This window comes from Schistocerca piceifrons, chromosome 7 (assembly GCF_021461385.2).
Source record: "Schistocerca piceifrons isolate TAMUIC-IGC-003096 chromosome 7, iqSchPice1.1, whole genome shotgun sequence".
Taxonomy (NCBI): Eukaryota; Metazoa; Arthropoda; class Insecta; order Orthoptera; family Acrididae; genus Schistocerca; species Schistocerca piceifrons.
In genome coordinates, this window is record NC_060144.1 from 320123007 (window position 1) to 320262796 (window position 139790).

The 139790-nt window shown below is 43.9% G+C and overlaps 1 protein-coding gene across 1 annotated transcript; it reads right to left on the minus strand.

The window, feature by feature from the left end:
* Positions 1-27002: 27002 nt before the first annotated feature.
* LOC124805653 (juvenile hormone esterase-like) lies at positions 27003-92411 on the minus strand. Its single transcript, XM_047266220.1, has 6 exons — positions 92259-92411; positions 76672-76957; positions 67939-68124; positions 42432-42652; positions 29327-29492; positions 27003-27232 (listed from the first exon to the last, which is right to left on the minus strand). The coding sequence occupies exons 1-6, from the start codon at positions 92409-92411 to the stop codon at positions 27003-27005; spliced, it is 1242 nt and encodes a 413-aa protein (XP_047122176.1).
* Between the last annotated feature and the right edge of the window lie 47379 nt (positions 92412-139790).

The window sequence follows — 139790 nt, forward strand, 5'->3', positions numbered from 1 at the left end:
CCTGGCAGATTAAAACTGTGTGGCGGACCGAGACTCGAACTCGGGACCTTTGCCTTTCGCGGCCAACTGCTCTACCAACTGAGCTACCCAAGCACGACTGACGCCCCCTCCTCACAGTTTTACTTCTGCCAGTACCTCGTCTCCTACCTTCCAAACTTTACAGAAGCTCTCCTGCGGATCTTACAGAACTAGCACTCCTGAAAGAAAGGATATTGCGGAGACATGGCTTAGCCACAGCCTGGAGGATGTTTCCAGAATGAGATTTTCACTCTGCAGCGGAGTGTGCGCTGATATGAAACTTCCTGGCAGATTAAAACTGTGTGCACACAGGCTGTGGCTAAAGGCCATGTCTCTGCAATATCCTTTCTTTCAGGAGTGCTAGTTCTGCAAGGTTCGCAGGAGAGCTTCTTCAAGTTCGCCGGCGGACGGCGTGGAGGTAGGACGTAGTGTGGTGTGCGCTGCGCCGTCTGTGCTTCCGCGTGGTAAGTCTTGCGCTTGCTGCGGATTAAAACTCTTTTTATAGAACGCTTCGAGAAGTAATGAGTAGCATGCAGTGATGGCTCAACCAAGTCTAAAAGATACGTTGAAACTTACCTTTGATCCTCGATATGCCAGACCCAAGTCGTTTGAAGTAGAAAATTGGTTAGAAGAAGATGTGAAGCTCTCCTTTAATGATGTAATTGGGATCCACCTGTCTATTGTAACTTGTGTCGTGTTTGTTAAAATGCGTAGTTCCGAGTTGTGCGAGAAAATAGTTGAGTCTTCCGGAGGTGTCATGAAATTTAAGCACTCAGATGGAAACGTTGGTGAAGTCACCGTTGCACATGCTGGTTTTGGCATTCGCACAATTCGAATCTTCGAGTTACCTTTTGAGATTACAACAGACCAAATTAATGCTGTAATTTCACCCTTCGGGAAAGTGCTCAGCAACTTTGCCGAGAAATGGTCAAGCGCGCATAAATTCCCAGTACTAAATGGCGTACGTCAGCTTCGTGTAGAGTTACAAAAGCACATCCCGTCGTACATCAATGTCTGCGGATATAGAGGGATTGTAATTTATGACGACCAACCGCGAACCTGTGCCGCCTGTAACAAGCCTGGGCACGTTCGCGCAGAATGTATACAGCGGCGCGTGGCGCAGCTGCCGGCCGGAGAGGCCGCCAGGCCACCGGCGATGACAACACTGCCAGGAACCTACGCCGCCGTGGCACGCGAACGGCCGACTGTCTCTTCAGTCCCTGAATCGTGTGCAAATACAAATTCTCCAAACACTGAAATTCGGATGGACGTCAGTGCCGTCATAGCTGACGACCTACAAGAGTCCCGCCAATCTACGGAAACAGTTGAAGTTCCACCGACACAGGCACCTGCAATTGTAAAGGCAGCAGATCCGTTCGAAGCTGAAGACCGACACACCTTGCAGGAAAGCGACACTAACGTGGATACTGAAGAAAGTCCGTCGAGAGGCAATTCTCCGAAGAAAAATAAGAAACGCCGGCTGGCGCGCAAAGGTGCAGAGGAGACAGCTCCCACACTCCGACAAAAAGCGAAGGAAATAGGTAGTACCTTACGCCAACAGATCTGTAGCAACACGAAAGCGACACCAGTTTCTGTGGAGCGTTCCCCTTCTGCGCTGGAAAAACGAGACGTCCAAGGAAAGCCAACAAAGAAAGCATCCAACGACCCTCAAGAAACGAGTCACTCTCATGAAGCTTCACTCGTCCCACCCACGACGACAACCTCAACCAGCTGGGCAGACGAAAGCGACCATAACAATGCCGACGCTGAAATGACTGAAGTTTCAGAAACTCAGACAGACTGTAAGCTAGCCCCACAGGTGGCTGATTTCTTCAACGACGACGTCTCCGCGAACGAACATTCTAAAGAACAAGGACACACCGCTGAAACATTTGCTACCGGAGAATATTATTAAGATGCGTTTTAAAGCTGACGTTTGCGAGACAAAACAGAAGAATGTTTTTTAAAGTTAGATCAAGTAGAATGAAGAATGTCTGACATACAAGCATACAAAATCGCGACAGTAAACCTTAATAAGATTCACAGTTCCTTTAAACTACAGAACTTAAAAGATTTTATATATGCTTCTGACAGTGACATTATACTTTTACAAGAAGTGACAGACATTGAGCTTGGTAATGGCTTCAACGCCATTACAAACCCAGGGCATGGAGCGGAAATGGGCACGGCTCTGCTCACAAAGGAGGGCATAGTAGTCCAAGATGTAGTAAAACTACCAAACAGTAAAGGCATAGCGGCCACAATACACAACATACGGCTCATTAACGTGTATGCCCCTTCAGGATCCAGTAACAGGCACCGCAGAACGGAGTTCTTTAAAGAAGAAATTGTCCCACTATTTGGAACTCGATATGATCACCTTATCCTAGGAGGAGATTTTAATTGTGTTTTGCATGCCAAAGACCAAACTCCCAATTTTAACAAGTGTACTGAACTGGAACGTATAGTTAATGACTTAAGACTAATAGACTCATGGGAACATATGCACGGTGCAGCCCCTGGCTTCACCCACGCCACAAGTCACTCGGCGAGCCGTCTCGACAGGATATATGTAACGCACAATTTGAAACACCTCATTTTGCAGTCCGAAGTATGGCCTACCGTTTTTTCAGATCATGCTGCTTACATATGCACAATCAATCTGATAAAACAAGGGACATTCAGAGGTCGAGGCACATGGAAGCTCAATGTGTCACATCTGGAAGACCATGCTTGTCAGGAGGCATTTCACAAGGTATGGAGAGAGTGTGAAAGCAAATTTAGCTCGTACAACTCTGGCACTGACTGGTGGCTGAAACATGCCAACCCTAAAATACGGAGGTTTTTCATAAACTACTCCAAAGACAAAAACTTTTGGTACAAGTCAACTATAGAATTTTACTTTCAGTGTCTAAGGGATTTGTACAAGTGCGATGCAACAGTTGTGGACAACTACGAAAGAATTAACAAAATTAAAGCAAAAATCTTAGCACTACGGCGTAAACAACTGGAAGGCTACCAAATAAGGTCGCGTGCCCAGAACATAGCCCAGCACGAGGTCACTTCCATTTATCATGTCATTCGTGAAAGCAAAAGGGCGGCTCGCAAGATATTATCTGAAATAACAACTGATGATGGAAGGAAGCTGACGAAGCAAAGAGAGATTAAAGAGGCAATCGTACAGCATTTTGAATCCTTAATGTCTAGTCAGCCGGTTGACGAACAGCTTCAAGACGAGTTAATGATTAACCTCCAGGGCAAAGTATGCCACGCGGAAGCACAAACTCTCATCTCGGAAGTGACTGAAGAAGACGTCGAAGAAGCTATATATGGAAACACGAAAAATAAGGCTCCAGGGGCAGATGGAATTCCGGCAGAATTTTATCGCAGATTCAGTGGCCTCGTAAAAGGCAAGTTTACTCTCATCTGCAACGAACTGCTAAACCCTGAGAATGACATCCCGAAGGAATTTCGTGAGGGACTCGTAGTGCTAGTGCCAAAAACTACCAATACGAAATCTGTAAGCGCTCTGAGGCCAATTACGCTTTTAAACAGCGATTACAAAATCTTTGGCCGCATCCTCGCTCGCAGGCTGAAAACCACAATGACCAGCGTCACTGGCCCTTATCAAACAAGTGTGGGCAAAGACAGAAGAATTCTCCAGACCCTCTGTTATTACAGGGACCTAATCTCAACGGCCGACGTCTGCAAAATAAAATGTGCACTCATCTCACTCGACTTTGACAAAGCCTTCGACAGAGTTAATCATAGTTTTCTCCTTCGCACCATGGGCGCAATGGGCTTCCCACCTCTATTCATTGCGGTAGTAAGAAATACAGTAACAAACAACTCAGCCAGATTTGTCATCAATGGACACATTAGCCGCCCGATTGCCGTCACCAGCTCCATTAGGCAAGGGTGTCCAATGTCAATGGCACTCTTCGCCATCGCCATCGAGCCCCTGCTTGCCTCCCTTATGAAACATCTACAAGGACTACAAATACATGGAGAAAAGATCGTGTGCAAGGCATACGCTGATGATGTTGGCTTCCTAGTCGTGAATGGCGCTGAAGTACAGAGCGCACTACGAATAGTAACAAAATATGAACAGGCATCTGGTGCAAAACTTAATAGAACGAAGTCGGGGATTTTCAACATCGGCCGTGGAATTGGGACGCAAACGCAGGATCTGTTACGCGAGCTTGTAACCATGAAATGTCTCAGCATAGATTTTAAAAGAAATATCAAGCACACTATTGCTGCGAATTATCGAAAATTACTTAACAGCATACGCGCCTCTGTACAAGCACATAGTATTAGGAAACTCGATGAACTTCAAAAAGTAACAGTGGCAAATGTATACATTACATCCAAAGTTAATTATGTAGCACAAGTTCTGCCACCACCTGCGACTTTGTTGAAAAGCATCGCATCTGCACTAGGACACTTTGTGAGCCGCGGACGTATTTTCAAAGTCAAATATGACATTCTGATGCTCCCTACGAAATGTGGTGGGTTAAATCTTACCGATGTCAGCAAAAAAGCGCAAGCCTTATACCTTGCTACCACATACAAACAATGGAAAGAGCCAAGTGGTACCCTTGCTGCACATTTGTTAAACGAAATAGCTCCTGCTGACGTCAGTGCACCTATAAATGTCCAACACATACCCAACGGACTATACCACTTGAAATACTTTTTCGTAGAATACAGCTATATACAGGCAAGGATTCCTGGAAAAGACATCATGAAAGTAAAAGAACTTTATAATAACTTGATGAAAGACAAACCCAGAAACGACGTAGAACAAAAGTATCCTTGTTATAACTGGGAAACAATATGGGAAAATATTCACTGCCGGAACTTGCCAACGTATGTCAAATCGACCTGGTACTTTGCTGTAAACAGAAAAATTACGACGAACTCTAAACTTCACTCTATTCGATTGGCCGAGTCACCGCTGTGTCCATTATGTAAAATACCAGATACCGAAGAGCATAGATTGCTGTGTGACAGGGTAAAAGAAATATGGCTCTACATAGGACAAAAGATAGCGAGCGTCAGCAGAACTACGCCCAATGCCGTTACGACTGCCGAATTTTTAAACCCTGACGGTATACCTTACCCTAAAACAAAACGAAATGCAATTAACTGGTTGAAAGGCCAAACGATGCATTACGTCCTAACAAAAGAATCAAGCAATAGGGAGGACTTCTGGGTATACCTTACAACTGAGCACCACAAGTTGATGTGTACTAAAAAATACAAAGAAAATTACGCAAACTTTTTAACTAAAACAATCCTGTAACCATTAGAAATGCGTAATTTACATTGCACATTCAAGCATTTCGTATATTAGACGAATGATTTTTGGTTAAAGTTTGTTCTTCACGTAGCAGGAGGAGATTTCCAACAGAAAGTAGTCAGAGAAGATCATCAGTATAGACCAATTAAGCCTATGTGTATCTATTACTTTGGTTTCGGAGAAACACAGTGATGAAACTGGTATACGCCATTTATTTAGTTTCTGTTTTTCTTTCCTTTTCTTTTCACAAGAAGACACATTTATGTTAATTAAGTGTAAAATCAAGCAGAAGAAGCCTATTTTACTTCATTACCTTCTGAAAAAGGAAATTATACTTATCAGCAATAATGAGTTTGCTTCTTTCCGTTTTTCCACGCACGGAGAACGAAATCTACAGATGCAGTTACATTTCCACAACAATTATGAGACTGCCTTCTCAATGGAATTTACATTTATTTTTATTCAAGCCATGTTGCAAACAAAGGCAACAGAAGGGGCATACTTCGTTCGTCGTTCAGAAGAAGCGCGTTTCCACATCATCAAGTTACATTCATTCTTAAAGGCGGAGAAGCCGGGCCGAGAAGGCAACACTTGGCGAGCGTAAAGGATGGGTTGAAGGGGAGGAAGGAGACAAAAAAAAAAAAAAAAAAAAAAAAAGCAAGAAGAGCACTTGCCCGCGAAATGCAAAGGTCCCGAGTTCGAGTCTTGGTCCGGCACAAAGTTTTAATCTGCCAGGAAGTTCCACATCAGCGCACACCCCACTGCAGAGTGAAAATCTCATTCCACGATACATTTCACAGACATATACCACGCTGTTCAGCTGCGTGAAAATGTAACTACTCGGCAAAATTAACTAGAGGTACAGGTGAAATATATGGACAAGTAAGTATGAAATATTTTAAATATATGTGACGTGCATATGCACGCATAGCCACAGGTAGAAAGCTCATCCTAAACACCTGTGAAGATTTCAGCAAATTTGGAAAACACGAGTTACGAGCTGTAAAGAAATATTGTGGGCTTTAGAATCACCAGTGTCCTGTTGGGGTGAGCACGATAACTTGGAGAGAGAAGGGGGGAAGAAGAGGTGGACAGACAGCGAGGGGGGAGGAGGTGTATGGACATGAATAGTGTGAAGGAGGATACAGACACAGAGAGGGGGGGGGGGGGGGAGAAGATGGACAGAGACCAGGGGAGGAGGGGATGAAAAAAGAGAGGGCGAGGAGGAAATGGACAGAGAAAGGGAAGAGGAGAAGACGAACAGGGAGAGAGGCAGGAAGAGATGGACGGAGAGAGGGGTGAGAAGTAGATGGACAGAGAGAAGGGAGGAGGAGATGGACAAAGATAGGGGAGGATGAGCTGGACGAAGATACGGGCAGGAGGAGTCGGACAGAGACTGGAAGGGGGGAGGGGGAGAGGGGGAGGAATACATACCCAGTCAATGCCAAGTATTCAGCTGGTCCGTACATAAGAATGGATATACTTATTGTATGTATATCTGTATGGGCATTCCACATCTCTCCTAAATCACTTGACCAATTTCAACCAAACTTGGTACACTTATCGCTTACTATCTGGAAAGAATCGCTGTCAGGTTAAGAACCATTTACCTATGAAGGCGCTGGGATGACGGGGTGAGAAAGTAGTGTAGCCCATGACACGCGAATAGTCAGACTCTATTCATCCAGTATTTGAAAATAAGAGCATTTAGTGCCACGTAGTAAATTTTACACATAATTCCAAGAGTTTACGAAACTTTTTCTCGCTGAGAATCCTCAAATAAGGAGGAAACATAAAAGTTTATCGCTTACATTTTCAGTGTTCATGCAGTAAAACTGCCACATCATTCTTTGCTGCTATCTCTATACGCAACACGTTTTGCAGACAGATCCAAATATGCCGTCCAGTGTACCCACAAAATTATACCATTTTACGACACATCGTTCAGGAGATACTGTGTCATAAACACTGAGCTGCGTCAAAACGGAACTGCAGGAAGAAATTCGCAAGATATATAGGCTAACTCTGAGTACAAATATGTGTGAACTACGCGTCAAATGTGCGTAAGCGATAAAAGTCACGTGTAGAAAGCTTCTCCAAAACCACTGGGTCGATTTCAGCTGAACTCGGTATGCAAACTACTTACTACCTGGAAAGAGATACCATAGGGTTAAGAACCAGGGTAGAAGTGATAACGTAGAGAGATATGGGGGTAGGAGGAGATGGACATAAACTGATGATCTTAGCAGTTAAGTCCCATAGGATTTCACACACATCTGAACATTTTTTTGAACTCAGACAGGGGTGGAGCATATGGGCAGAGAGAGGGGAAGGGAAGAACTGAGAGAAAGGGAAGGGTGGAGATGGACAGAGAGGGGAGAGAGGAGGAGAAAAGAAAGAGGAGATGGACAGAGACAGGAAGGAGGAAGAGATGTAGAGAGAGAGGGGAAGGGTGAGATGGACAGAGAGAGGGCAGGAGGAGATCGCCTACAAAAGTCTGTTATAAATACATACCTAGGCAATGCCGAGTACTTAGCTAGTTAGTGCAATAAATTCCTGGGAATGTACATCCGAGGGAAGCATTGTACGTATGGAAATTAACCAAGGATTTGGAGAAAACCGGAATAGAAGAGGAGTAAAGTATTTGAGATGTGGTGCTGCAGAAGGATGTAGAGCATTCGTTGGAATGACACGAAATGAGAAGGTTGCTGACAAAAAACGCTGTAGTCATTATCAAGGAAACAGTTTCAGATAAAGAAGTTAGTGGAAGGACTAAGTCGTTTTAATAATTTTATGGCTGTTTCTAATGTACTAAATGTGATGATTGCGCTGCTCAGGAACACGTACATGTATGCAAAAGCAACGCTCTTGGCGAACACTTACCGTAATCTGAAGATCCGGTTCCATTGTACCCGAAGTAATAGAAGTGAATAGGTAGATTGCTGGAGTTAGCTACGGCCCTAGCGAAGGAGTCCGCTGGATGTATGAAGTACAAGTCGGAAAACAGCTGCAAATAAACAAGTACATTAGAGAAATACATTGGAGACATTAGTAACGCGCATCAACAGATAAACAGTAGAACTTCAGAAGGATGTCTTAATCGTTTCTCGCAACAAGCACATAAAATGTTTCCCGATTGAACTCTCTCGCAACAACACTATTGGAAGAACAGTGTTTAGTAGCAGTGCTTAGACCACGAGATATGCGTTCGAGGGGAGAGGGGCTCAAATTTCTATTCTGTCATTCACATTTAGGTTTTCTGTGGTTTCCCAAAATGGTTAAAGATGAATACCGGTATGGCTCTTTTGCAAAGGACGCAACCGATTTCCTCCCCAGACTGCAGAATTCTAGGTTATGGCCGCCTGTAATGATATTCTCGTCGACGGATCGCTAAACACTTATCTTCCTCTCTTCCGATGAAGAGTTTAGTCGACAGCAGATAAATATTTTGCAGACCTTCTAGAATCACACACCATGGAAACTGCATGGACAACTTGCGTTCAGCTAATAGACAGCTCAGTCAAAAAAATAAGTGCACTTTCGACTTATTAATTTTTGGGGGGGTGGGATTTTAGGGTGCAAAACGTCTAAGGTCATAAGCGCCCAGTATAGAACCATAGAATGCTGGGACCGCGAGGGTAAAAAACCGTTGCGAGGTCCAATACAGAAGGAAGAAAAAACAAATCTAAAACGTCAAGACGTTACGGCAGAGTATCTAAGAGACGTCTACAAGACACCGGAGTCTCCAGATAGAAATCAAATCTCTTTTGTCATATTACTGCTTTTTAAAAAACTTAAAACGCGAGCCACAGCTCGCACATCATCCGCGAAAATGTCCGACAAAGCGGGCGGCAGCCCGATCCTGAGACGTAAGTGGCTAAAATAGGGACAGAGGATCAGGAAATGTCTGACTGTTAATGGCTGGATACAGAAAGGACAGCTGGGTGCAGGGTCGCTGCTCAACAAGTGGCGGTGACTAAAGCGGTAGTGCCCCACTCGCAACCCGGCTAACATTACTTCCTCATGGCGAGACGGCCGGGAGGAAGTCGACCAGACTTCTGGGAGAGGTTTGACTTCTCTGAGTTTGTTCCAATGAAGGGAGCACCAATGATCATGCAAAAGTGACGTCATACACCGAGAGAGAATAGTACAAATATCTTGCGAGGGGCAGCGTCATTCGCAGGCACACCAACATGGCCACGAACCCACATGAACCTCACTTAGGCTCCTCCATTTGGGAACAAATGGAGGCAGTCCTGAGTCCGTCGAACGCTGGGGTGGACTGGATCTGGATCATCCAGACTCTGAAGGGCACTGAGGGAGATAGAGCAGATCACACAGCGAGTGAACTGGTGCCTCTGGACGCAGTGAATAGCCTGATAGAGGGCAAAAAGCTCTGCGGTAAAAACTGCACTGGTCGAGAAACCGGTATTGAAACTTATCAGTCCCGACGACAGAAGCATAGCCAACACCATGGGAGGACTTGGATCCATCAGTGTACAAAAATATGCCATCGGCAAGTTGTGAGCGAAGTTAGAGAAATTTGCAGCGATAGGTCAGCTCGGGAGTCGAATCCTTCGGGAACGAGCTGAGATCAAAATTAACACAAACCTGTGCCTGAAGCCAAGGTGGTGAAGGGCTCTCCCCCATTTGGAAAGTGGCACGAAGTGTGAACTGCAGCTGCTGAAGCAGGTGACGAAAGCGGATGTCGGGAGGCGATAGAGAAGAAACGTGCATCTCGTATTGGCGGTCAAGAATGTCATAAAAAAAAGGGTCAAAAGTTGGGTGGCCTGGCATGGAAGAAAGCCGACACGCATCCTACTGAGTAGGATGTCGTGCTGGTATGGCAGTGGTAGTTCACTGGTTTCTGCGTAGAGACTCTCAACTGGGCTAGTATGGTAGGCACCAGTGGCGAGACGGATCCCCAAATGTGTATTGTATTTAGACGGCGTAAGATAGACGGCCGTGCAGAGGAGTAGACAATGCATCCATAATCCAACTTGGAGCAGACAAGAGATCGATAGAGGTGGAGGAGGACAGTCTGGTCAGCTCCCCAAGAGGTACCACTCAATACACGAAGGATATTGAGGGACCGGGTGCAGCGTGCAGCCAGGTAGGACACGTGGGGAGACCAACTGAGTTTCCTATCGAACGTAAGCCCTAAGAACTTCGTTGCATCCACGAACGGGAGAGCATTTTGGCACAGTCGCCAGATGTTGACGCAAAACGGATTTGGTAGCAGAAAAGCGGAAGCCAGTTGTAACATCCACGAATAGAGACGGTCCAGACAACGCTGAAGACAGCGTTGCAGGGGGCACGTCCGCTGGAAGGTGCAATAAATAGTAAAGTCGTCAACGAAAAAGAGAGCCGAAAGTGCCAGCTGGAAGGCAATCCATAATTGGGTTGATGGTTATGGCGAAGAGGACGACACTCAGTGCGTAGCACTGACGCACTCCGTTCTCGTGTGAAAAGGTGTGGGATAAGGAGGAACCCACACGTACCCGGAAAACTCGGTCTGTTAAAAATTCACGTATTAAAGTGGGAAGACGACCACGAAGGCCCCATGTGTGCATAGTAGGTAGAATGCCTGTCCGACAACAGGTACCATAGGCTTTCTCCAAATCAAATAAAACGGCCACTGTTTGTCGCTTCTGAAGAAAATTATTCATGATGAACGTCGACAGGGTGACGAGATGATCAACTGCTGAGCGGCGCTTTCGGAATCCTCACTGAGCATTAGTGAGAAGATATTGTGACTCCAGCCACCACACTAATCGAGCATTGATCATGCGTCCTATCACCTTACAAACGCTTCTCGTAAGGGAATTGGACGATAGCTGGAAGGAAGAGATTTATCTTTACCAGGATTAGGTAGGGGAACAATAATAGCTTCACGCCAAAGCGTGGGAAATACATCGTCAGTCCAAAGACGGTTGTAGGTATCGAGAAGAAAGCGTTTTCCCGCAGGAGAAAGGTTCTGCAGCATGAGGACATCGGGCCCAGGAGTAGAAGATCTGGATGAGGAGAGAGTACGCTCGAGCTCCCTCATAGTAAAAGGAGTGTTGTAGCATTCTCGATTCAAAGAGAGAAAAGAGATTGCACGAGCCTCCTCCGCCTGTTTCCGAGGAAGGAAGGCAGGATGGTAGTGGATGGAACTTGTAACCTCCGCAAAGTACTTGCCCAAAGCGTTGGAAACATCGACAGGGTCGACTATGACGTTTCCCGCCAAAGTCAGACCAGGGATCGGGGAGTGGGCGGTAGTCCCGGATGCTAGCGCAGGCCACCCCAAACGAGAGAGGACGATCTGCTGAACGATCTGGTGAAGGAAACCTAGCAGGCATTCTTGCTTTACTTAATAGTGCGACGGCACTGCGCTAGTAGTTGCTTGTAACGGATGCAGTTCGGTAACGTGGGATGACAGTGAAAGACATGAAACGCACGTCGTCGGGCACGAATCTCATTGCCGCACTCCACAATCCACCAAGGGACCGAGACCCGATGGGGAGAAGTAGTAGTACGAGGGATAGAGGATTCGGCAGCTGAGAGAATAACGTCCACGAGGTGCTCGACCTGATCATCACAGCTGGGAAACGGCCGGTCTTCAAAGACTGCCATGGAGGAATAGCCTCCAGTCAGGAAGAGAGAATTTCCAATGAGCGGGCCACTGTGGAGGGGTATGAATGCACAGGCGAGTCACACCAGAGAAGTGGTCACACGAGTAAGTATAGGAAAGAGCACACCACTCGAGATGTCGAGCGAGCTGGGCAGAGCAGATCGAGAGGTCTCAGTGGGAATAAGTGTATGTGGAATCAGGGAGAAACGTAGCTTCACCGGGGCTAAGGCACAAAAGATTAAGATGATTAAGAAGTCCGCCAAAGGAGAACCTCTCGGGCAGGCGACAGGCGAGCCCCAAAGAGGATGAAGGGCACTGGTGTCAAAATGGTTCAAATGGCTTTGAGCACTATGGGACCTAACTTCTAAGGTCATCAGTCCCCTAGAACTTAGAACTACTTAAACCTAACTAGCCTAAGGACATCACACACATCAATGCCCAAGGCGGGATTCGAACCTGCAACCGTAGCGGTTGCGCGGTTCCAGACCGTAGTGCCGGCGTCATTTTGTCACCGAGGAGCAGAAAGGGTGGAGGAAGCTGAGCAACAAGCTGCATCAGGTCCGCCATAGTGACAGCCAATGTAAGGGCGCACAGAGATGACTTCATAGCCTGCCTTTATCTTGGTAGGAACCATTAACCAATGGAAAGTCAGGAACGATGTGCGAGTGGGCACCAAATCGGCAGCTTCCTTCTTCATAACTCGATGAACAGCAGTAACGCCCTGATCCGATAGATAACTAGTTATTTCTTCCTCCGTCAAACCATCCAACAGCAGGGTGTAGATAACACTGTGCGACGAGTTAAGTGTCCTATGAGCCTCCACTTTTATAGGCTATTCGTGGAGGGTTTGGGCCTTGAGTAGCTTCTGGGCCTGGAGAGCACTATCAATTTCCAAAAGCAGAGTACCATTGCGGAGACGACAGCATGACTTCACAGGGCCGACAATGCCATCCACGCCTTTCTGTATAACAAAGCGGTTAACAATAGCAAAAGTCTGGTTTTCGTCTAAACGTGAGACTACTAGATATCGAGTTTCAACAGGAAGAGACACTGAGGCAGGAGCCTCATTTCACTTTCTTTTATGTGAAACACTCGGAGAAAGAGAAGGAAAATCAGTCATTGGGGAGATTGCCAGCGTCTCCGATGGTGCGCTCCTTCCAGCCAGGGGCCCTCCAAAGGGGAGCCCCCCGCCTTGGGTGATTGTCCTCACCTTAGGTCACATCTCCCTAATGACAGACGGAGGGACCAATCGACAGGGGAGGAAGGTAATAGCCCAGGCAATCACACCTCCCTGGGCCTGGCCTGTACCAGGGGGTACGTGCAGGCCATACATACCAACCTGGGGCTGGGAATTATCCGTTACCCAAACGCCTGGGTGGCCGTCAGGCACACACAGGGAGGAGAAGAAGAGATAAGAAGAAAAGAAAGAAAGAAAGAATGGCCTCAAACGCCGCAGTGGAGGAAAAAGAGAACAGAACAAGGGAAGAGCAGAACAAGGAAAGAAAGGAACAAAGAAAGAGCAGAACAGGGAAAAAATTGAACAGAGAAAGAGCAAAATGAGGAAAAAGTAGTACAGGGAAAGGGCAGTGCAGGAAAAGAGCAGTAAAGGGAAAGAGCAGTACAGGGAAAGAGCAGTACAGGGAAAGAGCAGTACAAGAGATAATATTGCTACAAGTAAACCAAAGCAAATGAGCTTCAAGAGCCCATGGAGGCACGAGACATCTCCCCAAGAGAGGGGAAAAGGACAGGAGAAGCACCAAAAGAGAAGGGTGCTGCGAGGGCAGGGCCCCTGAGGTCGCCAAGCACGTACTCAACAAGAGCGGTGAGCCCCCTTGGGGGACTTTCGACTTACATTACATTGCATATCAGAACTAAAAATTTGATCCTAGTCTTTGTAACATATTTTCGTTAGTAAGTGTAGGGGATAAACTACTACGTTTCAATTCCCGGCACCTCTCACTATTTTCGAATCTCAAATATTAGTCGAGGCTGATTCTAAGTCAGTCAGTCGTTATTTAGCTGATTTCACTTCCTGTATGGTAGGCACCTAGATCTAAGACTGTGTCAGCGTGGTTAATAATATCATTTATAGTTCTTAACTGCGATGAATGAAAGCGTTGTACAGTTTGGTATTGAAGTTCTTACAGTAACTGGAAACTGTATTCGTGAACAGAAGGCGAAGATTATTACGTGAGATGAATGGTGCTTTGACCATGCTATAGTATCTTACTACACGGTTTTGACGAAAAGTGTTTTTGTATCACCAGTATCCGATATATCATTTTAGAATGTGTATCCTTTTTTGATTTGTTATTAATTTGACAACCCTACAGCTATTTCTAATACTGTACGGTTACTATTATTATTTACAGTATACAGGGCAAGACAGTTAAGATAGACTACCTCAGATATTGTATGTCCAGAATGAATAAATATATAGAGGTGTGGTTTTCGCCAGGTTATAGCGGACAATATGGAGAATTTCCTGACGTTCTCAAGTAATTTTTATAGTTTGTAGTCGCCGAATTACGACACCGATTTTTTTTCCTAGTGGAACTAGTCAACGACATAACATGTGCGGGACACGATCAAATAGTATTAAGGTAACAGCGCCGCCAGCCACTGTCTGACCTTCAGGAGAAGAGGTTCCACAAATGCCAAAGATAAGCAAACAGGTAACTCAGGTACAGTTCATGTCTTTATTATAACGGCTGTCATACCAAGTGCTCAAAATGTGCACCTCGAGTTTGCTACACGCTATAAAGTTATACTGAAGAAGCAATATTGCGCGTTAAATTTCATCTATAGTTAACGGCAGTACAGGTCCGTGTTATAAGGAATTTCATGCCTTCGTTAGTCGTTGGTGTTAACCTGGTATAACTCTGTTTCAATTTTTGCCACAGTTGAAATTCCAATGCTCTCAATATATTATCTTAAGGCATATGTCATTACATGCGCGGAATGGAACGGCCATCCGTCATTTTGGTACCACACTAATAGTCTTCTGTCCAGTGGGATGTTTTCCAACAACTGCGGCAGCAGCATATCTTAAGAACTCGAGATACTCGAGTATATTTAGATTGTCATCACTAATATAAAGACCAACGATGTGGGTCTTGAAAAACACGCTGCAAACGTTGACAGACCAAGAGTGTTGTTTTTAAACACTTCTTTGAATCAACGTGGATTTTCAACTAGTCAGTTATTGCATATTGCGAAGATTCACTTGCCCATGATTTGTAAACTATGCTTCGTCCTTAAGAAAATATTTGCGGAGATATGTCGCATCACTTTGCACTTTTTACGGATAACATTCGGACAACTGTAACCAATTTCGGAAATAATTGCCATGAAGCTGTAGATGCAACGAAATGCGAAGAGAATGAAATGCAATGGACTGCAGTGTTCGGAGAACTCTCGTTTGGTTGATCTCTCTCGTACTTCCGAGATGCCTCTAGTGACATTTGCATTGTGTGTTTCTGCTGCTAAAATGCTAATTTCATTTCTTTCATCACTTGCTCTTCTTTTTCCTCGGTATTTCATTCTCCACCTCCAGTTTCTGGAACTTTTTCTCAATAATGTTTGTGAAGACAGATTGTGAGTGCTTGGCACGATTTGGACACTTTTCAATATACAACCAAACAGCTGCTCTAATAGTTTAGCGACATTCGCCATAAACGATATTCACGTCTTCGACTGTCTTGCGTACAGTGAATGTTTCAATAGCTTTGCGAGCAAGTTGTGTGATTGCTACAACAGCGGAACACAGACTGATGCGCCTCAAGCGTACAGATAAACGCAAGCACAATATCTGATTTCGTGTTTGTTTACCTTTGGCATAATAGGGCAGGCGTTTGTGGAACATCATCTCCCGACGGCGTTACAGTGGTTTGCGACGCTGTTGCCTTGATACTATTTGATCTAGTGCCACAAGTCTTATGTCGTTGAAATTCTCTTAGAAGCTTCTGTCAAATGGCACAGAAAAAAGCATATAGCTCCAATAGAAAAAAAAACAAAGTCAGTGTCGTAATTCGGCGACTATAAACAATAAAAATGACTTTCGAACGTCAAGAGATTCCCAATATTGTCCGCTATAACTCGGCGAAAACCGAACCTCAATATGTTTATTCATTTAGGATATATTTGGGGTGGCCAGTCTTTGCTGTATATTGACAGTTGGGTAGCAGCTACTGAAAAGTCCATTAATAAAATAAATAGTAAATTTGACGACCAAGTAACAGATGTTCGTCTTCTACTATCTTTCGCAGTGAAAAGCTACTTTTTCTCTAAATGTATCTAAAAAGCAAACCACAATTGAGACACATGAAGAAATAGCGGAAATAACGAATGTGAACACAAATACAGAAATAAGAAAACACATAACTTAAGAAGTGCAGAGAGATTTGCAAAATTAAGGTTAGGTTTGGATAGGATGAAACACAAGGATTAAACTTTGTTTCTACGATATTGCCGAACTGTTGATTTTAATTGTCTGTTATGGTTTTATGATGATTTGCTATGCCCAGTTATTAGTTATTGCAGTATTGAGTGAACCATTCATCCCCGGCGTCGTTTCACACCACTGAAGCGAGGAAAAATTCATTTGCGGTTCAGTATCAGTAGTTGTTGTTACGTTGCTAGGCAAAATTGTTCACTACGGCACGACGCAAATCCAGAGATAATCTATAATGCTATCTTGCTTTCGTGCGTCGTAATATTATTTCGGGAAAACACTCCTTTCAGTGGTCAATGTTCATCAAGTAACTCTTTCAATTAAAATGTTCACAGATAATTAATTTTGATCATCAACTATCACGCAGTTCAATTAATGATGGAGCCAACACGTGAGATTTCCATTACTGATGAAAAGTTTTTATTGTTCCTTCTTAGGATCAGATCAATTACGATTCTTTCAAGTTCGGTGATCGTGACAATTACAACTTTTACAATCGGCGTATTTGTATTATCTTCGTGTGGTCGTATTAATGTTTCCTACTCAAGGCTAATCAGGTATTGCAGTCTTCGATACTATGTCCATTCTTCGTTGTAACTGTTCACTTTGATGAAGGCTGAGTCCAACAATAATATCTCCAATAATTAAAGTTCATTAACTCGTCGTACACTGTCAGAACATCACTACAGTTCAAGTTCTCATGTCAGAATAACTGAGAACAAAGTTCACGCATCTCTATCACGCAATGGTAATTTTTTTAAAAATAGGAACAATCTCGTAGCGTTCCGTTTGTAGTACTGTAACAAACGGTACTCTCTCTCTTGATACCAAGCAAGCTAGCAAGCCACTAACATTTCCATGATCGAGCATTGTAGACGCATTGAATTTCCTTTTCGCAGCGTTTACAACTCTCTTTCACAATAAATATTATCTCTGACCGACACATTACTTTGGACCTAACTTTCGTCGTACTGATTTGCAGTTATTACTGAGATGTTTGATAGTGTAGTGTCCTATTTCTGACAATCGATCCCTACAAGTGTACAGTGCTTCATAAACATTCCGTGAAGTGTTAATTTACGTGCAGTGATATAGTTATTCTTTGACTTAGCTTTAGTTAGTTATTCCGTGCTGTTCATGTCTACACAATTCATTCATGTGTGTAGTGTTCAGTTATTGCTAAATGTATGTGGGAATAAAGGAATTGTTTTCTCCAACATCCACATTTGGTGACACCCGACGAACTACGTTAACATCCGCGTCGGCTTCAGCGTTTAACGAAGTTCCGCAACGTTAATTTTTGTAACTTCCGCGCCAGCCGCGTCGCGCTCGTTTCAGCACGATCATGACCGATTCGCCAGTCTCAATTCAACCTGAAGCCAGCAGTGCAATTAACAGGGTGACAATAAAACCTCCACCATTCTGGTTACATACTCCTCTATTGTGGTTTGCCCAGTTAGAAAGCCAGTTCGTCCTCGCACAAATATCGGCGGACGAAACTAAGTAGAGCTATGTGGTTGCAGCACTTACAGAAGATCTAGCAGCAGAAGTACAAGATATCCTAGCCGCACCACTGGATACCGATCGTTATGCATCTATTAAAAACAGATTAATAACGCGTTTGTCACAATCAGAGGCAAATGGTTCAAATGGCTCTGAGCACTATGGGACTTAACTTCTGAGGTCATCAGTCCCCTAGAACTTAGAACTACTCAAACCTAACTAACCTAAGGACATCACACACATCCATGCCCGAGGCAGGATTCGAACCTGCGACAGTAGCGGTCGCGCGGTTCCAGACTGTAGCGCCTAGAACCGCTCGGCCACACTGGCCGGCCAATCAGAGGCAAAACGGCTAGAGAAGCTACTGCGCACTGAAGAACTCGGATATCGATCTGCATCACAACTCTTACGACGTTTGCGCACACTGGCAAGTAACACTGTAACTGATGATGTGCTACGAAATATATGGTTGTCTCGGTTGCCGTCGGATACTCAAAAAATACTCACGGTATGCGCAGGCGATTTAAACGCACTGGCACAAACGGCCGACAGGTTAACTGATGTGTATCCCACATCCAGTGTCTCAACATTAACGCCACAACAAGAAAATTCGCCCTACAATCACAACTGGCGGAGTTGACCGCACAGGTAGCTGCATTACAAACAACGCACAACCACCAACGGCCACGCCGCCGACGGTCACGAAGTCGCAATCGATCACCATCACTACAGAACTTATGCTGGTACCAAAAGACATTTGGTAATGATGCACGAAAGTGTACGCCACCTTGCAAGTGGAAACATGAGGCAGACACCGTAGCAGCGATAACTTCCAGTGCAAACACTCGCCGACTTTTTGTGACAGACCGCGGAACAAAACTACAGTTTCTCGTCGATACAGGCGCAGAAGTGTCCGTATATCCAGCAAACCGCCTATCACGCCGGAGCTGCGACGACTGTTATCTATATGCCGCCAATGACTCAAAAATTAGAACATACGGTCGAGTAACATTATTCCTTAACTTGGGGCTATGCCGTGTGTTTGAATGGCAATTTACAGTGGCAGATATATCACAGCCTATTATCGGAGCAGATTTTTTGTCCTTCTACGACTTACTGCCAGATCTGTGACGTCAGCGACTAATAGATTTGACTACTAGTTGCATACAACAGGAAAAGTCCGTTGTATCACACCACTAGAGTTACGCACAGTCACAGGCGACACACCATATATACGATTACTGAAAGGATACCCCGACATCACACAGCAATCGCCTACTCTCCCACCAGTCAAGCATACAACCATCCACCACATTTTGACCACGCCAGGGCCGCCAACTCACGCTCGGCCTAGACGTTTAACGGCCGAAAAGCTAAAAGTGGTAAAGCAGGAATTTCGCAGCATGCTCTCACAAGGTATCTGCAGAGTTTCTAGTAGCAGTTGGGCATCCCCAATCCACATCGGGCCTAAAAAGAAGAATGGATGGCGCCCCTGCGGTGACTATCGCCATCTCAATGCAAGGACCATTCCAGACCGGTACCCAGTTCCACATATAGAAGACTTTTCTGCAAATGTTCACGGTAAGACTATATTTTCTACCATTGATCTAGTTCGAGCTTACTATCAGATCCCTATAGCTGCAGAAGACATTCCTAAAACAGCGGTGACAACACCATTCGGTCTATTTGAATTCACCCGAATGCCATTCGGACTATGTAATGCCGCCCAGACCTTCCAACGTTTTATGGATGAGGTTACAAGAGATTTAGATTTTTGCTATGTGTATATAGATGATTTATTGGTGATGTCTGCATCGGAAGAGGAGCACTTACAGCATTTGGCACAAGTGTTTGACCGCCTACGCACACGTTGACTAGTAATTAATCCTGCCAAGTGTGTTTTTGGTGAGAAAGAGGTCCACTTTCTAGGATATTTGGTGAATGCACAGGGTATTCCACCGCCACACAGTAAAGTAGAGGCCATAAACAAATACCCCCGCCCTGTCACAGTCAGAGAATTACGACGATTCATTGGAGTAGTGAATTTATACCAACGCTTCATTCGCAATCATGCACTGATAACTGCACCATTGAATGAACTACTTAAAGGCGCACCTAAACCTAACCACAGTGTGCATTGGACTATCGAGGCGGACACCGCGTTTCACGCTATAAAAAGAGCTATAGCAGAGGCCGCGCAATTAGCACACCTGGTCGCGCATGCTCCACTCGCTCTCATGGTTGATGCTTCGTCCACTGCCATTGGTGCCGTACTTCAGCAACAAATTGATCAGTTATGGCAGCCCATTGCATTTTATAGTCATAAGTTGCCACCATCTCAGCAACGTTGGGGAACATATGACAGTGAGCTGTACGCCGCTTATGCGGCAGTAAAAAAATTCAGACACGCATTAGAAGGGCGACAGTTCACGATTTACACAGATCATAAACCACTTACCTATGCCTTTAAGGTAAAGCCAGAGAAAGCATTGCCCAGGCAGCTGCGACACTTAGATCATGTCAGCCAGTTCACGACCAGCATTGTGTATGTGGAAGGGAAGCGAAATGTTCCAGCTGATGCACTTTCTCGCATAGAAGCAGTGTCCACAGTAGCAGATGATATCGCACAGGTGGAAACAGTGACAAAGGCCATTGATTACGACGCCCTCGCGCATGCGCAACAATGTGATAGTGAGTTGCGTGATCTATTGCAACAAGAGAAAGGATTGAAGCTACAGCTCGTGACATTTCCTGAAGCAAGCATTGAGTTGTACTGTGACATAGCAAGAGGAAAGATACGTCCATTTGTGCCACAGCAATTCAGAACACAGGCAATTGAATCAATGCACAATCTGTCACACCTAGGAGTAAGAGCCACACTCAGATTGGTCAAACAAAAATTTGTATGGCCATGTATGCACACAGACTGTAAAGGATTTGTGAAGCAATGCTTGATGTGCCAGAGGAATAAAATCACACAGCACGTCAGGGCACCATTAGGCACATTTCTTCCACCAAATCAGCGTTTTGACCATGTGCATGTTGACATCATCGGCCCACTCTCGGCATCGGAAGGCTACAGTTATTGCCTCACGGTGATTGACAGATTTATTAGGTGGCATGAGGCATTTCCAATGAAGGACATCACTGCAGAAACTGTAGCTCAAACATTTTTTCGTCGTTGGATTGCCCGGTTTGGAGTTCCACAGAGAATTACAACTGATCAAGGACGACAATTTGAAGCCTACGTTTTCAAAGCATTGGCTACGTTACTAGGTACGAAACGCATACGCACCACGGCATACCACCCCGAATCAAATGGCATGGTTGAGCGTCTCCATCGACAGTTAAAGGCAGCACTGAGATGTCACGCAACACCGCATTGGACAGAGACACTACCTATCGTACTTTTGGGTCTACGAACGTCATTCAAAAGTGATCTGAAAGCAACAGTAGCAGAACTGGTGTATGGACAAACGTTACGCCTGCCTGGAGAATTTCTGCACAGCATGGCAGGTGATACAATCACAGCCTCAGAATTCGCCACAAGATTAAGAGAGCAGATACGCCAATTGAGACCAACAATGCCCAGAAACCAGCTTGGAAGACACTCGCTCGTTTTTGCGGAGCTAGACAAGTGCACGCATGTATTCTAACGCAATGATACTGTGCTTAAACCACTGCAGCCACCATATGACGGACCATATCTGGTAGTCAGTAGGGATACCAATACTTTCCGCATAATGATTAACGGTACGCCCACCACAGTTGCAGTGGACCGTATCAAGCCTGTATTTCTGGACGCAACAGACACCACAGCTACCACTGAACACAAACCAGAGAAGACAGGAGAAGCTACAAGATGTGTTCTTGTACCTCATGAACACCACAACCCTCAGCTAACACCAGTCACTGCAGCACCAAGACCGACGTCGAGGACTACTACACCACTCCCTGACACAACCACTGATACACGTGACGTACCGCCCGGTTTCAAGAAAGAAGTAGTTACAAGAGCTGGACGGCGTGTGAAATTTAATCTGCGTTATCGTTAGCATTAAAGGGGGGAGTCATGTAGTGTCCTATTTCTGACAATCGATCCCTACAAGTGTACAGTGCTTCATAAACATTCCGTGAAGTGTTAATTTACGTGCAGTGATACAGTGACTTAGCTTTAGTTAGTTATTCCGTGCTGTTCATGTCTACACGATTCATTCATGTGTGTAGTGTTCAGTTATTGCTAAATGTATGTGGGAATAAAGGAATTGTTTTCTCCAACACCCACAATAGCAAATTAAAAATAACCTTTCTTTCTTTCCAGCTTTATAGCTTGGCATACTCAGTAATTATTGAAATTGGTGTTCATCGAAACTTTAAGGTGTTATATTATTGTCAAAGTTGTCGTACCTGTCAGGATAACACTGTTCCCTACTTTAAATTATCATGACATTCTTATTTGGGTTTTCTGGTTTCTTGGGGTGTTACAATTGGGCACTGAAAACTGATGGAAAAGAGTTAAAATGATCATTATAAAACAGGGCAGGCACTGAGTAACAAATGAAAGATGGTGGCAATGGAGACGAATCTTTGAGGTGGAAGACAGAACGTTTGCATTCAACAAGGATGCATATCCTAATGAAGTAAAGCTTAAAGGAACGACTGTTTTGGAGCTTTGATTTCATTAAGAAATATTATAGTCTCCATGAATTTAATACGTAGATGTAGTGTGTACGAGTATGATATGGGTCAGAGGCAGCGTGAATTCCTAGACAAGCTAACGGTACAACACAGAGTCTTAACGACACGTAAATCACGTAAATTAAATGATGTCCAAGAATTCTGTTAAAGTGTGTAATGTAGTATATGAGTGATTAATGAATCTGGTTTTCTGTTACAGGATTACAATACAGTTACTTGTCTCTAATTAATACATTTTGTTACAAATAATAATTCTGAATTATGTACCTGGTGGGTGAGAGAGAGACGACAGAGAGCTGAATCACTGAAATGAGAACGCATTATCGATGGAAGAATTTTATGGTACCAATAGCAAGATACCCTCACCTGCAAGTACACAACAACTGGATCCCATCGGAAACTAGTGAAATGTGAAATGTTAAAAAAGCAGAAAAATACCGGAAGATGGAAGCAGGTTTCGGTGCATTATTATTTGCTTAATTAGTGCCTATTTATTTTGTTTCTATGGAAATGCACCAAGTAAAGTGAGAGAAGTGATAAGAGATAACGTTTACATGGACGGCAATGTGATGAGTAAACAGAGAGAAATGACTGTAAATAAAGAAATCTTAAAATTATGAATAAGATTATCTCGTAGTATATTGTGACTGCAACAATGCCAACAAGAAGACGAATTGTTAAGTAATGCATCAAGAAAGAAATTATAAATCAGTTAGATAACCTTGATGGAAAATATTCCGAAATGTGAAGGTACAATATTCGAACAGGAGCAAGGTAGTAATTAAGAATTTTCGAACTGAATCAGACCTAAGGGTGAGGTACTGTGTAAGATGAGTGGTTTGAAGTGAAGGTGAATTGGCATTGGTGTTTCTGGCTTAATTCGTAGTTTGAAAAATTATTAGTGTCTTTGAGAATGCCCCATTAAGAAAAAGAAAAAAAAAAGAATTAAGAACGGCAAGTGTAACACATACATTAAATTGATACTGAGTAAATCGTAATCTACATCTACATCTACATGGATACTCTGCAAATCACATTTAAGTGCCTGGCAGAGGGTTCATCCAACCACCTTCACAATTCTCTGTTATTCCTATCGTATCGCGCACGGGAAAAATAAACACCTATATCTTTCCGTACGAGCTCTGATTTCCCTTATTTTATAGTGGTGATCGTTCCTCCCTATATAGGGCGGTGTCAACAAAATATTTTCGCATTCGGAGGAGAAAGTTGGTGATTGGAATTTTCTTAGAAGATTCCGTCGCAACGAAAAACGCCTTTCTTTTAACGATGTCTAGCCCAAATCCTGTATCATTTCTGTGACACTCTCCCATATTTCGCGATAATACAAAACGTGCCGCCTTTCTTTGAACTTTCTCGATGTACTCCGCAGTTCTATCTGGTAAGCATCCCACACCGCGCAGCAGTATTCTAAAAGAGGACGGACAAGCGTAGTGTAGGTAGTCTCCTTAGTAGGTCTCTTACATTTTCTAAGTGTCCTGCCAGTAAAACGCAGTCTTTGGTTGGCCTTACCCACAACATTTTCTGTGTGTTCCTTCCAATTTTTGTTGTTCGTAATTGTAATATCTAGATATTTAGTTGAATTTACGGCCTTTGGATTAGACTGATTTATCGTGTAACCGAAGTGTAACGAATTCCTTTTAGCACTCATGTGGATGACCTCACACTTTTCGTTATTTAGGGTCAACTGCCACTTTTCACACCATTCAGATATCTTTTCTAAATCATTTTGCAGTTTGTTTTGATCTTCTGATGACTTTATTAGTTGATAAACGACAGCGTCATCTACAAACAACCGTAGACGGCTGCTCATATTGTCTCCCAAATCGTTTATATAGATAAAGAACAGCAAAGGGCCTATGACACTACCTTGGGGGACGCCAGAAATCACTTCTGTTTTACTCGATGACTTTCCGTCAGTTACTACGAACTGTGACATCTCTGACGGGAAATCAGAAATCCAGTCACATAACTGAGACGATATTCCATAAGCAGGCAATTTCACTACGAGCCGCTTGTGTGGTACCGTGTCATAAGCCTTCCGGAAATCCAGAAATACGGAATCGATCGAAAATCCCTTGTCAGTAACACTCAACACAATACGAATAAAGAGCAAGTTGTGTTTCACAAGAATGATGTTTTCTAAACCTGTGTTGACTGTGTGTCAATAGACCGTTTTCTTCGAGGTAATTCATAATGTTCGAACACAATATATGTTCCAAAATCCTGCTGCATATCGCCGTTAACGATATGGGTCTGTAATTTAGTGGATTACTCCAACTACCTTTCTTGAATATTGGTGTGACCTGTCAACTTTCCAGTCTTTGGGTTCGGATCTTTCGTCGAGCGAACGGTTGTATATGATTGTTAAGTTGGGAGCTAATGCATCAGCATACTCCGAAAGGAACCTAATTGGTATACAGTCAAGACCAGAAGACTTGCCTTTAATAAGTGATTTAAGTTGCTTCACTACTCCGAGGATATTTACTTCTACGTTACTCATGTTGGCAGCTGTTCTCGATTCGATTTCTGGAATATTTACTTCTTCTTCTTTTGTGAAGGCATTTCGGAAGGCTGTATTTAATTATTCTGCTTTGGCAGCAGTGTCTTCGATAGTATCTCCATTGCTATAGCGCAGGGAAGGCATTGATTGTATCTTGCCGCTAACATACTTCACATACGACCAGAATCTCTTTGGATTTTCTGCGAGGTTTCGAGACAAAATTCCGTTGTGGAAACTGTTATAAGCATCTCGCATTGAAGTCCGCCCTAAATTTAGAGCTTGTGTAAAAGATCCCCCATCTTGGGGATTCTGCGTCTGTTTAAATTTGGCATGTTTGTTTCGTTGTTTCTGCAACAGTGTTCTAACCCGTTTTGTGTACCAAGAAGGATCAGCTCCATCGTTTGTTAATTTATTTGGTACAAATCTCTCAACTGCTGCCGATACTATTTCTTTGAATTTAAGCCACATCTGGTCTACACTTATATTATTAATTTTGAATGAGTGGAGATTGTCTCTCAGGAAGGCGTCAAATGAATTTTTATCTGCTTTTTTGAATAGGTATATTTTTCGCTTATTTTTCGAGGATTTCGGAATTACAATATTCTAATCCATGAATCGGTTGTGATGCTCGTTATTAACTCAGGATTATTTCTTGCTTAGAGGTTAAGTGTGTTTTCACAACCGTTTACTATTCGCTTGGGCTCATGAAATAATTTTCAGAGAATGCGTTTAGCACAATTTCGGATGATATTTTATGCTTACCTCCGGAACTGAACATGTATTTTCGTCAAAATATCGAGGGTATATTAAAGTCAACACCAACTATTATCGTATGAGTCGGGTACGTGTTTGAAATCAAACTCAAGTTTTCTTTGAACCTTTCAGCAACTGTATCATCTGAATTAGGAGGTCGGTAAAAGGATCCAATTATTATTTTATTCCGGTTGCCAACAATGGTGCAATATGTCACAAGACTTGCTGTATGGCAAGGACGCCGGTGGCGTATTGGTGATGAGTCAAGGCTTCACAATCCACCTGGAAAAAACGTCGTCGCTTGCTATTGGCTGAACAAAACACCACCGCATATTGTAGCGCAGACTTCGTGGACGGTGATTGGTTGAAATCCTCGAGACAGAAACTCTCTTGTGGTAGCAAGCAGAGTCGGATGGAATCCAAACCCAGGTGCGATCGCAAAAGTTAAGTCATTGTATAACTATGTTATGAAACTGAGTCAATCTTTCTGAGATCATATGTTAAAACCTACCTTCAAGTTTGGTACAGAATCTACGTTCAACATCATTATTACTCACGAATGTCCAGTAATTATTTATACGAGTGAGATGTGTAATGCCTCATGTGTAACGTTTAAATTTGTTTCAAGAAGCAGAGCATTCATTAAAATCGTATCCGTTGTAACAAATTTTTGTACTCTTCTCTGAACAATATTCTTGTATTTTTTCATGATCGTAATAGCTACAGTCCCATTTCATGAACGTAATCGCAACCGAGTGTTGTATTCTGCAGCGAGAGGTTATCTTTAGAAGACGCATGGTAGTGCTATAGAAAACTCCAAGGTGTGCCTGACGTAGTACATCAACTACAGCCCTCAAGTGTACGGCTAGGCTGTTACAATCAGCCACCTGTGAAGGGCTCTCTCACTAAAACACATTTAAAGATTAAACAATCTCCTCTCTTGCACCACCTCTCATACGTCATCAGAAACAAATTTAGCAGAGCCTCAAGAGGAGACTTACACACATCTCTTTGTCAGAATCAATAACCTCAACTTGTTGTTCAGAAAACCGCCCTTCCAAGTGCGCAAACCAAGAATGCTTCTTAAATCGGCTCGGATCCTTCACGTTTGGCGAATGATACGGAACTCAGGCTGAAGCTATCCCAGTGTTTCCCTGCCACAGTGGAGCTGCGAATGCCGTATGCTTACATCAATAACAGCTTGCATCTGGTCCATAGAGAAGCCCTCGTCCCCAAAGTAGAATTGCTCCAGTTGTTCCGCTGCACGGGTCCGCTGTTCCTCCGTGGGGAGCGGCAGCTGGGAGCCAACCAGCGCCGTGAAGTTCTCCTTCATGTCGGCGATCCCCGCTTGTGTTAGCAGATTGGACACTGGAACATACGAACACTTTTCTACAAAGAGCCCGCTTTTGTGTGAATCATGGCGCTACATGACTACGCAACGTGTGTCTAACAGCTTCTAAAGCACTCTGCGATAAACAGTTTCTGATTTCTGTAGTGTGTTTGGTTGAAAATCCACACCTACCAACGTTAAACTGACAGGTTGGCCTCGAGGTTTTCTGGAAAGTTTGTAATGGCACCTGGTATTTTGCGTTTATCCTTTTACACAACTGGCCATTAAAATTGCTACACCACGAAGATGACGTGCTACAGACACAAAATTTAGCCGACAGGAAGAGGATGCTGTGATATGCAAATGACTAGCTTTTCGGAGCATTCACACAAGGTTGGCGACGGTGGCAACACCTACAACGTGCTGACATGAAGAAAGTTTCCGACCGATTTCTCATACACAAACAGCAGTTGACCGGCGTTGTCTGCTGAAACATTGTTGTGATGCCTCGTGTAAGGAGGAGAAATGCGTACCATCACGTTTACGACTTTGATAAAGATCGGATTGTAGCCTATCGAGATTGCGGTTTATCGTATCGCGACACTGCTGCTCGCGTTGGTCGAGATCCAATGACTGTTAGCAGAATATGGAATCGGTGGGTTCAGGAGGGTAAAAAAATATGCAACGCCGTGCTGGATCTCAACGGCCTCGTATCACTAGCAGTTGAGATGACAGGTATCTTATCCGCATGGCTGTAACGGATCGTGCAGCCACGTCTCGATCCCTGAGTCAACAGATGGGGACGTTCGCAAGACAACAACCATCTGCACGAAGAGTTCCACGACGTTTGCAGCAGCATGGACAATCAGCTGGAGGACCATGGCTGCGGTTATCTTGACACTGCATCACAGAGAGGAGCGCCTGTGATGGTGTACTCAACGACGAACCTGGGTGCACGAATGGCAAAACATAATTTTTTCGGATGAATCCAGGTTGTGTTTACAGCATCATGATGGTCTCATCCGTGTTTGGCGACATCGCGGTGAACGCACATTGGAAGCGTGTATTCGTCTTCGCCATACTGGCGTATCACCCGGCGTGATGGTATGGGGTGCCATTGGTTACACGTCTCGGTCACCTCTTGTTCGCACTGACGGCACTTCGAGCAGTGGACGTTACATTTCAGATGTGTTATGACCCGTGGCTCTACCCTTCATTCGATCCCTGTGAAACCCTACATTTCAGCAGGATAATGCACGACCGCATGTTGCAGGTCCTGTACGGGCATTTCTGGATACAGAAAATGTTCGACTGCTGCCCTGGTCAGCACATTCTCCAGATCTCTCACCAATTGAAAACGTCTGGTCAATGGTGGCCGAGCAACTGTGTCGTCACAATACGCCAGTCACTACTCTTGATGAACTGTGGTATCGTGTTGAAGCTGCATGGGCAGCTGTACCTGTACACGCCATCCAAGCTGTGTTTGACTCAATGCCCTGGCGTATCAATGCCGTTATTACGGCCAGAGTCGGTTGTTCTTGGTACTGATTTTTCAGGATCTATGCACCCAAATTGCGTGAAAATGCAATCACATGTCAGTTCTAGTATAATATATTTGTCCAATGAATACCCGTTTATCATCTGCATTTTTCTTGGTATAACAATTTTAATGGCCAGTAGTGTACTTGGCTTGTTAATTCATGCAATACTACAGAAAGAGTCATCACAGCCAAAGGTAATCAGCCTCAACAAACAGAATAAAGGTGAAGTGTGAGGACCTATCCTACGACTGTCAATCAATGACTGGGATTTTACACGCTCCACCGTCAAATTTGTCAATTAATGCAGTCTGAAACTGAGACGAGCACTATTCTCGGATCCAAATAAATCAGAGTGTAAGTTATTCCGGAGTGTGCAATAATCGTACTTTTTTTATAAATCAAGTAATTGAGCCAAAACGTAGCAAAGTACTCTGAACTCGATCCAGAATCTTAAAGGAGGCAGGAGAATCCCCACGCCACAGTACAATGTATAGATGTAGAATCTGACTGTAGGTTTGTAAAAAATGCAAGGAATCACGTATGATACAAGCAGAGGAAATGAGCCAGGGAATTCACAGTCTTTTTACTTACACATGAGTATGACGGCCCCTTCTCCGGAAGTGACGCCCAGCATGATGGGCACCTGGTTGTAGCTGCCTGCCTCGAGAACGTCCGCTGGAGGCTCGACGATCACCGCTGAGTCCGACGGCGGTTCCACGACGGGCAGGAATGCCAGCGGCAGTGGGCAGCGTTTCTCCTGTACAAGGGGCGCAATGTTCGTAGAATCAAAGATATTGACTACTCATGGGTCCAAATAAGACCAGTTCAGCATAACTGTATACGAGGTATTGTGGTAGTTCTTTCACGTATTGTTATTTATAAGTTACGAAACGTTGGAGTTAGTGTTTTGCTGGCCGTCTCACAACTGGAAAATTATTTACGCCAGTGACTCAGTTGTGGCACTTCTCGGAGTTAGTTTTCCCGACACGATGTTTTTGTATTAAAAGACACCACCCGCTTACAGAATGTCTGCAATTATTACTGCAGTTGAATTTTATTAGTTATTTGATTTTCTTTAGTGAAATGGTACCGTGTATGGGATTCTCGTAGATTCCATTTAGCGGTAATCAAAATAATATACTGAAGTCATTTTACTAAAATTTGATTCAATATTGGAAAAACTGATTACTTTTACTGTATCAAAGGAAGAATCGCTAATCAAGACAGTTCTCCTAAGTTTACATTTGTTTTTATTTGTCAAAATTAGCAAATGTTAAGACATTTATTACGACTCTGGGCCGTTATCATTTAGAACAATGGCGTTGACCTCTGCACCAACGTTCCCCTATAAAATTTGCATAAAAACGTTGATATTGGAGCTTCATGAATATAGGAGTTGGTACATATAAAACTTTACATCACTTTTAAGTAATATTTGATTATATTTAGGCTACATATTAAATGAAACTTTACACGTTTTCGTGCCTCGTCACAAAATGGCATCTCACACTATGAAGAAACAAAAGGGAAGAAAAAGCGATCGTTTTGCAAAAGGTACAGAGATTGCAGTTACATTCGCAGATCATATTAATTGATTACAGTCTTTGTTGTTTTTCTGTGATAGTATTCATTTCGTTATTACATCAGTTTTGTTATATTTGCGAAGTTATTCAGTATCATTTTTATCACATTATGTGGTGTACAGCAACAGTATCACCTGAAACAGAAAACTTTCTAAAGTAATGAGAAAGCAAACACGTTATGTACGATACCGTATTACTATAAGAAACTACAAGAAAGGTATCATTTTTCAGAATGACCAAAATTCATTGGTTAGCATTTACTCCTAATCTCGTACTGTACGGGATATTCCAGATTATACTATGAGATGTTTTGTAATCAAAAATCTAAGTAAGGAGATGTAGTGTTCCATTGTTTCTGATTTGGTTCCTCTGTTGTTTCTAATATGAAGCGTATATCTTCCACTAGTATTGTTAAAAGACGCAAATTGTATACTTTTTGCCAGGGATACAAGCTTGGGATTGTGAAACATAAAGCATTAGACCTGTCAGAAAGGAAGACAGCTAAATTAAACAACATTAGGAAAAGGACTGGATAAAAACATAAAATTTTACAGTCTGTCGAAAGTATATAAGCTAAAATGAATGGATGATATTAATACAAAATAAATGATGGCGCCTATAAGTGCCAGAAAGCAAATGGTAAGGGCTGATTTAATTCAGTGTTAATTATGCATGGGGAATGCTGCTTTATTTTAGACTGCTACATATTTTTATATGTGTTGGCAGCAAAAGAATATCATTCAGAACTGAAAGAAAACAAATCTAACACCATCACACGAATAAGAGGAGAAAAACAGTTTGATATAACTAAGAGCAATAGAACTACTTGACGAAACTTGCAAACTATAATTTGGAATTATTAACAGCAGAGTGAAAGCAACAACTGAATATTCACTTACTGATGAACAAGTGATATTCTGCGAAGTACATTTAACTAGTCACACTATTTTAATTTAACTACAAGTTAATGAAAAACAAAGAGAGTTTAGCCAAGGATCACAGTATTTTTAAAATTTGAGAACACTTTCGATAGATTTTTAAGAATTATCTATGGTATATAATGGATTATAAACTATATTTCTGAAATCTTATGTCAGCAGCTCAGAGCCAGTCCGAAAATATATTGTGTGTGCAGGTTATAGTTGGAAACTTAAAGACTTAATCCATACAAACAAAAGAAGTGAGATCGAATTTGGTGTATCTTTCATTCTATTTAATACTTAAACACTGTAGCATAGCTGACTGACATATCAGTATTAAAACCATTTGTTTACGCTGACTACCTTACACTTGTTTCAAGGGAAGAAAATGTATTGCAGATAGCTGTTCATTAATTGAATAACATTTGTTACAAATATAATTTATAAATTCTTGTGCAGAAAACCTGAACTATAGCTTTTATAGGAAAGCACCCATCATAGATTAAAATTTGTCATTAAACGAAAATAATAGAACAAGTCAAACATTTCAAATATTTGGGATGTGATGTAATGTGAGATTATGACGAAGCAACATACAAAATAAAGTTAGTACACTTAGTAAAATTTGAAGAACAATCAGCAGCTTTTTAATAAAACTCTCAAACCTAGGGAAACCTGCATAATCAAATATGGAGAAGAGCTTTCTAAGAAGTGTCAAGAAATGTGAAATAATAAGAACGAAAAATATTGATAACAGAAATGAGTTAAACATTTGCAGTGTAAAAGAAAAGTCAGAGTAAAATAGGAGAAATTTGACTGAACATATACAATGAATGGGACATGGTGGATTGCTAGTAAAAATAAATACAAACAAATCGAAAGAAAAGAGATGGGAATAACGAGAAGCGGTAAATAAGCTAAAACAGAAAGTGAAGAAGCCGAGTTAAACGATAAGTATAGGGACAAAACGTTGGCCAGTCCTCTTACTGAAGAGACAGTTAATTAAATATTTGAAAGCATTGACAGATCGTTCAAAACAAATGGATTATAGCTAACTTTTATAAGACTGAGCATGACCAATTCAATAATAATCATAGAACTTCTCAAGTCATTACAGTTGTGTATCCAAACAATGAAATACAAGAAATAGATAGGCGAAGTGTTAAGTTTTTGGGAAAACAATCATGGCAAATTCTTAAATGAAAACTTACAGCTTGTTTTAATGAAACATCTTACATCAGGCACTTTTGCTGGCCAAATGATATTTATTAATGTAAATTTAAAACAGATGAATTCAGTGTATTATGTTATTTATGGATTCTTGCGATACTTTTTGGTAGAACAATGCCATATTTAAGGTTAAATACAAGTACATTCTTTTTGCTCAACATGATTCTGTTTATTTCGAACAATTTCGTCTTATTAGGCCATCTTCAGGAAACAACTGGCTTGCATCTGGAAGGGACATTGGTTCTTGTTGTTGTTGTGGTCTTCAGTCCTGAGACTGGTTTGATGCAGCTCTCCATGCTACTCTATCCTGTGCAAGCTTCTTCATCTCCCAGTACTCACTGCAACCTACATCCTTCTGAACTTGCTTAGTGTAGTCATCTCTTGGTCTCCCTCCACGATTTTTACCCTCCACGCTGCCCTCCAATGCTAAATTGGTGATCCCTTGATGCCTCAGAACATGTCCTACCAACCGGTCCCTTCTTCTTGTCCACTTGTGCCACAAACTCCTCTTATCCCCAAGTCTATTCAATACTCTTAGGTAAACAAATATTATAGGCGAAGATGCAATCACCTGCATCTAACTTGTTTCTTATCTTTGAAGTACACTTTACACAATAAACAATGTTAAGGACAATAAATAATTAAACTACACAATATTACAGGTTAAATGGTTATAAAGCCTTTCTTTACACTACAAGTATCAATTAAAAATGTCTTCATTCAAAAATTTTCGTGTTTTATTAACTACACGATGCATTTCGGACGCTGTGGGGCCATCCTAAGGCGTAAGTTGTCTTAGCATAAGATTTATTTTTGCTCTTGAACGAGGTGAATTGCACGTTCCTCTCATGAAAAGGTTTGATGTTATGTTATGAATTTCGGAAATCAAATACGGAAAAATGTGCAAAACAGTGTAAACTTACCACATAATTCAAGAAAAGCGTTTTTAACTTTTTAACACCATCATACATCGGTTTCTTCATCCTGTTAATGCATATCACTTCACTCAAGAGGTACATTTCCATAAAATCTTTTGTTAACTCTTCAAAGATGTTATTGTATATGGCATGATCGAAGATGAATTTATCTGTAGTCAGTGCTTTTGCAGAAAGAACTGAATAATGGTAGTAGCTCTTCAGTCTTCTCTTTTGTTCCATCAAAGAGCAGCAAGGTATCATCAATATATCTCTGGTACAATATTATTTTCCTTTTGAGTCTTTTGTTTTCTTTACAGAACTTAATTTCCAGATGGCTGAGGGAGATATCAGCCAGGAAACTTGATATACTACTGTCCATGGCAAGACTCTCTTTCTGCTGGTACACTTTTGCATTAAATGTAAAGTAATTGTTTGACAATATTAGCTGCAATATGTCCTTGATTTCTGATATTTCTGCAATTAACAATTTTTTATGTTGTACTAAGTTTTCAGTTGGCACATTTGGAAATGGTTAGTTACAACAAACGTGGCAAACCTGGCACCAGCAGGAATTTCAATATCTTTAATTTTGTGTTCTTATCTGAGTGTGACTTATCAAAAGTATAGTACTGTTTCAGACTTTCATTAAGCAGATGAGAGACTTTGGAGGCAGGTGTACTGTTAGAATTAATAATAGGCGTCAATGAAACATGAGGTTTATGTGTCTTAGGTTGTGCTCTCAGTCTTGTGGTTGTGGGATTCATTAAAATACATGGTTTTGCTTGCAGCGCAATAGTATTAAGTATCTGAAGCTTTAATCTCATTTGTCACTCAAATACTGAAACACAGGTCCCCTTGTAGCGGTTATGTAAGATGGCAAGAGCTATGCCCTTACATGAAGTCATTAAAGATCACCTAACTCACGTTGAGTGAACAGTAGGGCTGAACAAAAATGACTGACAAGGCACAATGCATCTTGTAGAGGGTATAGTATGGACGTATTGGAATAATTAATGTTGGGTGATGGTTTTAAAGTAATTCACACGAGATGAAAACCTTGTGGAAACGCATTGATTTACTGGAGGCTAGTTTATCCCAGGGAAGTATTCGAGTTGACCGTGGCCGGCTGGGGAGCGGCATAGGGAAGTAGCAATAGGCAACTTAGGGTGGCTCAAGTTCTGAGAAAGCGGTAACGGGGTGTGGCCTCCAGCTGCCTTAAGATGAGTGACAGTGAGTGGGTGGTTGACCCCATGCTGGTGTACCAGGAAGCAGACAGAGAACTTGTACGCCTGTTGATAAATATCTGTCATCCTGTTTTCAGTGAAACATGCGAGTAAGCCACACAATGCTAAGGTGGAGCGGTCAATAGAGGCCAAAATATGTGTGTTTGTGACTATAGCAACTTCATGCTGAAGTCACGGTCCGCAGAGTCTGAAGTAAATCAGGTGAAGAGCGACAGAATGAAATACGTCGGCCTCCGATGGGAACATAGGACCAAGGAATTTGAAGTACTCTCCTGGGAGTCAGAATTCCGGAAAAATTGCTGTTTTGTGCAGAGGCTAACCTTGATGGGTGGCCTGGGAGGAGCTAAATAGCAGAAGTTGAGAGGAAGAGAAATTTTGTGGGAATATGTTCACTTCCCAGAGCAGGCATTGGTCGGCACTGGGAAGTGACGCATAATTAATGCGACTTGCACTGCAATTGGCGTGAGTGATTTTGCTGGTGGGGAAACAGAGGCGAAGAGCAGACTGGGAGAAGTCCCTGTAGTGGTCTTCCATTCCCAGCTTGCCTAGAGTGCAGACGTGGCGTTCTTTACTCAGCTTGCCTGAGAAAGAGTGAGCATCTCTGCAGTTTAGGACTTAGCAAATGGAACGATTGAGCTTGGAGATAATAAGTTTTGGTTCAGCTATGTGATGAGCAAGATAGCTAGGAGTGAATAGATGAGCGCAGCCTTGCAGCACCACGAGGTCGGCCGACGTCTGCACAATGACGCACCTCTGCCACACTGTATTCGGTGATATTGCGCCTGCTCCAGCCACTGATTAATTAGTTGGATCATGTCAGCAAAGTTTCCTTGAGGGTTTCATGGGCCGTGTATTGTAGAATTCTTCTCGCACCTCGCATTACGCCTGGGTCAGTTGATAGGAATTACTTTTGAGTTATCGCACTTTACTCCACGCAAACGCAATTTATTACCACTGACTGATAGGAGAGTCTTGTAATGTGATGATTGAAGGTCGAGAGTTAAAATAAATTTGTGCTAATCGACTGCATCTGTTTTCAATCAAGTAGTTGAAATCCCAAGTCACTTTCTTAATTAATTTTATGTCCAACATTTGCATCTGGTGTTCAATAGCTGAATATAACATCAATGTGCACCCCTTTTTAATTAAGAGTCATCAATTCTGAATCAATTAATGTCAACACTGCCACCGCAGTTCAATCAGGAGTCACAGGGCCTTATTACTTTTTTTTTGCGTTATCCGATATTGCGACAGTTTTGCACTCTCTGTTGATCTGTTAGTCAATTAGCTGTGGAGAACACACGCTAAAACCGGATAAGTGATGGGTGGGGTGTTACAGTTAGGTAGTTGGGAGTTCTTATCTCCTACATAATTACTTAAATAAGAGACTGGAAGTTACTTTTAAGTGTTTTTTGGTGCTGTACATATAAGTGTAATTACATTAGTGTCAGTGTTAGTACCATGTGAAATAAGGCAAAAGAGCATAAAAAGTGTATTTTCTTAGTGTGTCTAGTCGTAATTTTAGGTCTGCATTTAGGTGCATCAATCTTATGAAAAATGTAACATAAATTTCTATTACATTTGTTTCAATCTGTCTATCGGTAAAATCGGTCAGCCATGTGTGATAAGTGCGGATTTTTTCACAGATTATGTAAACAGTGAGTGTTTTGCGAAAATTGTATGTTAAAGTTTCATTGGGGTGGTTGCAGTGGGGGAGAGAATGGAGTGATCAGTGGGTCTCTTCCATGGAACTGTATGTAATGCTAGGAAGGTCGGAAAATCGAGGAACAGGGGGCGAGTATTTGCGTCAGCCAGGGAGAGTTAGAAAAACGGAAATTTGAGTTACAACAGCTGAACGGAAAAAAGAGAAGGGGTGCTGGAAAAGGTGGTAAGATTTGAGTTATAACAGCTGAACGGAAAAAGAGAAGGGGTGCTGGAAGAGGTGGTAAGGAGAGGGTGAGCAGGGGAAATTTTGAAATGCTGCTAAGCAATAGATTTCTCTTGCTACCGAATTGGAGAAGGGAGAACCTCATACCGATGTTGTGAAATGTAGGCTAGAGCAGAATAACGTTAAGAAAATTACAGATAAGTCACGTGAAACACAAGTAGCAATCATGCGACGGATGTAAAACAGCAGCTAGAGGAAAAATTATGTTCTGAGTACCAGATCACAAGCTTTGTGAAAGCAAGTGCTAGTATCGTACAGGCAACAGAAAATTTGGGACAAATGTGTAAAGATGTCAACAAAGAAGACCAGATGTTGTTAGCTGGGTTAGCTCGAAAGAGTCTGGCTAAAAACAAAAAAAAAAACTGTATTAAGGGTGACCTGGACGAAACAGGAACAGCTAACAGCGACAAACGCGGGTTCTGTGGAGGTTCTCTGGCGCCATGGCCAGCCCTGGGTTTGCAATAAGGCGAGCGGTCGTAAAGCTGAGAGGAGTCCTTCGGATGGGTGAAAAATCTCGTACTGATGTTGTTCCAGTAGTTGCTATATGAAGATGGGTAGATTCTTATCATGGTTTACATCTGAATGGGAAGAGTAAGAATAAATTAGTAGATCTATTAGCAGAAAACACAAGGGTGCCCTCCAGTACGCACAGGCATATTCCTGTGGTCAAGTGAGACACTGAATTTACGTCAGAACAAAATTCAGACACAAAGCATTAAAGGGAATTAAATCTACAGAAACTACCAGTTCGTCTTGTAATAACTCAGGGAAAAGTGAACTCAATGTGCTTCATCACGATATTAGGGGGCAAAAAATAAAGTAAATGTCTTGTTAATTGGTTTACAAGATTGTAATAGTTGGAAAGGAATTCATGTCATTTGCCTGTCTGAACACCATATAACTAGAGGGATGGAAATTACAATAGTAAGTGATTATGAGGTAACTGTATACTCATGTAGATACCATATGGATAAAGGAGGAGTTGTCGGATTCGTAAGAAAAGGATGTAAACACAAAAATATAGAGATAAGTAAGTTCTGTATCTATCAGGATATAAAATCATGTGCTTGTGAGTTACTACTGGGAAATGTAATATTTACTTTTGTGACAGTATGCAGGTCTCCACTAGTTACTTATGAAGTTAGCATGAAAAAATGTTGATGAATTACTGTCCCTTCTGTCAGACAGAAAGAAGAGATCAATTCCTGAAGGATTGTAGCAGGAAAAGTAATCTGGACGTGCTTTTAACCATTTATAAATAGGATACATAAAATTTACCTACCGGTGTTGCTCAAGATAGCAGCATCCTTGCAGGTAATGCATCATTCAGCTAGCAGAAGTTAAAGAGATGCATGCCTATCTGGAGGTAAACGACTGTCAACGGTGTGGAGTATTGTTAAAAGAGAGAGTACTATAAAAGGAAGGATATGTATAGCGGATATTTGTAACTATTACTTTTTAAAAATAGATGAGAAAATGGTGCAAATAGTTCAGAAGAGAAAGCAAAATAGTAGACTGAAGGAGCAATACAGAGGACATTTTGTGAAATAAGAATTAATCTCACACAACCATATGAAATAAGGAAGATAAAGGTGAATGTACAGGGTGTTTCAAAAATGACCGGTATATTTGAAACGGCAATAAAAACTAAACGAGCAGCGATAGAAATACACCGTTTGTTGCAATATGCTTGGGACAACAGTACATTTTCAGGCAGACAAACTTTCGAAATTACAGTAGTTACAATTTTCAACAACAGATGGCGCTGCAAGTGATGTGAAAGATATAGAAGACAACGCAGTCTGTGGGTGCGCCATTCTGTACGTCGTCTTTCTGCTGTAAGCGTGTGCTGTAGACAACATGGTTTATTCCTTAGAACAGAGGATTTTTCTGGTGTTGGAATTCCATAGCCTAGAACACAGTGTTGTTGCAACAAGACGAAGTTTTCAACGGAAGTTTAATGTAACCAAAGGACCGAAAAGCGATACAATAAAGGATCTGTTTGAAAAATTTCAACGGACTTGGAATGTGATGGATGAACGTGCTGGAAAGGTAGGGCGACCGCGTACGGCAACCACAGAGGGCAACGTGCAGCTAGTGCAGCAGGTGATCCAACTGCGGCCTCGGGTTTCCGTTCGCCGTGTTGCAGCTGCGGTCCAAATGACGCCAACGTCCACGTATCGTCTCATGCGCCAGAGTTTACACCTCTATCCATACAAAATTCAAACGCGGCAACCCCTCAGCGGCGCTACCATTGCTGCACGAGAGACATTCGCTAACGATATAGTGCACAGGATTGATGACGGCGATATGCATGTGGGCAGCATTTGGTTTACTGACGAAGCTTATTTTTACCTGGACGGCTTCGTCAATAAACAGAACTGGCGCATATGGGGAACCGAAAAGCCCCATGTTGCAGTCCCATCGTCCCTGCATCCTCAAAAAGTACTGGTCTGGGCCGCCATTTCTTCCAAAGGAATCATTGGCCCATTTTTCAGATCCGAAACGATTACTGCATCACGCTATCTGGACATTCTTCGTGAATTTGTGGCGGCACAAACTGCCTTAGACGACACTGCGAACACCTCGTGGTTTATGCAAGATGGTGCCCGGCCACATCGCACAGCCGACGTCTTTAATTTCCTGAATGAATATTTCGATGATCGTGTGATTGCTTTGGGCTATCCGAAACATACAGGAGGCGGCGTGGATTGGCCTCCCTATTCGCCAGACATAAACCCCTGTGACTTCTTTCTGTGGGGACACTTGAAAGACCAGGTGTACCGCCAGAATCCAGAAACAATTGAACAGCTGAAGCAGTACATCTCATCTGCATGTGAAGCCACTCCGCCAGACACGTTGTCAAAGGTTTCGGGTAATTTCATTCAGAGACTACGCCATATTATTGCTACGCATGGTGGATATGTGGAAAATATCGTACTATAGAGTTTCCCAGACCGCAGCGCCATCTGTTGTTGAAAATTGTAACTACTGTAATTTCGAAAGTTTGTCTGCCTGAAAGTGTACTGTTGTCCCAAGCATATTGCAACAAACGGTGTATTTCTATCGCTGCTCGTTTAGTTTTTATTGCCGTTTCAAATATACCGGTCATTTTTGAAACACCCTGTAAATAGGAGAAGTTCGCATTGGCGTGAGGGCACTGTTTCCAATAAGACACTAAACTGTTGTGTCTCTTCAATATGTAATGTTATTTAATGCATTATTAACTCAGGGCGTTTGCCCAGAAAGAGTGAAATACGCCATTGTTAGGCCTCTCTATAAAAAGAGTGACTCGTCAGATGTCAATGACTATCGCCCGGTGTCACTCCTTACATAGTTTTGTGTACCAATGTGATACCTGGCCAAACACAGTTTGGTTTTCGAAAGGACTATTCTGCTGAGTCAGCAATTTGTACACTAACTGAGTACATAATAAGATCTTTTAATGATAAAACATCACCAATTGCGATCTTCTGTGACTTATCGTAGCCATTTAATTGTGTCAGTCATAATATTTTATTGAGGAAGTCAATTTTTTGTGGAATATGTAGTTCAGCACATACCTGGTTCAGTTCTTATTTAGGAAATAGAATGCAAAAAGTTATCTTAGGCAGTTTGAGTAATACAAACACGGTCACTACGTCACCTGTACTGGGAGGGATTGCAATGGGAGTACCATAGTGTTCGATCACTAACCCACTACTGTTATTGTTTATGTTAACGATCTGCCATTTTATTTGAATCAGAAAGAAGCATTAAAGTAGACCTTTTATAGATGATACAAGCATTGTTGTGAAGCTGAGCAAAGAAGTATTAACAGAGGAAATAGTGTTGCACAAATGGGCTACCTTTAAGCTCTGATAAAACGCTGGGTACGCAGTTTTGTACTGTCAAAAATTGCTCACCTGTTGACCTAGTTTACCAACAAGAAGTAATAAAAAGGTTAGGTATGCTTATGTTAAAAACTTCGACTGTAAAAACCATGTAGTGGACCTGCTAAACGATTAGGTTCGGTTACTTTTGCCAAAAGAATAAACGCCAACTTTGGTATAAAGAAATTGTTAAGTTATATGGCATATTTTCATTCACTGATGTCTTGTGAAATGATATTCTCGGACAATTCTTTATTCAGGCAAAAACGTAACTGGAAACATTAACCACAGCCTCACAGTACGTTTATTCAGTTACGAAAATTTGTTTTCAGCGACACATGTCTCACAGTAACAGAGATATTCACAAGTTTGAATATAGGGAAAAATAATCCCCCTTCCCTTATAATGGATTTAACCTTGCCGCGGAAAGGGATGAAATATGCAGCTATAAAAGTCTTTCACAAGTTACCCATGGAAATAAAATTCCTGACAGATAGCAGAAGTGCTTTTAAATGTGGGTTAAAGAGGTTTCTCCTCAACGACTCCTTCTACACCATAGAGAAATTTATGATCAAAGGTAATGAGTCATTAATAAAGACCTGTAAATGGCCAGCATACGGCTACACATTTTTTTAAAACATTAATTGTAGATAAGTACACTACTGGCCATTAAAATTGCTACACCACGAAGATGACGTGCTACAGATGCGAAATTTAACCGACAGGAAGAAGATGCTGTGATACGCAAATGATTAGCTTTTCAGAGCATTCACACAAGGTTGGCGCCGGTGGCGACACCTACAACGTGCTGACATGAGCAAAGTTTCCAACCGATTTCTCATACACAAACAGCAATTGACCGGCGTTCCCTGGTGAAACGTTGTTGTGATACCTCGTGTAAGGAGGAGAAATGCGTACCATCACGTTTCCGACTTTGATAAAGGTCGGATTGTAGCCTATCGCGATTGCGGTTTATCGTATCGCGACATTGCTGCTCGCGTTGGTCGAGATCCAATGACTGTTAGCAGAACATGTGTTCAGGATGGTAATACGGAACGCCATGCGGTTACCCTTGACGCTGCTGGGTGCACGAATGGCAAAACGTCATTTTTTCGGATGAATCCAGGTTCTGTTTACAGCATCATGATGGTAGCATCTGTGTTTGGCGACATCGCGGTGAACGCACATTGGATGCGTTTATTCGTCATCGCCATACTGGAGTATTAACCGGCGTGAAGGTATGGGGTGCCATTGGTTACACGTCTCAGTCACCTCTTGTTCGCATTGACGGCACTTTGAACAGAGGACGTTACATTTGAGATGTGTTGCGACCCATGGCTCTACCCTTCATTCGATCTCTGCGAAACCCTACATTTCAGCAGGATAATGCACGACCGCATGTTGCAGGTCCTGTGCGGGCCTTTCTGGAACCGAAAATGTTCTACTGCCGCCCTGGCCAGCACATTCTCCAGATCTCTCACCAATTGAAAACGTCTGGTCAATGGTGGCCGAGCAACTGGGTCGTCACAATACGCCAGTCACTACTCTTGATGAACTGTGGTATCGTGTTGAAGCTGCATGGGCAGCTGTACCTGTACACGCCATCCAAGCTGTGTTTGACTCAATGCCCAGACGTATCAGAGGTGGTTGTTCTGGGTACTGATTTCTCAGGATCTATGCATCCAAACTGCGTGAAAATGTAATCACATGTAGTATAATATATTTGTCGAATACCCGTTTATCATCTGCACTTCATCTTGGTGTAGTAATTTTAAAGGCCAGTAGTGTATTTTATATTAGTTCTGTTTACATGCTGCACATTACAAGTCTGTCGTGATTTTGATCTATGGGAAAAGTAATTAATTATAACTGTAACTAACTGTGTATTTATTAATTGTGTGTTTGTTTCGAACATATGGTTCTTCAGCAATTTGCTGATTAAAATGGTATCCATGTTTTGCACTAGGAAACAATTCACTTACGAAATCCGTGAGTGCGATAGAGTCGTCATCGGTGAGGTCTGTGTAGTTGGCGGCGCGAAGGAAGGCAGCCAGCCGCGCGTCGTCGTCGTCAGTGTGGTTATCGCCCCGCGCCTGGAAGCCGAGCGCCTCCGCCATCCGGTACGCCCTCTCGCGGGGTTTGTCTGTCAGCGCCCAGGGTGTCGTTGCTACCCCACTTTCCATGCTCACTCCACTGAAGAGTCCTGCAGAGAAATTTCACCAAAGATAGAACACTCCCACAATGAAACAGAAACGAACTAAGGTAATACTATACTGCTCTGTATTAACTGCTCGGAACATTTTTAAAGGGCTAGACTGTGTTTGTCAGGCTATTGTATCAGAACAGATACCTACCTTTTGAGAACAACAGTCTCTTGAGATCGGCCTCCCTCGGAAAATAGGAGCATACTTTATTTGTCCGAAATTTAAAAATAGAGACGGAGCACAAATCTCTTGATGTAAGAGGAAGTAGGTGTTCGTGAAGGCACCCACCCCAGCATTAACCACAAATGATTTAGGGAAATCGTCAGTATCCTAAATCAGGCTGACCAGAAGGGGTATGATCTACTGCACGTCTAGGCCCTATACGAGTCCAGCTGCGGTGTCCACACTCCAAACCCAGTTTACTCGATATGGCAGTTCATGTTGAGTGAGGAGGAGCAAATGCTGTTTTCAAAAAATTTTCTGGATGTCGTAACGACAACGTCTTGTCGTAACATGAGTCACTTTATTTTATAGCATTTATTGTAATTTCTCATTTAATGTAAAATATTGTGTTTTATATTCAATAGAAATAACAGTTTTGATGTCTTTTTTGAGGATGTAGTGAAATATAGTTAAGAAGGAGAAGTTCAAGAGCCTACTAGCACAATCAGAAGCGACGCTCCTACTCGTTGTCGTTATAGATAGCGATAGCGTCGCGTTGAGGGGGACGTACAGGAAATTCAGTTTTCAGTTTATTTTTTATTTATTATTAGAACTCATGGACAGTAAGTTCCCAAAGTTTCAATGCTGAAATCGCACCCGAATGCCCGAAAAATAATTAATTCTTGGACGCGACCTTCCTAACACGCCTACTTTTTGAAGCAAAAACGAATCTGTGGATTACTTTCAAGCAAACTTGGACAGCTTACATCTAGAAGGCTGTGATATTTACTCTTTGGTTTTATAGATCATCTGTGACAGTGTTCTGTATCTTAGAAACAGTAACAGACCAACTCCTATGTTTATGGAGAAGCAATTTTTGTTTTGCCCCTTCATACTGACGGAGATTTATGTAAGTGTATCGTGGTAAGGCTGTCAGGCAGAACCTATCCATTGTAAGTGGCATGAAAAGTGCAGTATGAGCTACATATTTCCGCATGGTGTCAACAGATGAACATCCCGGTGTTCATCGGTGCCACGTTAGTTGGTGTAAATACACTACTGGTTATTAAAATTGCTACACCACGAAGATGACGTGCTACAGACACGAAATTTAACTGACAGGAAGAAGATGCTGTGATACGCAAATGATTAGCTTTTCAGAGCATTCACACAAGGTTGGCGCAGGTGGTGACACCTACAACGTGCTGACAGGAGGAAAGTTTCCAACCGATTTCTCATACACAAACAGCAGTTGACAGCGTTGCCAGGTGAAACGTTGTTGTGATGCCTCGTGTAAGGAGGAGAAATGCGTACCATCACGTTTCCGACTTTGATAAAGGTCGGATTGTAGTCTATCGCGATTGCTGTTTATCGAATCACGACATTGCTGCTCGCGTTGGTCGAGATCCAATGACTGTTAGCAGAATATGGAATCGGTGGGTTCAGGAGGGTAATATGGAACGCCGTGCTGGATCCCGACGGCCTCGTATCATTAGCAGTCGAGATGACAGGCATCTTACCGGCATGACTGTAACGAATCGTGCAGCCACGTCTCGATCCCTGAGCCAACTGATGGGAACGTTTGCAAGACAACAATCATCTGCACGAACAGTTCCACGACGTTTGGAGCAGCATGGACTATCAGGTCGGAGACCATGGCTGCAGCTACCCTTGACGCTGCATCACAGACACTAGCGCCTGCGATGGTGTACTCAACGACGAACCTGGGTGCACGAATGGCAAAACGTCATTTTTTCGGATGAATCCAGGTTGTGTTTACAGCATCATGATGGTCGCAACCGTGTTTGGCGACATTGCAGTGAACGCACATTGGAAGCGTGTATTCGTCATCTGGCGTATCACCCGGCGTGATGGTATGGGGTGCCACTCGTTACACGTCTCGGTCACCTCTTGTTCACATTGACGGCACTTTGAACAGAGGACGTTACATTTGAGATGTGTTGCGACCCGTGGCTCTACCCTTCATTCGATCCCTACGAAACCCTACATTTCAGCACGATAATGCACGACCGCATGTTGCATGTCCTGTACGGGCCTTTCAGGATACAGAAAATGTTCGAGTGCTGCCCTGGCCAGCACATTTTCCAGATTTCTCGCCAATTGAAAACGTCTGGTCAATGGTGGCCGAACAACTGTCTCGTCACAATACGCCAGTCACTACTCTTGATGAACTGTGGTGTCGTGTTGAAGCTGCATGGGCAGCTGTACCTGTACACGCCATCCAAGCTGTGTTTGACTCAATGCCCAGGCGTATCAAGGCCCTTATTACGGCCATAGGTGGTTGTTCTGGGTACTGATTTCTCAGGATCTATGCATCCAAATAGCGTGAAAATGCAATCACATGTCAGTTGTAGTATAATACATTTGTCCAATGAATACCCGTTTATCATCTGCATTTCTTCTTGGTGTAGCAATTTTAATGGCCAGTAGTGTATCTGCAGGCTCAGAGGGATGGCAAGGAGAGGGTTAAAAGTTGTATTCTGGATGTCGTCAAACACACTTACTGGTTTGTGGTCGTTCTTGAACTTCTAAAAAACCTAGAATCCAAATGAGTAAATTCATTCATACCGAAACGATGCCCTAAAACCACATTTTCAAGTGCTACGGTTGTCAGAATTGTAACTTATGATGCAATTCTAGTGCTTAATGATGGAAATGTAGGGAGGAAGAAGGTACTGTCTGTCCACGATAAACTGACGGTTGGCGCGATGGCTGGCGGGAACGGCCGTGCCCCCGCATTATGGATGTTTAGGGGTGAGGAGCGGTGAGGGGAAGGCAGTGTCGGCCGCTGGGTGCAGTGCCGGAACCACTAACCTAGTTTTGCGCCTGACACGAAATGGGAGGCTGCACTCGCGGAAATATTGCCAGCTTAGGTGGCACTTCTGTCGAATGGGAAATCATGTAATTTGTTGCTCGAGAGTTTTACCTGTAACTAATGTGTTATTTATGTATTGGTTTTACAGAGAGTACTCTACTACATTGGCTCCTTACTTAGATTTCATTTATCGCGAATCTCTTGCCCAACGTAAAGTCCCGAGCGACTGGAAAAAATCGCAGGTGACGCCTGTATATAAGAAGGGTAGAAGGACGGATCCTCAAAATTACAGACCAATATCCTTAACATCGGTTTGTTGCAGGATTCTTGAACATATTCTCAATTCGAATATAAAGAATTTCATTGAGACAGAGAAGTTGCTGTCCCTGAATCAGCACGGCTTTAGAAAGCATCGGTCCTGCGAAACGCAACTCGCCCTTTTTTCACATGATATCTTGCGAACCATCGATGATGGGTGTCAGACGGATGCCATATTCCTTGACTTCCGGAAAGAGTTTGACTCGTGCCCCACTGCAGACTCCTAACTAAGGTACGAGCATATGGGATTGGTTCCCAAATATGTGAGTGGCTCGAAGACTTCTTAACCAATAGAACCCAGTACGTTGTCCTCGATGGTGAGTGTTCATCGGAGGTGAGGGTATCATCTGGAGTGCCCCAGGGAAGTGTGGTAGGTCCGCTGTTGTTTTCTATCTACATAAATGATCTTTTGAATAGGGTGGATAGCAATGTGCGGCTGTTTTCTGATGATGCTGTGGTGTACTGGAAGGTGTCTTCGTTGACTGTAGGGGGATACAAGATGACTTGGACAGGATTTGTGATTGGTGTAAAGAATGGCAGCTAATTCTAAATATAGATAAATGTAAATCAATGGAGATGAATAGGAAAAAGAATCCTCTAATATTTGAATACTCCATTAGTAGTGTAGCGCTTGACAGTCACGTCGATTAAATATTTGGGCGTAACATTGCAGAGCGATATGAAGTGGGACAAGCATGTAATGGCAGTTGTCTGCTGAAACATTGTTGTGATGCGTCGTGTAAGGAGGAGAAATGTGTACCATCACGTTTCCGACTTTGAAAAAGGTCGGATTGTAGCCTATCACGATTGCAGTTTATCGTATCGCGACCTTGGCTGCTCGCGTTGGTCGAGATCGAATGACTGTTAGCAGAATATGGAATCGGTGGCTTCAGGAGGGTAATACGGAACGCCGTGCTGGATCCCAACGGCCTTGTATCACTAGCAGTCGAGATGACAGGCGTCTTATCCACATGGCTGTAACGGATCGTGCAGCCACGTCTCGATCCCTGAGTCAGCAGATCGGGACGATAGCAAGACAACAACCATCTGCGCGAGCAGTACGCCGACGTTTGCAGCAGCATGGACTATCAGCTCGGAGACCATGGCTGCGGTTATCTTGACACTGCATCACAGAGAGGAGCACCTGTGATGGTGTACTCAACGACGAACCTGGGTGCACGAATGGCAAAACATCATTTTTTCGGATGAATCCAGGTTCTGTTTACAGCATCATGATGGTCGCATCCGTGTTTGGCGACATCGCGGTGAACGCACATTCGAAGCGTGTATTCGTCATGGCCATGCTAGCGTATCACCCAGCGTGATGGTGTGGGGTGCCATTGGTTACACGTGTCGGTCACTTATTGTTCGCACTGACGGCACTTCGAACAGTGGAAGTTACATTTCAGATGTGTTACGACACGTGGCTCTACCCTTCATTCGATCTCTGTGAAACCCTACATTTCAGCAGGATAATGCACGACCGCATGTTGCAGGTCCTGTACGGGCCTTTCTGGATACAGAAAATGTACGGCTGCTGCCCTGGCCAGCACATTCTCCGGATCTCTCACCAATTGAAAACGTCTGGTCAATGGTGGCCGAGCAACTGGCTCATCACAATACACCAGTCACTACTTTGGATGAACTGTGGTATCGTGTTGAAGCTGCATGGACAGCTGTACCTGTACACGCCATCCAAGCTGTGTTTGACTCAATGCCCAGGCGTATCAAGGCTATTATTACGGCCAGAGGTGGTTGTTGTGGGTACTGATTTCTCAGGATCTATGCACCCAAATTGCGTGAAAATGTAATCAAATGTCAGTTCTAGTATAATATATTTGTCCAATGAATACCCGTTTATCATCTCATTTCTTCTTGGTATAACAATTTTAATGGCCAGTAGTGTAGAAAGACAGTTGCAGAAGATGGATGAAATACACTGACGGAAAAAACCGCAAGCCAAGTAGGAGTTATGCCACATAAACGAAAATTGGTAGGCGGATTTCTACGTCTGACAGATTATGTCTATTTGAATTTCGCGCCAGTTGCATAAGAGTGGCCCTAGTAGCGCAACTATGAGGATGCAAATCGGGTTTGCTTTAAAAAGGTGTTGTAACGGTCGTGAGTGTTAGTTACCTTTGAGATTGGCCGTAGTGAGTTGATGATAGCTAAAGATGCCTTTAAGATGTGGAAGATGATATTATCAACACCTCACTGAGTTAAACGAGGTCGTGTGTTAGGGCTACGAGAAGCTGGATGTTCCTTCTACGGTATTGCAGAATGACTTGACAGGAATGTAGCCATGTATATGACTGCAGGCAGCTGTGGTCACGAGAATGTAGGCCCGCAAGAACACCAGGCTCCGGACGACCACGTGGCACTACCGAGAGGAGGGAAGACCAACGTGTTTGGCGTATGACTCTGGCGCATCGTACTGCGTCTGAAGCAGCAAGCGGAGCGCCAGTTGGCACCACAGTGACACAACAAAGTGCTACAAATCGATTACTTCAATGGCAGTTCCGAGCTAGGAGCCCCTTACCGTACATTCCACTGGCACTGAATCACGGCCATTTGCGAGTTTAGTGGCTTCATTGGACGGCAGGGTGGCGGTATGCTGCGTTTACTGATGAAAGTTGGTTCTGCCTCGGTGTCAATGATAGCCTTGTGTTGGTTAGAAGGAGGACAGATGATAGTCTACACCCACTCTGTCTGCGTGCTACACGCACTGGACCTACACCTGGAGTTATGGTTTGAGTTGGGATTTCGTATGACAACAGGAGAGTCTAGTGGTCATCCCCAAGCATCCTGACTGCAAAATTATACGTTAGTCTGGTGATTTGATGATTCTGAAAGATTACCGTCAAACCTCCTTGCCTAGGGACGCCAGATGAAAGTTGATGTAGTCAAGCCCTGAATGAAAATTGCGCAACGGATAACTGGGGAGGGGAGCTTGAGAGCGCTACCTAGAGAGTGTGCCCTTTCTGTACGATACTAGGCAAGGGGCTGGAGGGCTCACGCGCTGATGTGTGGGTCCCTGCATTCTATATATTTTATTTTAAATGAATTCCTTTAACTTGACTTCTTTGTGATTTTTAAGGTATGTTAAAGATTGATGACAATTGGTTACCTATTTATTTTAAACATTATCACTCGACTTTATAGCGATTGCAGCAACTGCTCCAGTTTACAAACACTACAATTTTACAACTTATAGCTGGGGTATATTATATACTAATCTGCACGCACATTTCTACGGGCAAGACGGAATTGCGTTGGCCAAATGTATACCACCAAAGTCTCCCAATATTTTGCATGGGACATCCACTATGTGAGGAGGATAACGGACAAACTGGGGACCAGATGCATTAACACAGGGGGTCAAATTTCAGAAATTAAACGAGAACATTCATTTCCTTACACAATCCGAATCTGGAAATAACAGAATTAGTACAAATGTTCAAATACCTCTCTTCCATGCGTGAGCATTGAGACAGACGCACTGAGGGCACGTCTGCTCACTTACCCGTCTTCTGTAACTCTCCAGGAATATGGCGGGCACCCGGAGGTCTTCCTGGACCCCGGTGGAGGGGATGGTCGAACCACTTTGCCGTGACCAACCTCTCCACCGCAAATCTTGTAACACTGGAACGTCTTTGACTTTTACCTGCCTGTGATGTCTCTCTGATCCCCTACCCAGGAGTAAGGTTGGCACTACTATTCTACAGAACTACTTCCCAACTAAGATTTGGCAACGCTTTACGGGAAGGTGTGCGGAGGATTAGGAAAGTTCATGTGCAGATTCACATTCAAGTACAAGAAATGCATAACACACGTCACATATAAATACGTATTATGAAGCCTGACACTTTTCTTCCCACCCGTCCACATGGATTCTGTTGCACCCGCGGCCGGCCACGTCGTACAATAAAATTGGCGGCAGGGCCGCCTCTGTTTGTATTTCTCGGTGCAAGCGAGCAGCGAAACCTGCTGCTTATAGAGCGGAAACTACTGTACCGTTTCAATTCGACCTGTTGTGCTGTCATTCATGAACAGCATTCCACGTTTTTTTCCCCCTAAAGGATAACTCTCGTTCACATGTTGCTGTTGTAACCCACCCAGCATGCTCCACAGAGTGTCGATATGTTGCCTTGACCCGCAAGATCACCAAAACTGTCTCCAATCGAGCAACATAGGACGACAACCCTAGCGTTGTGTCATGACAATACCATCCACAAATTTCTTTTTGTGATAACACGTGTATACCGTGTAACATAGACTTTCGGGCTATAAAGCATCTCCTGAAAAAATTGTATCGAATTTGTACACCAGAGGGATATAATATAGGGAGCATATACTGAAAGCCACTAAAACAAATCGTTTTACTTTTTAAAGAGTTTCTTTCTAACAAAGATATCAGTTATTTCAAACAATATGGCCTATTTAATACAAAAATGTTTCAAACTCAGACGAAATTTCTGATGGAGGTGTTCCGAAAGACCAGAACGAGAATTTGAAGATATCCACATACAACCAAATTTGTTATGACAAGAACACTCCTGCAAAAGTGATAGTAAATCCACATATTAATAAAGTCATTGAATAAACATTCAGTTTTCCAGATACTGCTCCTGACTTGCCCACCAATTTGGCCTACCATTCAGAAAAAGTAAGCTTATAAATGTAATTAATGGGCATACTTACAAATGTATAGCTCAGTGTTACGATCTCATTCACAAGCTTAACTAAAATACTATATTAAAGCCTGAAGTAATGCATTTTCTAGCCATTTTTCATTCCCCCCCAGGGGCTCAGCATTCATTTGCTGAGTACGGGCTTGGCGACCCCGGGGTCCTGAGCTGGGGACTGGTCAGCGCCGCCAGTCTCCTGTCACCGTAAACCCTGGACATGCTTCAGCGACCACCGCATGGCGCAGCGGTGGAATGTTGTATGCTGCGGGGAATGGTAATCTTGGCTTGACCGCCTGGATTGCGAGGAAGGTAAACCTCTATAAAAACCCCTCAATCTTATGGTGTGCTGCGCGCCTATAAGATGCATGGCTGTTGGGGTGGAACAGTCGCAAGCGGGCAACCTCTGGGGCACCTGCCGCACCCCAGTTGTATAAGGCTTACTCAGGCACGCGGGGCTCTGTCTGAGCGGACCTTTAGTTCCCTAGCTGCTCGTGGGACCACAATGGACCCTTCGACCTCTACGTTTCCCCCTACCAGTGGATTGGGTGGGCCACTGGTAGGAAAACACACCCAATCGAAAAAGCGACTTCGTGCTGCGAGTCCTCCAGCGCCTGGTGTTACTAGAGATTTATCAGACTGTCGTAACAGAGCACATGCTGATATCCAGAATGTGTTTTTGATTGTCAAACGGAAGGAAGGTAGCTTTGAGAGAGTTTCTCCCTTTTACATCCACAGGGGTCTTGAGGGAATTGCAGGAACACTGAAATCTGTGAAGCGTCTGCGCAATGGGACTCTGTTAGTTGAAACTTCTAGTTCCCGTCAAGTCACTTCTCTTAGGAAAGCAACCTGTCTCGGAGAGTACGCTATCGAGATCGAGCTCCACTCCACTTTGAACTATAGTAAGGGTGTTGTGACATGTAGGGACTTGGTGGATATCCCCAAGGACGAGTTGAAATCTGAGTGGGCTGACGAAGGTATTGTCGACGTGCAGCATATTATGAAACGAGTCGATGGGGACCTAGTCAAATCCGACTCGTTTATTCTCACGTTCAATCGCCCGAGACTCCCAGAGCATGTTAAAGCGGGTTTCTTACGTTTGCCAGTACGGCCATATTTCCCCAACCCAATGCGCTGTTTTAAATGTCAGCGCTTTGGGCATACTACGTTGGGGTGCAATGGGATAGCCACTTGTGGTAAATGTGGTCAGCCTGCCCATGAAGGAGCCGATTGTTCATCGCCTGTGAAGTGCGTGAATTGCTCTGGGAGTCACCCTGTCTGGAGCCGGGTCTGCCCCATCTATATCGAGGAACGGAAGATACAGGAGATCAAAACATCTAAGCGCATCCCCTATGGTGAGGCCAAGAAGCTCTTTAAGGCCATGCAGCCTCCTGTGTTTACAACATCTTTCGCTTCCACTCTGCAGAAACCGGTACAGTTGGCCACTGTTGCTACACAAACGGAGGTTGCTAGTGTCAGCACTAATACCTGCATTTGCCAGTGCACTTGTGCTGCTGCGGTTGTTTTGCAACCTGCAGCTCTCCCCACAACATCGGACAAGGCCGTGGTTGCTGACATTGGGGTACTTCCTGCACCTCCCCATATGGCACCTTCTGCCCAGGCGAGTAAAGCTCCAACTGTTGACAAGGTTCTGCATTCTAAGCCCCCCAAGACGAAGACGCCAAAGGTGAAGGTTTTGCCACCTGAGGAGACTAGTCACGGTCAGTCCGATGATGATGCCATCGTACTATCTGACATCTCCCTTGGGTCGCCATCGGAGCTGATGGACATTGATGTCGACCGGGGGCGATCTTCTCGCCCCAGGAATAAATCTCCGGCCAGTACGGGCTCTCCTCCAAAGCACAGGGGCAGGGTGAAAATTCAGCCACCCTGATCACTGGCTCCCATATTACAGTGGAACCTGAATGGGTTCAGGACGCATGTGGCCGAATTACAACTCCTTGTACGTGAGCGCCCCTTGTGCTTATGTCTCCAAGAGACACATTTCCGGGCCACTGATGCTCCTTCTTTACGGGGCTATACCGTGTATCGAAAAGATGATCTGATGGGGGAAAGGGCAAAGGGTGGTGTTGCAGTTTTTGTCCATGACATGCACCACTCATCTGAGCTCCCTCTCGTTACGGACTTGCAAGCGGTTGCAGTTGACCTTCTTGCGGGGCAGAGGCTCACAATCTGTTCCGTTTACTTACCGCCTCAGGACGCCATAGACTCTGAGGCTCTCACAGACCTTATTACCCAACTCCCCCGCCCATTTCTCCTTCTGGGGGACTTCAATGCTCATAATGTCTTATGGGGCTCTACGACTACTTGCCCCAGGGGTCGCATTCTGGAAAGCCTCATGGCACCCGAAGAACTGTGCATCCTCAACTCTGGTGCTCCCACTCATTTCTGTACTGCTTCTGGGTCGTCGTCAGCTATTGACCTTTCCTTTTGCTCTCCAGCACTCGCGGATTCTGCTCTGTGGGAGGTTGCCGCTGACCTCCATTCTAGTGACCACTTCCCCATTTGGATTCGCCTCCTAGATGAGACTGTGGCATTACCAGTGCCGCCCAGGTGGAACCTCTGCAGAGCTGACTGGACACTTTTCAGCGATTTAGCTGTTTTGGAACACCGTGCCAGCGTCCACGAATGGGTCGACCATGTTACAGCCGTGATCTCCCATGCTGCTGAATTGTCGATCCCACGGTCCTCAAGTCATCCCAAGAGGCGCCTTGTCCCTTGGTGGACCACTGAGTGCCGCTCAGCCATCCGAGCCCGCCGTGCAGCTCTGCGCCGCTTCAAGTGCCGTCCCTCAGCTGACAATCTTGCGGCCTTTCGGGTGGCAAGGGCCAAGGCGCGGCGAGTGATTAAAGAGAGCAAACGACGGTCATGGCAATCGTTCCTGAACTCCATCTCCCGCTCCACTAGTTCAACAAAAGTGTGGGAAGCCATCAGGAGGATCTCCGGGAAACGCAGCCAACTACCTGTCACGGCATTGCTGCATCAGGGTAGTCTACTCACGGCGCCGAGAGACATTGCCCAGACACTGGCCACGTATTTTGCCGAATCTACTGCCACTATGAACTGTGATCCAGATTTCTGCCGCTACCGCACTGCTATCGAGAGGGATCACTTGGACTTCCGGTCTCCGAATTCTGAACCCTACAACTGCCCCTTCACAATGTGGGAACTGGATTCGGCGCTGTCTGTGGCTCATGATACTGCACCAGGTGCTGATCAAATCCTGTACAGCATGCTGCAGCACTTGTTGCTGCCATCCATGGAAGTACTCCTGAATTGTTTTAATATGATATGGTCATCCGGCACGTTCCCTGACTCGTGGAGGGAGGCGATTTTGGTTCCCCTCCTCAAACCGGGAAAGGACCGAATGCATCCCAGTAGTTATCGGAGTATTGCTTTGACGAGCTGTGTCGGGAAGACATTGGAACGCATGGTCAACCGTCGCCTGGTTTGGCTGCTCGAGACCAGGCAGCTCCTTAGCCACTCTCAGTGTGGCTTTCGGAGATGTCGTTCAACTATAGACAACTTGACCCTGCTTGAGGCGGTCATCCAGCAGGCCTTCTTACGTAACCAGCATTGTCTAGGTGTATTCTTTGACATTAATAAGGCGTATGACACTACTTGGCGCCGCCTTATCCTCAATCAACTCCATCAGTGGGGCTTTCGTGGCCATCTCCCCATCTTCATTCGGTCCTTTCTTTCCCGCCGCGTCTTTCGATATCGGGTTGGTAATGTGCTATCTGATTTGTACGTACAGGAGAATGGTGTTCCTCAGGGAAGCGTTTTAAGTGTCACCCTCTTTGCCGTCGCCATTAACAGTATCACGTCCACAATCCGGAGTCCTGCCCAGTGCTCCTTGTTTGTGGACGATTTTGCTGTTTTCTGTTCTTCCTCCAGTCTTGTCACTGCTAGTCGGCAGCTGCAGCTTACGATAAAGCGATTAGAGGCATGGAATGCGAAGACGGGTTTTACCTTTTCTGCAGACAAATGTGTGTGTGTTCGTTTTAATCGTTCTCGACGTGCTTTTACCTCCCCTGAATTGCGTCTGAGGGGCACCATTCTTCATTTTAGAGACACTGTGAGGTTCCTGGGCCTCACTTTTGATTCCAAGTTGTCGTGGTTGCCGCACCTTAAAGACCTCAAGGTGCGGGCCCTGAAGGCGCTGAATATTTTGAAGTGTTTGAGCCATCGGTCCTGGGGAGCAGATCGGGCGCGTCTGCTGCAGTTTTATAGGGCTTTCGTCCGGTCGCGTCTTGACTATGGATGCACTGTGTATGGGTCAGCGAGGCCTTCGTATCTGAAGATTCTTGACGCAGTACACCATGAGGGTATCAGGCTGGCCACTGGTGCCTTCCGTACCAGTCCCATCCCCAGCCTGTGTGCTGAGGCAGGGGAACCGCCGCTCGCCATCCGGCGGAAACTCCTCATGGTGCGACGAGTGTGTCAATTCCTTGCCTGTCCTCCCTCCCCTGCATACCCTACTGTTGCCCGACCCCCTATGGAACGTCTTTTTTCCAGTCGTCCAAGGGCAACGAGACCATTTGGGATTCGTGCCAAGCATTTGCTTGAGTCCCTTGGTGTGGAGCGTGTGGCACCCCAACTCCAGGGTTTTACCCGCCTGCCTCCCTGGTTGCTCCAGAGGCCCAGCGTCCTTTTAGACTTGTCAGAGTACCAGAGGAGCTGCACTCCAGCGTTTGTTTTTACCTCCTTATTTTACGATATTTTAAACCAGCATCCTGACCATGTACCAGTATTTACGGATGGCTCTAAACAGGGGGACTCTGTAGGTTGTGCTGTGGTTTTCCCTGATCGAGTCATCAAATTACGGCTTCCTGCAGCGTTTACCATCTTTGATGCCGAATTGTTTGCGATCTTGCGGGCATTGGAGCAGATGAGATGTGTTCCCAGTCTTAAGTTTCTCATCTGTTCTGACTCTCTGAGTGCCCTTCAGACCATGCAACACTTGTACCCAGCGGATACGGTCGTCCAGAACATCCATGATGCCCTACTCCACCTGCAACGGCAGGGGAAGGAGGTTTCTTTCTGCTGGGTGCCGGGGCACGTGGGTATTAGGGGAAACGAACTGGCGGATGTGGCTGCCAAAGATGCATGTTCCCTCCCTCACGTTGTTGAATGTGCCGTCCCCCTCCATGCTGTTACCTCCCTTTTGCGTTCTCGTGTTATGCGTCAATGGGAAGAGGAGTGGCTGGCAGTTAGTGAAAATAAGCTGCGACTGGTCAAGGCCACCACGCGGCCATGGCGTACGTCCTACCAGTCATGCAGGCGGGATGAGGTTCTCCTCACCCGCCTCCGCATCGGGCACAGTCCCTTAACGCACGGTTTTTTACTCCGGCGGGAGGACCCCCCAATCTGTAGTGCTTGTGGCGTCCAGATAACTGTGCGCCACATTTTACTTGACTGTCCTTTATTCTCTGACCAGAGGGCGGTGGTTTCCTTGCCACCGGATTTGCCCTCTATTTTGCAAGACGACGCAACGACTGTGGTTAAGGTCTTACGGTTTTGTGTCCTGTCCAATTTGTTGCCTCGGATTTTAGGGAGAGGATTTTAATGTGCTGCTGGGTGACTGGTTCACCCAGGTTTTAGGTAAGAGGTCCGCCAGTCACGATTACCTACTTGTTTCCCTTCAATTTCTGTTCTCTTTTCCTTGTGTTTCCTTTCCTTTTTAGTGCGTTTCTTCTCCTCTTGTTTTGCCTCTGTATGTGAGGATTTGTAACTGCGTCAGGTCTGTGTCTTTTAGCCGTTCTCCTTGTTCGCTGTCCGTCTTCGTCTCTTCTCCGCATGTGTTCCTGTTTCTATGCGTTTGGGCGCTGATGACCACGCTGTTTAGCGCCCGAAAACCTCAACCCACACACACACACACACACCATTTTTCATTCGTGCTCAGGTCTGAATCCTGATTAGTTCGTTATTGTTTTAGGTTCTGATCGATATCAATCAAAGATATGAGACCTAAATGTCCTAAAATCTCACTGGGGGAATAAGAAAACTTTTATGACACCATTTTACATTGGCCTACTGCAGAGGCAGAACGTGCTGTGGAGTTTGTTTATGAGGACTGGTTAGCTCCTACCATGATGAATCTGCATAGCTGATTATTTTATATTTTTAGTTATCTTGTATTAGCAGTGCAGCCTACAGCTGATTAAAATTCATCCTAATTCTAAAAACAATGGTTTCGTTACAAAATCCTAAAACAAGAATTATGCCATGTAATAGGTTTTCTTCTCTCTTTTACTGTCTAAAATAGAAAACAAATCTTTCATTCTGTTTGCAGCAATGTTAAAATGGCTAAAATAATTTTGCTTTAGTACTACATTTAGAAAAATTATGGCAGTCAGTAAAAAAACGTTTAAGCTGCTGTTGCACAGCTTTTTGCCAAAACTGACAAACTTGATGCTTGACTATTCTTTGTAAAAAACAGTTCAGAGCCAAAAACATTGGAACCACAGACATCAGAGACACATACACTAAAATCTTCAACACAGCCATCTTTTGAAGTTGAGGTAATTAGCTTAAATAAAAGTTTTTATATGTTGGAAAAGTGATTGAAGTTTAAGAATGTGTAATCATTGGACTCTGTGCAAAGATACTTCTTGATGAGGAAAATGCCTGCAATAATAATAATAATAATAATAAACATCAACATAAATCTGGGAACCTTATGCAGCAATATGTGTGTGTGTGTGTGTCTATGTAGAAATACAATCAAATATATATAAATATACAGTCAGACATATGACTATATAGCAATACAGTCATATATAAGTGACTGTATAGCGTCATTTGGTTTCTAGATTATGTTGAAGAGTTGAAAATACAACTTGGGAGTAATGATAACACGCTTCTTTTAAATAAGCAGCCATAGAAGTTCTTAGAAAATGATAAACTTGTCAATTGGTCTAGGGATGAGACGTCCCTGATGGCAAATTTAATTATAACTCTTATATCTGTGATACAAAGTAAGAGAATGTGGGCGATGCACGTAAAGTTATGATCGCTAACAGTTTGTTGGTCATAACGATTAACGACATCTTTTCAAGTTCTGAACAGCTATTAATCCATTTTGCTAAAGCATCAGCATAAGTCATAGCTTTTACATTTCCATAGTTAAAAGATATGGAGATTGGTTTTGAAAACCTGCATTTCTAGAGAAGATTTAAATATCAAACAAGGGAAAATCCAGGATGGAATGTGACACTATTAGAAAAGGAAAGTTGCTACTCACCATATAGCGGAGATGCTGAGTCGCGATAGGCACAACAAAAACTTTCCCTGCAATACATTCCATGTTCCTGTAACCTTACTGGCCTCAACCTTCGTTAGTCACTGTCCTCATCCATTCAGCCCCCTTCCTGTTCCCATACCAGCACTACACAGCCGTAATTTCGCCACCACACCCAATCTTTTAATTTCTTTTTATTTCTCTCCTTTCCGCTACTTACCCCCCCCCCCCCCCCCAACTTCTCTCCTGCCCTCCATCTAAGCTGCAGCACTTCACTGTCCGCACCCCACCATACTGTGTCTCCCCTCCCCACCCCAGCCTCCTTCTTACCCCAACCCAGTCGCCATTCGCATCACGCACTGGTGCTGCTGCTCGTAGTGTGGTTTCAGTTATCTGAGACTTGTGAGGTAATGGGCGAGTTGTGGCGCCCTGAAAATATTAATACACTCCTGGAAATTGAAATAAGAACACCGTGAATTCATTGTCCCAGGAAGGGGAAACTTTATTGACACATTCCTGAGGTCAGATACATCACATGATCACACTGACAGAACCACAGGCACATAGACACAGGCAACAGAGCATGCACAATGTCGGCACTAGTACAGTGTATATCCACCTTTCGCAGCAATGCAGGCTGCTATTCTCCCATGGAGACGATCGTAGAGATGCTGGATGTAGTCCTGTGGAACGGCTTGCCATGCCATTTCCACCTGGCGCCTCAGTTGGACCAGCGTTCGTGCTGGACGTGCAGACCGCGTGAGACGACGCTTCATCCAGTCCCAAACATGCTCAATGGGGGACAGATCCGGAGATCTTGCTGGCCAGGGTAGTTGACTTACACCTTCTAGAGCACGTTGGGTGGCACGGGATACATGCGGGCGTGCATTGTCCTGTTGGAACAGCAAGTTCCCTTGCCGGTCTAGGAATGGTAGAACGATGGGTTCGATGACGGTTTGGATGTACCGTGCACTATTCAGTGTCCCCTCGACGATCACCAGTGGTGTACGGCCAGTGTAGGAGATCGCTCCCCACACCATGATGCTGGGTGTTGGCCCTGTGTGCCTCGGTCGTATGCAGTCCTGATTGTGGCGCTCACCTGCACGGCGCCAAACACGCATACGACCATCATTGGCACCAAGGCAGAAGCGACTCTCATCGCTGAAGACGACACGTCTCCATTCGTCCCTCCATTCACGCCTGTCGCGACACCACTGGAGGCGGGCTGCACGATGTTGGGGCGTGAGCGGAAGACGGCCTAACGGTGTGCGGGACCATAACCCAGCTTCATGGAGGCGGTTGCGAATGGTCCTCGCCGATACCCCAGGAGCAACAGTGTCCCTAATTTGCTGGGAAGTGGCGGTGCGGTCCCCTACGGCACTGCGTAGGATCCTACGGTTTTGGCGTGCATCCGTGCGTCGCTGCGGTCCGGTCCCAGGTCGACGGGCACGTGCACCTTCCGCCGACCACTGGCGACAACATCGATGTACTGTGGAGACCTCACGCCCCACGTGTTGAGCAATTCGGCGGTACGTCCACCCGGCCTCCCGCATGCCCACTATACGCCCTCGCTCAAAGTCCGTCAACTGCACATACGGTTCACGTCCACGCTGTCGCGGCATGCTACCAGTGTTAAAGACTGCGATGGAGCTCCGTATGCCACGGCAAACTGGCTGACACTGACGGCGGCGGTGCACAAATGCTGCGCAGATAGCGCCATTCGACGGCCAACACCGCGGTTCCTGGTGTGTCCGCTGTGCCGTGCGTGTGATCATTGCTTGTACAGCCCTCTCGCAGTGTCCGGAGCAAGTATGGTGGGTCTGACACACCGGTGTCAATGTGTTCTTTTTTCCATTTCCAGGAGTGTAGTTCGGAGTTGGTGTGGCCGCACAGGCCTTTCGGCGGGCCGCGGCTCGTCGGCTGCCACGTGGTGCCGAGCATCCGACAGTGCAAGAGGGGTAGCCCCAGCGCGTGGTCCAGGCCGACCGCGTGGCTGGGAATTCCATGTCGACGCGGTGTCGAGGACTGTGCTTTGTGTTGATGAAGGAGACGTGTATGCCGGGAGTGCCAAAGATGGTGGACTTCATGAAACCATAATAGCAGACATTTCACAGTTCATGTAGAAAATAATAATATCCAGGGGAGTCATGATACCTTAATAGGAAACATGTACATTACCATTATTTACACGACGGTTCTGATGGGGTAATCAGATTTTAGATATCTTTATTGGTTTAAAGTTTAGTATCTGACTGTCAATTATACAAGTAACACCCACCAACGAGTTTCCAAAATCTAAAAGGCTCATCCGATTTTGTCGATCGACGTGTGTTTAGAAAGCTGTTACTGTAAAGCTAAATTGGTATGAATTGCAGGCATGTAACTTGAATAGCACATGAGTTATTGGAGGTCAAAGTGGTCGATTACTATTAATTGCGTCAGGCCGTAAGTACTCCACAGTTACACGAAAAAACGGTAGCAGCATGCTTATAAATATATCTATTTACCTTTGTCTTTATTTATATCCAATATATACTATTCATGAAGAAATTGGTCAAATATTTACTCTGTTACAAAGCACGGAGGCATTAGGCTACTGGCCTACTTTTTGTTTCGATTCCTTTGATATACGTTTATTAATTTGTTTATATACTTAATAATGTGAGTTAGAGCGTGTTTATGGTCCAGCCATAGGAATATTTATTTAATTTCAAGTTATTTAAATGTAAATCCAGTATTTAGTATGTGTTTCAATATGTTTGTGAGTGTGCATTGGCTTGAAGACATGGCGGGAACGCTATAGCCAATCACAGTGCTCGTTAATGGGGAGACTGGATGGAAGTGAGGGAGGAGCACTGGTTCGCACAGGACACAAGCTGAGTGCTGGACCAGACATGGGGGGTATTGAACAGGACTGCGCGGCGTACGGTCGCACAGGACTCTAGAGGGCTGGACGGCAAGCAGCGACGTATGGTCGCAGGAAGGACTCGGAGAGTGGAGCAGTTTGCGCGTGATCGCGGGAGACAGAAATAATTCCTAGTGCCGACTTGTGCACTTGTGAGATTTCCGTGGCTTCTGCAGTGAAGACGTAGTACGCGTTTGGAAGGGAATATCTCACGAGCTATGTTGTTGTTTATAACTAATTACGTGAAGTAGTAATGTTTCCTTGTTATTCAACTTATATTTGCTGTACCATCGACACCAATAAGTGTTGTACAGTAATAAATGGGATTCTTAAAGGTTCAAATGGTTCAAATGGCTCTAAGCACTATGGGACTTAACATCTGAGGTCATCAGTCCCCTAGACTTAGAACTAATTAAACCTAACTAACCTTAAGGACATCACACACATCCATGCCCGAGGCAGGATTCGAACCTGCGACTGTAGCAACAGCGCGGTTCCGGACTGAAGCGCCTAGAACCGCTCGGCCACAACGGTCGGCTATTTTTAAAGGTACTTCTGCCATCGTACTCATAATTTAAAGTACCTGCAGATTTTATTTAATTGCAGTCTTTCATTTATGAATTTCTATGTCACATTCAAAATTCGCAATTGCCGAGTGATAGGAACCTTCGACCATTCGATTCAAGTGTTTATTCATATTTTTTACTGTAGACTCAGCAGTATTTGACCTGTAATGTGGCAACTACGTATACCAGCCCCTAGACAACGAAACCAGCCACAACTTTTCATATTTCAACTCTGAGGGTACGTAGTTGAGGGCCACTCATCACATTTCCAATTCGAAAGCCCGAAGACTGCAGACGTGTGTGCAAGTTGCGTTTGTGTGAGTGAGTGTGTGCATGTGTGTACCGCTATACGAAGATTTAAATATTGTTTATATGAGGTAGTGACTAGTGGTTACTCAGTAGTTAGAATATACTCCATAGTTAGAACATGAAGGTAAAATCCGTTTTTATGACTGCTTTGATGTATCAGAAAAAGTTGGTGTACAGCTATTTCATTCTTCCTTTAATGTTTTGACTGGTGGTGCTTCGCTGAAGAACACTTATCAGAGATTGTGAAAGAAAATACAAATCAGCCATCAAGCTCACCAAAAAATATTCATAAAAAATGAAAGTGAACGCTAAAGTTTGTATGTTGAGTGAGACAGTGGCTGATAAAATTGAGACACTCGTTGCTTGTGGCACAGTACTGCCACCTGCTAGTGATACTGCAGACGTTTGTCAAAAAGTTGACGATATTTACAGAACTTTGTTGCAAGTTACTCAGAACATTTGTAGATGTTAAAGGCATTGTAGCGATGCATGTAATCAAGGAAATTTGCACATTGTTATGGGAAAGGTTTTTCTCTAGCATTAAGTAATAAATAAAGCGAAAATAACCCCAATACATAAGAAAGTTAGTACTAAAGATGTACAGAACTCGCCTTATGAACCTTCTGTCCATACTGCACAAAGTTTTTACTAGAATTTTTACTTCCAGGTTGAGCACTACATTTGACCTGGTTCAACCCACTGAGCTAGCTGTGTTCCGCCCAGGATTTAGTAAATTGAGCATATCCTCACTCTACACAAACAATTAACAGAACAAATGAGTGCCATCTTTTTCTTTGCTTGCCTTTATTGATTTTGAACACGCATTCGGTTCCATCAGTCACTCAGCTGTGTCTGAGACTCTAACAGAAAAAGATATAGAACGTGGTTATATTAAGTATTTATATAACATAAGCAAAACCTTCACAGCATTTGTGAGTGTTGTTGAGGAAACAAATGAATTTCCCATTTAAAATGTTTAAAAGAAGGCTACTCTTTACCTCCAAAACTATTTTCAGCAGTTCTAGAAAAAGCAATGCCTGAATTGGAAAATAATATCCCTGATATTGTTCTATTTGTAAATAGAAAGACTTCAGACGTTAGTTAGTGAACTTGCATTATTCTGATCTGAAGTGGTCTAAAAAGAAATATGATAAAACCAAGACCATGATGAATAAATGGACACCACAGGGATTTATACTTGCAAATGATCACAGAATATGTCTGTCTGGGTCAACTTGCAGTATGAAAGACTACCTAAAAACAGGAACAGTCAATGTACTAAATTAGGGCGACAAGCTCGTGGAAGATACTCTTCAGGTTTGAATTCTAAGATATCGGTTGAGCTGAAGGAAACAGTTTTTGACCAGTCTATACTGCCAGTAATAACTTATGGCTGTGAGACAAGGACATTAAATGAGTTCATTGTTAGAAAACTAATAGTAACTCAAAGTGGAATGGAAAGATCAATGCCGGGCTACACGAAGAAACAGGGAAAGAGAGCAGTTGATATCAGACGTACAAAAGATCAGTAGCTCAGTGGAAGGAGTGAATGCCTTGCAACAACAGTGGGCTGGTCATTTCGCTCGAATAAAAGACGGTAGACGGTCAAATGAAGTACTAGCTTTGAGTTCAGCTTACCAAAAGAACAGAAGGGACAGACCTAAGAAAGAAGCCAGACTAAATGGCAGCGGAAAGCTCAAGATTGGCAGATAAGGAAGGATCTGCTTGCATCCTATGTTGCAAATCAACTCAAACAGGCCACATCACCAAGTGATCGAACTGGCTGACACCGACGATGATAACGACGATATTGACGATGATAGAGCCTTCTAAGCAAACCGTTAGCCATTGAAATTTCAACATGTAACAACCGTCAAGCGCTACATGTTTCGGTATGCAAGTGATTAGTACACTGAATGACGAAAGTCACGGGATAGCGGTATGTGCATATACAGATGGTGCTAGTAGCGCATGCACAACGTATAAAAAGGCAGCGGAATAGCGAAGATGTCATTCGTACTTCTGCGATTCAAGTGAAAAGGTGTCTGACGTGTTTATGGCCGCACGATGGGAATTAACAGACTTTGAACGCGGAATGGTAGTTTAAAATAGACGCATGGGACATTTCGAAAATTATTAAGGAATCCAATATTCTGTAAGTAGGCTGTTTAGGTGTAAGTAGGCTGTTTAGGTTTTTATGTTGGTAACGCCATGTAGCGCTCTGTATGAAACTCACTGACTGTGCTGTGTGCAGTCTGTGGCTGGTTAGCATTGTTGGAATAGTCGCTATTGTAGTGTTGGGCAGTTGGATGTGAACAGCGCGTAGCGCTGCGCAGTTGGAGGTGAGCCGCCAGCAGTGGTGGATGTGGGGAGAGAGATGGCGGAGTTTTGAGAGCGGATGATGTGGACGTGTGTCCATCAGAGACAGTAAATTTGTAAGACTGGATGTCATGAACTGATATATGACTTTTGAACACTATCAAAATCTTTCATTTGCTAACTATGCCTATCAGTAGTTAGTGACTTCAGTAGTTACAATCTTTTATTTAGCTGACAGTATTGGCGCTCGCTGTATTGCAGTAGTTCGAGTAACGAAGATTTTTGTGAGGTAAATGATTCATGAAAGGTATAGGTTATTGTTAGTCAGGGTCATTCTTTTGTAGGGATTATTGAAAGGTAGAGTGCGTTATGCTAAAAATATTGTGTGTCAGTTTATTGATGATCTGAATAAGTAAAGAGAGAAATGTCTGTGCACGTTCAATTTTGCTCAGCTGTTTGAAAATCAAATAACGTAAGGCGTTTATCAGCACAATAATTCGTAAATTTTTCTAAGGGGACGGTTCAGTTCGGAGGTCTACAGTGTCAAGAGTGAGCAGACAATACCAAATTTCAGGCATTACCACTCACCACGAACAATGCAGTCATTATGGCCTTCACTTAACGACCGATAGCAGCGGCGTTTGCTTCTACATCTACATCTACATACATGCTCCGCAATCCACCATACGGCGCGTGGCGGAGGGTACCTCTTACCACAACTAGCATCTTCTCTCCCTGTTCCACTCCCAAAAAGAACGAGGGAAAAATGACTGCCTATATGCCTCTGTACGAGCCCTAATCTTATTTATCTTATCTTTGTGGTCTTTCCGCCAAATGTAAGTTGGCGGCAGTAAAATTGTACTGCAGTCAGCCTCAAATGCTGGTTCTCTAAATTTCTACAGTAGTGATTCACAAAAAGAACGCCTCCTTTCCTCTAGAGATTCCCACCCGAGTTTCTGAAGCATTTCCGTAACACTCGCGTGATGATCAAACCTACCAGTAACACACCTAGCAGTCCGCCTCTGAATTGCTTCTATGTCCTTCATCAATCCGACCTGATAGGGATCCCAAACGCTCGAGCAGTACTCAAGAATAGGTCGTATTAGTGTTTTATAAGCGGTCTCCTTTACAGATGAACCACATCTTCCCAAAATTCTACCAATGAACCGAAGGCGACTATCCGCCTTTCCCACAACTGCCATTACATGCTTGTCCCACTTCATATCGCTCTGCAATGTTACGCCCAAATATTTAATCGACGTGACTGTGTCAAGCGCTACACTACTAATGGAGTATTCAAACATTACAGGATTCTTTTTCCTATTCATCTGCATTAACTTACATTTATTTATATTTAGAGTTAGCTGCCATTCTTTACACCAATCACAAATCCTGTCCAAGTCCTCTTGTATCCTCCTACAGTCACTCAACGACGACACCTTCCCGTACACCACAGCATCATCAGCAAACAGCCGCACATTGCTATCCACCCTATCCAAAAGATCATTTATGTAGATAGTGTTGTGAGCCCTAACAGGCAAGCAACACCGTGTGAAGTAACCGGCAGAAAACAATATGGGACGTACAATGAACGTATCCGTTAAGACAGGGCGGTGAAACTGGCATTGATGGGCTATGGCAGCAGATGACCGACGAGAGTGCCTTTGGTAACAGCACGACATCGCCTGCAGCGCCTCTCCTGGGTTGTGCCTTGGACGACTGGAAAACCGTGGCCTGCAAAGATGAGTCCTGATTTCAATTGGTAAGAGCTGATGGTTGTGTTTGAGTGTGGCGCAGATCCCACGAAGCCGAGTTATCAACAAGGCAAAGTGCAAAACTGGTGGTGGTTCCATAATGGTGTGGGCTGCGTTTATATGGAATGGGTCCTCTGGTCCAACTGAACCGATCATTGACTGGAAATTGTTATGTTCGGCTACCTGGAGATCTTTTGCATCCATTCATGGACAATAGTAATTTGAAGGTTGAACTTTTGGCAATGGGATTCCTAATCATTTGAGGAGAGAAAGATTTCTGGTATTGCTATTTGTTATTTTTCTGCTTCCTACAATACAGTCACAATGTTCCGGACTACTTGGCTTAGTTAACACCCGAATACTGTTTGATATACAACATATCTAATGTTGTTGTTGTGGTCTTCAGTTCTGAGACTGGTTTGATGCAGCTCTCCATGCTACTCTATCCTGTGCAAGCTTCTTCATCTCCCAGTACCTACTGCAGCCTACATCCTTCTGAATCTGCTTAGTGTATTCATCTCTTGGTCTCCCTCTACGATTTTTACCCTCCACGCTGCCCTGCAGTACTAAATTGGTGATCCCTTGATGCCTCAGAACATGTCCTACCAACCGATCCCTTCTTCTAGTCAAGTAGTGCCACAAACTCCTCTTCTCCCCAATTCTATTCAATACCTCATCATTAGTTATGTGATCTACCCATCTAATCTTCAGCATTCTTCTGTAGCATCACATTTCAAAAGATTCTATTCTCTTCTTGTCTAAACTATTTATCGTCCATGTTTCACTTCCATACATAGCTACACTCCATACAAATACTCTCAGAAAGCTGGCCGGTGTGGCCATGCGGAACCGCGTGACCGCTACGGTCGCAGGTTCGAATCCTGACTCGGGCATGGATGTGTGTGATGTCCTTAGGTTACTTAGGTTTAAGTAGTTCTAAGTTCTAGGGGCTGATGACCTCAGATGTTAATTCCCATAGTGCTCAGAGCCATTTGAACCATTTTTAACTCTCAGAAACGACTTCCTGACACTTAAATCAATCTCGATGTTAACAAATTTCTCTTCTTCAGAAACGCTTTCCTTGCCATTGCCAGTCTACATTTCATATCTTCTCTACTTCGACCATCATCAGTTATTTTGCTCCCCAAATAGCAAAACTCCTTTACTACTTTAAGTGTCTCATTTCCTAATCTGATTCCCTCAGCATCACCAGACTTAATTCGACTACATTCCATTATCCTCGTTTTGCTTTTGTTGATGTTCATCTTAATCACTCCTTTCGAAACACTTCCCATTCCGTTCAACTGCTCTTCCAAGTCCTTTGCTGTCTCTGACAGAATTACAATGTCATCGGCGAACCTCAAAGTTTTTATTTCTTCTCCATGGATTTTAATACCTACTCCGAACTTTTCTTTTGTTTCCTTTACTGCTTGCTCAATATACATATTGAATAACATCGGGGGTAGGCTACAACCCTGTCTCACTCCCTCCTCAACCACTGCCTCTTTTTCATGCCCCTCGACTCTTATAACTGCCATCTGATTTCTGTATAAATTGTAAATAGCCTTTCGCACCCTGTGTTTTATCCCTGCCACCGTCAGAATTTGAAAGAGAGTATTCCAGTCAAACATATCTAATAGAATAGCTTAAGGCTACCCGTAAACTAAGAAGAATTAAAAAAATGAACTCTGTAATTAAGGACGAATTGCTTAACAACTTCGGGAAGCAAAACAGCAATCAGGGTACTCTAGCTAAGTTAAGTACTCCACATGAACACCGATAGCCTGATCAACGTTACTCGTTTGAGAGCTCAAATACAAACCTAAATAGAGTAAAGAAGTGGTTGGAGATTCAAAGATGAGGTTAAAGAGAAGAAGACGCACTGCATAGAAACACCGTTATAAAACAAAGACAGGAGTGTATCAGAACATGAACTGAAGCTTATCAACATATAACTATGGAAGTAAAAGAGAAGAAAAGCTAATATCGACAGAAAGATACGTGAATAATGATGGAAACTAATAGGAACTAACAAAAACAAAGAGAGAATGATATAAATTCCGTCAAATGAAGTGATATATTTTCTTTTCGTATCTTGTTTCGGAGTACTCCAGCTCTTGATTGATTACATCTGGCTTATAGGCCTGATAGCTCAGGAAGTACTCACCCTTGGTGGCCGGCGAGAGGAAGAGATGTGACGTGGAGCCGCCACCCGCACTTTCCCCAAATATGACAACGGTGCTAGGATCTCCGCCGAAGGCTGCGATGTTCCTCTGCACCCACTGTAGCGCCAACACCTGGTCCTTGAAACCCGCATTGCCCGGGATGTCGTCGTTCAACAGGCTCAGGAAACCTGACACATGCCGACAAGATGTAAATTTTCCACACACACAAACTGTCAGATGTCAACTGCCTTGTTTACTCGACATACAAAGTCACTTAACTTCCAGTGTCTGATTTTTCTGCTCTGAAACAAGAAAAAACACTATCCATCATAACAGACAGAACTCAACAGGATACTAATCATAGCGGTTCTGTAATCCGTATTTTGAGGATGACTCTTTAAGTTTTATTATTTACTGTACTCAGAGTCATCAATATAAAAAAAATGGTTCAAATGGTTCTGAGCACTATGGGACTCAACACCTGAGGTCATCAGTCTCCTAGAACGTAGAACTAATTAAACCTAACTAACCTAAGGACATCACACACATCCATGCCCGAGGCAGGACTAGAACCTGCGACCGTAGCGGTCGCGCGGTTCCAGACTGAAGCGCCTAGAACCACTCGGCCACACCGGCCGGCGTCATCAATATCAATTTCCTAAAGCCGTTCCCTAGAGTACAAAGTGAAATGTGAACTTTTAGAAACAAATGTATCTACTAGGGTATTCGAGTAAATTATACTACTGCCCTTAGATAGATGAAAGATGTTATTACTGTTAATATTATTATCTGACATAGAAGGTAAGGTGTAAAACAAGCTAGAAAATTTAGCTACACAACAAAAATCAGATATACACATTACAGTGTGAAACATAACAAATGATAAATGTCTTCTTTCAACACCAAGGCTGCTGCTACAATGTATGGCCGCTAAATTGTTTGGCTCTTGGTTGTCTAAAGGAGGGAAGTTCCACTTGCGCTCTAGTTAAACTCAAGTTCAAAGTTTCTGCTTTCAACACCAATGACTGATAACATATAGGAGGTGGGCGATCAGTAACCATAGGCGACACACGAGATTGTGAGTGATGTTCCATCTGGTTAGTAACATTGCACAGAGCGCGTACATGAGTATATAGCCCAGCCGAAGATAGCATTAGTGTGAGTTTACCTTCCAGATTTACGCTATAGTGTTTTGCCAAATAAATCCTCTGATATCCACACTCTAAAGCTGAAGACAATTACCAACTGAAAAGAAAGAATCAGAGTTCCTTCGATTCATAGTAAATCGCTAAAGTTCATTGCTACTGCACGAAAATTTTGCTATGTCCGAAACATGTGCTTTCGAACCGAACTGAACAAAGTTCAATGCTGCAGCGTTGTAGCGTCTGTCTCTGTAACTTGTACTAAGATTTCTGAGTGAAATTATACGTGAATTCCACTCAGATAATCCGCAGCTGACACACTGTCCCTTGCTCAACATTCCTACTTCTTCTCTATGTACTCACAGCCCCCATTCTGCCTCCGAATCTCGTAATTTTACTGCCCAGATTCAGAATAATGAAGGTGATAACTACTTCTTGTAATACACATTAAAACTATTTGCACCACAGTGTACTACAGCCACCAGAACCAATCACGGTGGTGTATGATGGTATTGTTTGGCATCAGTATTCATTTACTAAATTTATGTTGTCACGAGATAACTTGATTTTGATTAATTTAAAAGAAATCATTAAAATTAAATATTAGCTCATTCTTTCCAAAGGATTTTTCCTGTTATTTTCACTGGGGTTGACCATTTGTTCCTAACTTTAAAAATTTTTAACACAATGCTGTCCGGCGACACCACAGTGATGTCGTGTGTGAAACAGCGGTCAACGGCCGGCGACACTACGATGGTGTCGTGTGCATAGTATCGCACAGTGGCCGGCGACAACACTTTAGTATCTTTTACATTCTGTTGGTGTTTTGTTTATGTAACAGTAAGTTACACACGACAACAAGTACGTGCCCTTTCATCGTGGCAGACGAAAGAGACGATACGATTATTTACGATGAATGCGCGGACGTCTTGTCTGACGTTTCGGACGACTTGGCCGAGTGGGAAGAAGACATTGAATATAAAAAATATGAAGGTGAAGCAGAATCGTCGGAAGATAGTGAAAAACGGCCAAGAAGAATTCGGCGAACGCTACGGTTGCCAACTGATTCGGATGAATCAGAAGAAGACGACAGTGCACTTTGATTTACGGGGGACCAATAATAAAGCTGAAGGATCTCCAGGTTCACACGTATTTCCCAAAGATACACAGAGCGTCGAGGATATCGTAGAATTGTATATTGGGAACGATCTATTTGAATATATATTTGCAACGAAACCAACAAGTACTACAGTCAAAATTGCAATAGAAAAAAGTGGATAAAAATGCCAAATTTGTCGACGTTACGGGACCCTAACTTAGAAAATGGTTTGGGCTTGCTATCCTTATGGAAGCAAGGATCGATGATTATTGGTCAACGAGTCCGTTCGCGAAACGACGTCCTGCAACCGATTCAGACAAATATTATCATTTTTACGTTTTTCCGACAACAACAGTAAACCGGATAATGCCGACAGGCTTTTCAAAGTGCAATTCGTAATTGATTATTTTTCCAAATAGTTTAAAGAAACCTTTAATCCAAGTCAAAACATCTCAACTGATGAAGGAATGATACTGTGGAGTGGGCGGTTAAATTTTAAAGTTTACATTCCGTCGAAAATTACGAAATATGGCATACTCATTCGGATTCTGTGTGATGTCGAGCACGGGATACATTTCCTCATTCAAGATATGTAGCGGTGCTGGACAGCCTTTAGCAATAATAGTGATAAAACTATTGACACCTTCTTATGGAAAGTGGCGTCACCTCTACATGGATAATTATTATAACAATGTAGAACTTGCAGAGAAGTTACTTGAAAAGAAAATTCGAGTTTGTGGAACGATATGGCAAAATATAGGATTTCCGGAAAAATTAAAGTGCGTAAAAGTCAATATGTTTGAAGCTTGTCATTAACGGAAAGGTGAAGTACTCGCACAGGTATGTAGAGCTTCGAAAACTAAAACGATACGAATGATCGCTACAGTACATAATGCCACTTGGAGTGACACTCAAAGAAAATGTAGTAAAACCAACTGTGCAATTAAAAAACCCGAAAGTGTATCAGACTACAACAAATACATGAAAGGAGTGGATCGGGCAGACCAATATTTGAGTTATTACCCTGTATACAGAAAAACTATAAAATGGTCAAAAAAGGTTTACATGTCCCTCTTTAATTGTGCATTATTCAATGCATTTCGTACATGGCACTATTTTAATACAGACCACAAGTGTCTCCGATTTCACGATTTTTTATTGAAAGTGTCTGATTCGTGGATAAAAGACCATGTACCTGCTTCTGAGCAAAACTTGGGGGTTGTCACGACATCGCGTACCAGCCAATACTTATTTCAGAAACGAATAAACGAAAACGAAGGAACTGCCTCGTATGTTCCAAAAACAAAAAAGGAGAACAACAAACTTAATGTGCAAGTCTTGTGTAAAATTTGCGGTGCATCTTGGAGACTGTTTTGCTGGATATCATACGAAAGAGAAGTACTAAATACCAAAGACAATACAAATATACAAATATATGAAACAAACACAATTCATATTTATTTATGTATGTATATCTTCGAAATTTTATGAAAGTAGGGGAACAGGGTTGTGAACGTATGAGAACCAACGACGAGATTAATAAAACTTAACAATTTATAATCTCCCGATAATGTCAAGAACGGCCGGCGACAAGCCAAGTGATCCGAACTTAGTTTACTCTAATGTCAGATACTTAATTATACTTACGACTATGTAAAATAAATACTTGAATTTTGTTGTGTCGTTGTTGTTGTGGTCTTCAGCCGGAATATTGGTTTGATGCAGCTCTCTATGCTACTCTGTCCTGTGCAAGCCTGTTCATCTCTAAATAACTACTGCAACCTACATCTTCCTGAATCTGCCTGCTGTATAGATCTCTTGGTCTCCCTCTACGATTTTTGCCCCCCCCCCCCCACACACACACACACTTCCCTCAAATACTAAATTGATGGTCCCTTGATGCCTCGGAATGTGTCCTATCAACCGATTCCGTCTTTTGGTCAAGTCTCCCCAATTATATTCAGTATTTCCTCATTAGGTGATCGACCCATCTAATCCTCAGCACTCTTCTGTAGCACCACATTTCGAAAGCTTCTATTCTTTTTTTATCTAAACTGTTTAACGTTCACGTTTCACTTCCGTACATGGCTACAATCCAGAAAAATACCTTCTGGAAACACTTCCGAACACTTAAATTTATATTTGATGTTAGCAAATTTCTCTTCTTTAGATATGCTTTTCTTGCCATTGCCAGTTTATATTTTATATTCTTTCTACTTCGGTCATGATCAGTTTCTTGATGCCCAAATAGCAAACCCCATCTACTACTTTAAGTGGCTCGTTTACTAATCTGATTCCCTCAGCATTCGACTACATTCCATTATCCTTTTTTCACTTTTCTTGATGTTCATCTTATATCCTCTTTTTAAAACACTGTCTATTCTGTACAACAGCTCTTCCAAGTCCCTAGTTGCGTCAGACAGAATTACAATGTCGTCAGCAAACCTCAAAGTTTTTATTTCTTCTCCATGAACTTTAATTCGTACTCCACATTTTTCTTGGTTTCCTGTACAGCTTGCTCAATGTACAGATTGAATAACATTGGGGATAGGCGACGACTTCGTCTCACTCTTTTCACAACCACTGCTTCCATTTCATACCCCTCGACTCTTATTACTGCCGTCTCGTTTCTGTACAAGCTGTAAATACCCTTTCGCTCCCTGTATTTTACCCCTGCTAGCTTCAGAATTTGAAAAAGTGTATTCCAGTCAACATTGTCAAAAGCTTTCCCTAAGTCTACAAGCGCTACAAATGTCTTTGCTTAATCTAACTTCTAAGGTAAGTCGTAGTCTCATTACTGGTTCGCGTGTTCCTACATTTCCTCGAAATCCAAAGATCACCCCCGACGTCTGCTTCTATCAGTTTTTTCATTTTGCTGTTAAGAATTAGGGTTAGTATTTTGCAACTATGACTTACTTAAATGTTAGTGCGATAATTTTCACACCTGACAGCAGCTTTTTTCTTTTGGAATTGGAATTATCACATTCTTCTTGAAGTCTGAGGGTATTTCGCCTGTCTCATACATCTTGCACACTTGATTGAAGAGTTTTGTCATGGCTGGCTCTCCCAAAGCTATCAGTAGTTCTGACGGAATGCCGTCTACTGTTGGGGCATTGTTTCGACTTAGATCTTTCAGAGCTTTGTGAAATTCTTCTCGTAGTGTCATATCTCCCATCTCATCTTCATCTACGTCCGCTTCCCTTTCTATAATATTGCTTTCAAGTTCATCTCCTTTGTATAAACTCTCTATACACCCCTTCCACCTTTCATCTTGTCCTTCTTTGCTTAGGGCTGGTTTACCATCTGAGGTCTTGATATACATACAGGTGCATCTCTTTTTCACAAAGGCCTCTTAAATTTTCCTGTAGGCGGTATCTATCTTTCCCCTAGTGAAATATGTTTGTAAATCCTCAAATTCGTCCTATAGCCACTCCTGCTTAGCAGTTTTGCACTTCTTGTCAATCTCATTTCCTGAACGTTTTTTTTCGCTTTCTCCTGCTTCAGATGCTGCATTTTTGTATTTTCTCCTTTCATCAGTTAAATTCAATATGTTTTGTCCTATACAAGTATTCCCATTGGGCCTTGCCTTTCTACCTATTTGATCCTCTTCTAACTTCACTATTTTATCTCCTAAAGCTATCCATTCGTCTTCTATTGTATTCCATTCCCCTGCTCTAGTCTAGTGTTCCCTGATGCTCCCTCTCAAGCTCTCAACAACCTCTGATTCTTTCAACTTATCCAAGTCCCATCTCCTTAATTTCGTACCCTTTTCCAGTTTCTTCAGTTTTAATCTACAGTACATAAGCAACAAATTTTGGTCAGGGTCTACATCTCTTGCTGGAAATGCCTTATGATTTAAAATCTGGTTCCTAAAGCTCTGTCTAAGCATTACTTAATCAATCTAAAACCTTCTCTTGTCTCCAAATCTATTCCATTTATACAATCTTCTTTTGTTGTTGTGGTCTTCAGTCCAGAGACTGGTTTGATGCAGCTCTCCATGCTTCTCTATCCTGAGCAAGCTTCTTCATCTCCCAGAACCTACTGCAACCTAAATCCTTCTGAATCTGTTTAGTGAATTCATCTCTTTGTCTCCCTCTACCATTTTTACCCTCCACGCTGCCCTCCAATACTAAACTGGTGATCCCTTGATGCCTCAGAATATTCCCTACCAACCGATCCCTTCTTCTAGTCAAGTTGTGCCACAAATTTCTCTTCTCTCCAATTCTGTTCAATACCTCCTCATTAGTTATGTGATCTACCCATCTAATCTTCAGCATTTCGAAAGCTTCTATTCTCTTCTTCTCTAAACTATTTATCGTCCAAGTTTCACATCCATACATGGCTATACTCCATACAAATACTTTCAGAAACGACTTTCTGACACTTAAATCTATACTCGATGTTAACAAATTTCTCTTCTTCAGAAATGCTTTCCTTGCCATCGCCGGTCTACATTTCATATACTCTCTACTTCGACCATCATCAGTTATTTTGCTCCCCAAATAGCAAAATTCATTTACTACTTTAAGTGTCTCATTTCCTAATCTAATTCCCGCAGCATCACCCGATAGAATTCGACTACATTCCATTATCCTCGTTTTGCTTTTGTTGATGTTCGTCTTATATACTCCTTTCAAGACCCTGTCCATTCCGTTCAGCAGCTCTTCCAGGTCCTTTGCAATGTCATCGGCGAACCTCAAATTTTTTATTTCTTCTCTGTAGATTTTAATTCCTACTCCGAATTTTTCTTTTGTTTCCTTTACTGTTTGCTCAATATACAGATTGAATAACATTGGGGGTAGGCTACAACCCTGTCTCACTCCCTTCCCAACCACTGCTTTTTCAGAATTTGAAAGAGAGTATTCAGTTAACATTGTCAAAAGCTTTCTCTAAGTCTAAAAATGCTATAAATGTAGGTTTGCCTTTCCTTAATCTATTTTCTAAGATAAATCGTAGGGTCAGTATTGCCTCACGTGTTCCAACATTTCTATGGAATCCAAACTGATCTTCCCCGAGGTCGGCTTCTACCAGTTTTTCCATTCCTCTGTAAGGAATTCATGTTAGTATTTTGCAGCCGTGGCTTATTAAACTGATAGTTCGGTAATTTTCACATCTGTCAATACCTGCTTTCTTTGGGATTGGAATTATTATATTTTTCTTGAAGTCTGAGGGTATTTCGCCTGTGTCATACATCTTGCTCACTAGCTGGTCGAATTTTGCTAGGCCTGGCTCTTCCAAGGCTGTCAGTAGTTCTAATGGAATGTTGTCTGCTCCTGGGGCCTTGTTTCTACTTAGGTCTTTCAGTGCTCTGTGAAATTCTTCATTCTTCACGCAGTATCATATCTCCCATTTCATCTTCATCTACGTCCCATTTCCATGAAATTAGCCTCAAGTACATTGCCCTTGTATGGACCCTTTATATACTCCTTCCGCCTTTCTGCTTTCCCTTCTTTGCTTAGAACCGGTTTTCCACATGAGCTCTTGATATTCATACAGTAGTTCTCTTATCTCCAAAGGTCTCCTTAATTTTCCTGTAGGGTGTATCTATCATAGCCGTAATGATAAATGCCTCTACATCCTTATATTTGTCCTCTAGCCATCCCTGCTTAGCCATTTTGCACTTCCTGTCGATCTCATTTTTGAGATGTTTGTATTCCTTTTTGCCTGCTTCATTACTGCATTTTTATATTTTCACCTTTCATCAGTTAAATTCAATATCTCCTCTGTTACCCAAGGATTTCTATTAGCCCTCGTCTTTTTACCTACTCGATCCTCTGCTACCTTCACTATTTCATTTCTCGAAGCTACCCATTCTTCTTCTACTGTATTTCTTTCCCCCATTCTTTTCAATCATTCCCTAATGCTCTCTCTGAAGCTCTCTACAACCTCTGGTTCTTTCAGTTCATCCAAGTCCCGTCTTCTCAAATTATCACCTTTTTGCAGTTTCTTCACTTTTAATCTACATTTCATAACCAATAGCTTGTGGTCAGAGTCCACATCTGCCCCTGGAAATGTCTTACAATTTAAAACCTGGTTCCTGAAGCTCTGTCTTACCATTATATAATCTATCTGAGACCTTCTTCTATGATTATTAATCCAAGTATTAGCTATTATTAAACTATGCTTCCACTGCATCTACTGCAGTAATAGCCCTTGGGCGGCCCTCCATCTAATAGGGCTGCTCATGCATGGTTGTTTACATCTTTGGGTGGGTTTAGTGACTTCTCTGAACAGCCAAAGGGACTGTGTCTGTGATACAATATCCGCAGTCAACGTCTATCTTCAGGAGTTCTGGGAACAGGTGTGATGCAAAACTTTTTTTGATGTGTGTAGTGCGCTTGGATCTATATCGGCATGGAACTATTCCACGTTGCCTTAATTTCGCTAGGTGTTTGCCCTTGGTTCGAAAATCTAGATTTCTTTCAAATTTTCTCATCTAAGACCTCACGCTAAATGGAATCTCAAAAAAAGCGAAAATGATGTGATTTACTTACCAAGGGCTCCGAGACGGTAGGCGATTGTGACTAGCACAACGCCCTTCTCCACGAAGCTGTGTGGAGTTGAACTCGAAGAACTACCACCCTTGAATGCTCCACCGTGGATGTAGACCATGACGGGGTAAGGACCACTCTCTGCAGCCGGCGCGTAGACGTTGAGGTAGAGACAGTCTTCGGAGCCGGTAGTGATAGGTATCAGGCCGAAAAAGAGGGGCTGAGCGCAAGCATCCGCGAAGGACAGCGCGTCTCGAACCTCGGACCAGGAGGCTGCCGGCTGTGGGGCCTGGGAACGCCAACAGACGCTCAAGTGGCTTGCGTATTACCAGTCGCCCCAACCACACATGCTCACGGATCATTGTACGATTTATTTTTGGAAACGAAACATTTACAATGAGATGACAAATCTTATGGAATATCTTTGATATCGTGTCGGACCTCCTATTGTCTGGCGTAGTGCAGCCTCTCAACTTGGCATGGACTAAAAATGTCGTTGGAAGTCCCCTGCAGAAATAGGGAGACATATTGCCCCTACAGCCGTCCATAATTGTGAAGGTGTTGCTGGTGCTGGATTTTGTGCACGAACTGATCCCTCGATTATGTCTCATAAATGTTCAATGAGATTCGTGTTGGCCGAATCATTCGTTCGAATTGTCCAGAAAGATCTGCAAATCAATCGCGAACAACTGTGGCCCAGTGACACGGCAGACTGTCATCCAAAAAATTCCATCGTGTTTTGGAAACATGATGTCCTTAAGTGGCTACATAATTATTTCCACTCAATGATCAGTTCACTTGGGCCAGATGACCTAGTCCATTCCATTTAAACATAGCCCACACCGCTATGCCTGATTGTTACTTGGGTCCATGACTTCGTGGGGGTCTGTGCCATACTCGAAACCTACCGTCAGCCCTTACCAACTGAAATCGGAACTCATCTGGCCAGCCCACGGTTTTCCAGTCGTCTGGTGCCCAGCCGATGTGGTCACGAGCCCAGGACAGGCGCTGCAGGCGATGCCGTAATGTTAGCAAAGACACTTGCGGTGGTCGTCATAGCCCATTGGCGCCAAATTTCGCCGCACTATCCTAACGGATACGTTTGTCGTATGTACTACATTGATTTCTGTAGTTATTTCACGCAGTGTTGCTTTTCTATTATCACTGGCAACTCTACGCAAATGTTCTTGCTTTCGATCGTTAAGTGAAGGTCACCGGGCACTGTGTTGTCCGCGGTGAGAGGTAATGCCTGAAATGCAATATTATCGGCACACTCTTGACACTGTGGATTGAATTTTCTAACGACTTCCGAAATGGACTGTCCCATGTGTTTAGCCCCAGGTACCACTCCGCATTCAGAGTCTGTTATTTCCCGTCGTGCGGTAATAATAACATTGCAGACCTTTTCATGTGAATCACCTGAGTACAAATGAGAGCTCCGCCAACACACTGCCCTTTTAAACCTTGTGTACGCGACACTTCAGCCACCTGTGTATGTGCATATCGCTACCCCAAACTTTTGTCACCCCAATGTACTTTGGATCAGCTGGATATGGCATATCTAAAGAAACTTGTTTCTCCTGCATCCAGTTAATGCCATAATCAAGCGATGAGGCGATGTTATACGGCTTCAGACTGATGTCTCCTGTGGGTGACTAATATTGGTCTGGTGTGCATATACAGGGTGAGTTTTCCACCGTATACAAACTCTAGCGATTGATCGATGGGAGGATAAGGAACAAAAAAGGCCTAATGAACTTATGTCCGGAAACGCATGGTTTCCATGCTAGAGACCATTTATTCAATCAGATATTGTGACGTTTGTTAACATCGAGTATAGATTTAAATGTCAGGAAGTAGTTTCTGAAAGTATTTGTATGGAGTGTAGCCATGTATGGAAGTGAAACGTGGACGATAAATAGTTTAGACAAGAAGAGAATAGAAGCTTTCGAAATGTGGTGCTGCAGAAGAATGTTCTAAGACATCGAGGGATCACGAATTTAGTATTGGAGGGCAGCGTGGAGGGTAAAAATCGTACAGGGAGACCAAGAGATGAATACACTAAACAGATTCAGAAGGATGTAGGCTGCAGTAGGTAGTGGGAGATGAAGAAGCTTGCACGGGATAGAGTAGCATGGAGAGCTGCATCAACAACAACAACATTGTGATGTTTAAAGCTTTACCGGCGTACTGATTGTTCCATAAAACCACGGGAGAACTGCCGGATGTCAGTAACGTCCTGCCACGATATTTCAGCACAGAGTCTTCTGGCCATCTTCAGGCGAGTGCCACTGTAGTATTACTGGCGAGTACGCATTGAGCTCTGGTATTTAAAGCCATACCGAGGTGACATTGCGCATGCGCTGCTCAGCGTGCGCCTTCATAACAACTCCTTGCGCTGCGCCTCGCGCCCTCCACGGTGAAAGCTTGGCGTAGCTCAAATGGCTCTGAGCACTATGAGACTCAACTGCTGAGGTCATTAGTCCCCTAGAACTTAGAACTAGTTAAACATAACTAACCGAAGGACATCACAAACATCTATGCCCGAGGCAGGATTCGAACCGGCGACCGTAGCGGTTTTGCGGTTCCAGACTGCAGCGCCTTTAACCGCACGGCCACTTCGGCCGGCCTTGGCGTAGCGATATCAGGTTGATTTTCATCTTTATGCAGATAACTACGTCGACTACGAAGTTTCTCTATAACAGGATTCCAAGCAGAGTTTAGCTGATAACCGCTATCTCGATTGACCAGAGTCTGGTTGTCAGACAGTCTCATTTCCACAGATTCATTCATAATCGAGCTCCAAAAGTTTGATGTATGGGCCAAAATTTTTGTGTCGTTGTAATTCATGGAGTGGTCTGTGGAGATACAATGTTCGGCAGTTGCGGACTTGGTGGGTTGGAGAAGGCGAGTATGCCGTTGGTGTTCCACAATGCGTTCCTGCACAGTTCGTCTTGTTTGCCCTAGATATGATTTGGCGCATATATTGTTACAGAGACTGCGATCTAATGCGCGTTGTACCACGCAGCCACAGTTACAGTATGTGTTGAAAATGGTTTTCATGTGCCCTCAACGCATGTGCACGCGCTGTAGCATGTTGTGTCTCGCACGTTCGTATCTTCCAGGCTGCATCCAAAGAGTGTCAAAGGCAGCATGAATACGGTGCTCCAGTGTCTCCACATCTATAATGGGCTCTGCATACACGATAATTTTGATATGGCCCCAAATCGCACGTGTTGAGATCCGATGAACGAGCAGGCTATGCAATTGAATCCCGTTGTATGATCCATTGACCAGGGAAGATACGATTGAGATGCGTCCGGACGTTAGTGGCGAAGTGGGCTGTAACACCATCATGTATCAGTCACATCACGCTTCGAATCATCATTGGTACTTCTTGCAGAGGGGAGGCAAAGTCACCCGCAAGAAATACCGATAGTTACGGGCTGTTAGGCGCCGTGGAAGGAAAAACTGGTCCCAAAATACGGTCACCAATTATGTCGGCCCATACATTCCGGCTGCACTAATGCTGATGATTCGCTGCGACCATACCATGGGGAAATTTGGAAATTTGTGGTAAGGTCTTATGGGACCAAACTCCTGAGGTCATCGCTCCCTAAGCTTACACACTACTTAATCTAACTTAAACTAACTTACGCTATGGACAACACATACATCCGTGCCCGAGTAAGCTTTGAAAGGTAAACATACGTCAGAAAAAAAACACAATAAAATTACGTTAAAAAGAAATACTTCTGTAACTATGTTTTCCAATGAATATCTATCACAAATTAAAGAAAATCCTAGTTCGCATTTAACATTTAAGAGAAAGGAAATTTCGGTATCAACCACTGCCTTGTCATACCACAAATAATATTTCTGTATTGCTTGAAGCTAGTAAACTGAAAATTATTCTCGCATTACATAAGGAAGAAAAAAACACATCGCAATGGAGAATCGTATTTCCAATGCCCCCCGCTGTTCCGTCATCCGCGTATGTCTTCTCATAAGTACAACGTATCCACCGATTCTTATCCTCCGTTCATGCTTTCTTCGCATCTATAATTTAACTTCTCCTACCCTGGACGTTCCAGCTATACGGGGGCTTTTGAAACGCACTCCATAGGAAGTTAGAGAAATACTGTCGGCATTTCGGATTGTTCACGATCTTTAGATGTCGTTTCAGTAGAAAACTCCAGAAGTCCATTACATTCTTTGGGCCTGCTCTGAACAAATAGAGCACCGTCTGGCCTCGAAACCACGTTACTGCATTCGTTTTGGTGCATGGGTGGTAAGTCCCGTCCTGGAAGAATATAATCCCTCGTTCAATGTTGTTTTATCCCATTCGGAGAAAGAAAGATCATTCGTGTCGCCAAACGCCAGACTTCTGCCGAGGGGCCGCATATGAGGCGGTGTTCATCGTTGACCAGAGTCTGGCACACAGGGCACAATGGTGAATCGTTCATATGAATCGCATGGAGTCTGGATCGGGTGACATTTTTACCATTTATTGTTAGGCACCAAGTTTCACGTGTCGCTGTGTCTAAGGAAACGTGGTGTATCGATCGCCTTACTGCTTGCCAATTGATATGTGGATGCTTCCTCTCAATAGGATGGCTGTGTCGTCCGGTCGTCAGTATCCGATATATGTCACGCGCCGTTGCAGGTCTGGTTCCCTGCAGAGCTGCCTGAACGTAGCTGTACTCTATAAAAAAAGTGCGTATATGCTGGAGTGACTGGGAGATGTGCTGGACCGTCACTGGCGCCATTCGAGACACTGGTTCAAATGGTTCAAATGGCTCTGAGCACTATGGGACTTAACTTCTGTGGTCATCAGTCACCTAGAACTTAGAACTACTGAAACCTAACTAACCTAAGGACATCACACACATCCATGCCCGAGGCAGGATTCGAACCTGCGACCGTAGCAGTCGCGCGGTTCCGGACTGAGCGCCTTAACCGCGAGACCACCGCGGCCGGCGAGACACTGGTGCTAGTTCATCTATTACGATTCCTGTCCGACAAGTCTGACGTCTACTCCACAGTTTTAACATTGTGCTGATATATAGTGCCACCGCCCGATCACGAACATGCACAAGACCAAGTCCATCCTACTAAGAGGGAGGGTAAGGGCGTCGTATCTTACTTTAAACAGTAGACCTGCACTCACAAAGGAACCGAACACCGCCAGTAATCGTCGTGCTGTCGTCACCGGCATTCGGAGTACTTGAGCGAAATGCGGAATTTGTGACACCAGGAAGGTGTAAACAAAAAATGGCTCTGAGCCCTATGGGACTTAACTTCTGAGGTCATCAGTCCGCTAGAACTTAGAGCTACTTAAACCTATCTAACCTAAGGACATCACACACATCCATGCCCGAGACAGGATTCGAACCTGCGACCGTAGCAGTCGCGCGGTTCCAGACTGTAGCGCCTAGAACCGCTCGGCAACTACGGCCGGCTAGGTGTAAACATACATGACCCGCTGGATCACATCTAACGCCAGTGTGATGTTCCCTCTAACGCCCGTCCGGACTGACTGTAGTAGTCTCTTATAGATGTACGCTGCTGTGCGACGTATGTCGTCGGTAAAAACAGTACCTAGGCATTTCTAGGTATCCATGAGCCGTAAGGGTGCTACACATTCTTCCGTTAGTCCAACACCAATATTCATCGCTACAGACTTGTCCATATTTATAAGGCTGCCAGTGGCAGTTCCACATTTGCGTACCCAATATAAAGCCACAGTCATATCGTTTTCATTCCGTACTATCAGCACCAGGTCACCCGCATATGACTTGCACGTAAAAGTATATCTTCGCAAAGTCAGTCCTGCCAAGCGGTGTCGTAGGCCGCAAAGAAACGGATCGACAGCCAGTGCATATAATGTCGTTGATAACGGACATCCTTGTCTGACTGATATCGCTACGACTAGAGATTTTGTCGTACGTCCATTGACGAGCACTTTGCGGAGTAGCCGCAGGACTTCTTCAAGATATTTATGGCTAACTCTATCAAAGGGTTGATCAAAATCTATTGACGCTAGTGCTGCAAGAAGGTGGCACGTCTTTGGTAGGGCGATCAAATCGTGATATTCAACAAGCGCCGTCTGGATGTTATGTCCGCCGAGCGAAGTTTGATCAAGTGAGAGTATTTGCCGCAATATTCTTCGGACGCTTGCTGCTAATAATCTGGTGAATATTTTAAAGTCGCAGTTAAGGGGCGTCAGTGGCCGGCAGTCACGTATCCGTGTACCACCAGAGGGTTTGTGTATCGGGATAATCAACCCCTCCACAAAAGCCGGCGGTAAGGGCACGTCAGGAGACATTAATTCGCGGCAGATAGTAGTCATAGTGGTGCGATCACATAGCTAAGGGTCCTGTAGAATTCCAGAGGGAGCCATTTGGGCCTGGAGATTTGTTCACCGCTCCATCACTTCCTCCTCTGTAATCGCCACCATCAGTTGCGCTTCTTCCTCTGGATCAATGGTGCCGAAAATCATATGCGTAACTTCGTTACTGACCGCCGTATCGGTATCCACTGCGGTGTAAAGTTGAGCGTAATGTTATACAAAGGCAGTGCCTACGTCTTGTTGCGATGTTAGGTGTCTACCATCATCCGTGTCCACAGCTTGTACTAGGGCTCTTCGTCGTCTTTTGTTTTTGTTAATGATGTGGTATATCGATGGGCGTTCTCCTACAACCCGATGTAGTGTCTGCGCCCTGACCACCGTACTTTCGAGGTGACGTCGCATGATGGTTATAATTTTGGCCTTTGCTCGTTGTACCGCCTCTTTCCGCCCCGGAGAAGGCCGGTTTGTCGCAACCCATCCACCAAGTTAGGGTCGTGGGATACGACCGAAGCGTCGTTCGCAAGATCTACAAACATCTTCAATGACGTCCCGACAAGCTGGGTCTCGCAGAAAGGACCGCGGCTACGCCACACTTGCTGTCGCCGGAGGGAGATTGTACATATTAATGCTGTGTGGTCGGTATAGGCTGTAGGCCACAGCTCTGCTTCCAGGACGTCAGCGTTAAAAATGCGTGTGACATAAATTCGGTCGAGACGAATAGCGGAATGACTTGTTGTATGGGAGTATCCAGGACGGAAGCCATGGACATGCTCCCAGATGTCAACCAGATGCATACTTTGCACCAACAATCCTTATTCTGGGCACGGGGTACATCGAGGAAATTATTCTTTCGGTGCAAGTACACAATTAAAATCGCCACCTAGGATTAATCGGTCGAGTCGTCCTTGGAAGAGCGGGGCAATTTCGTCTGCGAAGAAACGGGAACGCTCTCGCCTCCTGCCTGTACCGGAAGGTGCGTAGATGTTGATGAGTCGTACGTCAAGTACTGTCATTGCTAATCCCCGTGCCGACCTTAGGTACAGTACATCTTATGCCGTGATGCTTTCTTTAAGAAGTATTGCCATGCCGCTGCCAGTGTCGGAGGCATGTGATAGGTAGGATACGTACCCGTACATGACAGGAAGTTCATCAGCTTATACTTCTTGTAGGAGGACGACGTCGATGTCCGCTGCTTGCAGCATGTTGTTGAGTAAGGACATCTTAATCGGCGACCGTATATTATTGACAGTGATAGAAGCAAGCCGATATGCTTGTGTTCGTTCCGTCCCATGTATATCGCCCATGGGAGCTTACGCCGCCTGCTGTTGTACTGGCACGTTACGTGACCCCGTCCTGTCCGTCGTCGTTCGTTATGAGTGGAACTTTATAGGGTCGCCGCCCCCGCCGTGTCGCCAGTTGCGACTGTCGGTGGGTGCCCTTCACAATCATCCGCCCAATCTCCATGGGACAATTTTTCCATGGGCCGCGGCTCGCCAGCCCCGTCTCTCTGTTGCTCCTCTTCTAATGCTTGGGAGTGACAGTGGACTGCAGATTGCCGTGCGTTGTTAAGTTTTTCAGGTCGCTCTTTACGTATGCTGCTATCGAGACGGTGGTGTTCTGGATGAGTAGTCTCGGAGCCCTCTGTAAGGTGGCAATTTTCCTCGGTCGTTTCTTGATCATTGTCATGCATACGTATTAAGGAGTCGTCCTACGTGGTTAGACGTCGTTTCTTGTGCCGTTTCGGAGATCGCTGCTTACGGGTGTGCTTTTCCGTATCAGAATGTGGGTGAGGGTCTCTGTCACCACTGTAGTCGGTACCGAAGGCAGCAGTTGGCACTATTCGACTGTCGATGACCATTTGCTCATCCGATCTCTGTACTGGTGGTATCGGTCGGTGCTGCTCGGTGGGGGGCGTCGCCGCCGTCACCATGCTCGTATCGTCATCCGCCGTCGTCGGCTTTTCGACTGGCGCTCTCCAGCTGTTGGGCGCTGACATTGTTCGGTGGGTCGTCGTTCCGGAAAACATCATTTGCATATGTGAGAAGGAGAGATGTCGCCGCAGGTGTTGCTACAGGTTCACCTGTCGGTATCTGTGCAGTTCTTCGTTGGAGACACGCTGAGCGAACGTGGCCTTCCTGACCACAACCTGAGCAAGTTTCCGGCTGACCGTCGTAAATGAGTATCGCTCTGCAGCCTCCAATTGTGAGATAAGACGGCACATGTTTTGATAGCTCGATGCGTATATTTCACACACGATTAAGTACCGGGTACGTGGTAAAGGATGTTCATTTTTCTGCTATTTGACTAAGTACCCGTCCGTAGGTGTGTAGCGCGTTAACCAGCATTTCAGCCGGAACCTCAAATGGTAGTTCAAATACTCTTACAGTTCTCAGTCCAAGTCCCGCATGATCAATAGCTACTGTTCCGACATGGCCGTCTGTTTAAATTTAAGTCTATCTTTATGGTCGCGTACGATCTTGTCACACACCGTGTCGTTGATCAGTTCGACGTAGACCACACTGCTTGTGATAGAGAAGCAGATGCCAATCATATCTTGTGGTTCAATTTTAATTTCTTCACTAATAAATCGTTCTATTTCAATTGCCTTCGGTCGTGCAAAGTCATTATTTAAGCTGATCTTGATAGTAGATTGCCGATACGAATGAGCCATTCTAGTTAGAAAGCGCAAGCACTAGCGAAGGCTAACACGAAATAAACAACCGAGTATGAGCTAAGCACCGCGGTGGGGACGTAAACAGACGTCCGCGCCGCACGATTGCGGAAAGCAGACTGCCGCCCGTGGGTGCAGCGGGTCTCACTTTTACACAAGGCATAACACGATCTTCTCAAAACCATCAACATTCAAATGTGATTCCTAAAGGAGAAAGTCGCAGCTTCATCTTTACTCATACAGAAAATGCAGTTTCTAATTACTCTTGGTTTCATGCTAATCATATACATATTCAAGCAGTAGTACACTTCATTCCAATTTCTCTGCCCACGTCCGACTGATGCTTTGTTGGTGACCAGCTGTGAAGCTGAGTACTGATTCGTAGAGAGCACAGAGGTATGCTATATGAGTGGTAGAGCTAGCCTGTATTGTAGCCGCGCGGGATTAGCCTAGCGGTCTGAGGCGCTGCAGTCACGGACTGTGAGGCTAGTCCCGGCGGAGGTTCGAGTCCTCCCTCGGGCATGGGTGTGTGTGTTTGTCCTTAGCATAATATAGGTTAAGTAGTGTGTAAGCTTAGTACTGATGACCTTAGCAGTTAAGTCCCATACGATTTCACACACATTTGAACATTTGTAGCCTGTATTGTTTTGAATTTAGCCTCACCAGTTCATGTAGTATTCTTTCTCCTTTGTCTGTCATTAGGCTTAAGTGTTCGTTGAAACTCAGTTCCTCATTTATGTGTACCAAAGGATAGCGTTAACATGTGCTTGTTAGACGTTTGTGTCCCCTATTTTAACTGAAGGATTTCTTTGGAGTGATTCTGTCAGTAATGTATATGTTTTTGTTGTTGTTTACTATCCCGAGTTTGTTTTGCGACACCGTTATGTATTATTTGTAGTATTGTACTGTTTTTCTATTCTAAAAGGTCATTTGCGTGGGCGATAATTTCGTCTGATCTGTCATCCCCTTCTAGAAGTTGTAGGACTGGTTCGATTGTTATCCCAGAAGATGGGACCGCACATCGACCCTTGAACAGCCTTTGGTAATTCTTTTAATTACTTTACGGCTGTCCATCTGCTATTCGTCTACTCGGTCTTTACAGTAATCTAGGAAACTGCTGTACAGGGACTACGGTACCTCCAGATATCTTAACCTTTGAAACATTGTGGGCCACCAAAGGTTATGGAATTTTCTTGGAATATCAATCATTATTGGCGTGGCGTATTTCTGTCTTGCAGTAATAACTACATGTAGAGCGTGGTTGACGGCATTGCCTATGGATTTGCCTGTTCTGGAGCGAAATTGTTGGCTCGTGCCCCTAAGAGCTCTGTGGGCTTGCAAATGCTTACACATTAGCTTTTCCTGAATATTTGCGAGGGTGTTTATTAACAATATACGATTGTATGTCTTAGGATCTGAAGGATTTCTGTCTACTGATTTCTTAATAATGACTGCTTTGGAGGTTTTCCATACTGTAGGTAACCTGGCCAGCCTTAAGGCATAGTTCAGTAACTTTGTTAGGAAGGGGGTGATCAGTCTTTTTTTCAGTGTATCCGAATGGATACCATCTGGTCCAGGTTACTTTTTTTTTTTTTTTGGGGGGGGGGGGGGGGGCTCTGAGATTGCAAGCGTAACCTCTTCTTGCGCAAAAGGGCAGGTAACAGTGGCAGTGTTGTATGGTGTGTATAGGTCTTCTCTTAGAGTTGAGTTGCATGATATTGTGTATCTGTATAGATGACGTCGTCAGGGAACAGTTTGTACAGCAGAAACACCGCTGTATTCCTACATCCCCACGTCACCGTGCCGTCATCCTGCCTTAGCGTTTCCAGAGCTAGTAGGGTTTTTATTTTCTGTGTCAGTATATTGTATGGTTCCTCCTAAAGTATTTTGCTCTGTTTGTGGAGTTATAAATCGTTCCCAGTGTTGTTTTCGAGTGTTGTACAGGATCTGTCTGCATAAGTCTTGTGCATGCCTATATGCCTCAAGTCTTACGCGTTTGTCTCTACCTAGTATTGCTGTTTGGTATAATTTTGTTTCGCTCTGGCATCTTATCTGAGTCTTGTGAGTTCGTTGATCCATAATATTGGTGATAGTTTTGTGTTCCTTGCCGTCGATATTGATGTGGTTCATGCCTGTTGTATTACGTGCTTTAGTCTGTGTGCTCTGTAATCGATCTCTCCATTGATGGTTTCTAGACCGTGTTGTCCGATAATTTCTGTTAATTTGTTCCAGTCTGCTTTGTGGAACAATAAGTGTAGTGGTGTGTGTTTTTGGTACTTCTGTTCTGAGTGTGTGTTAGTATGAATTTTCATAATATTGTGTTCACTACTGTTTATATTGTCGCGTACGGTCTAATTTGTTACGTAAGCCATTGCTGCAGTATTTGGTAGCGCAAAGCCGATATTACTGCTCGTAGCATCGTAGTCTGTGTTCATTACATGTAATTGTGTTCCTTGTATTAGGTGAGTAGTTATTCGTCCCCTGTCATCAAAATGGTTGGCTCTAAGCACTATGGGACTTAACATCTGAGGTCATCAGTCCCCTAGAACTTAGAACTACTTAAAGCTAACTAACCTAAGGACATCATACACATCCATGCCCGAGGCAGGATGCGAACCTGCGACCGTAGCGGTCGCGCGGTTCCAGACTGTAGCGTCTAGAACCGCTCGGCCACTCTGGCAGGCTCCCCTGTCATCCGTTCAGTCTGAGTTCCCGAGGGGAGACCTTGAATTAATATTAGCACTTATCACTAATTGTTTGCCCTTGGGATACACTGCTTGATCTCTGATGTTATTTGCGTAAGGTTGTATTTGATGGCTGTACATGGATGCAATCGCCCATGGAACGTTCCCATAGGTTATCTCCGTGGTAACTAAAAGTTGGCTGCGTAACTGTCTTATCTTTTTGCGTTATAAATTCTATTTAAAATTACTATAGCAATCTTACAATCATTGATGTCTGTTATTATGGTAAAATGTGTTGGTAGACATATTAGTTGCCCTTCTCTATAACAAGGCTCTTGTAAGCACGTGATTTCTGACTGCAGATCTTGTGCTGTTTTTGGCATTTTCGGGGTAACTGTAGTACTGTTTGTCTGCATTGCGTTGTAATACAGTGACCAAAAAAAACCGCATCACCAAAAAATAATTAATGTAGAGTATTGAAAATTCGGGAACACATTTGTCTATGTAGCGTGTTTAAGTGATTAACATTTCAAGAACACAAGTTAATGTAAGTGCGAGAGAACCGGTGTAACCGTCAGAATGCTGAATGCAAACGTGCAAGCATTGTGTTGTACAAGTGTCGGATGTCAGTTTATGGGATGGAGCTCCATGTCTGTTGTACTTGGTTGGCCAATACAGGGGCGGTTAATGCTGGTTGTGGATAACAGTAGTCGTCTGATGATGTGCTCGATTGGAGACAGATCTGGTGATCGAGCAGGGCAAGGCAACTTGTCGACACTCTGTAGAGCTTGTTGGGTTACAACAGCGGTATGTGAGCGAGAGTTATCCAGTTGGGAAACACCACCTGGAATGCTGTTCATTAATGGCAGCACAACAGGTCGAATCGCCAGACTGACGCACAAATTTGCAGTCAGGGTGCGTGGGACAACAACGAGAGTATTCCTGCTGTCATTCTAAATCACACCCCAAACCATAACTCCAGGTGTAGGTCCAGTGTGTCTAGCACAAAGACAGGTTGGTTGCAGGTGTTTAGCTGGTATCCTTCTAACCAATACACGGCCGTCACTGGCACCGAGGCAGGACCAGCTTTCATCAGGCTTCACCCTCCCCTCCAATGAGCTTTCACTTGACACCACTGAAGTTGCATATCGCAGTGGTTCGGTGTCAGTGGAATTCACTGTAATCATTTATTTGTCTGTACATCACATCTACCGATTTCCGTCCCATTCGAATGATTCTTTCGTGGTGCATCCTCTTTTTTGCCTTATAGTGTATATGATGATGACTGTGTTAAGAAGTACAAAACCGACTGAATGTGCAAAATGATGTGCTTCAAAGCAGAATAGTAATAACTATATGTCTATAGGAAACACTGCTTCAACTTCTTCTAAAATATATTACTCGTAATAAAAAAAAAAAGACCATGGGAATCCTCAGACCTAAAAAAGATTGCATCATTTCATGAAGCCAGCGAGAGCAAGATGTTCCATAAGGGGAAATAAATGGTTTATACTGTTTTGTCCAGTATCCTCGAAAGCCTGATTATTGTGCAACAGTCAGAAGATAACTGTCCCTCATTCAGCAGAAACGAACAAGTAACAAGTCTTTCACACTTGAAAAAACTGAAGACTACCAGAAATAACTGGAACTCACCAGGAAAAAGGCTTTTGAAAATAAGATGTTAATTTATTGAGCAAAAACATTATTTTCTAATTGTGTAGTCAGGTACTATATGCAGGTAGAAAAAAAGCAATTTAATAAATACGATGGAAGCGTAAAATTTGTTACTACTTAATAGGCCGCACTGTGTATTTGTATAACGGTTGATTAAATCAAATGTAACAACGTACCTCACATTAAAGTTAGTTGTTACTCTGTTTGTAAAAAGTAACAACCTCAAATTACTGAAACACCAGGGAACTCAACGTAAAGAAAAACATTTTGTCTTTGTTATGAGGATTCTACGTAATAACGTGCGCTGTATTGATATAGCTTCAAAAAATTTCTTGTACAACTATTTGAAACCGAACGTTCGTCTTCAAAATCAATAACTCAAACTTAACAAGTATTACTTGCAAGCTATTTACAGCAGTTTTCTTACAGCAAGCCCATGTAAACAGGGATCTGACTCTTATGTGTACCGAGCGAGGTGACGCATACTGAACTTGCTTTCGGGAGGAAGTAGATCCGACCATCCAAATTTAGGTTTTCCGAGATTTCCCTAAATCACTCAAGGAAAATGCTGCCGCGATGGTACCTTTGAAAGGGCATAGCAGATTTCTTTCTCCATCCTTGGAACAATTCGAGCCTGTGCTCCATCTCTAATGACCTCGATATTGTCGGGAAGCTAAACCCTTATCTTCCTTCCTTTCTACTTTATGTAGTGAAAGCAGTTAACCTTCGCAAGAGCAACGGAAAACCAAGTCTTGAGTATCAGAAGGAAATGAATGATCGTGAGAATGGTTGTTTAGTCCCATGGAAACAGTAAGTGAAATACGGAGTGCATAATTTATGAAGATGCCCTATATGAAATCGCCCATGGCATGCAAAGGTTTGTTCAGTTTGTATAATGTATAACAACTCTGAGCATTAATTAAGTATACAATCAATAACCTCTGAGTACAAAAAAACTTTTCCCTGAGAATTTGGTGATAGTCGATCCCTGGCCATTGCTGGTTGCGTAGCTACATTTATCGGCAGTCATCTGTGTGGCTAATTATCTGAAAACGTTGAAGGTCTCATAATAGGTGCTATTACTAGGAACATCGAGAATGTGCGAACTATTTGTGGCTAGTCGTACAGTTAAAACGGGACCGCGATCAAGGTATGTCCTGCTGACTGTAATCTTACATGAGCACGTGGTTGAGGGGAAAACAAAGGACGTTTTGACTATACCATTATTGTTTGTTTTTAACCATCTATATCAGAAGAAAAATTTCTGTTGCAGAGTAAACAGATATGGAGTGAAGGTCGTTGATCAACATCGAAGTCCAAACTAACTATCAAAATTTAGGTCACATTACAGAACAAATTAATAATGGTGTGGGAAAAGTTTGACTTAGTTGTTACCGAATGTGAGGTAGGTTTAGTGTTTACTATGAACATGGATGCCAATAGAAGGCTTGGATATCCATATCTACGTGGGCACATGACTCAAAGTTCAACTGTGGCAGAAAGAAACACTCGCGAAAAAGCATTTGCTTGTACACTGCAACCAAAGAGTTTCCCGTGAGACATTTCACTTGTACATCTACCTGATAGTCCAAGGAGCTCCGCAAAACAGTGCAAGACACGAGGCGGAATGCGGACAAGTTGCATATTGCTTAAGCTCAGACTCTGTACAATTCATAGTTGTTCTCTTTCTAGAATAGGATCGTCGTAAGACAGTACAAGCCTCCGTGTATTTCACATGAGATTTAAACAGGTAACAAAAAGGACGGTTTAAATAATTAGCTAAATAAAGTGATGGAGAGTGCCTGTAATGTGTATTTATATGCCTAAGAACTGCTGCGGTCCAAAATCGAGAGTAAGTCTAAAGCTATTTAAATGTTTACTGCAACTGTTTACTATCAAAAACAGTCTTGGTCACAGTTTATTTATTACGGTGATCGGTTTCGACCACTACTGTGGTCATCTTCAGACCAATGAGTAAGAACCTCCTTCTGGCGGTAAATCACTTGAGTAGTGATTTACCACCAGAAGCAGGTTCTTACTCATTGGACCACAGTAGTGGTCGAATCTGGCCACTGTAATAAATAAATTGTGATCAAGACTGTTTTACATAGTAAGTATTTGTAACACATTGATCACTGGTCACTCCCACAATGTATTTAAAAGTAATTAGCTTACTACAGCGTTTAGAACAATCATGTGTGGTACTCACACGGAATCGGAGATCTCCCAGAGGCGGTGTGGCGTACGGTATTCCCAGGAACTTGTTGTAGAGAACGCCGTTCAATGATGTGGCCACCACGCCCCTCAGGGCTCCGTTGTCTATATTCACTATTACGTCGTCTCCCTGCAACAGATTCTCCATTAACCATTGCGACAAACGGAAAATACTACACCAACAATTTACTCTGTCTGTCTGTCTGTCTGTCTGTCTCTCTCTCTCTCTCTCTCTCTCTTACACACACATGCGCCTACATGAGCACTAACTTCAGCAATAACTGCAATAAGATGCGATTCTGGATCAGATCCCTTAGGGCAGACAGGTCTTCATTAAGTGTGTGACTACAGGCGACACGTGAAGAGGTTTGAGGTTTAGTCCGACCTACTGACGAACTGTCTAGTAAACGGTAACTATTCCCCAACAGAGTCAAATATTTAAGACATTAACTCATTTGTAAAGTAATCACATACTTGGGTTTACATGGGGGTGATCAGGAAACGACGTTACGAAACTGTATCAAACGCCTTCCGGAATCAAGGACTGTGTAAAAACGTTGTGGACAGTTGAACCATAATGACAATTCCTACTGTGGACAAGTCGTGAAATCGGAAAATTTTTACGTCCAAAATATAGACGAAACCGTCAATTAGCAATGCCTGATCTTAACAAAGAACGATTCGATAAAAGCTGCGGAATGTCGAGAAACAGGTTTATTATTGTTCTGTGGACTTAGAAAGCAAGAGCAAAGTAATTATCTTAGCTACTGCTCTGTCTTGTATAGATTCAATATTTACCGAGAAGTTAAACTGTATTCTCGGAGTCTTTCGCGGCGGCATGTCTGAATGAAATCCTGTCGGTTTTTAACCCGCGCCAATTCGAATAAAATTTTCGAGCTTTCATTGGCTGTCTCCGCCATCGAAACCTAGAGAATTTTATTCGAATTGCCTTGTCTCGAAAACCGAGAAGATTTTATTCATATTAAATTGCAGCTTTGCTTCCGGCGTCATTGATCAGCGTACCTCTTGAATGATGGGGTGACGAGGGACAGCCACAATCCGCGTGCCGAAGGCGGCAACGATCGGCAGAAGTACGATGGAATACATGTTTATCTCTCCCCGGGCACGGCTTTACTGGCAATATATATATCCACAAATTACAGAGGAATTAGTTGTTATCTGCTTTACGATAAAGCAAAGACAATCACTGACGTTCAAGTACCTTATATCCGGTTCCAAGAATACATTATCTCTGTTCTTGCAACATTACAGTCCGTGCCATATTTTTCAGCACTGGAGAACTCTCCATCTTAAGATATCGATAAAGTCATCGCCAGTATACCTGTATAATATCAAATTGTTGCAGAGTACAAAGATATTTTGCTGAAACTCCAACACCTGTAGCTGGTGCAAATGAGTAGGTACCAATCCATGTAGATGTCCTTCTATATCACACACATTATCGTCACAAATCGCTGAATGTATACATATTATAAAAATGGATGTACGTACACTATGTGATCAAAAGTATCCGGACACTCCCAAAAACATACGTTTTCATATTAAGTTCATTGTGCTGCCACCTATTGCCAGGTACTCCATGTCAGCGAACTCAGTAGTCATTAGACGTCGTGAGAGAGCAGAAGGGGCCGCTCCGTGTAACTCACGGACTTCGAACGTGGTCAGGTGATTGGGTGGCACTTGTGTCATACGTCTGCACGCAAGATTTCCACACTCCCAAACATACCCAGGTCCACTGTTTCCGATGTGACAGTGAAGTGGAAACGTGAAGGGACACGTACAGCACAAAAGCGTACAGGCCGACCTCGTCTGTTGACTGACAGATACCGCCGACAGTTGAAGAGGGTCGTCATGAGTAATAGGCAGACATCTATCCACATCATCACAAAGGAATTCCAAACTGCATTAGAATCCACTGAAAGTACTATGACAGAGCCTGGAGGTGAGAATACTTGGATTTCATGGTCGAGCAGCTGTTCATTTTTAAGCCACACATCACGCCGGTAAATGCCAAACGACGCCTCGCTTCGTGTAAGGAGCGTAAACAGTGGACGACTGAACAGTGGAAAAACGATGTGTGGAGTGACGAATCACGGTACACAATGTGACGATCCGATGGCAGGGTGTGGTATGGCGAATGCCTGGTGAACGTCATTTGCCAGCGTGTGTAGTGGCAAGAGCAAAATTCGGAGGCGGTGGTGTTATGGGGTGGCCGTGTTTTTCATGGAGGGGGCTCACACTCCTTGTTGTTCTGCGTGACACTATCACATCACAGGCCTGCATTGACGTTTTAAGCACCTTCTTGCTTCCCACTGTTGAAGAGCAATTCGGTGATGGCGATTACATCTTTCAACGCGATCGAGCACCTGTTCATAATGCACGGCCTGTGGCAGAGTGGTTACACGACAATAATATCCCTGTAATGGGCTGGCCTGCACAGAGTCCTGACCTAAATCCTATATAAACCCTCTGGATGTTTCGGAACGCCGACTTCGTGCCAGACCTCACGGAGCGACATCGATACCTCTCCTCAGTGCAGCATTCCGTGAAGAATGGGCTGCCATTCCCCAAGAAACCTTCCAGCACCACATTGAACTTATGCTGCGAGAGTGGAAGCTGTCATCAAGGCTAAGGGTGGGTAACACCCATATTGAATTCCAGCATTACCGATGGAGGGCGCCGCGAACTTGTAAGTCATTTTGAGCCAGGTGTTCCGATACTTTTGATCACATAGTGTATATATGTATGTTCCACATTTCATCCAAAACTACTGGGCCGATCAACGAAACTTGGTACACGTAAAACTTACTGTCTGGAAACGCAGTGTAGTCCATGAACTGCGAGTGTCCAGATTCCATTCATCCAGTATAAGAAACTGAGGGCACTTACTGCAGTAAATTTTTTATTGTGGGTATCCACAGCTGTAGAATTATACAATGATGAAACAGACTGCTTCATAAATAAAGATTTATCGTACAGTTGAAGCAATTATGGACTTAAAACAAGCTTTACATATAATTTCACGTTTTTAACAATTTCTTCTCACTGACTGCCCCCACAAAATAGAAAGGAAAAAAGTTTAGGGCTTATTACATTTTCTTTGTTCACATAGTAAAACTGCCGCATGAAACATGGCGCTTTAATTCATTACTTCTTTACTACCAACTGTACTGGCGACACAGACAGTATTCAGATGTACCACGGAATGTAGCTAGCAAAATTATACCATTGCACGAAACATAGAGCAGGAGATATTACGTCAAAAAAACTAAGATGAGTGAAAACTTACTGCGCTTTGGATGACGTTTAAATTTATTAAACAATGGAGATACCAGATAGGAATATCAACAATGTAGGAAAAAACATTGCTACTTACCGTAAAGAACTTGAAGTATCTTCTTTACAGTAAGTAGTATTCTGTCTTTTCCTACATTGTTTAAATTTATTACTCATTTGCTTCTAACTCTATTCCCAGAAAGAATCCACATGTGACACGAATGTACCAACAAAATTACATCATTGTATGGAACTTAGTTCAGGAGATATGACGTCAAATACAGAGATGTATGAAAACCTTCCGCATCATGGATGACATTTTAATTTATTATCTCATTACGACTCACTCTATTAACAACACATTTCACGGACATTAGCCACATATACCATTCGTTGTACCTGCAAAATTATATCATTGTCAGCACATAGTTCAGGTGATACGACGTTATACACACTGAGCAGCATAAAAGTAAAACTATAGGGCGAATTCCCTAGAGATACAGATGAAATGTGTGTAGAAATATGTCTTAAATATGTTAAATACCTGTGCAATATATTTGACATGTGCGTACACAGGCAACGCCAAGCTCATCCTAAACCCCTTGAAAGATCTGAAGCAAATTTGGTACACAAATTATTTACGACCTGAAAAGAAATACTGTGGGAGTAAGAACCACCAGCCTCCAAGTGGAGTAGTGGTGATAATCTGGAGAGAGAAAGGGGGCGAGGAGGAAATGGTCAGAGAGGAAAATGAGGAGATGGGCAGAGAGAAGGAGAGGGGGAGATGGACAGTGGTGGAGGAGGAAATGGACAGAGAAAGAGATGTACAGAGAGAGGGGAAATAGAGATGCTCAGAGAAAAAAAGAGGAGGAAGTACACAGAGGGAGAGGGCAATGAACAGTGAGAGGGGGGAGGTTGGCAGCGAGAGGGGGGAAGGAAGAAATGGACAGAGAGAGGGAAAAGAGGAGTTGGACAGAGAGAGGGGGGAGTAGGAGATGGAGGGGAGGAGATGGACAGAGGGGGAACGAGCAGATGGACAAATGGGGAGGAGTAGATGGACAGAGAGCGGCAGGAGAAAGTGGACAGAATGGGGTGTAGGAGGAGATAGAAAGGAGAAGGAAGAGATGGACGGAGATAGGTTGGTTCAAATGGCTCTGAGCACTATGGGGCTTAACATCTGAGGTCATCAGTCCCCTAGAAGTTAGAACTACCTAAACCTAACCAACCTAAGGACATCACACAAATCCATGGCCGAGGCCGGATTCGAACCTGCGACCATAGCGGTTGCGCTGTTCCAGACTGAAGCGCCTAGAGCCACTCGGCCACTCCGGCCGGCGGACGAGAGAAGGAGAGGGGGAGATGGACAGAGGTGGAGGAAGAAATGGACAGAGAAAGAGAAGGGAAAGAGATGTACAGAGAGAGGGGAAATAGAAATGTTCAGAGAAAAGAAAGAGGAGAAAGTACACAGAGGGAGAAGGCAATGAACAGTGAGAGGGGGGAGGTTGGCAGCGAGAGGGGGGAAGGAAGAAATGGACAGAGAGGGAAAAGAGGAGTTGGACAGAGAGAGGGGGAGTAGGAGATGGACGTAGCGAGTGGGGAGGAGATGGACAGATGGAGAACGAGCAAATGGACAGATGGGGAGGAGTAGATGGACATAGAGCGGCAGGAGCAAGTGGACAGAATGGGGTGTAGGAGGAGATAGATAGGAGAAGGAAGAGACGGACGGAGAGAGGGGAAGGAGGAGTCAGACAGAGAGTGGAGGGTAGGAGGTGACAGATGGAGAGAGGGGGAGGAGAAGACAGACTAATATGAGATTCAAATAAATGGAACCCGGGCAACGCCGGGTATTCAGCAAGCATTTTCATGATATTAGAATTTTTACCAACATCGAACGTAAATACTCTTACTTCCACACATTTAATGTTCTTCGAGATACATTGTGGCATAGCGACACAATGCATACTAACCTATAGGGTAGCAACGTAAAAACATGAAATGCAAATCATTTAGCTTTCTTGCAAAAAGCTGTCTGGACAGAGGTCACGTGTAGTGATTAGGAGCACTGATGAGCAGTGATGGACTGCAGTGACACCTTGATCAGAGAGGTAGGCTTCGATTTTTGCCTCAGTCAGACATCAAGCAGTCTAGTGTAAACAACATTGTGGGAAGAATTCAGCGCTCAATGGGCCTTGACACAAACAGGATAGCCGTTAATGAGCGAAGCTGCAAGCAGTTGTGCTTGAGAATCAGATGTAGCCTCCAAAAAGAGAGCGCTATTTCGTAAACGAGAGCAAGATTTCACAGGGCCATCAACTGCATCGACACCTTTCTGAATAATAAACTGATTTACAATAGCAAAGGACTGACCGTCTTCAGTACGTGAAACCACATGGAACCACGGTGGAGCTAGGATTGCCTTTGAATAGTTAGCCTTATTCCATTTATATTTGGTAAACGCTAACTTTGAAAAAGATGATTGGCTCATTGCGAGAAAATCCCCCATGATTGGCAGTGTCTCCGACGGCAAGCTCCTTCCAACTGGGAGCCCCCTCAGGAGGGGACGTACCCGCCTTAGGTTATCGTTCACACCTCAGGTCACACCTCCCGAACATCTGAAAGAGGGTAGGTAGCAGCTCAGGCAATTACCCCTCCCTGGGCCTGGCCTTTACCACGGGGTACGTGCGAACCCTAACTGTCGACTGGGGCAGGGAATTACGCATTACCCAGTAACCTGTTACGCATCAGACGCCTGGGCTGGCTTTCAGGAGCGCACAGGGAGGAAGGAGAAAAAGAGGAATCTTAAACGCTGAAGGGAAGGATAGGAGAAGAGGGACGAAAGAAAGGAGGAAGGAACGAGAGACAATGGAGAGACTGATCTGATATCAGCGACTGAATGTGTAGAACACATTTCAAACATCTCCGACATGTTCCTCAAGGGAGAGGTAAAGGAATAGCAAGAGGATAGATATGCAGCACGGAAGGGAAAAGATGCTGCAAAGGCGCAAGTCCCTTGGTATCCAAGCACGAACCCGCCAAAGAACGGCGATCCTTCTGGGGAGGGGAGGGGGGGTGGTGGTGAGGAAAACAGCAGGCAGGTTGCGGAAGAAAGCCAGTATTGACTCTGCTGGAGGGTAGTCTTGCGCAAAATCGTAGCTTATCTAGGCACAAATGACACTTACTGTCCAGGTTCAGAGTTCATCCTCGGTTCCTATAGATGGTTGTCTGATTTGGTGAGAGAGGTAGCTTCCTCAGTCGGGCGAAAGCAGAGCTATCGTTTTGCCACATAGTTCCCAGAAAAGATCGTAGTCGTCCCATTTGGAGCAGAGTGGAAGGTCTAAAACAGAAGCTCAAACGATTCTGCGACGGTATAGCATGTGATGCCAGGTGTTTGCGGGTTCTCATAGAATACTGTTGTTATGCAGTCCCTGATGGTAATATTTGTGGGTCACCCTTTTGAAATTTTTATTGTTGTTGTCTCTTTTTCCTGTTCCAACTAGACCTGAAGATATATGGATATGGTGTCTGTTCTTTCGGACATAACCGAAAGAACAGACACCATATCCATATAAGTATATAGTTCTGGCAATACCGGCCACGGCCTTCTTCTTCTGTGCAGATGCACACATATCACCCGAACTCTTACGGGACTTGGTAAGAATGTCTTCCACGAGTAATGAGTGTGTTGGATAGAGACACTACGAACGTAGTGTTTGGACATATAAGGTAAGAATTTGGGTCTGGCGGGAGGCGTGCGCGAGATAGTCCCTGCAGTCGCACTAACCTGTGTTCTTGCCGGCACGGTAGCTCAGCGTGTTCTGTCAGAGCATTAGTTATCCTCTGTAATAAAAAAAAAACTGAGTGAACAGATCAACGATGAACCACAACGGGTGTCATCGGACGTCCGCCCCGAACAAATTCAACGAACAATATAGAACAAAATGAGATTAACAAAAAAAAAAAGATGTATAGAGCGTCTGCCATGTAAGCAGGAGATCCCGGGTTCGAGTTCCGGTCGGGGCACATATTTTCACCTGTCCCCGTTGATATATATCGACGCCCGTCAGCAGCTAAAGGTATTAATATATAATTCTAATTTCGATTTAGACCTGAAGATGGTCTGCAGCGATGGTGGAAGCCGGTATTCCGTAGTAAAAGGAGTGGTCAAGACGGTGATTCTTGATTTATTATAACAACAGAGATCACTGTTTACTACGACATGGCGTCAAATATGAAACAACAAACTTCGTTCCTATTGCAGCTGCAGTCACAGCCAGGAGAATTTCAGCAAACGACGATAGAAACGTCCTTTCTTGATGTAAATATGATTCCCGCTGCATTACCAACTATGATAAATTTCCGATAACCGTGGAAACTCTGAAGTGTGTGATTACATAAGTACTTAAAGAGATATCATCAGACAATCTGTGGAAAGTTACGTCTCAATCTCAACCGGATACGCATCAGAGACTGTTGAGAGCGCCGGCCGGAGTGGCCGTGCGGTTCTAGGCGGTACAGTCTGGAACCGAGCGACCGCTACGGTAGCAGGTTCGAATCCTGCCACGGGCATGGATGTGTGTGAGGTCCTTAGGTTAGTTAGGTTTAATTAGTTCTAAGTTCTAGGCGACTGATGACCTCAGAATTTAAGTCGCATAGTACTCAGAGCCATTTGAACCATTTGAACTGTTGAGAGCTAAACGGGTCCTGGCTTCATAAGAAGGTGTTATTCACAAATAAGGAGCAAGAAAACAACAAAAAATTAGGAAATTAAGTAAAAAACTGGATATCTTTCGATGTCAGTTAAAAGTAATACGAGGACGAATGCACTCGTTAGCTGCCCCATAACCAGAAAGTAAAATTGCACCCCTAGACTTGTGTTTTGTTCCAAACATTACCTGGACTGAATACGTCTCTGCTTAGGTGACAATAATGAATAAACGAGGAAATCGTTTAGTTACTATGCAGGATATCTTCTACTACCTAAGAACGTGAAATGTGGAAAACAGATGTCACTGTCGAATTTTTGCAGGATCTGTGCTCTCCTGACGTTGCAGACACCACAGAATTGGTCCTGTTCAGGCAAGGAATACCGTGCACACCTACAGATTGGCTTCCATCTGGTAGAGACATAACATGCCAATTCTTTTAAATACAAACTCTAAGCATTTATGTCCCATCGGGCTCGAGGGCACGGTGCGAGGGAACAGATTTCTTTAAAGTACAGCTATCCCAACTTTTCACTGGTTTCGCAACACATACGATTATAGTGGGAGATTTTAATTTATATTGAAGCCGGCCTCCAGCTATATCACAGCTACCGCATTTAGCTATCTTGATAAGGTACATGCTCACGCGAAAACCCTACGGCATATAGCAGACTGTGAAATACTACCTTTTAGTTTGTCGGATCACTGCGCCTTTCTTTTTCCGTGGCTTCATTCACGACGCCCTATTTACACAGCTAGAAACTTATGGCGACTAAACAAAAGCGGCCTAACAGACGAGGAACTACAGCATGGGGTGATATCACTATGGCAAAAGTACGTTCCCGCCCAAGATACATAAGCGGAACTGAGTGATGGATCAACGGTGCCAAGCCGAAAATCACTCAATTTTTAAAGGATTATATTTCGGCGAAGGATCGATAGAGACGATCAGCTCAAAAGTATCATTTTACAGCGCTCAGACGACTGTATCAAGATTCTGAGGCACAGCAACAAATGCAAGCACTTGTCACAAGATACAAGACTGCTGTTCTCCGTTTTTTTTTTCTCCCATCAGCCTTCCAACTGGTTTGATGCGGCCCGCTACGAATGTCTCTCCTGTGCCCCAGCCTCTTCATCTCAGAGTAACTCTTGTAACATACGTCCTCACTTATTTGCTGGATGCATTCCAATCTCTGTCTTCCTCTGCGGTTTTTGCTCTCTGCAGCTCTCTCTAGTACGATGGAAGTCATTCCCTGATATCTTAACAAATGTCCTATCATCCTATCCCTTCTCCTCTTCAGTGTTTTCCACATGTTCCTTTCCTCTCCGATTCTGCACGGAACCTCGTCATTCCTTGCCTTATCAGTCCACCCAGTTTTCAGAATTCGTCTGTAGCACCACACCTCTCTTGTGTTCTGATTTTCCCACAGTCCAGGTTTCATCACGATACGATGCTGCTCACCTTCTCAGAAATTTCTCCCTGAAATTAAGGTCTGTGTTTGATACTAGTACACTTCTCTTGGCCATGAATTCCCTTTTTGTCAGTTCTAGTCTGCTTTTGATGTTCTCCTTGCTCCGTCCGTCATTGGTTGTTTTGTTGCCTAGGTAGTAGAATTCCTGAACTTCATCTACTTCGTGACCATCATCTACTTCGTGACCATCAATCTTGATGTTAAGTTTCTCGCTGTTCTCATTTCTGCTACTTCTTATTACTTTCGTCTTTCTTCGATTTACTCTGAATCCGTATTCTGTACTCATTAGACTGTTCATTGCATTCAGAAGATCCTGTAATTCCTCTTCACTTTCACTCAGGATAGCAATGTCATCAGCGAATCGTACCGTTGGTATCCTTTCACCCTGAATTCTATTTCCACTCCTGAACCTTTCTTTTATTTACATCACTGCTTCTTCGATGTACAGATTGAACAGTAGGGTCGAAAACCACATCCATGTCTTACACCCTTTTTAATCCGAGCACTTCGTTCTTGGTCGTCCACTCTTATTATTCACTCTGGCTCCTGTACATGTTGTATATTACCCGTCTCTCCCTATAGCTTGCCCCTGTTTTTCTCAGAATTTCGAATATCATGCACAATTTTACAATGTCGAACGCTTTTTCCAGGTCGACAAATACTATGAACATGTCTTGATTTTTCTTTGGTCTTGCTTCCATTATCAACCGCAACGTCAGAATTGCCTCTCTGGTGCCTTTACCTTTCCTTAAGCCAAACTGATCGTCATATAACGCATCCTCAACTTTCCTTTTCATTCTTCTATATATTAGTCTTCTCAACAACTTGGATGCACGAGTTGTTAAGCTGATAGTGCGATGATTGTCGCACTTGTCAGCTCTTGCGATGTTCGTAATTGTATTGATGATATTTTTTTTGAAAGCCTGATGGTCTGTCGCCAGACTCATAAATTCTACACACCAAAATTAATATTTGTTTTGTTATCACTTCTGCAATGATTTTAGAAATTCTGTTGGAATGTTATCAATCCTTTCTGCTTATTTCGTCTTGAGTCCTCCAAAGCTCTCTTAAAATCTAATCCTAATATTGGATCCCCTATCTTTTCTAGATCGACTCTAGTTTCTTCTTCTATCACATCAGACAAATCTTCCTCCTCACAGAGGCCTTCAGTGTACCATACTCTTTGCACTTATCCGCTCTCTCCTTTGCATTTAACAGTGGAATTCCCGTTGCACTCTTAATGTTGCCACCCTTGATTTTTTTTCATCGAAAATTGTTTTGATTTCTCTATATGCTCAGTCAGTCCTTCCGACAATCGATTCTTTTTCGATTTCTTCACAACCTTCATACACTGATTCTGTCTCAGCTTCCCTGCACTTCGTATTTATTTTATTCATCAGCGGCTTGTATTGTTGGCTATAACCGGGCTTAAGGGGCTTCCTGTAGCGACACCGTCCGTCTGTTCATAGAAGTCTTCGTTACCTTTGAAATACGTGCTTGTGTGGCAATATTTAAACAGTTCCGCAACATCGGGAGGAAATATCTGATTCAGCTGTTGCAACACTTCATTGAGTGGAACCATAGTGAATAGTGACACCACATCAAAACTAAATAATATGTGTGGTCTTACATTATGGTTACGTGCCATGCGTAGGTTAAGTTTGGTGATGGTGCTGCTGCATGGTGTAATGTTGCTGTTGCAGATAACATTGAAAGTCCAATATGCGCAGAGTGGCTTCGGTAATCGAGTACTTAATAAATTGAGTCACGCACAAAGCGTACTGCGGTGTTTGGTTCCTGGGAACACGTGCCAGTCAAGCTAGATAATGGCATTCAGTTCTGTAGTTATAATGAAAACCAATTTATTTCCTGCAATAGACCATATTGCATTTTGGTCTAGAAAAATTAATCCTTGCGAGAGGGTCTCAGTAGAGACCTCTGTAGAGAGAGTCTGGTGTTATAATGATGCTGCACAGCTTCCTATAGATCCAAATGCATCTGACATCTGAAGACAGGAATTTTTGATGAACATTTTGCCAAACCCCGCTCCTCTCTATCGATGGGCAATTCCTGCAAAGGTGGTGTACTAGTTAGCGCTTGACAGTTTGTAAGTACGTAAAAACTGTGGAACGATGAAGGAATTCCTCGCCATTGCAACCTGCCGTAATGAAATGCGACTGCACAGAAAGCGGCTGGAGTTCTATTTCAGGCATGAATATTGGCGGTGACGTGTTGACTAGCCTAAAGGTGTTGAGCAGGGAATCAGGCACAGAATATCTACTGACTGATAAGAAACTGAAAATAGTTGTGGCGTAAGAGGATTGCGCAAACCCAAACCGCCTTCGGTAATGGATGTGGCTGTCGCTAGATGGGGTAACTTCAAGATCCTAGGCGACCAGATTGGTCGAGCAGTGGCTGCCATAATTTTTTTTCGCTGTGTTGGCCGCGATGGGGTAAACTGATGCGACGTGGTGCAGCTTACGGAAAGTAATGGTATTAGTGAAAAAGGGACCTTTGCAGTCTGTAAAATACCGTAGTCTGTGCTCTTGTAGTGGTATCCAAAATGACCGCATTTTATTCATCCAGCTTATGGTTGACTGAGATGCTTATCCCCAGTTGGTTACGGAACGTGACGTTTGGGAGACACTGCTATTGAGCATGGCTTGTTCACTGCCCTCCTGTAACACAGCGCCGCTGCCTTATTTATGTTTCTGACTGAATTGTTGTGTGAGACTTAGATATTTTTCGCCAATAAGGATAGTTTGCACATGCCTGCACTCCATATTTATGCTAGAGTATTGTGAAGTACTGGACATTTGAAGAGAGGCATCGCATAAATGGTTCAGTGGCTAACGCATACAATGTTGCTGATAGCATCGATCACTGTCGTAGACCTCGATGGAAGGTTATGTGAGATGCGTGGGACTCATAAATACTAATTCTTGTTTTAGTTTGTGAAACCTACAATTATCGATAAAGGGCTGTAAGGCGTAAGGTTAGGCCCATGTACCATCGTGTGTCATGTCCTATTATTACCTTATTGAAATGAATACCTCTGAAAAAGATAGGCCTTTGTCAATAACAATTTCAGTTAATTACAACACTGATTGAGTAACATATTACATCTCAATAATTCGGAAATAGAAACCTCCAAAGCCAATATAATTAACAGAGCGGTGTCATATGCAATGTTAAGAAATCGCAATGGTCGCAACAGATCTGTAAGTATCAATAAGAAAATAACAGTTATGACGTCAAAATGCATAAATTAACTGAAGTTCACGAATCGAAGGTGAAGCTAGTCGTTTCCAAAGGGGCTCCAGAATTCAGCACAGTGAAACTGGCTTCAACTCTCTCATCGCTGTGCAACGCCCTGAGCTGGCTGGCCAAGCTATGCACGAAGACGACATTCGAGACCAGCCATAGATTCAAATCGGCTCACAAATTTGTCCAGCAACCACGCGCTGGACTCCGTGCCCAAGACGCTTGCGCAAGTGCCCGTCTTATTCGTTGGGCGGACCTCTCACACAGTCCTCCTCGCTTCGATACCACACGCCAACTCGCCACTCCACAACACACCCGTCCCCATCAACAAACTTGAGCAAAGGTCTTAGTGGCCTCAAACCAGACGGACATTACACGACAGATCGAGCTATTGGCTCCAGTAACTCGAAAGACAACGCCACAACCCCGCTACGGCTGAATCTGCAACATGCGTCTCATGACACTCTGAACGAAATTGAAGCTGTAATTCAGTAGACAGTATCTCGATGCGATCCTAAAAATGCGAAAAGCAAGGAAGTGTCCACATGCCGCGCAACTGATACAGCTTCACTATGTAGTGCAGGACCCTCTCCCATGAGTCGACCCGGTATTGCTAGATTCACCCTCTCCCATTGTTAGGTGTGGTAACTATCCGCATTTGTCCTTTAACTTTCCGGGTAAACGGCTTGAAGTTAGCATGTAAGTAGGTGATGGCTAGATAATTCTATAAGATTCTCGGTGTGCTTTGCGTGGTTCTAAGGAAGGTGATTCCCCAGTGAATGTTTCCGGTAAGGTTACACCATTAATATTTTCACTGGAAATCAGCAGGTGCTGTTGTCCATAAGTTCCAAAACCTCTTTCAAAAAATCGTGGAAATACTGCTCCAGGTGCTTATTATTTGGAGCGTGACGTAAAATTTGCGGTCGTTTTTCTACGTTGATGGGCTTGATAGTCTAGGGTTTGGGTCCTCCATATTCTGCATATGTTCAGAGGTTCGAGCAAGCCATATCAGGGGCAACTGGGCTGGTGTACAGGTTTGTTACTGCTATATTATACATTCTTTAATTGCGTTTTGTGTGTTATGTATTTGGCCCTTTGGAATCGCAAAGGGGCCGATGAGTTGTAGTATGCCTGGATTGCATTACGTAGTATATAGTTTGGTTTGATTCAACTCCAACGCTGTGTACCCCGATCTAATTGTATATCGTCTTGTAGGCGGAGAAGGAATGAGAGAGAGGAGGAAGACCAATTGAGTTCTGTAATAAATTTCAGCTAGTAACAGCGAATACTCTGTTAAGGAGTCACAGTAGGGGAGGTATACATGGAGTGCGTGAAACTGAATGAATTTTGGATTCCGCTGCTGAAGAGATGTGAACCAGTCTTCCGCCATGGGATGATAGTAACAGCGGACGACGACAGTCGACAACGGCCAGTTGCTCCCACCTATTCAAAACATGTGGCTTCACGCCACTGCGCGGAATCTCGCTGAAGTGGAATATTGCTGCAGTCAGTGGCGAGCCAGTGTGTGAATCGGCCATTCAACAAAGCTACGATCCTCCTTGTAAATGTCCTCCGCAGATGGGGACGAAACGTCGGGATTAGAAGCGAAATGCCTTAGACCACGGTAATAGCCCGAACATATTATTAACTGTGACAGCATCCTAACACCGGAAAACGTACGTTTTTCTATCTTCCATTTCAAACATTAAGAATTTTAATTTCAAGAATTAAGATTAAAAAATGGAAAAGAAGAACAGAAAAAAGGAAAGCAAATACACTACTGGCCATTAAAATTGCTACACCAAGAAGAAACGCAAATGATAAACCGGTATTCATTGGAGAAATATATTATACTAGAACTGACATGTAATTACATTTTCACGCAATTTGGGTGCTTGGATCCTGAGAAATCAGTACCCAGAACAACCACCTCTGGCGGAAATAACGGCCTTGCTACACCTGGGCATTGAGTCAAACAGAGCTTGGATGGCGTGTACAGGTACAGCTGCACATGCAGCTTCAACACGATACCACAGTTCATGAAGAGTAGTGACTGGCGTATTGTGACAAGCCAGTTGCTCGGTCACGATTGACCAGACGTTTTCAATTGGTGAGAGGTCTGGAGAATGTGCTGTCCAGGGCAGCAGTCGAACATTTTCTATATCCAGAGAGACCCATAGAGGACCTGCAACATGCGGTCGTGCATTATCCTGCTGAGATGTAGGGTTTCGCAGGGATCGAATGAAGGGTAGAGCCACGGGTCGTAACACATCTGAAATGTAAGGTCCACTGTTCAGAGCACCGTCAATGCGAACAAGAGATAACCGAGACGTGTAACCAATGGCACTCCATACCATCACCAACGTCAGTCGCGTAGTGGGGCCCCTTAGGGATATGGCAGCAAGAGAGGGGACGAAAACCAATGTGCACTCCGTGTGCATACCGGAGGGAGTCATTCCAGATGTGGAAAGGGTCCTTCCGGATGCCATGAAGGATACAGGGTGCACCCATCTGCAGGTGGTCGCTCATGTCGGCACCAATGATGTGTGTCGCTATGGATCGGAGGAAATCCTCTTTGGCTTTGGCGGCTATCTGATTTGGTGAAGACTGCCAGTCTCGCTAGCGGGATGAAAGCAGAGCTCACCATCTGCAGCATCGTCGACAGGACTGACTGCGGACCTGCGGATCTTTGGTACAGAGCCGAGTGGAGGGTCTGAATCAGAGGCTGAGACGGTTCTGCGACCGTGTGGGCTGCAGATTCCTCGACATGCGCCATAGGGTGGTGTGGTTTCGGGTTCCGCTGGATGTGTCAGGAGTCCACTACACGCAGCAAGCGGCTACACGGGTAGCATGGGTTGTGTGGCGTGGACTGGGCGGTTTTTTAGGTTAGATGGCCTCGGGCAAATACAGAAAGGGCAACAGCCTCAAAGGGTGCGGGGCAAAGTCAGGACATGCGGGGGCCAAGCAGCAATCGGTATTGTAATTGTAAACTTTCGAAGCTGCATTGGTAAAGTACCGGAACTTCAAGCGCTGATAGAAAGCACCGAAGCTGAAATCATTATAGGTACATAAAGCTGGCTCAAGCCAGAGATAAATTCTGCCGAAATGTTTACAAAGGCACAGACGGTGTTTAGAAAGGATAGATTGCATGCAACCGGTGGTGGCGTGTTTGTCGCTGTTAGCAGTAGTTTATCCTGTAGTGAAGTAGAAGTGGATAATTCCTTTGAATTATTATGGGTGGAGGTTACACTCAACAACCGAGCTAGGTTAATAGTTGGCTCCTTTTACCGACCTCCCGACTCAGCAGCATTAGTGGCAGAACAACTGAGAGAAAATTTGGAATACATTTCACACAAATTTTCTCAGCATGTTATAGTCTTAGGTGGAGATTTCAATTTACCAGATATAGACTGGGACACTCAGATGTTTAGGACGGTGGTAGGGACAGAGCATCGAGTGACATTATATTGAGTGCACTATCCGAAAATTACCTCGAGCAATTAAACAGAGAACCGACTCGTGGACATAACATCTTGGACCTATTGATAACAAACAGACCCGAACTTTTCGACTCTGTAAGTGCAGAACAGGGAATCAGTGATCATAAGGCCGTTGCAGCATCCCTGAATATGGAAGTTAATAGGAATATAAAAGAAAGGGAGGAAGGTTCATCTGTTTAGCAAGAGTAGTAGAAGGCAGATTTCAGACTACCTAACAGATCAAAACAAAAATTTCTGTTCCGACACTGACAATGTTGAGTGTTTATGGAAAAAGTGCAAGGCAATCGTAAAATGCGTTTTAGACAGGTACGTGCCGAGTAAAACTGTGAGCGACGGGAAAAACCCACAGTGGTTCAACAACAAAGTTAGGAAACTACTGCGAAAGCAAAGAGAGCTTCACTCCAAGTGTAAACGCAGCCAAAACCTCTCAGACAAACAGAAACTAAACGATGTCAAACTTAGCGTAAGGAGGGCTATGCGTGAAGCGTTCAGTGAATTCGAAAGTAAAATTCTATGTACCGACTTGACAGAAAATCCTAGGAAGTTCTGGTCTTACGTTAAATCAGTAAGTGGCTCGAAACAGCATATCCAGACACTCCGGGATGGTGATGGCATTGAAACAGAGGATGACACGCGTAAAGCTGAAATACTAAACACCTTTTTCCAAAGTTGTTTCACAGAGGAAGACCGCACTGCAGTTCCTTCTCTAAATCCTCGCACAAACGAAAAAATGGCTGACATCGAAATAAGTGTCCAAGGAATAGAAAAGCAACGGGAACCACTCAACAGAGGAAAGTCCTCTGGACCTGACGGGATACCAATTCGATTCTACACAGAGTACGCGAAAGAACTTGCCCCCCTTCTAACAGCCGTGTACCGCAAGTCTCTAGAGGAACGGAAGGTTCCAAATGATTTGAAAAGAGCACAGGTAGTCCCAGTCTTCAAGAAGGGTCGTCGAGCAGATGCGCAAAACTATAGACCTATATCTCTGACGTTGATCTGTTGTAGAATTTTAGAACATGTTTTTTGCTCGCGTATCATCTCGTTTTTGGAAACCCAGAATCTGCTCCGTAGGAATCAACATGGATTCCGGAAACAGCGATCATGTGAGACCCAACTCGCCTTATTTGTTCATGAGACCCAGAAAATATTAGATACAGGCTCCCAGGTAGATGCTATTCTCCTCGACTTCCTGAAGGCGTTCGATACAGTTCCGCACTGTCGCCTGATAAACAAAGTAAGAGCCTACGGAATATCGGACCAGCTGTGTGCCTGGATTGAAAAGTTTTTAGCAAACAGAACACAGCATGTTGTTATCAATGGAGAGACGTTAAACTTCCCTCTGGCGTGCCACAGGGGAGTGTTATCGGAGCATTTCTTTTCACAATATATATATATATATATATATATATATATGATCTAGTAGGTAGTGTCGGAAGTTCCATGCGGCTTTTCGCGGATGATGCTGTAGTATACAGAGAAGTTGCAAAATTAGAAAACTGTAGCGAATTGCAGGAAGATCTGCAGCGGATAGGCACTTGGTGCAGGGAGTTGAAACTGACCCTTAACATAGACAAATGTATTGCAAATACATAGAAAGAAGGATCCTTTATTGTATGATTATATGATAGCGGAACAAACACTGGTAGCAGTTACTTCTGTAAAATATCTGGGAGTATGCGTGCGGAACGATTTGAAGTGGAATGATCATATAAAATTAATTGTTGGTAAGGCGGGTACCAGGTTGAGATTCATTGGGGAGTCCTTAGAAAATGTAGTCCATCAACAAAGGAGGTGGCTTACAAAACACTCGTTCGACCTATACTTGAGTATTGCTCATCAGTGCGGGATCCGTACCAGATCGGGTTGACGCAGGAGACAGAGAAGATCCAAAGAAGAGCGGCGCGTTTCGTCACAGGGTTATTTGGTAACCGTGATAGCGTTACGGAGATGTTTAGCAAACTCAAGTGGCAGACTCTGCAAGAGCGGCGCTCTACATCGCGGTGTAGCTTACTCGCCAGGTTTCGAGAGGGTGCGTTTCTGGATGAGGTATCGAATATATTGCTTCCCCCTACCTATACCTCCCGAGGAGATCACGAATGTAAAATTAGAGAGATTTGAACGCGCACGGAGGCTTTCCGGCAGTCGATCTTCCCGCGAACCATACGCGACTGGAACAGAAAAGGGAGGTTATGACAGTGGCACGTAAAGTGCCCTCGGCCACACACCGTTGGGTGGCTTGCGGAGTATAAATGTAGATGTAGATGTAGATCACGCCGGGTGATACGCCAGTATGGCGATGACGAATACACGCTTCCAATGCGCGTTCACCGCGATGTCACCAAACACGGATGCGACCATCATAATGCTGTAAACAGAACCTGGATGCATCCGAAAAAATAACGTTTTGCCATTCGTGCACCCAGGTTCGTCGTTGAGTACACAATCGCAGGCGCTCCTGTCTGTGATGCAGCGTCAAGGGTAACCACAGCCACGATCTTCGAGCTGATAGTCCATGCTGCTGCAAACGTCGTCGAACTGTTCGTGCAGATGGTCTTGCAAACGTCCCCATCTGTTGACTCAGGGATCGAGACGTGGCTGCACGATCCGTTACAGCCATGTGGATAAGATGCCTGTCATCTCGACTGCTAGTGATACGAGGCCGTTGGGATCCAGCACGGGGTTCCGTATTACCCTCCTGAACCCACCGATTCACAATTCTGCTAACAGTCATTGAATCTCGACCAACACTAGCAGCAACGTCGCCATACGATAAATCACAATCACGATAGGCTACAATCCGATCTTTATCAAAGTTGGAAACGTGATGATACGCATTTCTCCTCCTTAGACGAAGCGTCACAACAACGTTTCACCAGGCAACGCCAGTCAACTGATGTTTGTGTATGAGAAATCGGTTGGAAACGTTCCTCATGTCAGCGCGGTGTAGGTGTCGCCACCGGTGCCAACCTTGTGTGAATGCTCTGAAAAGCTAATCATTTGATATCACAGCATCTTCTTCCTGTCGGTTAAATTTCGCGTCTGTAGCTCTACACTAGAGTGTTTCTCTCAATGCAATGAACATTGACTAAAATAGTACTACTTACCTTCTCATATGCTTAACTAGTTAAGACGGTTAAATTTTAATAAGCTCGAATACCTTTGCGTTATCTCAGACTGTGGCTTGTAGCAACTGATAATATCAACTAATCAAACGGCTATCGTGTCACTGTCTATAATAAACTTAGTGCTATAAATGGTTCGTGTGCCAATACCTCTCAATACTATAATCGATGTGCACTTACACAAATTAACAACTAAAATTAAACATGCATAGTTATACAGGGTGAACCAGAACTCCCTCGACCAACATTCAGAGGTTGTTCAGGTATACCTTCTGAGTATTTTGATATAAGGGGCCCACAGTCTCTGGCGACTTGTTACACCGTAATATTGTAGTTATGGTTTATTCAGTTTGTTACCCCAGCGACCCTTTTTTCTGGGTAATACATACACAACACAGAACATGGCTGCTGTATGGATTCGCCAAAACGTTCGACCAAACAAACAAGATTAAGTTCTCATAGGTGACTACGTACAGTCGGTGAGAGAATTTGTGGGACTCCTCGCCTCATCGTTATGCTGAGCCGCACAACTTTACTATCTATTATCACAGCATAGCGTTCAAGCGGACGAAGTGCTGCCAGCATATCCTCTATAGACGTGAAGTCGAAAAACTATCCGAACATTGTCAGACTGTTTAGATAATGTGGGAGACTGTATTGCTGCTGATTCATTTATCGCACAGTCGTACAGAAATAGCGTTACAAGACTCCACATGTAGCAGTAGTGGTATATTCATAACAAAATACAATTAACCAATAATTCATTGCCATAATGAACTCAATACAGTTGGCAGGCGCAGGATAAACAGGCACTAACCAGAGTGCAATTCAGCTAGTTTTTCATCCTTAGATCTACAGAGTACAGCATCAAGGTAGACATATAACTTCTGAAGGAGACGTTGTCTTGGGATTTATTTAATGGTTTTCGATCTGATTGCTATTGGCTCTTTCACAGAAGAGCTAAAAATATTGTCTCGAGTGAGATTATGACGCATTCTTCCACATGAAGGGTGAATCATTTATCAAAACTAGACATGATTGTCTTAATGGGATTTCCGCGATCGTTCTTTAAATGAAAATATGGCATTTCAGCCTTTGATCGCTATTTTTTTATTTTCAATGACCGGTTTGAGGCTAGCTGCCAATCTTCAGATATGTTAGACGAAGTTAAAAATATAATTAACAAGAGAGATACATTTACTGATAGAAATATCGTAAATAACAGGAAGAAATTTTTTGGAATGTATTACATACCAACATAGCATATATTGCAGTTACAGAGTAACTTGTCAGTACAGAACTATCAGTTCACTACAGGTTGCAGAAACTTCATATAAAAAGTTCTAGCAATGATGACGGAGGAAAATCCAAATTTGGTTAAAGTGCCAATACCCAAGCTCTCTATGGGTCAAGTACTCTATTTAAGACAAGTATAACTAAAAAAATTGTGCTTTATGACTTATTCCTGAGGACAGACAAAGAAAAGGGTTGCTTTTTATACTTGAAGCAGAAAGACTGAAAGGGTGCAACCCGGTAGCCTTTGTTCTTTCGGATTTTCTCAGAAGCCTTAAGACGTCCCAGCCAGAAATAGTCCAAATGAAATTCGTTTATCTTCTGATTGGTATACCAGTCAAAATTAAGATACAGTAAAATGTGCACACTAACGGCCTTCATGGAAGTGAGCAGAAAATTAAATGAGCCGGTCCATTATTTCCCTTTTGGGGTGTGGTCACAGCCACATGCCTCCTGACAAAGAGTTTGGTACAGCGAAAAAAGACTACAGCAAAAAGGAAGATATTCTTTCACCGACTGAATACTATACTGGCAAAACGCGGCATAGTGAAGATTCTAAATAAAGATAGAGAAGCAAAGGTTCTCAAGTCCAGTGCATTAAAAGCCATGCGATCTGAGATGCCTTTCGAAATAACTGCTCAGTGAGGGATGGTTTACGAAAAGTCTAAGAAAAAGTTACTTAGGAAACAACAATATCTGGTTATTACGGCTTGAATGTTCATCTTATTAGGTTTAACATGTTCATTCGTCTGATTTGACATTCGAGTTGCAAATAAATATAATTTGGCAGTTTCTCCGTTGGTCATGTCACAAAACATCAATGCACACGTGTTTCCAGATCTATAGCACTGTTTTCGTACAGACGTCTGTGCCGTAAGTCTGTAGAACATTGTAACAACCAGAGGAAAATTTTGATAGCAGGCTAGTTTCAGCTGTTTCTATAAAGCGGTGGGGGATAGTGAAAATTCTGATGTTACATCGACAATGTGAAGTCAAGTCATTAAATGAAAGCACGTTATCTTAGATGAATTATTTTTGCTAACAGAGTATGTGTGGGAATTAAGTGAACCAATGGAGTAGAAATACAAAGTTTGGGCGTTTGAAGGGCACGCAGATAAGCGATAAAAGAATAATGAAAGGCAAACGTTCCTCTCAGTGCGCTATCAGTCCCATGCAGTAGAAAGATTGCTCTTGTTGGCCACACATTCTGATTTTCCGTGAAACGATCATCATTTATCTTAAAGCCACTAACAGATTTAGTGTTCTAGTAGCCATCTGTATCACCATATCTGAGTGCTATATCATGCGATTAACGTAATAGTTGTTGTTACTTATCTATATGTGAGTGTGCGTGAGAATGTAAGACACGTAGCAAAGTAGAGATGAATCATTTCCTGTCTCGGTTACGAGTATTCTCATTATGGTCTAAGTTCGTGGAGACTGACAAAGGGCATTTCGTTGACTGCAGCCACAGTGTGTAATGATAGAAAACGTGGTTAATTATTTTGGAGGTTTGTGTTGGCCACTGAAACACACAACTGGGAGCGTAATACGCACGGTCCATAGAATTCCATCAGTTGCGATCTGCATCCTTTATTATTCAGCTGCGTATCACTCTATTTGGCTCGACTGTTGTTTCACTAAACAGTTAAACAAAGATCTGCTGTTGGCGAGACGCGTCAAATATTTTACATCCTCTTGGCCTTTTAGACCGAGCGAGGTGGCGCAGTGGTTAGCACACTGGACTCGCATTCGGGAGGACGACGGTTCCATCCCGTCTCCGGCCATCCTGATTTAGGTTTTCCGTGATTTCCCTAAATCGTTTCAGGCGAATGCCGAGATGGTTCCTTTGAAAGGGCACGGCCGATTTCCTTCCCAAACCTTCCCTAACCCGAGCGCTCCGTCTCTAATGACCTCGTTGTCGACGGGACGTTAAACACTAACCACCACCATTTTGGCCTTTTAACAGTACTCTGTGCACGTTTCCTGAAACAGGGTGTTCTGTGGATGCGTTGAAGTACTTTTAGATATGTCGGTGAACAGAAATAGGCTTCTTGATGATCGAACTTATTGTTTAGGCGTAGTGGGTACAGTTGGTGTCTTGAGACATTATAAAGTTATAAAGAGCAGTTTACCAAATAATGCTTCACTCTCCCCACAAATTTGCTGTGCGGATGGTGAACTGCTCAAGGAAGGGGGCTTGCAGAGATACAGATCTGGGTACAATCAACCTGGTTTAGGTTTTCTATGGTTCTTTATAGATCCATTATGGGAGATGTCATGATGGATCACTTGAAAAAAACACAGGCAATTTTCATCTCATCTTTATCCAATGCTGGTATGTGCTCCATGCCGGCCACTGTGGCCGAGCGTTTCTAGGCGCTTCAGTCCGGAACCGCGCTGCTGCTACGGTCGCAGGTTCGAATCCTGCCTCGAGTGTGGATGTGTGTGATGTCCTTAGGTCAGTTAGGTTTAAGTAGTTCTAAGTCTAGGGGACTGATGATCTCAGATGTTAAGTCCCATAGTGCTTAGAGCCATTTTATGTGCTCCATGCCTAACGACTCTGCCGTCAATGGGACGTTGAACTCTAACGACTTTTATAGAACACAAACAACTTCTCCAGAGTGCTCATCACGATTTCCACAATTACCGACCTCGTAAACGGTAAAACTAACCTTTTTCTTGATGAGGTCCAGGAGGTTTCTCAGAGTAATTTTTAAGGACTTGCATAAAAATGTACACCACGTGCGGGATTCTTAATGGGGAGGTATCTTCATTAGAGGGGAAGGTAATTCCTGGCGTACCAGACGGTGTTGTGTTAGGAAGGCTGCTGTAAGTGATAGGGGCGTGTAGGTATGACGTGGCAAATAATGTCCGTAGCTCTGCGGGGCTCCCTGCAGAAAAACTGTTAAGAAATGCAGAAGACGTACTCGTGCTTTCTGTAGCCAAATGAGTAGGTCTGAAAGGGACCAAACTGTGGCGTTCCGAGTGGCGGGGTGTGGAAAATTCTCACAACCGTAGACGAGGTTCTGGACGTCTACGCAGCAGAGACGACCGCCAGGATCGTAGAAACGTAAGGGCAGCAGTGGCAGACCGTATAGCTACCACAGCACAGCTAAGTGGGCTTGTGAGCCCAGACATGTCAACCCGAACTGTTGCGAACCGGTTAATAGCAGTGGGACCACAGGCAAGTACATTTCCAGCCAGTCTTTCACGCACCTCACAGCTTCGATGGCACCGCTTGTCTGCTGCCGTCAGAGGATCACTTGGAAGGTGGAAGGGCGCTCTGTAGTCTTCAGGGATGAAAGATTCTGCCTGCAAGCAAGTGACGTTTGTTACGCGTACGACGTACACCTGGTGAGCACCGTCTCGTAGAGTGCATTTGTCTAAGACACATTGGCCACACCACGGACGTTACCGTCTGGGCTGTCATAAGCTACAACTCACGCTCACCCGGAGGGGACGCTAACCAGCGCTCAGTACTTGCAGAATATTGTTATACACCTTCTTTCGCCGTTCTTGCAACATGAAGGTGATGTGTGGTTCCAACAGGATAATGCTCGCTCACACGCTGACCGAGAAACTCAACGTTCTCTGCAAGGTGTGCAGGAGCTTCCCCGGCCATCACAATCTCCGGATTCGTCTCCAGTCGAGCACTTGTTGGATATGATGGGACGAGAAGTGACTCGTGTGACTCGTCAACCAAAAACCCTTACAGAACTACGTGAATGGTCGGGCAGGCGTGGCATAACGTATCCCAGGACAGTGTTCGCCATTGGTACGATAGACTGGATGCCGCCTTCATTGGAGGCTACACCACGCACTAATGTAGGTGTTTCAGCATTGGTCGACACCTGGTGCCTCAGAACTGCTTGTGCTAATGAACTCAAAATCTAATCATTTCATGTACTCCACATGCACTGTTGCAGCAATAAATCTTGCGTGAATTAGGAACCTCTAAAAGGGTGTACTAACTTTTTCCGGCAGTGTATAATGAAATGTCATGTAACCCTTCTAAATAAACTAAAATATCCGATACTGGGTGATTGTGCAGTTGACAATGAGTGAATTTTTATTTATTTTATATGTCTATCACACAAAACAATAAAACTACAATACAATAAATAAAAATACAATTCAGTAATACAGAATAATAACAAAATTCTGCAAGACATTGCGGATTCTTGATTTTAAATTAGATGGACAGTTAGCTCCAGAATTCCGATGTCTTTGCGGCCTTATCAGTTGGTTAACGAAGGTTTTGCGTGGTGCAAAGATCGGTCAGGTTTCTGTAGACCAGGAGATGTTGTAGGTCCTGCAGTTCACCACACTCGCAGAATACGTCGTCATTCACGAAGCCCCACTACCTAAGGTTTGTCTTGGATTGTGACAGTCCTGTCCTCAATCGGTTCCGTCTACGTCACGTACGACAGATGAAATAATCGGTGGGTTCCTCTTTGCCTTCCTCCTCACTTCTTTCGGTTAATGAATTTCGCCATATCTCTGTTTGGCTATTTCAGATGCTGATAGTATTGCTGATGCTGTGTGGATGAAGCTGCTCCTTGACCTTAGCTTAGGTTTTGTGGTTCATGTCTGAAAAGGAGGTGTCTGGGATCGATTTCCTGTTACTTTTTTTCGTTTTGTGGCTGTTCTTCTGTGGATGAGTTGTTAGTTTTCCACCCATGAAAGTTATGCAGTGGTCAAATCCTTAATCTGATTCAGAACATAGAAGATAGATATGAAAGAGGACAAATGATGGAAATAGTATCCATAGATCCGTCAGCAGCCACAAGAAGTTGAGTAGAAACATATATTCAGTCACAAAAGACTTCCGTTCAACACAGTTCACTCAGTTTTTGCTGCAGACCGGGAGGTTTTTGTCACACTGCATAATAACAAGAGCCGATGATGGACGTTGAAGACTGGTCTCTCTCGGGTAGTGTACCGCTGCACATCATCTCCACTAACGACCAACCAATCAACCCTGGAACAAAAAAATTTACACTGATCAACCAGAACGTTATGACCGAGAAAGAACTATTGATATAAACCCGCCCAGGCGATAGCAGAGTCAATTGGTGAGGACTGACTGCTACTCAGAGATATGCACGGTGGGTGTAGTATCAGTGAGCGTGCTGTCCATGTGTAGAATGGGGATGGCGTGCGATCTATCTGAGTCTGACAGAGGGCAGATTTTGATAGCCCAGAGTCTCGACACGAGCATTTCAGAATCTCCACGACTTGTCGGGTGTTCGAGGAGTGCTGCGGTGAGTATCTTCAACACGTGGCAAACCAAAGTGAAACCATGTCCAGATGTCGAGGGTGCTGGGCGGCCACCGTTCAGTACAGATGTCGGACGTCGTAGGATGGGCAGACTAGTAAAACAGGACAGGCGGCGAACGGTGGAGGAACTAATATCAGACTTTAATGCTGAGCAGAGTGCAAGTGTGTCTAAACACACAGTGCAAAAAATGGTTCAAATGGCTCTGAGCACTATGGGACTCAACTGCTGTGGTCATAAGTCCCCTAGAACTTAGAACTACTTAAACCTAACTAACCTAAGGACATCACACACATCCATGCCCGAGGCAGGATTCGAACATGCGACCGTAGCGGTCGTGCGGTTCCAGACTGTAGCGCCTTTAACCGCTCGACCACTCCGGCCGGCCACACAGTGCACTAAGCACTCCTAATGATGATCCTCCTCAGCCGACGACCAATGCATGTGCCAAAGTTAACACTACGACATCAGCAACTATGACTGAAAAGGGCACGTGACTATCGGCACTGGACGCTGGCGCAGTGGCAGAACGTTGCATGGTCTGATGAATCCCGATACCTTCTTCATCATGCTGATGGGAGGGCGCAAATCCGTTGTCTTCCAGAGGAACAGCTCCTTGGCACCTGTAATGCAGTATGGAGACATCCTGGCGGCGGCTGCGGAAGATTCACGTGGGTATCCACGGGTACAGTGAAGTTCGTGCATGGTACCTTGACGCCCAATGCGTTTCAGTCCACGTACACCAATCCACATGGTCATGTTTCCCAACGGCAGAGGCAGTTTTCAGCTAGAAAACACGCCACGTCACAAGGCCAGGAGTGTGATGGGATGGTTCGAGGAACAAAATGGCGCGTTCCGGTTGATGTGCTGGCCCCCAGACTCGCCATATCTGGACCCGACCGCACACACCTGGGATGTGATTCAACATGGCGTCAGAGCTCATCGCCCCTCCCCGGAATTCACGGGAATTATGTGACTTGTGTGCACAGATATGGAGTCAGCTCCCTCCAGCGACCAACCAAGGCATCACTGCTTCCCTGACACGACGCTTCGACGCTGTTAATCGTGCCAAAGGAGGACTTCTGGCCATTAGGCAGGCGGTCATAATGTTCTGGCCGATCAGCGTATTCGTGCAGATGACCCAGCAACCGCAGCTCAAGGCAAAATCTTTGAAGAGTTGGAGATGAAGTTTATAGCGGATTCCGAAGATCTCGGCAAATTTTATAATGAAAACCACCTCAAGTCAAACCCCGGAGAGACGTGGGTCCACGCCTTTCATCTAAGAAACCGGAAGAGGGCAACGACCAAGCTTCTACGATACTCCGAAATGCCTGAAAGTAAAGTTGGATTCTAGTCTCATATTTATAGATCGCTGCCAAGAAACAAAGCTAAATACTGGCACACCTGGGGCTCACAGCTACACGTGCTCCGTACATCTGCCATGACAATATGCTTCTCTGCAGCAGTATATGAGGCACCGGTCTGTTGCAATTTCACACCTGCCAAACAGGTGGTACAGCGTTGAATGAAACTGTACGCATTGTGACTGGCTGCCAACGACCAACTCGTGTCACCAGTATTTATCCAATGTGTCAATGGAAACAGCTGTAATCGTGAAATACCTCCGTGTATTTAGCTGTTTAATGTGCTATGGCCGCCTACATCTGTTTATGGTGAAGCAGATCCCAGACTCAATATCTCAACTGAAAATTTCAGAAATAATTAGTTCGAGGAATGTTTGAGTAACACTGGAAGATCTGACATTCTTATACGTTTGTTTAATGGGACAGAGAGAGAGGGAGAGAGGGAGAGAGAGAGAGAGAGAGAGAGAGAGAGAGAGAGAGAGAATTCAGGGAAGAGGTATGTACTTCACCTTGCTAATCATGTGGGAGTGAGACTGAGATACTCAATAACCAGCTACAGGAAAAGCTAGTATGCAGGTATCGTGCATCATGCAGATCCGTAAAGATTCTGACCGTGTACTTTCTAAACAGACTCAGCAAACGTTACATACTCCAGCATGTATTTTACGTGCTAACCACGACCCTAAAATAAGAGAAATTCGAGCATATGTAGTCTGTCGACAGTCTTCCTCGGCGGTTATGGATGAAAAAAAAAAAAAGGTTCTGTGTGATACTATGGATTTTCTGACCCTCCAAATTGCTGAAGGATGCATATCGTTAAGTTATATTCGCACTTACAGATAAATTGTATAAAAGACGAAGTAACTTTTTGGTATAAATATGAAAGATAATTTGCGGTTTTTTGAGACAGGCAACTATGTATTATTTTTATTACCGTGAATGATAACGTGATATCTGAAATACGGCAAAATATGTGGGATAATTGTGATGTTAAATTTCCTCTGCAGGAAGGTGTTGCTCTTCTCACTTTAGCTTCCTTGTGTGTTTCCTCGTTTTCGGCTCCAAATTGAAAATGTGGAGTGTTGATGTATTGTTAGAAGCTTTTGCAACGCATAGAATTGCGAATCCGCTAATTCTAAATGCAGCAGTTAGCGCCATTGAAGAACAAATGTTAACGTGTTTGTGTTTCTGCTCATTTTGTTGTAAATATATTCCGAGGACACAAGCAAGGCCTATGACTTGGAAGAACCTTTTGATTCCAAGTAATGCCAAATTACAGGCAGTGTGTAACAAGTCAGACAACAGCGTCTGAAATGTTCAGCGATGCACATTGCTTTACGGGATTACAAAAATAAACCAGAGCATGATGTGAAGGTAGAGGCAACCAGCTGCAACACTAGACATTTTGAATCCTTAATACCACCATCGGGACAAAAGTGGCTCATCTCTAGTCGAAAATTTTTAAAATTTTAAGGTATGAGTTTTATCTGTAAAAATGTAGTCACTTCAGTGGTCTGTTGCCTTGTTTCAGTTCTAAACATTAAGTTCAGTCGCGCTACATACTTATAACTCATTTTAAAATATTTTCATGTAACAAAATAGACACTGAATATTTCCGTAATTATCTTCCAAATCATCTCAAATGCAATACGAAAATACTTGAAAGTTGTTCATGAAATCACGAATAAATCTTACATTTTTGTAGTAATACAGCCAAATAAAAAATTTCTCAGCACAAAATGATATTTTCTACAAGCAATACATAGAATCAATACGTTACTGTAGTCTAGTACAGATCTACACTCTGATACATATTATCAAAAGGTAAACGTTTTAGTGAAAGTAAATATGTTCTTTAGTTATCTACAGATTCTCGTTGTCTGTAGATTGAGCTTTGCAATTTACGCAGACATAGGAAACTGTAACAACACATTTCTTGCAAATTAGTTTGGCACACGATGAACATTTGTATGAACTTTTCCCTTCTTTGCATGATCTTTGCACCTTACAGTGGCAATGACTTCCACCTATGTCTGCCGATTCAACGTGAATAGCCAGAGCTCTTACCATGGTTTCCGTACAATCTCTGGGGAGCTCCTCCGCCAGATTTATAAGGAAATCTCGTTTTCTGGTTTTGATCTCTATTACTTGTCTGTAGATTATCCAGTCACTGACGCGTGCTTATAAAAAGTACAAACAGGTCACTTACTGCCAGTGGCATCCACTGAGTGCTTGCAGACCACCTGCTTAACAGCACCTACTCTATACATTGTTTCACTGTAACATTTCAATGTGTCAGGCTTCGATTTTTGTCAGTTTCAATTCATAGTACTTTGTAACCAATTGGTATTTGTTTTTATATACTATGTATGGGACGTGAATCACAAGAAAACGCAAACATAGGCTTGCAGTTCACAAAGTTTTATTACACATATCCCCGAAAACAGTTGTACAAAATCTTTTACAAACCGACCGTCAAATAGCCACCAATAACAAATATAATAAAAAACCTTATACAGTCTTTGTAAGATTATACGGAATGAAACACTTTAAATGAAAATACTTCCTTTCAGCTAAGTAAAAATCAGTCCCAGATAAACGTAGATGACAAGCATAATTGTCCACAAATTTAACAGGAATTTACCGGGACGAAATCCTCATTGGTAAAACAAGCAACAGTAACGAATATTAAGTAAAAAATTTCAAGTAAAAGAGCAAAATCCCCAACGGGAATCTTAGACCAATAAACAGATCATAGAAAAACGGAATTCCACCAATTACATAGTGACTTATTCACTGCACTAATTCGTGAAACCCCTTTCAAGTATAACAATAATATTTAGGCAGGAAACAACTATGTTAATAGTCAGTTTAAGTTCCACGCAACAGCAGGCACAGACCAACGGATGACCCACCCTAATACGAGAGTGACCAAGCTACTAGGAACAGGAGACTCGCCTTGGCGCAGCCCGAACACATTAACGAGAGGAATCTCCAAATAATTACAAGAGAGAATACTCAACTTATGTCAACCACTGGGGCGAGCAGGTGAACAGCGACAGACACGATAGACCGCAGAACTGGGGGATAGAATACACTCCTGGAAATGGAAAAAAGAACACATTGACACCGGTGTGTCAGACCCACCATACTTGCTCCGGACACTGCGAGAGGGCTGTACAAGCAATGATCACACGCACGGCACAGCGGACACACCAGGAACCGCGGTGTTGGCCGTCGAATGGCGCTAGCTGCGCAGCATTTGTGCACCGCCGCCGTCAGTGTCAGCCAGTTTGCCGTGGCATACGGAGCTCCATCGCAGTCTTTAACACTGGTAGCATGCCGCGACAGCGTGGACGTGAACCGTATGTGCAGTTGACGGACTTTGAGCGAGGGCGTATAGTGGGCATGCGGGAGGCCGGGTGGACGTACCGCTGAATTGCTCAACACGTGGGGCGTGAGGTCTCCACAGTACATCGATGTTGTCGCCAGTGGTCGGCGGAAGGTGCACGTGCCCGTCGACCTGGGACCGGACCGCAGCGACGCACGGATGCACGCCAAGACCGTAGGATCCTACGCAGTGCCGTAGGGGACCGCACCGCCACTTTCCAGCAAATTAGGGACACTGTTGCTCCTGGGGTATCGGCGAGGACCATTCGCAACCGTCTCCATGAAGCTGGGCTACGGTCCCGCACACCGTTAGGCCGTCTTCCGCTCACGCCCCAACATCGTGCAGCCCGCCTCCAGTGGTGTCGCGACAGGCGTGAATGGAGGGACGAATGGAGACGTGTCGTCTTCAGCGATGAGAGTCGCTTCTGCCTTGGTGCCAATGATGGTCGTATGCGTGTTTTGCGCCGTGCAGGTGAGCGCCACAATCAGGACTGCTTACGACCGAGGCACACAGGGCCAACACCCGGCATCATGGTGTGGGGAGCGATCTCCTACACTGGCCGTACACCACAGGTGATCGTCGAGGGGACACTGAATAGTGCACGGTACATCCAAACCGTCATCGAACCCATCGTTCTACCATTCCTAGACCGGCAAGGGAACTTGCTGTTCCAACAGGACAATGCACGTCCGCATGTATCCCGTACCACCCAACGTGCTCTAGAAGGTGTAAGTCAACTACCCTGGCCAGCAAGATCTCCGGATCTGTCCCCCATTGAGCATGTTTGGGACTGGATGAAGCGTCGTCTCACGCGGTCTGCACGTCCAGCACGAACGCTGGTCCAACTGAGGCGCCAGGTGGAAATGGCATGGCAAGCCGTTCCACAGGACTACATCCAGCATCTCTACGATCATCTCCATGGGAGAATAGCAGCCTGCATTGCTGCGAAAGGTGGATATACACTGTACTAGTGCCGACATTGTGCATGCTCTGTTGTCTGTGTCTATGTGCCTGTGGTTCTGTCAGTGTGATCATGTGATGTATCTAACCCCAGGAATGTGTTAATAAAGTTTCCCCTTCCTGGGACAATGAATTCGCGGTGTTCTTATTTCAATTTCCAGGAGTGTAGTTTAAATGAGCTCTTATTACATTATTTTTTTGTACAGATTGCCTGAGGATGCACCGGTAGCAGATTTAATAAAAATCTTTCATACAGCCAGTTTCTTTTAGAAAATGACAGGATACAGTCAAGTAGCGCCGAGTGTCACCAAAACATAGCTGGCCGAGATAACGGCGTCCAAACATATTTCAATCAAGGCGCCGCCCCTTGTATTGGTCAATCCGGAACTGATTGTGCCCGCCGCCCGTAGTACACTGTAATATTAAAACGCACACACACACACGGACACACACACACACACACACACACACACACACACACACACACACACACACACACACACACACGCAAAGGACAGAGAACCAAACCAAAGCACACTACCCCCCCTCCCCTTTAAATTAAATGCCCTTAACACATGCAAGACCTCAAAACACATAGCATAGAAAATCATTCGCTCATATTTCTTTACTCTTACAGGCAGACCCCAATAACAAGCTTAAGTCTGGAGAAGTTAACAGCCTGCCGAAAGAAGAGCATAAAAACCCATAATAACAGACAACAAAGTCACGGCCTCCTCAAACGGAGACCACGGAATAAATCATGATATACTCAAGCACACTGTCTTAGCGATAAAAATGGCCTGCGCACTATCCTAGAATGACTCATACGGCCTTCACGCTACTCACGCCTAGTGCCCCTGTCACTGAGCAATGTTTTACAATCTTAACAGCACTACTCAACATATACGGGAACCAAGAGTGATTTCCTTATTCCCGCCACGGCGGGGATAATCACATACAAATCACTGTTTACGGCTGTGAGCACAATTAACGATGAGATTGATCACAAACGAAACTTCACAGAAATAGCTGATGCCCCGACGAGAATCCACGTAGCGTACTTAGGCATCCGGCATCAGGTAGTACAATATATAAAATTACTAGAGCATTGGAGGCCATCACCACCACACACTCCTCGAATCATAACACGGCGTCGCGGGCAACCAACGCTCCTCCGTAACGGTCACTCCAAGACTCGCCAACACAACATATCCCCAAGCAACGGGCAAGCACGACCACGAGGGACCCGTAGCGGAAAACAAAGAGAGCCATAGCCGGAAGCGCCGCCCTTAAATAGCGGCCAGAAGAGGAAAACCAAAGAGAAAACGGGCATGCCAGAACGAGTGCGATTACTGCCCCTACTAGAGAAGGGAATCACTGGGGCAAAGACTCCCCACGGCTCATGTAAATTGAAGGTGGAGCAGGAAGAAAGGAAAGGAATGGGAATGAACTAATGATATCAGCTGCTTTGAGACTTTAGGTGGAATCAGGGGCGACTCATGAAGATGTATGCCAGTTCGGGGCTCCAGCTCGGGCTCTCCTGTTTACTAGGCACTTGCGTTAACCCCTGCGCCATCCGGACACAGTGTCTATCACAGATGCACTGACTGTCTCGGCACGCTCCCTGGCCGACTCAAATTCCCACCCAGCGCAACCTATCCGCAGTCCCCATCCATGTCCTCAATGCTTGCTACTTAGAGTTTCGCGCTTGAGGTCGAATGTGAAAGTGCAACTGCACTGAAGGTTGAGGATTCATTGTGCATCGAGATAAATAAATTATATGAGTGTGTGATGTCTGTTCTTTCAGACATTCCCTTTACACGTCGAATGTAAATATGCATCTGCAGTGGATGTTGTGGATTCATTGCCCGTCGAGGCAAATCAATTATATGAATGTGTGGTTTGTTCTTTTGGAATGTCTGAAAGAACAGACACCGTGCATTCATACACACATCAAAAAAAGTTCTGCATCACCCCGGTTCCCAGATCTTCTGAAGATAGAGATTAAGGATATTGTATCACAGAGACAGTCCCTTTGACTGTTCAGAGATATCACTAAACCCGCGCAAAGATGTATACAATCATGGATGAGGAGCGCTTATTAGATGGAGGCGGTCCGACAGCCGTTCAGTTCCAGCAGTTCCACCAGGATGGAGGTACACGGCTCGTGTTGTCTGAAGTTAAACCATGCCTAGACGGTCAATACCGCGGTTCGATCGCGTCCGCATTGATACTTTGTGCAAGGAAGGGCTCTCAACAAGGGAACTGTCCAGAGTCTCTCAGTGAACCAAAGCGATGTTGTTCGGACATGGAGGAAATACAGAGAGACAGGAATTGTCGATGACATGCCTGACTCAGGCCGCCCAAGGACTACTACTGCAGTAGATGACCGCTACCTACGGATTATGGCTCCGAGGAACCCTGACAACCACGCCACCATGTTGAATAAAGCGTTTCGGGCAGCCACAGGACGTCATGTTACGACTCAAACTGACCGCAGTAGACTGCATGATGCGCAACTTTACTCGCGACGTACATGGCGAGGTCCATCTTTGCAACTACGACACCATGCAGCGCGGTACAGGTGGACACAACAACATGCCGAATGGACCGCACAGGATTGGCATCACGTTCTCTTCACCGGTGAGTGTCGCATATGCCTTTAACCAGACAATCGTCGGAGACGTGTTTGGAGGCAACCCCGTCAGGCTGAATGCCTTAGACACACTGTCCAGCGAGTGCAGCAAGCTGAAGGTTCCCTGCTGTGGTCATGGAAGGCGCCGTAACGGCTGTACGATACGTGAATGCCATCCTCCGACCGATAGTGCAATCATATCGACCGTATATTGGCGACGCATTCGTCTTCGTGGACGACAATTCGAGCCCCCATCGTGCACCTCTTGTGAATGACTTCCTTCAGAATAACTACGTCGCTCGACTATAGTGGCCAGCATCTTCTGCAGACATGAACCCTATCGAACATGCCTGGGATAGATTCAAAATGGGCTGTTTATGGACGACGTGACACACCAACCACTCTGAGGGATCTACGCCTAATCGCCGTTGAGGAGTGGGACAATCTGGACCAATAATGCCTTGATGAACTTGTGGATAGTATGCCACGACGAATACAGGAACGCATCAATGCAAGGGGATGTGCTACTGGGTATTAGGGGTACCTGTGTACAGCAGTCTGGACCACCACGTCTCGCTGTATGGTGGTACAGCATGTAATGTGTGGTTTTCATGAGCAATAAAAAGCGCGGAAATGATGTTTATGTTGATCTGTATTCCAATTTTCTGTTGAGGTTCCGGGACAACCGAAGTGAGGCAAAACTTTTTTTGATGTGTGTATAGCTGACTCACCTTGATGCGCAAAGAATTGACTACCTTCAGCGCTGATGCAAATATGTGTTCGACCTCCAGCAGGAATCTAAAATTAGTTAGAATGGAGGACAAGGATGCGGACTGTGGATAGATGGGGTTACGTGGGAATGTGAATCGGCCGGGGAGTTTGCCGAAATAGTCTGTACATTGGTGATGAACACTCTGTCAGAGTGGTGCAGTGGTTAATGCAGCTGCCTAGTAAGCAGGAGCTCTGGGTTTGAATCCCAGTCCGGCACACATTTTCTTTCATCGGCGTTGATTCTGTATAAAGTCCTTATGCAGGTGATATCATTAGTTCCTTCCCTTTCTGCCCCCTCCACCTTGAATTTGCATTATATATATCACAGCTGTTGATACCGTGCAGTGGCTGTTCTTTCAGACACGTCAAAATGAACAGACACTACAAACTCATATAACTGTTTTCACAAGTGAGTCAAAACATGTGATGCACATTGTTGCTGCACTAACTCCTTCCCTAGCAGACTTCACAACCTGTGGACAGACGGCCCACTATGGTGCCTGTGAAGGCCAGCGCAGTAGCGAGCTGTGTTACCTTAAGCTGTGCTATCTCGCCCCCTGTACGTGACTGAAAATGGTGCCTTGTCATAATGGAACCAAGCTGAGCGAGTATAAATAGTGGCCACTGTGAAGCACAAGGTCTTTCGTCGACTACTGACTGTGGAGGGAAAAACTCCCCACCAGCTGCTGACCCGATGTACGCCACTTAGCCTTCCGTACAACTAGCCACTACATCCGCCAGCTGTTGGTGTGTGAGCCACTGTAAGGCCTGATGCTGCCGATGCCTGATCAGGCGCCATTGACTTGAGTCTCCTCCCAGCTGTCTTCAGTCAACTACTGGACGTCTCTGAGGCGCCCTGGGTAGAAAAGCGTGTGTCAGAGTGCAACTTGCACCTGAAGTACTCCTGGAGCTGCTGACTGTTAGGCGCTTCCTCTCCTTGCTATTAGCTTTAGGCCTGTCATAGAGACAAGCTTGCAAGGACACTGGCACAGCAACTCTGCTGATGCCAATGTGCTGTCTACTGTAATAGTGTGGTGCTAACACATTGCCTTGTATTATGCTGAAAGGGCTCTCGTGCCCAAGTCAATGCACAATATCGAGATGCTCCGCCTGGTGTACAGGTTCTTGCTAAATGAAGTTTGATGTTTATATCGGTGCATTTCTCTATCCTTAGCTGCTAGCGAATTGGTTCACACCCATCGCCCATCGCATCATCCTGAGTTGCTATCTGTCAGTGATTAATAAACGGCCGGCTGCTGTGGCAGAGCGGTTCTAGGCGCTTCGGTCTGGAACTTCTTGACCGCTGCGGTCGCAGGTTCGAATCCTGTCTCGGGCATGGATGTATGTGATGTCCTTAGGTTAGTTAGGTTTACGTAGTTCTAAGTTCAACGTGGCTGATGACCTCAGATGTTAAGTCCCATGGTGCTCAGAGCCATTTGAACCATTTTTGGAGTAATAGGTGAACCTGATGATCATGAGGCTGCTCACATCTAACATTATTTTGTGGCCCAACGAAAGTGTATAATAATCGTAACCAACATGCGTGTTGTAGAAAAAACAACCTGAATAAGATTTGTCGAAAAAAAACTATACAAGTAAATGTTCCAGGTGGACATTTCATGTAAGTTTCATTGTAACAAATTTGAAGTGCAACTATTGCTATTACATTTTTACAAATGTGAATGAATGCTTATCGTAGGGAAACTCAGCTGAAAACAAATGTACCGTGCGCTTTTACAAACGCGTGCAAGCTGTCTGTTGACGAACTTATAATTCGAAATCAGTAGTGGTACTTTCTCAATAAAGTAAACCAACTCCCATTTGTGGTTGGTTCCTGCTGTGCAACATTAGCGCCATTATCAGGCATCGCTTCCAGTCGCGCCTTTATTTGACAAAATCGCATTTGGAATTTGCTAAACGCAAATGTTCAAATGTGTGTGAAATCTAATCGGACTTAATGGCTAAGGTCATCAGTCAAATGGTTCAAATGGCTCTGAGCACTATGGGACTTAACATCTGTGGTCATCAGTCCCGTAGAACTTAGACCTACTTAAACCTAACGAACCTAAGGACATCACACACATCCATGCCCGAGGCAGGATTCGAACCTGCGACCGTAGTAGTCACGCGGTTCCGGACTGAGCGCCTGAACCGCTAGACCACCGCGGCCGGCAGGTCATCAGTCCCTAAGCTTACACACTACTTAACCTAAATTATCCTAAGGACAAACACACACATCCATGCCTGAGGGAAGACTCGAACCTCCGCCGGGACCAGCCGCACAGTCCATGACTGCAGCGCCTAAACCACTCGGCTAATCCTGCGCGGCTGCTAAACGCAACGGTCGAATGAGTATATAGTACGGACTGAGAGTAAACCAAACAAAGGCGACGTACTCAGGAGTAGCAGAAATGTGATTAGCTTTACAGGTAACATCAAAATTGAAGCGTCTAAGAGGTGGCAGTATAGAAGGATGTTGGAGCCTACGTGGACAGATAAGAAATGAGGAGGTTTCGCTGAAATGGAAAAGGAGGAACACATGGGAAAACTGATAAGAAATACAGACAGGGTAATAGGACAAGGGTGAAGACACCAGGGATAACGTTCATGGAACCAGAGAGAGCTTTTTTTTTTAAGTCATCAACCTTCTGAATGGTTGATACTGCCCGCCACGAATTTCTCTCCTGTGCCAACCTCTTCATCTCAGAGTAGCACTTGCAAACTACGTCCTCAGTTATTTGCTGGATGTATTCGAGTCTCACTCTTCCCCTACAATTTTTACCCTCTTCAGTTGCCTCTAGTACCCTGATGTCTTAACAAATGTTCTGTCATCCTGCCCCCTCTCCTTGTTAAAGTTTTCTCCACATTCCTTTCCTCTCCGATTTTTCGCAGAACCTTCTCATTTCTTATTTCATCATTTCACTTAATTATCAGCATTTATCTGTAGCACCACATCTCAAGTGTTTCGATTCTCCTCTTTTCCGAGTCTTTCACAGTCAGTACTTCACTAGCATACAATGCTGTGCTCCAGACATACATTCTCAGAAATTTCTTCCCCAAATGATACTGCTAGAGTTATCTTGCCAAGGAATGCCTTTTTTACCAGTGCTAGTCTGTTTTTGCTGTCCACTTTGCCCCATCCATCATGCCCTCAATCTGTATTCTGTACTCATTTGATTTTCCACTCCATTCAGCAGATCCTGTAATTCTTCTTCACTTTCACTTAGGACAGCAGTGTCATCAGATAATCTTGTCATTGATATCCTTTCGCCTTGTAATTAATCTCACTCTTGAATTCCTTTTATTTCCATCATTGCTTCTACGATGTATAAATTGAACAGAAGCTGCAAATCTATATCCCTCTGTACACCTTTTTTAATCTGAGCACTTCGTTCTTGGTCTCCCACTCTAATTGTTTCCTCTTGGTTTTTGTACATATTATGTGTTATCTATCTTCTCTATAGCGTATCCCCGTTTTTCTTAGAATTTATAACATTTTGCACCATTTGACGTTGTCAAACTCTTTTTGCAGGTTTGTTAAGTTCTACAAACGTGTCTTGATTTTTCTTTTGTCTTACTTCCATTACCAACTGGAACGTCATAGCTGCCTCTCTGGCGCCTTTATCTTTCCTAAAGCCAAACTGATCGTCATCTAACAAATAATAAATTTTAATTTTCATTCTTCTGTATATTATTCTTGTCAGAAACTTGGATGCATGAGCTGTTAAGCCTAGTGTGTGATAATATTCGTTTTTGTAAGTTATTGCAATCTCAGGAATTGTGTGGATGATGTTTTTTCGAAAGCGAGATGGTACATTATGTTCATACGTTCTACAGACCAACGTGAATAGCCGATTTGTTGTCACTTCCCCCAATGATTTTAGAAATTCCGATGGGATGTTATTTATTCCTTCAGACTTCTCTGATCTTAAGTCTTCCAAAGGTCTTACAAATTCTGATTCTAATACTAGACCCTGTCTCGTCTGAATCGACTCCTGACTCTTCCTCTATCACGTCATCAGACAAGACTTCCCTCTCGTAGAGGCCTTCTATGTAATCCTTCCACCTATCCCTTCTCTCTTCTGCACTCAGCAGTCGATTTACCATTGCATTGTTAATGTTACCACCCTTGCTTTTAATTTCATCGAAGGTTGTTTTGAATTTTCTGTGTGCTGAGTGAGTTCTTCTGACAACCATTTCTTTTTCGATTTCTTCACATTTTTCATAGAGCCATTTCCCTTTAGCTTCCCTGAACTTGCTGTTTATTTCACTTCTAAGAGACTTGTGCGTCTGTATTCCCGAGTTCCCCTGAACATTTTTGTACTGCCTTCTTTCATCGATCAAATAAAGTATTTCGTCTGTTACCCATCGCTTCCTCGCAGTTACCTTTTTTGTACCTATGTTTTTCTTTCCAACTTCTACGACTGCTCTTTCTAGAGATGACCATTCCTCTTCAACTGAGCTATTATTTAATGCAATATCTATAGTCTTGGAGAACTTAAAGCGTATCTCTACATTCCTTAGTACTTCTGTAGCCCACTTCTATGTGCAGTGGTTTTTTCTGATTAATCCCTTAAATTTCAGCCTACCCTTAATTATCACAAAATTTTGATCTGAGTCTGGAATCTATTATTGATCATGATGTAATCTAAGTGAAACCTTTTCGTATCTCCATGCATACCTCCTACTCTTGTGATTCTTGAACAGAGTATTCGCTATTACTAGCTGAAATTTATTGCAGAACTCAATTAGTCTTTCTACTCTCTAATTTCTAGTAGCAAGTAATCCTATTTTCTGCTCCTTCCCCTACAACTGCATTCCAATCCCCCCATGGCTCTTAGATTTTCATCTTCGTTTGCATACTGAATTACCCGTTCAATATCCTCATATACTTTCTTTATCTCTTCATTTTCAGCTTGTGACATCGACATGTATACCTGTACTATCATTGTCGGCGTCTTGTTTTTGTTGTTGATTCACCTTGTGATCACTGAACATTTCACAGTTACACTGTCTCTGCCCTATCTTCCTATTCATAAGTAATCCTACTCCTGCCATACCATTTTCTGCTGCTGTTGATATTGTCGATATTGTCCTATACTCACCTGGCCAGAAATCTTTGTCTTCTTTACATTTCACTTCACTGGCTCCCATTATATCTACACTGAGCCTTATCATTTCCCTTTTCAGATTATCTACCTTATCACGTTCAAACTCCTGACATTTCCCTCCATGACACGTAGAACGATATCCTTTTGTTGGCTGTTCAATCTTCTTCCCATGATCATCTCCTCCTTGGCAGTCCCCTCCCAGAGATCCGAAAGGGGGAACATTTCGGAATCTTTTGCCAATGGAGAGATCTTCATGACACTTTTCAATTACACTCCATATGTCCTGTATATACACATGTGTCTTTAACGCATCGGTTTCCATTGCCTTCTGCATCCTCATGCCGTTGATCACTTTTGATTGTTCCGTCTTCAGAGGCAGTTTCCCGCTCTAATCCTAGAAGTCCTCTGAACCTTTGTCCTCTCCTCCACGCTCTTTGACAGGGCCATTGAAGAAGTAGAGTCACTTCTGATACTGGAAATCTCCGGTCATCATTACTAATGATGTGCTTTCAAAATCTAAGCAGTGGCGGGGTTCGAAACTAGGACCAAAGTGGTTTTGATTACTAATCAAGATCGCTAGCACAATATTTGTCGCATTGCTTGGTAGCAATCTTCAATCAGCAGGCTGACACAGTGGCACAGGCAGTGGTAAATAACTCTTTATGGAAGTTCGGACTTGCGATGCATCAATTTTGTGTCGGAATTAATGAGACATCTGAGTCTCTATTACATACTCACAAGGTAAGAAGATGTGTATTGCCAGCGCACATGCAAGTCTACAAGCATCTTGAAGAGAAAAATCAACTTGCTGGATGTCTGAAATTAGAAGAGTGCAGCTTGGCAGAAAGACAGCCCTGGTAGACTCCAGTCACGGCTAGCGATAGCGTGACTCTCGACATGGGCATAGTTGCAGTCTGGAAGAGTGGACACAGCTTGCATTCGTGGAACCAAGGAAAGTAGAGCGACAGGGAGTCAATGTAGCTACCACTGCTGTGTTTCTTGCTAGGACGGTTAGGGAAAAATGTATTTGGTGTGATCAGTATTAGTTTGTAGTGCAGACAACTGTGTTTTGGCTATCCAAATCAAGGCATCAAGTGATCACGTTTGTTAATGCACAATGAGGCCCCTGCTGGGCCTGGTAAATTCAAAATAAATTTTTCTATTCGTTATATTCTGTTTACTTTAACTTCGTCTTTCATTGTTGATGGCATTTATTGTTTTATTATCCTAATCTGTTGTATACAGCAGAGTATAAGTGGGGTTGCTATACACTAGTGATTTTTACTCTCTACTCTTGTCTTTTGTCATCAGTCTTCCAACTGGTTTTATGCGGCCCGCTACGAATGTCTCTCCTGTGCCCCAGCCTCATCATCTCAGAGTAACTCTTGTAACCTACGTCCTCACTTATTTGCTGGATGCATTCCAATCTCTGTCTTCCTCTACAGTTTTTGCTCTCTGCAGCTTTCTCTAGTGCCATTCATTCCCTGATATCTTAACAAATGTCCTATCATCCTATCCCTTCTCCTTGTCAGTGTTTCCCACATATTCCTTTCCTCTCCGATTCTACACGGAACCTCCTCATTCCTTACCTTATTAGTCCACGCAGTTTTCAAAATTCGTCTGTAGCACCGAATCTCAAATTCTCTTGTCTTCTGATTTTCCCACAGCCCGGGTATGCAGTGCACCTTCCTCAGAAATATTTTCCTCAAATTAAGGTCTGTGTTTGATACTAGTAGACTTGTCTTGGTCATGAATGTCTTTTTTGTCAGTGCTAGTCTGCTTTTGATGTTATCCTTGCTCCGTTCGTCATTGGTTATTTTGTTGCCTAGGTAGCAGAATTCCTGAACTTCATCTACTTCGTGACCATCAATCCTGATGTTAAGTTTCTCGATGTTCTCATTTCTGCTATTTCTCATTACTTTCATCTTTCTTCGATTTACTCTCAGTCCGTATTTTGTACTCATTAGACTGTTTATTCCATTCAGCAGATCCTGTACTTCCTCTTCACTTTCACTCAGGATAGCAATGTCATCAGCGAATTGTACCATTGATATCCTTTCACCCTGAATTTTAATTCCACTCCTGAAACTTTCTCTTATTTCCATCACTGCTTCCGCGATGTACAGATTGAACAGTAGGGTCGAAAATGACATCCATGTCTTACACCCTTTTTAATCCGAGCACTCTTATTATTCACTGTGGCTCTTGTACATATTGTATATTAATTATCTCTCCCTATAGCTTGGCCTTGTTTTTCTCAGAATTTCGAACATCTTGCACCATTTTTCATTGTCGAACGCTTTTTCCAGGTCGACAAATCCTATGAACGTGTCTCAATTTTTCTTTAGTCTTGTTTCCATTATCAAGCGCAACGTCAGAATTGCCTCTCTGGTGCCTTTACCTTTCCTTGAGCCAAACTGATCGTCATATAACGCATCCTCAACTTTCCTTTCCATTCTTCTATATATTAGTCTTCTCAACAAGTTGGATGCATGAGCTGTTAAGCTGATTGTGCGATGACTGTCGCACTTGTCAGCACTTGCAGTCTTCGGAATTGTATTGATGATATTTTTTTTGAAAGCCTGATGGAATGTCGCCAGACTCATACATTCTGCAAACCAAGATGAATATTTTGTTTTGCTGCCATTTCCAAAACGATTTTAGAATTGCTGATGGAATGTTATCTATACTTTTTCCTTATTTCGTCTTAAGTCCTCCAAAACAAATTATAATCCTAATATTGGATCCCCTATCTTTTCTAAATCGTCTCCTGTTTCTTCTTGTCACATCAGGGAAATCTTCCCCCTCACAGAGGCCTTAAGTATACTCTTTGGACTTATCCGCTGTCTTCTTTGCGCTTAGCAGTGGAATTCACGTTGCACTCTTAACGTTACCACTCTTGATTTTAATTTCACCGAAGATTGTTTTGATTTTGATATATGCTCAGTCAGTCCTTCCGACAATCGATTCTTTTTCCATTTCTTGACAAACTTAATACAATGATTTTGTCGTAGCTTCCCTGCACTTCGTATTTATTTTATTCATCAGCGACTTGTATTTTTTGCTATAACCGGGCTTAAGGGGCTCCCCGGAGCGACACCGTCCGTCTGTTCATACAAGTCTTCGTTACCTTTGAAATACGTGCTTGTGTGGCAATATTTAAACAGTTCCGCAATATCGGGAGGAAAAATCTGATTCAGCTTTTGCAACACTTCATTGAGTGGAACCATAGTGAATAGCGACACCACATCAAAACCAAATAATATGTGTGGTGTTCCATTGTGGTTACGTGTACTGCGTAGGTTAAGTTTGGTGATGGTGCTGCTGCATAGTGTAATGTTGCTGTTGCAGATACATTGAAAGTCCAATTTGCGCAGAGTGGCTTCGGTAATCGAGTACTGAATAAATTGAGTCACGAACAAAGCGTACTGCGGTGTTTGGTTCCTAGGAACACGTGCCAGTCAAGCTAGAAAATGGCATTCAGCTATATAGTTATAATGAAAACCAATTTATTTCCTGAACTCGACCAAATTGCATTTTGGTCTCCAAAAATTAATCCTTGCGAGAGGGTCTCAGTAGAGACCTCTGTAGAGAGTGTCTGTTGTCATAATGATGTTACACAGCTTCCTATAGATCCAAGTGCATCTGACATCTGAAGACAGGAATTTTTGATGAACATTTCGCCAAACCCCGCTCCAGTCTGTCAATGGGTAATTCCTGCAAAGGTGGTGTACTAGTTATTGCTGGACAGCTTGTAAGTACGTAAAAACTGTGGAACGATGGAGGAATTCCTCGCCGTTGCAACCTGCCGTAATGAAATGCGACTGCACAGAAAGTGGCTGGAGTTCTATTTCAGGCATGAATATTGGCGGTGACGGGTTTACTAGCCTAAAGGTGTTGATCAGGGTTTCAGACACAGAATTTCTACTGACTGATAAGAAATTGAAAATAGTTCTGGCGTAAGAGGATTGCGCAGACTCAAACCGCCTTCGGTAATGGATGTGGCTGTCGCTAGATAGGGTAACTTCAAGGTGTTACGCGACCAGATTGGCCGAGCAGTGGCTGCCATAATTTTTTTCGCTGTGTTGGCCGCGACGGTGTAAACTGATGCGACGTGGTGCAGCTTACGGAAACTAATGGTATTAATGTAAATGTGACCTTTGCAGTCTGTAAAATACCGTAGTCTGTGCTCTTGTAGTGGTATCCAAAATGACCGCATTTTATTCATCCAGCTTATGGTTGACTGAGATGCTTATCCCCAGTTGGTTACGGAACGTGACGTTTGGGAGACACTGCTATTGAGCATGGCTTGTTCACTGCCCTCCTGTAACACAGCGCCGCTGCCTTATTTATGTTTCTGACTGAATTGTTGTGTGAGACTTAGATATTTTTCGCCAATAAAGATAGTTTGCATATGCCTGCACTCCGTATTTATGCTAGTGTACTGTGAAATACTGGACGTTTGAAGAGAGGCATCGCAAAAATGGTTCAATGGATAACGCATACAATGTTGCTGATAGCATCGATCAGTGTCGTAGACCTCGATGGAAGGTTATGTGAGATGCGTGGGACTCATAAATACTAATTCTTGTTTTAGTTTGTGAAACCTACAATTATGGATAAAGGGCTGTAAGGCGTAAGGTTAGACCCATGTACCATCATGTGTCGTGTCCTATTATTACCTTATTGAAATAAATTCCTCTGAAACAGGTAGGCCTTAGGCAATCACAATTTCAGTTAATTACACTACTGGCCTTTAAAATTGCTACACCAAGAAGAAATACAGATGATAAACGGGTATTCATTGGACAAATATATTATACTAGAACTGACAAGTGATTACATTTTCACGCAATTTGGGTGCACAGATCCTGGGAAATCAGTGCCCAAACAACCACCTCTGGCCGTAATAACGACCTTGATACGCCTGGGCATTGAGTCAATCAGAGCTTGGATGGCATGTACAAGTACAGCTGCCCAGGCAGCATCAACACGATACCACAGTTCATCAAGAGCAGTGACTGGCGTATTGTGACGAGCCAGTTGTTCGGCCACCATTGACCAGACGTATTCAGTTGGTGAGAGATCTGGAGAATGTGCTGGCCAGGGCAGCAGACGAACATTTTCTGTATCCAGAAAGGCCCGTACAGGGTTTCGTAGGGATCCAATGAAGGGTAGAGCCATGGGTCGTAACACATCTGAAATTTAACGTCAACTGTTCAAAGTGCCGTCAATGTGAACAAGAGGTGACCGAGACGTGTAACCAATGGCACCCCATACCATCACGCCGGGTGATACGCCAGTATGGCGATGACGAATACACGCTTCCAATGCGCATTCACTACGATGTCGCCAAACACGGATGCGACCATCATGATGCTGTAAACAGAACCTTGATTGATCCGAAAACATGACGTTTTGCCATTCGTGCACCCAGGTTCGTCGTTGAGTACACCATCGCAGGCGCTCCTGTTTGTGACGCAGCGTCAAGGGTAACCGCAGCCATGGTCTGCTAGCTGTTAGTTCATGATGCTGCAAACGTCGTCGAACTGTTCGTGAAGATGGTTGTTGTCTTGCAAAACGTCCCCACCTGTTGACTCAGGCATTGAGACGTGGCTACACGATCCGTCACAGCCATGCGGATAAGATGCGTGTCATCTCGACTGCTAGTGATACGAGGCCGTTGGGATCCAGTACGACGTTTCGTATTACCCTGCTGAACCCACCGATTCCATATTCTGCTAACAGTCATTGGATCTCGGCCAACGCGAGCAGCAATGTCGCGATACGATAAACCGCAATCGCGATAGGCTACAATCCGACCTTTATCAAAGTCGGAAACGTGATGGTACGCATTTATCCCCCTTACACGACACATCACATCAACGTTTCACCAGTTAACGCCGGTCAATTGCAGTCTGTGTATGAGAAATCGGTTGGAAACTTTCCTGATGTCAGCACGTTGTAGGTGTCGCCACCGGCGCCAACCTTGTGTGAATGCTCTGTAAAGCTAATCATTCCTGTCGGTTAAATTTCGCGTCTGTAGCACGTCATCTTCGTGGTGTATTAATTTTAATGTCCAGTAAGTGTACAACAGAGATTGAGTAACATATTACATCTCAATAATACGGCAATAAAAACCTGCAAAGCCAATATAATTAACAGAGCGATGTCGTATGCAATGTTAAGAAATCGCAATGATCGCAACAGATCTGCAAGTATCAATAAGAAAATAACAGTTACGACGTGAAAATGCGAAACTTAACTGAAGTTCATGAATTGAAGGTGAAGCTCGCCGTTTCCAAAGGGGCCCCAGAATTCAGCACAGTGAAACTGGCTCCAACTCTCTCATTGCTGTGCCGCGCCCTGAGCTGGCTGGCCAAGCTATGCACGTAGAAGACGACATTCGAAACCAGACATAGATTCAAATCGGCCCACAAATATACCAAACAACCACGCGCTGGACTCCATGCCCAAGACCCTTGCGCATGTGCCCGTCTTATTCGTTGGGCGGACCTCTCACACAGTCCTCCTCGCTTCGATACCACACGCCAACTCGCCACTCCACAACACACCCGTCCCCATCAACAAACTTGAACAAAGGTCTTAGTGGCCTCAAACCAGACGGACATTACACGACAGATCGAGCTATTGGCGCCAGGAACTCGAAAGACAACGCCACAACCCCGCCACGGCTCAATCTGCAACATACACCTCATGACAGTCTGAACGAAATTGGACTCAAAGCTGTAATTCAGTAGACAGTGTCTCGATGCGAACCTGTGGTCGAAAAAAGTGAAAAGCAAGGAAGTTTCCACATGCCGCGCAACTGATACAGCTTCTCTATGTAGTGTAGGACCCTCTCCCATGAATCGACCAGGTATCGCTAGATTGACCCTCTCCCATTGTTAGGTGGGATAACTATCCGCATTTGTCCTTTAAGTTTCCGGGTAAACGGCTTGAAGTCAGCGTGTAAGTAGGTGATGGTTAGATAATTCTATAAGATTCTCGGTGTGCTTTGCGTGGTTCAAAAAATCGTGGAAATACTGCTCCAGGTGCTTATTACTTGGAGCGTGACGTAAAATTTGCGGTCGTTTTTCTACGTTGATGGGCTTGATAGTCTAGCGTTTGGGTCCTCCATATTCTGCATATGTTCAGAGGTTCGAACAAGCCATATCAGGGGCAACTGGGCTGGTGTACAGGTTTGTTACTGCTATATTATACATTCTTTAATTGCGTTTTGTGTGTTATGAATTTGTCCCTGTGGAATCGCCAAGGGGGCGATGAGTTGTTGTATGCCTGGATTGCATTACGTGGTATATAGTTTGGTTTGATTCAACTCCAACGCTGTGTACCCCGA

Excerpts from the sequence above, each read along its gene's own strand:
- LOC124805653 (XM_047266220.1), bottom strand. The coding sequence starts at position 92,411 with ATGGAGAATCTGTTGCAGGGAGACGACGTAATAGTGAATATAGACAAC. Across the intron at positions 68,125-76,671 it reads CTACCGTCTCGGAGCCCTTG|GTTTCCTGAGCCTGTTGAAC; the intron begins GTAAGTAAATCA and ends GGCATGTGTCAG. Across the intron at positions 42,653-67,938 it reads CCTCTCGCCGGCCACCAAGG|GACTCTTCAGTGGAGTGAGC; the intron begins GTGAGTACTTCC and ends ATTTCTCTGCAG.